This window comes from Thamnophis sirtalis, unplaced genomic scaffold (assembly GCF_051295495.1).
Source record: "Thamnophis sirtalis isolate CommonGarterSnake01/CBP01778 unplaced genomic scaffold, rThaSir2_p1.2 scaffold_10, whole genome shotgun sequence".
Lineage (NCBI taxonomy): Eukaryota > Metazoa > Chordata > Lepidosauria > Squamata > Natricidae > Thamnophis > Thamnophis sirtalis.
In genome coordinates this window covers 30,592,937-30,737,115 of record NW_028261390.1, presented here as the reverse complement: position 1 = coordinate 30,737,115, position 144,179 = coordinate 30,592,937, and the positions used below count along the sequence as shown (strand labels likewise).

The 144,179-nt window shown below is 38.2% G+C and overlaps 5 protein-coding genes and 1 long non-coding RNA gene across 16 annotated transcripts in view; 2 read left to right on the top strand and 4 right to left on the bottom strand.

Moving 5' to 3' along the window:
- Nucleotides 1-43,624, bottom strand: part of ELF2 (E74 like ETS transcription factor 2) — a 50,316-nt gene extending 6,692 nt beyond the window's left edge. The window contains exons 1-6 of one of the 6 annotated variants that reach the window (XM_014061765.2): nucleotides 43,469-43,624; nucleotides 31,292-31,509; nucleotides 30,372-30,537; nucleotides 7,683-7,796; nucleotides 2,008-2,181; nucleotides 1,472-1,561 (exon numbers count right to left, since the gene is read on the bottom strand). In XM_014061765.2, coding sequence (XP_013917240.2) covers nucleotides 1,472-1,561; nucleotides 2,008-2,181; nucleotides 7,683-7,796; nucleotides 30,372-30,537; nucleotides 31,292-31,366 — 619 coding nt within the window. In that variant the 5' untranslated portion in view covers nucleotides 31,367-31,509; nucleotides 43,469-43,624. Of the gene's footprint in view, nucleotides 1-1,471; nucleotides 1,562-2,007; nucleotides 2,182-7,682; nucleotides 7,797-19,960; nucleotides 20,114-30,371; nucleotides 30,538-31,043; nucleotides 31,264-31,291; nucleotides 31,510-43,314; nucleotides 43,424-43,468 lie in introns of those variants that run through there. The other 5 variants (XM_014061767.2, XM_087724374.1, XM_087724376.1 and 2 more) reach the window with 5 other exon arrangements.
- Nucleotides 20,900-25,286, bottom strand: LOC148043830 (uncharacterized). Its single transcript, XR_015697884.1, has 2 exons — nucleotides 23,145-25,286; nucleotides 20,900-21,170 (listed from the first exon to the last, which is right to left on the bottom strand). It is a non-coding gene; the product is annotated as an uncharacterized LOC148043830 (long non-coding RNA).
- A 25,246-nt stretch (nucleotides 43,625-68,870) lies between the features above and the next one.
- Nucleotides 68,871-73,366, bottom strand: NDUFC1 (NADH:ubiquinone oxidoreductase subunit C1). The gene is made up of 5 exons (XM_014070649.2): nucleotides 73,236-73,366; nucleotides 71,885-72,151; nucleotides 71,064-71,202; nucleotides 69,811-69,914; nucleotides 68,871-68,954 (listed from the first exon to the last, which is right to left on the bottom strand). Exons 2-5 carry the CDS (start codon nucleotides 71,984-71,986, stop codon nucleotides 68,889-68,891), a joined length of 411 nt encoding a protein of 136 aa, XP_013926124.2. The 5' UTR covers nucleotides 71,987-72,151; nucleotides 73,236-73,366; the 3' UTR covers nucleotides 68,871-68,888.
- On the top strand, nucleotides 72,853-112,242 carry NAA15 (N-alpha-acetyltransferase 15, NatA auxiliary subunit). The gene is made up of 20 exons (XM_014070645.2): nucleotides 72,853-73,196; nucleotides 83,139-83,223; nucleotides 83,985-84,089; nucleotides 86,302-86,459; nucleotides 90,349-90,483; nucleotides 90,992-91,145; nucleotides 93,062-93,181; nucleotides 96,551-96,646; nucleotides 96,928-97,034; nucleotides 97,690-97,762; nucleotides 98,313-98,482; nucleotides 98,861-99,013; nucleotides 99,711-99,839; nucleotides 100,373-100,586; nucleotides 102,669-102,862; nucleotides 105,644-105,752; nucleotides 106,625-106,723; nucleotides 107,621-107,764; nucleotides 110,507-110,604; nucleotides 110,817-112,242. Exons 1-20 carry the CDS (start codon nucleotides 73,143-73,145, stop codon nucleotides 111,015-111,017), a joined length of 2,598 nt encoding a protein of 865 aa, XP_013926120.1. The 5' UTR covers nucleotides 72,853-73,142; the 3' UTR covers nucleotides 111,018-112,242.
- A 5,995-nt stretch (nucleotides 112,243-118,237) lies between these two features.
- On the top strand, nucleotides 118,238-123,561 carry RAB33B (RAB33B, member RAS oncogene family). The gene is made up of 2 exons (XM_014075460.2): nucleotides 118,238-118,657; nucleotides 120,024-123,561. The coding sequence occupies exons 1-2, from the start codon at nucleotides 118,418-118,420 to the stop codon at nucleotides 120,462-120,464; spliced, it is 681 nt and encodes a 226-aa protein (XP_013930935.2). The 5' UTR covers nucleotides 118,238-118,417; the 3' UTR covers nucleotides 120,465-123,561.
- Nucleotides 123,562-127,484: 3,923 nt separating this feature from the next.
- On the bottom strand, nucleotides 127,485-143,330 carry LOC106552388 (uncharacterized). 6 transcript variants are annotated; one of them, XM_087724368.1, is made up of 9 exons: nucleotides 143,199-143,330; nucleotides 143,032-143,122; nucleotides 139,966-140,058; nucleotides 137,660-137,828; nucleotides 135,864-135,923; nucleotides 131,288-131,416; nucleotides 129,743-129,889; nucleotides 127,934-127,994; nucleotides 127,485-127,825 (listed from the first exon to the last, which is right to left on the bottom strand). In XM_087724368.1, the coding sequence occupies exons 3-9, from the start codon at nucleotides 140,028-140,030 to the stop codon at nucleotides 127,722-127,724; spliced, it is 735 nt and encodes a 244-aa protein (XP_087580494.1). In that variant the 5' UTR covers nucleotides 140,031-140,058; nucleotides 143,032-143,122; nucleotides 143,199-143,330; the 3' UTR covers nucleotides 127,485-127,721. The 6 variants fall into 6 exon arrangements, with proteins under 6 accessions (XP_087580494.1, XP_087580495.1, XP_087580499.1 ...); XM_087724369.1 differs by having other exon boundaries at nucleotides 139,966-140,055; XM_087724373.1 differs by lacking the exon at nucleotides 139,966-140,058.
- Between the last annotated feature and the right edge of the window lie 849 nt (nucleotides 143,331-144,179).

Below are 144,179 nucleotides of genomic sequence, written 5' to 3'. Positions count from 1 at the left end.
AAGGCCAATACAGGAACATTCCCTACCTGGAGAGATAATGCCCTTGGGACTCTGGAAACACAGAAACAACAAAGCATGTGTTTCTCTGTATTACAGTGCCTGTATTACAGAGACATTCATACTAGCTTTGTCTCACCATTATTACATACATACATACCCAAGGTGCACATGACAATTTGAAACCTCCCTGCTGCTTTCAGATACTAATCCTACAGCATACAATGCTGTCAGGTACTGTGCAGCAACACTGAAAATCTATCAGACCTGTGTCATAAAACAATCTTAATGAATACCTAGTTCATCATATCAGAGCGCTTTATACTCTACTAATATGCTCTGCCACATATTAACCCTACACCCATCTAATGCTCCTACCTCTCCATTTAGATTTCTTTCAGAGTTTAATTTTTAAATATACAATTTTATATTTTTTAGCTTTTTTATAATAATAATAATGTAGACCAATATATTTTCTATGCTTTTTAGCTGATTATACCCCACCCTTCATAGGTTGGTCTTTCACTGTAACCAAGATGTGACAGAACTAATAGCAACAAGGAAATGATTTTATCAACTATATGAAAATCAGGAAACAAGGGGGAAAGAGCTTTAACACCCTTAATATGCAATATGAAATGGAAAGTCTAAGTTTAGAATCATATTGTATATTAAGGGTGTTAAAGCTCTTTCCCCCTTGTTTCCCGATTTTCATACAATACAATAGCAGAGTTGGAAGGGACCTTGGAGGTCTTCTAGTCCAACTCCCTGCCTAGGCAGGAAACCCTATACCGTTTCAGACAAATGGCTATCCACCATCTTCTTTAAGACTTCCAGTGTTGGGGTATTCACAACTTCTGGAGGCAAGCTGTGATTAATTGTTGGAACAGCTTGCCTCCAGAAGTTGTGAATGCCCCAACACTGGAAGTCTTTAAGAAGATGTTGGATAGCCATTTGTCTGGAACGGTATAGGATTCCTGCCTAGGCAGGGGGTTGGACTAGAAGACCTCCAAGGTCCCTTCCAACTCTGCTATTGTATTGTATGAAAATCAGGAAACAAGGGGCAAAGAGCTGTAACACCCTTAATATGCAATATCATTCTAAACTTAGCCTTTCCATTTCAGAGATGAAACAACCTAATTCTGCTGGAATGAAAAGGGATCTATAGGAAACTGTGGAGAACTAGTGGGATGTGGTGGTTAAAATTTTGGACTCTGGTTCAAATCCACCCTCAACCATCGAGGATCCCTAGGTGACTTCGAGCAAGTCATTTTCTCTCAGCATAACCTAAAAGTCAGACATTAATGAACAGTAATAAATGTTCTGCTAATATGCTAAATGCTACTGTAAATCTTCAGCAGAAGTATCACATTTTAGCTCCAATTGACCTTTATTGTTTAGCAGTAGTGCTATGGAGAATATGTTTTGCTAAATATTTCACAATATTTAAAATAAAATGTAATTAGCATATTACCTTTGCCCTCTCTTGGCTTCTTTTTTATACCCAAGTCTGGAGATGTACTGGAAATGGTTGATGGCACTTGAGATTTTGGTTTACGGCCAGCTGCAGTGAAACAATCATAAAAAATAGTATTTCTCACCTTCAGTTCTCTCAGAGTTGTTTAACAAACCTAAATCATTAAGGCTTATCTTATGCAGCTTTAGAAATACTGATGCAGAAGGTTAATATTTACTACTTGCAATTTAGAACACTACTGTGAAAACAATACAGTGCAAGTGCAACCATAATTATAATCACATCTGGTGCATTCAATCAAGGATCATTAAGCCTCACCTTGAAAGTATTTATTTTAAGTAAGTGTTTACAATTGTTTACTGACAACTCAATCTTTAACCTGTTCCAACCAAATACTAACCAGTGGAACAACTACTAATGTAAAAATATCAATCTGAATAGCCTATATAGGCAAATGATCATATAGAAATTTGCCATGGCTCACTAAATTGTTCTGCTACTTCTAGTTATCATACAAACGTTACACGAAGTACCTTTCTTTTTTTTCATGGGCTCATGGATTTCAGGAGAAGTTCGTGAAGGAGATGCATCCATTGGTTCAGATTCTTCAGTGGATACTTCCACAACAGTTTCTGTAATTACGTCTGGTCTCATTGCAGCATGGATGAACTCTGGTGTTGACACACAAGGCGGAACAAAAACTTCCACTACAGAAAGCAAATAAATAAATAAATAAATAATGTAAATGCTTTTTTTAAAAAAAATCCAGATTTTTCAAGTTACAAATAGACTAAATATTTTCCAAATTTTGGAAGCATTCCCCAAAAGTGCCAAATAAAAAAATAAAGTTTTCTCATCATTCATTTGCATTCAGTTGCTAGAATACCCACGAATAATGTGGTGCGCTGCCTTTATTATGACACAACAAGAGCCGAGGTGGCGCAGTGGTTAAATGCAGCACTGCAGGCTACTGCTAGATCAGCAGTTCAGCGGTTCAAATCTCACCGGCTCAGGGTTGACTCAGCCTTCCATCCTTCCGAGGTGGGTAAAATGAGGACCCGGATTGTTGGGGGCAATATGCTGACTCTCTGTAAACCGCTTAGAGAGGGCTGAAAGCCCTATGAAGCGGTATATACCGTATTTATCGGCGTATAACACGCACCGGCGTATAACACGCATCCCCCATTTTAACACAAAAATTTGAGTAAAAATTTTTTTCATTAAAAATAAATGACTTGGAAGCTCGGAACTTAATGTTGGATTAAAATTTATAACATTAGAACATGAATTATAACATTAACTCCTCTTAAAAGGCAAATATGAAATGAAAAAACACCTCTTTGAGCAAAAAGTTATTTCCATTTTCTTCCTTATATAATATTTTCTGTTTCAACATAAAGTGCCTTCCTTCCTTCCCTCCCTCCCATCCCTTTCTTTATGTTTTCTTCATGCTTTCTTTTCTTTTTCCTCTGCTCTTTTTAAATCCCCCCCCTTCTTCTCCTCCTCTACATTTAGGTTGGATTAGTTTGTACAACGGTCATCAAACTTCTGAAGTAAAAATAAATAAATAAATCATATTTAAGAAGAAGAAGAAAAAGGAAGACGTTTTTAGTTAAGTCAAACGTTTTAATAAAAGTTTCATCTTTTAAGATTTGTCCAACACATCCAATTGTAACCTTAACAGTAAAGAATATCACCCCAGCTGCTAAAGGTTCAACCAGTCTGAGAACCATTGAAAAGACAACAGTGCAAAATCCAAAAGACACAACTTCCTCACCGCCATTGCTTTGGTACCAAATCTTTGAGGAAGGGGCTCCAGAAAGAAGGAGGAGGAGGAGGAGGAGGAGGAGGGAACCAAAGAGAGGCTTTTACCGAGTCTGCGCCCCACAGCCAGGACCGTCCTTGCGCCTCCAGCCGCGTTTCTTCCCCGCAAAGCCCTTCGGGCAACCCGAGAGTTCCGCTTGACGCCAGAAGGGCTTTGCAGGAAGAAACGCGGCGTTTCTTGTGTGTGTGTGTGTGTGTCTGTCTGTCTGTCTGTCTGTCTCCGCCATCCCCAACCTCTACACCTTGCAGGACTGCTGCGCCTTTGAGAAGCCGGGGAGAGGGGGACGGGAACGACGCCTAACCCCCACCCACACAACCCGGTCCCCGGGAATGCCGCTCCCGCCGTTCAGAAACCGAGGGGGAGAAAAGTTCAAAAGCCGCCGGAGCCAGCTGGAAAAGGAGCGACTTTCCCCATTAGCCGGCGCCCTCCGCCAATCCGCAACGGCCTCGCAAATTAAAAACCGAAGGAAGGCGGCGAGCTCAGCCAAGCGCGGCCAGGCAGCCAGCGGCGCGCACCGGCTTCCCCGCGCAGGGAACTTCTCCGGCGGCTGGGGGGAGGCCGTCAAGCGGAACTCTCGGGTTGCCCGAAGGGCTTTGCAGGAAGAAACGCGGCGTTTCTTCCTGCAAAGCCCTTCTGGCGTCAAGCGGAACTCTCGGCAACCCGAGAGTTCCGCTTGACGGCCTCCCCCCAGCCGCCGGAGAAGTTCCCTGCGCGGGGAAGCCGGTGCGCGCCGCTGGCTGCCTGGCCGCGCTTGGCTGAGCTCGCCGCCTTCCTTCGGTTTTTAATTTGCGAGGCCGTTGCGGATTGGCGGAGGGCGCCGGCTAATGGGGAAAGTCGCTCCTTTTCCAGCTGGCTCCGGCGGCTTTTGAACTTTTCTCCCCCTCGGTTTCTGAACGGCGGGAGCGGCATTCCCGGGGACCGGGTTGTGTGGGTGGGGGTTAGGCGTCGTTCCCGTCCCCCTCTCCCCCCCACCCCGGCTTCTCAAAGGCGCAGCAGTCCTGCAAGGTGTAGAGGTTGGGGATGGCGGAGACAGACAGACAGACAGACACACACACACACACACACACAAGAAACGCCGCGTTTCTTCCTGCAAAGCCCTTCTGGCGTCAAGCGGAACTCTCGGGTTGCCCGAATGGCTTTGCAGGAAGAAACGCGGCTGGAGGCGCCAGGACGGTCCTGGCTGTGGGGCGCAGACTCGGTAAAAGCTCTCTTTGGTTCCCTCCTCCTCCCCCTCCTTCCACAGTCTGTGTGACGCTGCCGCCAGGCTGAGATCGGCGTATAACACGCAGGCAGGGTTTAAGCTTCCAATTTTAGTTTTAAAACTGCGTGTTATACGCTGATAAATACGGTAAGTCTACTGCTATTGCTATTGCCTGATCTGCATTTTTTTAAAATTGAAGAGTGGCTGTTTTCAGTATGGAAAGTTTGTACACTACAGGTGAAACTCGAAAAATTACAATATCGTGCAAAAGTTCATTTATTTCAGTAATGCAACTTAAAAGGTGACATTAATATATGAGATAAGACTCATTACATGCAAAGCAAGATAGTTCAAGCTGTGATTTGTCATAATTGTGATGATTATGGCGTACAGCTCATGAAAACCCCAAATCCACCATCACAGAAAATTATAATATTACATGCAATCAATAAAACAAGGATTGTACATAGAACAATATCGGACCTCTGAAAAGTATAAGCAGGCATATGTACTCAGGACTTGGTTTGGGCCCCTTTTGCAGCAATTATTGCCTCAATGTGGCGTAGCATGGAAGCTATCAGCCTGTGGCACTGCTGAGGTGTTATGAAGACCAGGATGCTTCAATAGCGGCCTTCAGCTCTTCTACATTATTCAGTCTCATGTCTCTCATCTTTCTCTTGGCAATGCCCCATAGATTCTCTATGGGGTTCAGGTCAAGCGAGTTTGCTTGCCAATCAAGCACAGTAATCCCATGGTCATTGAACCAGATTTTGGTGCTTTTGGCAGTGTGAGCAGCTGGAAAATGAAGTCAGAATCCCCATAAAGATCGTCCGCAGAAGGAAGCATGAAGTGCTCCAAAATCTCCTGGTAGACAGCTGTGTTGATCCTGGTCTTAATGAAACACAGTGGTCCAAAGTCCCTGTTGCTCAGTGGTCCAAAGTCCTCTTTTCTGATGAGAGCAACTTTTGCATCTCATTTGGAAACCAAGGACCCAGAGTATGGAGGAAGAATGGAGAGGCCAATCAAACACAGTAATCCCACTGTCATTGAACCAGGTTTTAGTGCTTTTGACAAAAGTTGCTCTCATCAAAGCCATTTGTTTTTCGGGATGAGCCTCATAATATTCCAAAGTATTCAAAATCATTCTCATATTGTCTTTAATTTGTCTCTTTGGTAAAAAAAAAAAAAAAAAAAAAAACATTTTGGTCTGAGTGGATAAAGCTATTTAAATATTTTTTTAGTCTCTCTGCTAGTATGGATGCAAAAAGCTTATAATCTGAGTTTAATAAAGAAATTGGTATATGATTCTTAGTTTGTGTTAAATCAGTTTCCTCCTTGGGTAGCAATGCAATGTATGCTTCTGACCATGATTTCGGTATTCTACTCTCAGATATCAATTCATTCATGACTTCTAAGAGTGGGAGAGTCAAGGTTTCTTCAAATATTTTGTAGAATTCCACAGGTAGTCCATCCAGACTACTCATGTAATGAGTCTTATCTCATATATTAGTTTCACCTTTTAAGTTGCATTACCGTGTTTCCCCGAAAATACGACATGTCCTCATAATATAGCCATGCCACATTTTTCTGGTGGGCAAAAATATAAGCCCCCTCCCCCCGCATATAAGCCCCCTGGACAACCCCCCACCTCTGGCCAGGTACAGCGCCGCTCACCAACCTAGCAGTATCCTGAAGGTGCCAAGCTGTGTGAGCCCCTGTTCGCTGCCGCCCGGCTCCCACGGCTTGGCGCCTTCCAAATGACAGTGAATGGCGCTCTGCACAGCTGGAGGGGGGGGTTGCACGAGCGGCTGTTTTGCTGTCACTCACCCGCCTCCCAGCTCACGATGCATGGACCAGTTCTCATTACGGAGCCAGGGCACCTCCGTTGCCGCCGCCGCCATCCCAGCCTGGCTTTTTCCACGCCTTCCAAACTGAGTCTTTCGGCAGTGGCCGCTCTGGGTGCACGCTCTATGGTTGCGCCCAGAACAGCCACTGCCAAAAGACTCGGTTTGGAAGGCGGGGAAAAAGCCAGGCTGGGATGGTGGCGGCAGTGGAGGTGCCCTGGCTCCATAATGAGAGCTGGGCCATGCATCGTGAGCTGGGAGGCGGGTGAGCAACAGCAAAACAGTCTCTCGCGCAACCCCGCTCTCCAGCCGTGCAGAGCGCCATTCACTGTCATTTGGAAGGTGCCAAGCCGCGGGAGGCGCTCCCATGGCTTGGCGATATCTCTAGGTCAGTGAATGGCGCTTTGCCCAGCTGCAAAAGGGGTTTGCAGGGTGGCTGCTCATGAGCGTGGTGCTTCATGGCTGTTGTGTTGCGCTGCTGCCCAACACTGCTCCTCCCCCATAATAAAGCCCAAGCCATATTTTGTAGGTTAAAAAGAAAATAAGACCCTGTCATATTTTCGGGAAAACATGGTACTGAAATAAATGAACTTTTGCACGATATTCTAATTTTTTGAGTTTCACCTGTAAATTACAGTCTGGAAATAATTGTTCTGTGTGACATTCATTCATTCATTCATAAATTTAGAAAACTAAGATTTTCTACTGAAATGAACCACAATTGTTAGCTAAATATTCATTTCAGCTAATCCCTGGATGTTATAGTCTCGTTTATTCCTCATTTGCATATCACTTCCATTTTATAAACTGTGTCACTATCACTAGATACAAACCACAAATTGCACATAAAGGTAATAATTAAATCTGCAATGAATACATTTAACCTGATGATACAAACCAAAAGAAAATTGTAGCCAAGTACATTGTTTTCTGCTGGCTTCAGTTAAGAAAACCTGAGATAGGTTTATTAATTGATGTACAGATCAATCTAAAATGATACCTATTAGATGGAACTTTCTGGAAACAGAAAGTGTGCTGTATATGTTCCAAATAACTGTAATTTATACAGTAATTATGAATTACACTAACATTCTTTTCATACAGTAATGCAATATTGCACCGGGTAACATTACATACCTCATGTAGTATATAATTTGTAGACCAGGAACAAATTTCAGGAACAAAATTACTCATGTCCTTCGAGCAGAAAAGTATAATTTAATACTGATTAATATTCTTCCCCTCTCATCCGAATTAAGATAGCTTGAAGGTCTGAAAATGTTTATACTGAATATTACCCAGGGTTAAGACATTTAATTGGGTGATTGATTCACATACCTGGACTTCTAGCATCTCTTAAGCAGGTTGGAGATTCCATATGAAGTAAGGCTTCTGCTGCTTCAATTGTCTTATCTGAACAGTGCACATTGCTGCCATGAACAGATGCTTCCACTGTAAAAAATAAACATTTGTTTGACAAATATTGTGAGCCAGAAGTTTCATATGCCATATCATTTTATTTATACACATTGTTTTTGACAAAAATTAGATATATATTCTCATTTTTTGATGTGAGAATGTACTACTTTCTTTTACAAACCTCAAAATCTAAAATCCAGTGCTTAAGCTATCATACCAAACCAAGCACATGATAGCTTAGGGAAGCAGAAACCTAGTTTACATAGTTCTAGAAAATTAAGGCAAAAATATACATTCTGCATAAAGTTCATCATTCAAGAACAGCCTACTTTATTCAGTCTCTTCCAGAATAAACAAACAAGCAAAAAAATTAGTTAGCATACTGTACAACTGTATAAAAAGGATGAACCATTCCTGGTCAAATTGTACGCTTTGAAGAATCCCTAAAAAGCAGAAGCTGACATAATGTATGCACGTTACAAACATATACCTTTACTGGAGTGTCTAGATTTTTGCAGTCAACTCTTATATCCAACATTCAATCCACAAGAATATATATTTATAGAAATCCACAAAGATGTGCCAGTAGTCTAACATACGTTCTGAAGTACTAAATCATAAGATTAGTGATGTCAAATTTTAAAAAAATAAGATGGTTCAATTAATCCCCTAAAAGACATGCATATTTGCATTTAAAAGGTAATCTATAAGTAATTTTAGAATTCTAATTGTCTATTTACATCATTATGTTTAATCATTATTTCAAAAGAACCAACTTAAGAACATCCATGATCCTTACCTTCTTTACTGTTCACACTCCTAAACAAATGAATCAGATAAAGATTAAGCTCTTACAAGCCTAATACCAAGTACATCAATTTAATAATCTGATTAAAATTTAGATTATGACAAGTAACCCATTCCATATTAAAAGTTTTTCTATATTAATTTACTAGCCAGTTTAATTTCTGTTTATAAAATGTGAGGACTAATCTAATTTCAAGGGCATAAAAAACAAAGATGTTAGTTTAAATTATCTGCACAAATGTAGAGACCAGCATAATCAATGCAGCATTTTTTTCTTTTATTGGGGGAGGAGTCTCCTTTCATCTTTTATTTTCCTCACAGACACACTAGATTTATTCAACTCACACCATTCCTTAAAATACAAATCCAAACTGGAATTTTGTTCATTTAAATGTAAAATTGTACCCTGACTTTCATTCAGAAACTTGTAACATGGCAACTTCTGGGGAAATCAATGCAGAGCCAACAACTGAAGTGAAAAGAGGAATCTGTGAATGGATTGGAACTCCTCTCCAGATGGAGAAAACGGGGATCAGCCACCAGTTTGCTCCACACAAAATCTCCTTGCAAAGAGAACATAAAATAAATATTTCCAGCAGGTTTGAGATTTCTGGGAGTTGGCCATTTTGCCTAAGGCAGGATTCAGCGCCTTCGAAGGGGCACAGGATGTTCTCTCTTAACTACTTTAAGAAGCTGCTTATTATTTCCTTGTGAAGAACCTTCTGAAGGGCAAGTGAAAGGCACATTTCATTAGAAAAGGAGATTCTCCTACCTTGGAAGAAAGAAGTTCTATGTAAATTTAGGGATTAAAAAAAAATAACGTTAACTTTTGGAAAACAGCAAAAGGGAGACCAGAATGTTGATTTTGAAAAGTTAAAGAGATAGACTGATTTGAAAGTATATGAGGTGTTCAAAATTTTATAAATATATGAAGATTTTGAAATTAATTGACAGAAATTTAAGGAAAAGTTTTGTTGACTGGAAAATGAACAATTGTTAAGATGACTTGAAAGTTGAGTTTCAGGGAACCAGAAAGGACTAACCATTACAATTAAAGAAGCAGCAGACCAGTAATACAATAGATCAATACTGTTTGACTAGAAGAATTCAAGGTTGTTTGCCAACAATGAACTCAGAAATTACTTACAAGATTGTATGGTATTATAACCATACAATGTATATAGAATAGGATATTGAAGAACAACGCATCTTACTGGATAAAACAGAAACTGATGCCGATTTGAATGTGGATTTTTTTTAATGCCAGATTACAAAGGGCTTAAATATTTTAAAAAATTAAACAAAAGGAATTTAAAATGAACTTATTTGATCAGGGCTAATATATTGTGATTTCTGATAGATATTAATAAGCACTGAATGACAAGATTTTAAAAATCTGTTTACAAAAAGGGAGATTATTATTTTTTGTTTCTTAGAGAAAAATGATAAATTGGAATACAAAATGGACTTTACTAGATTAAGGTTAAAATGTAGTATGTTTCAATTTCTGGTAGATCTTAGTAGATTTTTGCAATTTATAACTGAATGATCAGTTTTTATTACAGGTAATTCTCAACTTAATGACAATTGAGCCCAAAATTTATGTTGCTAAGTGAAACATTTGTTAAGTTAATTTTGTCCCATTTTATGACTTTTCTTCCTACAGTTGTTAAATGAATCATTGCAGATGTAGTACCATGGTCGTTAAATGAATCTAGCTTCTCTGTGGACTTTGCTTGTCAAACATTTGCAAAAGCTGATCACACGATCCCAGGACACGGAACTGTCATAAATATGAACCAGTTTCCAAGCATCTGAATTTTGATCATGTGACCATGGGGATGCTACAATCGTGAAAAACGGTCGTGTCACTTTTTTCAGTGCTGGTGTAACTTTGAACAGTCACTAAATGCACTGTTGCAAGGCAAGAACTACCTGTATATTATTAATAAGGGATAAGATAGGGTAAGATAGCTATTGAAATATTAGAGAAGGTGTTAAGTTATTGAAATTGTATATTCTAATCTGGAGAGAAGAGAACGTTATCTTTTAAAAAATCTTTGTTTCTTACATTTTCTTTTCTTTTTCATTTTGTATTTCTTTTTCTTTACTTTATATATTCACAGTTTGTATTTGTCTTATATCTTTAAATCCTTAAAATCATCTCAAGAAAAATTTGTAACATATACCTTCAATCATTATTTTAAAACTGATTTTTCACTAAACTTTTTTCCACTTAATTAACATTTGCCTCGTATATTGTTTATACTATAATATTTGCTTACTTAAAAGGGGGAGATAGTTAATGGCTAATGTTTAAGGTCCAGTAACACTAAAAACACCTTATTTTATAAAATATTTGATATTTAACAACCAATACAGAAAAAACATATATAGCAAATTTTGGTCTTATATCAGTGGAAACTGTTAAAATCAGCAGCAAATAGTACCACCTGCTGCATATTATCTATACAGGAAGGTGAACACAAACACATTCACATTCTCTTTCTCTCTCCACTTGCTCTTTCCATTTATGGAAATCTATTCAAAGCTAAATCCTTCCAGCTGAGCTGTCAGCATCTAAAGATATCTTTAGAATAAGCTGGATCACTTATCAACAGTGCTGGGGAAACTAATGAGGATTCAACTGGTGCTTCGTTGTTAGAACTGTTAACTATTCTGTTAACTTCAAAATTCCAAATGGAATATTAGACAAGAAAAAACATGTTACTCATTGCCTTTTCAGATCCAAATCATGTAAGAAAATTGCCTCCAAAAAAATCGTGGAAGAATATTTCAATAAACAACTCCATTTTTCTAAAACAGCTTATGTGGTATCAGTCAATATCATTACCAAAGAGCAAGGTTTCAAAACCAACTCCCCAACTATAACAGTGGAGACGAAGGCAAATAACTTTTATGAAAAAGGACAGGCCTATATGCACACAAAATTGCCATTCTTTTCAAATATTTATAATAAGATGGCTTTCAGCATGCACTTTGATTATTACCTCAGATACAGTTTCAAGGTTTATCTCTATGTAGTAGCTAGAAATAATTCAATAATCATACAAACCACATGCATCTGTTAAAATTAAGCTTTATAATTTTCAGTAGAACTTTCTGCTGGCTAACTATAAATAATATTACTCATCAAATATAAAAGAGCCTATAGGGAAATGAACAGTCATCATCCTTATCCAAAAGGAGACTCAATCAATTCTAGAATTAGTTACTAGGAAAAAAGTATAATATTTTCAAAGAAAAAGTTCTCAATATACTCTTCCAATGCCTACCACTCTGCATTTGGGAAGGTCTTTATTATTCTAGACTAGGGGTGTCAAACCCAAGACCTGTGGACCGGATCCGGCCTGCGGGATGCTTAGATCTGGCCCATGGGCCCACCCTGGAAACAGCGAAGCACCGGTCTGCGGTGCCGCAGCCAGTGAAAAGGGAGTTAAAGGAGGCCGCAGGCAGCCTCCCTGAGTTGTTTTCGCTGGCAGAGGGCTGCAGGGGGCCTAACAAGCAGAAAAATGTAGAATTTTTTATTCCTCAAAATGAGAGCTAAATGACTGCCATGAATTAATTACACATCTTCAAATCTTCCTTGTTCACTCACCACAGAGAACCAGAATTAGGAAAGACGGAAAATGGTTTGAATCATTGATCTGTCAGATTCATTTTAACCATGTTTATTAAATACAACCAGTGATTGTATTTACAATGCATTCTAAGCCACAATAAAATAAACTGATTAGCATTTAGCACAATCCTTATTTATTTGGAAGCTTTTGATTTGGATGTAACGAGAAACTATAATTAACTAAATCATCCCACTTTTACAGTCCTGAACTTACAATGGTAACTAACAGAGACCACTCAAATTTATGAGGGACCATCTTAGAGGTACTTACAACCCAGTTCTGAAATTCCAAAAGTCATGATCCCTTATGATTACATGTCAGGCTTTCGGCAACTGGCCCACATTTATACCTGTTGGCAGCATCCCAGAATCACATGATTCCATTTTATAACATGTCTGCTGAAAACTTATATTTACTCAAGAAGAGACTCTCTACTGTCAGGATGCCCACCCTCTGGAACTGATTAATCCATATTAAATTGTGTCCCCTGCCTCCAGTCTTACAAGGCAGATAAGCAGTTTCTAAATAAGATATATAATTTAATTAACCATTCTATGATCCCACAAAAAATTAAGGTGAATACTTAGACTTATGGAAGACTCACTACTTTCAATTTTAAGTAAATTATTATTTTTTATTTGGAACCAGTGTGTGGGTGCGTTCTCTTCTAATGTACTCTTGAACAAAATAAGCAGACTAATTGTCTCTAAACAACAGGTATTTTCAACGTTCCTGTCAATTGATACTGTATTCTCACCAATAACAAGGGTATACTAATAATATTAAATGAAATATCAAATAACTGTAATGATATATATTAAATATGCAATAATACAGCTTAGCATTATATATAATTTTTAATTATTTAATCAAGACTTGTAAAGTCTTATTATCCCACTGTTATCCCTCAATTTACCACAAGGGACCAAAGCTGAAAGATAGCCTGCTTTAGGCTACAAATTTAAGACAGATGGTATTTGAAAAATAAACTACTAAAGTGTAGACCAGCTTTTAGCTACTACTTTAGATTTTAATCTTAATATTGCTACTTCACCAGCAATATGTTAATTATAATAGCCTATTAATTGCAGTATAATTAGTAATAAGAGTATTGTAGCTGCAGTTTACAAACAAGAAAAAGTTCAAAGAATGCATTTTCCAAAATAACTAATTAAATATCGTTATCAATATAATTGTATAATGTATGAATTTTTCAGGTGATATTATTCTAGTTCCACAATAATTAAATTCAAAGATACAGGACATTTTAAAAAAAAAACTTAAAATCATATATTTAAATTGGTGTCTATATGCATCCTATGAATTATACCATATTGTATGTTTTAATCACTGCATACTACCATGAGGTCTCCTTGTATATATGAATAAGGGGAACAAGAAAGCACAAATATAATGTGTTTGATTAATTACAGGCAAACCACTAAAAGATGTTTTTAAAACTTTGATACTGTTATCTCCATTGCTATTGCTGATACAATTCAACACTCACACAACTACACATGAATCCAGAAATAACCAATTTATCCCTCCCCCTCCCCCCCCGGCAAATATTCCTCTTTTTTTCCATAATTCTTTTGTTTGAAACTAGAGGAACCAATTAAGAGTAAACTAGCATTGTGGATTAAAAGATCTAAATTTTGTCCTATTAACAATAGAATCATGGAATCTAAGCTCTGAGCCTCCTTGAGCAATTTCTTAATGCTATCATTAAGAATGTTTGTTGAAACAAACCCTCAATAACAAAGCAAAAGTTTTGACCAAAATTGAAAATCTTATACAACATAATACTGAACTTTTATTAGCACAACTGAATATTAAATTTACCTTGAGTATTACGTGTATATAGAGGGAACTGGTATGTTTTATCAGTGATATATCACTTGACTCTTGATCACTAAAATGAGTACTTTTTCCAAAAATTGCAGAAATATAGATTTGATCCTTTCTCCATATATGACAGCAATATTATAAAGTTCAACAATATTGTAAATAATACACCACAAAATGGAACAAATTTTGAAAGTTTTAATTCAGAATAATTTATATTAAATTTCATCAATAATACATACATTCAAAATATGTTGAATTGGCATTGGTATACAGATTCAAACATTTATGTGCTAATCAAATTGTAGGAATTTGCTTCAATGTCTAGACTCTAGATAAAGTAAATCTGATGTAGAATTCAAATCTATCTGGACATCCTGTCTAGACTACAATACATGGAATTGTACTACATCCAAAGTTAGGGCTTTAGAGTTTATATTTTGACATATAATCTATGTACAATTCACATTAAACATAGTCCTTGTTTAGTGACCAAATTGTGACTGGTAACTTGGTCATTAAGCAAAGTAGTGAAACATAATTTTAGTTTGATTTTTCTTTGCTTTACAGACCTAGGAAGGTTGTACATGTGAGGACTGATTGTAAAGTTAACGCTGCCATGACTGCAAATAGTTGCTAAATGTGGAAATCACTAAGTGAGGCATACCTGTATTGTCTTAATTGGAATTGGAATTGGAATTGGAATTGATTTTATTTGTAGGCCGCCCTTTTCCCTGAGGGGACTCAGGGCGGCTCACAGAAACCAGGGAGAGGGGAATACAATACAATACAGTACTAAGACGACAACACATAATAAAATAATACGCAACATGCATACAACATTCGGGCGGGGTAATGGTCCTTATCCCCAGGCCTGACGGGCGAGCCAGTTCTTCAAGGCTGTGCGGAAGGCCTGGACGGTGGTGAGGGTACGGATCTCTACGGGGAGTTCGTTCCAAAGGGTCGGGGCCGCTACTGAGAAGGCCCTCCTCCTTGTGGTTGCCAGCCGACATTGGCTGGCCGATGGGATGCGGAGGAGGCCCAACCTATGAGATCTTATAGGCCGTAGGGAGGTAATTGGCAGAAGGCGGTCTCTCAAGTATCCAGATCCACTGCCATGTAGGGCTTTATGGGTGGTCAATAGCACCTTGAAGCGCATCCGGAGATCGACAGGTAGCCAGCGCAGCTCGCGGAGGATAGGTGTAATGCGGGTGAATCGGGGTGCACCCGCGATCACTCGCGCGGCTGCGTTCTGTACTAGCTGAAGTCGCCGGATGTTCCTCAAGGGCAGCCCCATGTAGAGCACATTGCAGTATTCCAGCCTAGAGATCACGAGGGCCCGAGTGACTGTTGTGAGAGCCTCCCGGTTCAGGTAGGGTCGCAACTGGCGCACCAGGCGTACCTGGGCGAATGCCCCCCTGGTCACAGCTGCTATATGATGGTCGAATGACAGCTGTGGATCCAGGAGGACTCCCAAGTTGCGAACCCTCTCTGAGGGGTGTAGAATTTGACCCCCCAGCCTGAGTGTTGGATTAATGGCCGAATTTTTGGGAGGAAAACACAACAGCCACTCGGTCTTTTCTGGGTTGAGCACAAGCTTGTTAATCCTCATCCAGTCCATGACGGCTTCGAGTCCCCGGTCCATTACGTCAACCGCTTCATTGATTTGGCACGGGGCGGACAGATACAATTGAGTATCGTCCGCATATTGATGGTATCTAATCCCGTGCCTACGGATGATCTCTCCCAGCGGTTTCATGTAAATGTTAAATAGTAGGGGGGATAAGACCGAACCCTGCGGCACCCCATATTTTAGGGGCCTTGGGGACGATCTCTGCCCTCCCACTAACACCGACTGCGACCTGTCCGAGAGGTAGGAGGAGAACCACCGTAACACGGTGCCTCCCACTCCCACCTCCCGCAGTCTTCGCAGAAGGATACCATGGTCGATGGTATCGAAAGCCGCTGAGAGGTCAAGGAGGACCAGGATGGAGGGATGTCCTTCATCTCTGGCTCTCCAGAGATCATCCATCAATGCGACCAAGGCGGTTTCAGTGCTGTAACCGGGTCTGAAGCCTGACTGGAAGGGGTCTAGATAGTCTGCTTCCTCCAAGGACCGTTGGAGCTGGAAGGCCACCACCTTCTCAACAACCTTCCCCAGAAAGGGGAGGTTGGAGACCGGGCGGTAGTTATTAAGGACAGCTGGATCAAGGGATGACTTCTTCAGGAGGGGTCTCACCACCGCCGCCTTCAGTGCGGCGGGGAAGTTCCCCTCCCGAAGGGAGGCGGTTACTACCGCCTGGATCCAGCCTCGTGTCACCTCACTGCAGTTAGAAACCAGCCATGAGGGACACGGATCCAAAGCACAGGTGGAGGAACTCACAGCTCTCATGGCCTTGTCCACATCCCGCTGTATTTTTTCACTCACAGCCTCTCACTTTTTCCTTCTTTTAATGACTTGATTATGTTATCCAGCTATCTTTAAAGTTTAATAGACATATTTTGCTAGAAAATGGATATGAAATACATTGCAGCAGTGGTCCCCAACCTTTTTTGCTCCATGGACAGCAGTGGTGGTGGCAGGGACAGGCTTCTGCATGTGCAAACTACCGTAATCCCGTGCATGCACAAATAAAGCTTTGGGTGCTTGCCTACCACTTGAACAGATCAGGGGGCCATGGACCAGTACCAGGGGTTTATAATACAGTAACCCTACCTTATTGTATTATATACTTTTAATTAAGGCAAAATTTGTAACTTATGTGTGCCCTAAGTGTTTTTTTCACAAGGCTCAGAAAAGAGGGATTTTACAGGGGAAAGAATACAAAAGGAACTATAGTCCCTGAAAACACAAACAGGAAAAAACATATAGAAATCCATACTTATGGTGAGGGAAACATAGACTGGGGGGGGGGGGGCACGCTCTCTGACACAAACACCTGCATTTCTTTCCTCCGGAGGTTTAATCATTCCCTTATTTCATGAATTCTATAAAACTGTTAAAATAACACAATTCTACTGTGTTTTAAGGATTTCAAGGGTTTCTATTAATTATATTGTCTTTCTGTTTTTATTCTTTATTTTTACTATTTTGGACATGACTCCAGGTCTGTGAATTGTGTAGATTAAAAATGTAAAATAAACGAATCATTGCTGAAGTACTAGGATCAGGAGTAGGTACTAGGATTAGTAGCTACAAATCGTACTAAGTACTAGGATTTGTACCGAAAAAGATAATAGAAGTTCAAACTCCAGGCCTAAAATATATTAAATGTCAGAGTAGTACAAGACCCTCTTCCAAGGATCTTGACTGTATCTTCCCCACCATGAGTTTTCTAAAGACTAGTGGCATGCAGTTATATCTAATTCACTAGCTGCTTTGTTGGAACTGGATGTTTGCATTCACTGCTCCATTTGTAACATATAGGAAAAACAATTATGAAAATTAGACAAAAATAAAAACATTAATATAACATTACTTGTTTGTCATGGAAACTTAGAAATTCATGTCAGTGTACATATCCATTTGAAATGGGAAATAACTCTTCTAAAATAATTATAACCACAGCTTTAAAATCCTAAGAATAATGAGCAAGAAAATATGAATTCAATTAAATTCATATTTTAATCTGTTTTCTTGTTCATGATTAATAAATTAAAGACGTTAAAAGTGGAGCATTATATACACTGAAATAATTATAAGCATTCAAATGAATAGCCTTTGAAATCAGTATTAAAATTCAGTTTTACAAAACAATTTTACCTGTTTCTGACATCATTATTTTGTAGCCAGTCTATGCCTCTCCCAAACTATTAGTTTTCTTGTTTTTTTAATGTTTTATTTCAACCAGGCTCTCTTCCTCCTCCTTTTGTTATTACTCTTATTTTTTATTCCTTTTTCCACCTACTTCTTATATCTATTCAATGAAAAACCAGTCTTTTTACTACCACCTTGATTTCTGATACATTTCTATCATTTTCTCTTTAATTGCACATGGAAAACATTTATATTATGGGCAACCACTTCTGCAAAGCTTCTCTTATAAGATTTATATGCTGCGTTTTATCCAGAACTTGAGATAGGCAAGGCTGGAATCTCTCTTCACTTATCCACTCAAAATAATTCTTAACTGAGAGAGAATGAGTAGGCCAAAGTCAACCAATTAATTTCCATGGCTTAGGAGGGACTTCAGCTTAGTTTCATAGCTTAACTACTGTAGTATACTGGCTCTCCTTGCCCTCTAGCTCTGAACTGTATGTTTCAATATATACTTTCTCTCTAGTGTTTCGAGTATTAATAAATTTTTAATAATATTGCAATAAATTAGCCAATGAATTAAGTCATTCTTAGCAACTCAATCGAAGTAAAATAACAGGTATTTAATACCAATCTCTATTGCAGTAGGTGGTTTTGCTGTGCAGATTTTTTTTTTATGAGGAGGGGATTGGCATTATACATCATTCCTAAAAGCCATGCACTCTTATTTTGTTCTTGGCATCAGGCAGGAGGCAGTCATGTATAAGCCCTAGACAAAAAAAATACCTAATTACAATATTCCGTTTGCACTGGTCTTTTAAAAGCAGTACAAACATTTTGGAGCTGGATTCACCAGAAATATTTTGGCCTATAGAAGCTCACAAACAACTCACCAAAAAAAAAACAGGCAAGAAAAGAATGCCTAATATCAACTCATTCATTCATATGCATGGGGATACAATTCAAAAGCCGAATTTCAAAAATTTAAAAGGAGTCAGAAAGGAATGGAATAACAACCATTAAAGTTTATTCTCTATTGAACGAAACCAAAATATTTTTTTAAAACTGTTCAAGGATGGATCAACACAGGCTGCCGAGCTACATCGTTTTAATCTGCACACAGAATAATTACGATGGCTAGAAAGACACTTCAATTCTCCGCCTCTATCCCGCTTCACTCACACCAGCCCCGCCCTCACTTCCGTATTTACAATCCTTCCTCTTCCCTCCAATTCCGTGCTTGCATTGTCAGCGCACAGAGAACCGCCACTCAATTCTTCCTCCTTGCCTATTGGCCTAAAGGAGAACAGCCCCGCCCAACTAAGACTTCAGCGTTCAGATTTCGAACATCCTTGACAGACGATTGGCCGACGAGCCCGTCTCTCCCTCCCCTCACCCAGCGTACACTGACTCCTGAGGGAGCTCCGCGCTTCCGCTATTTTTTTTTGGGGGGGGGGAGAGAAGGGGGGGAATGGATTCGGTCTCCTCAATAAAAGATAATCGCACCCCTCCCTCAGAGAGCCGGACTCCCGGGACCGCCACTTGTTGCCCCCGACACCCCGTGGCCTCAGGCGGTTCCCACATCCTCCCTGTGAGAAACAAAAGTTTAGCAAGCGGGCAGGACCAGGGCGAGGAAAACTTCGAAGTCACCGAAGCCCGCTGCCAGCGCCTCTTAATCATACATGGGAGGAGGTGGAGAGGAGGCTTCCGCCCAGAAGATGCTGCAAGGAAGGCGCCTTCCCATTCCTGAGCAGCCTGGCGCGGATGGCGGGCGCGGAATTGCAAGCGCTGCTCTTCCTGGTTCAGGCTCGAAAGCCAACAGCAGAAGCAGCGGCAACCCATACGCGCTCCCTTGCTTTGCCCCGACAGCAGCGGCGGCGCTCGCCCGCCCCAAACGCGCACGAACGCAAAGCCCCACATTGCGGGCGCAGCGCGGTCAGGTTGCTAACGCGGACAGCACGCCAAGGTGATCACTTCCTGGATTCGTCCTCCCTCCATTACTCCGGCGCTAGTGCCGCCCCCGAGAAGAGCCCGCGAGCAGCGTGCGCAACTTCCCTCTCGCCTGGCCCACCCTTCGCCGCTTCTTTCTTTTAGGCCGCCCTCCCCGCCGGAGAGCCCCACCGGATCACGTCGCCGCTTACCGGCGCGGATGAGCAGATCGAGCTGATTCGTGGGCCCCTCATGCAGGGAAGTCGCCATGTTTATGCCGCTGGAGCAAGCGGCGGCGGCGGCTTCGCATTGACCCGCAGGGGCTTCCTCCCTCTCCGGCGCACGCGCTCCGGCGCGCAGCCCCGCTTAAACGACGGGCGCGCGCTTCCGCCGCCACACCAGTCGCCGGGGACCTCGCTCGGCCGGAGCCTGCTCTGCACGCTCGCTCCCGGCCAGCCACGCCGAAGCCACCGCTCGGCTCGCTTCTCACCCTCCCGCGTGGATCGGCAAGCAAAGGCCCGCGGAAAAGCGCTTCCTCTCAGGCAGGGCGCACGCGATCCTTCCGCCGCCAGCCTCGCAGACAGGAAGTGTCGGGCGGGCGCTCAGCTCGCGCCCTCCCCTCAGGAGCCAGAAGCGGGGAACGAGCGCGGCGGATCAGGCAGGCGAAAGAGGAGAGAAAATGGCCCGCCAGCCTTTCGGCCTTTTCCGCTCACCGTCGCGGGAAGGGATCCACCTGCTCCCAAGGCTGCCCGGCTGAGCTTCCCATTTCAGGAGGTCTGGCGGAGCGCAACTCTTGGAGCGGCTCGCTTCTCCTTTACTTTTCGCATCTTCATGGTTGGAGAAAGGAGGAGGACGTGGCCATAGACGAAGAGCCAACTTTTCATTCTTTCTTCGGCGTGGACGCAGCTTCTTTGGCACGGTTGCCTCCTGCTCCTTCCAGTCTCTTTGCAAGGCGGCACCTGGCTCGCATCGTCGGCAGTTGTTCAAGCTTGCACCCCACATTGTCCGGAGTTCTGGAATCCTGAAACAGTCCGAATTCTGCAGGCTGTGAATTCAGAGTTACATTACCATGAAAGTGCCGTGCACTATTTTGTCTTACTTAGAGTCCCACGGTTCTGCAACCTTACCACGAGGCAGATTTTTTTCCCCCCAAGAACTGATGTTTCTTAAATGTGAGCAATGGTAGTGTACCCGTGAGAAGGAGGAAGAGAGTTACAATACAGTATTACAAACTGTCAAGTACAAGGAGCAATTTTCAAGGTGGTTGTGTTATTCCACTTATTTTTAAGCATCACACTTCATTCACTTCGTGTTTAATCTCTCCATTGTTGACAACAGTTGCTGCCAAGCTTTTGTCCACATCAGTAGACAATCTGCATGTCATGCAAATCATTTGCATATTTTCTTACATGTAGCTTTTACCTATGACATAAAATTGATAAGATGAAGTGAAATATTATGGAATTGCATTCAAGAATTACTGTGGAACCGTTTCTCAAATTCAGCCACTAGTACAGTACAGCCCATAACATGATATTGTAAACAGTATAGTATATACAGGTTGTAAACATATCAGTCACATGTTTTCCTACTGCTGACTCTTCCAATTTATGGTTTAACATGAATCCTCCCCCCAAGTTATATTTGCATTTTTTCCTTAATATTACTGCCAGAAGCCTCACATCAAATATTTTCCTTTATAGAATTTTACTATTCAGTTATGTACATTAAAAGGCTACTGTCTGAAAAAGAAGACAGCTGCTTCTACTCAGTTTGAATCCTTTGAAGCCAGTGAGTCACCAAAAGGTGTCCACATGTGTATTTTTGCAGGTATCCCACTGATTACACTTAAAGTCACTTGTGAACATGCATGATATTCCACACAACTGACTTAGAAAAAAAATTAGATGTTTAGAATAAGAATGCTTTTGAATTCCATGCAAATCTACTCCAATGGGACTTATACTCTCAATTACACAAGTACTCAATTGCAGCTTTAGTTTATAGAGATAATTTGGCTGTTTTTCAAAGCAATTTTATTTCAACAATTTCACTTTTGGACAAAGTACAAATACCTACTAAATGCTTACATCAAAAGATTTATTTCCTGGAGTTGCCTTACCTACTCCATAACTTTGCATGTAACTTAAAACGCAATACTTAGGCCCATGAAAAGCAATGAACTTGAGAATTTTCTCCATTGCACCCTCTTTTGTGCAAAAGGAAGGATAGGTATCTGCAAAGAGGCAAAAGTAGCAAAAGACATCACATTTGTGTGATGCCACAATTTGCCTACTTTGTTAGATGTTTGACACAAATCTTAATTGTAGCATTGGTGTGATGGCCTCATTTGTTGCTGATACTGCTGAAAGGGCTAAACTAGGATTTGGGGAAGAGAGTTGGCCATTTCTTTTTCAGTAATATAAAACACTAGGCATGGTTTAACATTCTCATATGTTAAATTAACCAACCAAACAATTCCAGAATTCACGTTGACTCATTTTACTGGCTAGTTTTATTTTAAACAAGCTTCCTATTAAGTCATAACAACAAAGCAAGAACCAGCAAGTTCAACTCAGCCTTGACTTTTTTCTTTCTCTTACTGAAATGCATAGGAAAAAAGAGAGGCATACTCAAGCTCAATGCTTTACAGAACCTTTTGTATGGGGTCTCTTTCAAATCAAGCATAGTGACTACATGGGCATACCCACATGAGTTTTTGTGGCAAAAATACAGAAGTGGTTTTTCACTGGTTTCTAATAAAATTGTTTTTTCACTTCCCAGTCAGTTACAGCCCTAATGTTCACCAAAGGTTCTCCATCCCAGCCGAATCAGACAAGAACTTGCTTGGCTTCTGAACTCAAGAAAAGGAAAGCAGCATTGCTAAAAACACTCAATTTTCCATTGCCACCAAATAAGAATTCCTTATTAAAGCTACCTGTCAGATCTAACTGAAAAATTAAAACTCAGATTAAATCATACTTTTAGATAGATTCATCATCTAAATGAATCTGTATTAACAAATTTTAAAGCATAGTCAGTTTTATATATAGTAGGGAAACATTTTGAATATTGGCATTAAACATCAATGATAAAACATTATAGTATTACAATATTGCTATTTTAGAATAATAATTTACATAAAGTACAAATATAATTAATTCTAAGAAGTTGAAAAATCCAGAGAAAGAATGCTAAATTTATGTTTAGGTCATTCATAATAAGAAAATGCAAGTGTGGAATAGTTACAGGATTTCTTTCCGTAATATTTTTAAATAGTAAGCAGCCTGGGGGCAAAAGAAACTTGTTTTAGAATATACCTGAGAATTTCTTATTAATGGGGAGTGTTTTTATAAATATATATGGTTATAGACAACTAGGAAAAAACATACATACCAACACTGTTCCAGAGCAGTTTTTCCCCTCCCATAATGTAAACTAAGGAGAATTTTTTTAATTATCCATGTTTTCATCAAGGTCTTCTACCTCCCTGTGGCAACAATATCTTAAAGTTAAAAGAAAACTTTATTTGTGCCACAGGGAGGATTTCTGATGCAATATAAAGAACATAGAAAAGGAGACAAATGTTTAATACTATCATCAGATTAAAAACACCTGTCTCTGGTGTCCTGAAAATAGCAAATTCTAAAAGAATTAGTGGAAACTTTAACAATTCCATTTTATATGAAGTTCTTCAAACATCAAACCAATTTTTTCTTATTAAACTGTGCTTAAAAATAACACATGTCAGTATCAGTCCTGAATAAATTGTTTACATAGAAATTAATATTTCAAATGTATATTTCTTAGAACACACTGTTCATAGTGCAGTAAAGTAGGTTGCATCCATTTTGTCCCTATTTTGAAGAGATGGCATCTTGCGTTGTTGAAGGAACAATGAAAATAGCTCATTAGAGCAAAGTAGGAGACAATTTTTGGTCATTCATTTTTATCCAGGGGCCTGTACCACCTTCCCTGTACTATTGCCTCTATAGTTTTAGGAAATCTCTCTTCTACAGAATAAGAGGAAGGAGAAATCAATAAAAATAATTATCTTATTAAGGAATTCTGGATCCAATTCATTAAAAAACACCTCTATAAATGCTATTTTCACAGAGTAAAATAAAGTACTAAAACAGGAAGTACTGTCTAATTACAGAACTTTTTAGTTTTATTCATGATGGGATTATATCAAATCTAAGGGATCATGCAAAATAAATGTTGACAATTTCTATACGTAAGAAGACAAGAATATTGATAAAGCTTTATAAGTCAATAGCATTAATCCCTATACTTATATATTTACAAGAATTTTCTTCAAAGAATCATGATTCTATCTAATTTTTAGCTAACTAAAAGATTCTGTAATTAATATAAACTGTTGCTTCTATCTAAAACCTAAACTTAATCTTAAAAGTCAACATTATTTATTCTTACTAACAGCAACAAATCTTTGGTGATGTGCTGCTAAATAAACATTGCTTACTGATTGCTTCAGGCAATGACTGTTTGAAGGTACAAAGGTGCTGAAAAAGTAATTTTGCAACCAAGAAGTGTGTTCACAACCTTTGCAGCATCTCTGTCACAGTCACATGTTCACTATTACAGTCAGTTAGTATGTGTTGTCCTGTGTCTGATGCATTTTTTTCTTGTTTTATTCACACACATAATGCCAAGATTGCTTAAACAATCACTTACTGAGCTACCTTTTGGGGGAGCAAAGATCTTCCCCTACAAATGCTAACACCAAGTTAATGAGCTCAGATACATGCCTTTAATTAGCTGGCTGGTAACTGCTTCCTATTACTGACAAGACTTTAATCACTTTCACACTTTCTGCTTTTGTTTGCCTCCTAAATAGCTTGTGCCTGGGATCTGGGAACATTCCCTCTGATGTATATCTGCTTTGTATGCCTGTTTATTCATGTAATCCCTTCCTTTACAGTGAATGTAAATACAAACATTAATTCCCTTCTTGTTAATTATCCCAATGCTCAGTTGAATATTCAAAGGCCAGAGGAGTGAGAGAAAAGGAAAGCTGAAGTAAAATCATCTAGAAACGAAGTTGCCCGTCTCAAATATGAATATCACCCATAACACTAAACTATAGTTACTAAACTTCAGTTTCATACTAAAGTATTTTTTTAAAAAAATCCTAATTTAGAAAAAAAAACTTCCATACTTACCCCAACACTAAATTTACATGGATGTAAATCAGAGATTTAGTGATAGTTTTTTAAATTTATTAATATATAGGTCAACTGCCCAGCATCACTACCCCCATCTGTTCATGTCCCAAAGGATTGTTGTTCTTCAAGTAATTTTTGTATATAAATACTGATTACTGTATTTCCTAAGAATTTTTCACTGTGACACAAAACAGTGATATTTGAGAAGCCCCCAAAGTATCTTGAATATATAATTTCTACAATTACTCATACAAAATCTTACACTAAGGGATTTTTTTACAAAGTTAAAAGTTTCCTCTGTCCAGTCATGATCAACTCTAGGGGCAGTGTTCAGCTCCATTTCTTAACCATTATCTGAAGATGCTTCTATAGTCATGTGGCTAGCCTGACTATACAACAAGGCGCACGGAATGTTGTTACCTACACACCAAACTGGTACCTATTTATCTACTTGCATTTGCATGCTTTTGAACTGCTAGATGGGCAGGAGCTGGGACAAGTAACAGAAGTTCATCCCATCAAGCAGTGCTTGGGTTTCAAACTTGGGCTCTCAGCTTTCCAGTTGATAAAGTCAGTGTCTTCAATTGCTTTAATTATTGAGCCATCACTTATTTTATCTCAGTATCTGAAAATCCAAGGCTTTTTGTGAACTTTAAGATCTAATTACATAATTACTGGTCTCCGTAAATAGCAGAAGTACACTTTTAGGGCTTTGGAATATAAATATACTATACCTATAAAAAGCAATATTGAACTTGTTTGATCTTTCATGAAGATTTTTTTATATTACCCCCTGAATTGCTAGCCCTTAAAGGAAACTTTTTAAAAATATATATTACATTAGCACAGATTCCATTAATGTCCATATAGATAATACCATATTAAATCACAATATTTGCTTTACAAGCCAGACAAACTTCTTATAAATCTCTTCATATATCTTAACTAAAATCACAAAAAATAAATTTCCATAAATTGCATTATAGCTTTCTTCTGCATAAAATTCAGTACAGCCTCAATTTAACATGCCATGGGGTGGAGGGCGGGGGTAGTTACAGATAATCCTTGACTTACAACCATTTGCTTAGTGACTGCTCAAAGTTACAATTACACTAAAAAAAGTGACTTATGACAGTTTTTCATACTTAACAACCATTGCAGCATCCCCATGATCATGTGATCAAAATTCGGATGCTTGGCAACTGGCATGTATTTATGATACGATTGCAGTGACTCGGAATCATGTGATCACCTTTTGCGATCTTCGATAAGCAAAGTCAATGGGGAAGCCAGATTCACTTAACAATCATGTTAGCAACTTAACAACTGCAGTGATTCACTTAATAACTCTAACAATATACCTCTAGCAATAAGGGCATAAAATGGGGGCAAAAATCACTTAACAAATGTTTTGCTTAGCAATGGAAATTTGGGGCTCAATTGTGGTCACAAGTCAAAGTTGCAGCCATACTGTAAACATCTGTTAAATCTGAATTTTTTATATCAGCTTAGCATTTGCATAGCTACCAAATTGATCTAACTAATGTAAAATAATTGCAATATTTGCAACAAAACCTGACATTATTCTGTTAAATTATACAGTAATCCTTGACTCACAACAGTTTGTTTAGTGATCATCCAAAGTTACAATGGCACTGAAAAAAATGTGACTTATGACTGTTTTTCAAAGTTACAACCTTTGCAATATCCCTAGGATCATGTGATCAAAATTCGGACACTTGGCAACTGGTTTGTATTTTTTACCATTGCTATGTCCCAAAGTCATGTGATCATCTTTTGTGACCTTCTGACAAGCAAAGTCAATGAGAAAGCCAGATTCACTTAACAACCAGATTACTAAATTAACAACTGCCGTGATTCACTTAACAACTGTGGCAAGTAAGGTCATAAAGTGGGCAAAACTCATTTAATAAATGTTTCACTGAATAACATAATTTTTTCGCTCAATTGTGGTTGTAAGTCAAGGACTACCTGTACAGTATATTTAATGTTTATTTAACTGTTTACAGTTCATTTAATGGTTTGTTGTGCTTTCACCAGCTATTCATGCTAAAGTTAACAAATTCACAGATGCATGTACACATCTCAGTGATGTACCGTAAAGCCTTAATTTATTAGACCTCAGTTTAATGGACCTCAGCAAAGGAAAACTTTTTTTGTTCAGACTTCTCCATTAATAAGACTATTATCCATTAAACTGGGGGTTTGTCCATTATATCAGGATTATAAATGGATATGCCAGTGATACAATTGTGTAAATGATGTAATTTGACATCTTTTCAGATATAAAGGATACCTTCAGCCATATTAAATTGGTTTTGTTGTCATATGATATGATTGTTTTGAGTACTGTAGTGTGTCGTACAATTCAGTATGCGATGTGAACCTAGTTACTATTCATCTATAAACTATAATATATTACTTCCTGCAAGATCTACCCTCAGTTAATCATAATTCATAAGAAGTAATGATATTTTTAAAGCAATACATTAATTGACTAATACCTTCCTTTAAGGTTTGCTTACACAGAGCAAAAACTAAATAAAGGGGTATAACAAATCTTGAAATTACAGCTTTTCTTTATGAAAATGCAGACTACGACTCACACGTAGTCTTGAACTATTCGTTAAGTAATGTTAAGTTACAATAACACTGAAATAGTGATTTATGACTGGTGCTGTCACAGCATCCCCAGTCTTATGACAAAATCCCTAGCCCTAACACAGTCAAAATTTCAGCAGCCGGCATACATTTATGACAGTGGTGGGTTCCGGATCCTTTTCAAACCAGTATGGTAGGAATGGGCCTGGCAGTGTCCACATGGACGCACATGCATCTTAGCGCCTTCGCGATGCTCCAGCTGCTCAGCCGAGCGTTGTGCAAGCGCTGTATGCACCCTGCGCAGAAGTGCTGAAGACTTAAAAGACCAGTAAGGAGCTCAGGGAGACAGGTGGACCCTCCGGAGCACTGCACCAGAACGGTATCCGGTGCTCCAGGCAGGCTCCGGTACACCCATACCGGGACATACCGCCTGCAACCCACCACTGATTTATGATGGCTGCAGCATCCTGAGGTCACATGATCACTATCTGCAACCTTCTCAGCTGGTTTCTGACAAGCAAAGTCAATGGGGAATCTGGATTTGCTTAACAACCACTTAATTCACTTAACAACTACAGTGGCAAAAAAGTTCGCAAAACTGGGTGTGACTCACTTTACAGTCGCCTTGCTAAACAATAGAAATTCTGGTCCCAAATGTGGTCAACTTAGAATCACAATTGAGCCCAAAATTTATGTTGTTAAGTGGAAAATTTGTTAAGTGAATTTGTCCCATTTTACGACTTTTCTTGCCACATTTGTTAAACGAATCTCTGCAGTTGTTAAATTAGTAAAATGTTAAATTAATTTGGCTTCTCCATTGACTTTGCTTGTGAGAAGGTCGCAAAATGACTCCTGAACACTGCAACCATCATAAATAAGAGTCAGTTGCCAAGCATCTGAATGTAAATCACATGACCACTGGAATGCTGCAATGGTCATAAGTGCAAAAAATGGTCATAAGTCACTATCTTGACCCCTTCCAGTCCGGCTTCAGGCCCGGTTACAGCACAGAAACCGCTTTGGTCGCATTGACCAATGATCTCTGGAGAGCCAGAGATGGAGGCCATGCGTCCATCCTGGTTCTCCTTGACCTCTCAGCGGCTTTTGATACCATCGACCATGGTATCCTTCTGCGACGACTGCGGGAGGTGGGGGTGGGCGGCACTGTTCTGCAGTGGTTCTCCTCCTACCTCTCGGACAGGTCGCAGTCGGTGTTGGTGGGGGGGCAGAGATCGTCCCCGAGGCCCCTAACTTATGGGGTGCCGCAGGGTTCGGTCTTATCCCCCCTACTATTTAACATATACATGAAACCGCTGGGCGAGATCATTCGGAGGCACGGGATAAAATACCACCAATACGCGGACGATACACAGTTGTATCTGTCCGCCCCGTGCCAACTCAATGAAGCGGTGGATGTGATGAACCGGGGTCTTGAGGCTGTTAAAGACTGGATGAGAGCTAACAAACTGGTACTCAACCCGGACAAGACCGAGTGGCTGTTGTGTTTTCCTCCCAACAATTTGGCCGACGTTCCATCACTCAGGCTGGGGGGTCAAAATTTATACCCCTCAGACAGGGTCCGCAACTTGGGAGTCCTCCTGGACCCACAGCTGAGTTTCGACCATCACTTGTCAGCTGTGACCAGGGGGGCATTTGCCCAGGTTCGCCTGGTGCGCCAGTTGAACCGGGAGGCCCTCACAACAGTCACTCGAGCCCTTGTGATCTCTAGGCTGGAATACTGCAATGTGCGCTACATGGGGCTGCCCTTGAAGAGCATCTGGCGACTACAGCTAGTCCAGAACGCAGCCGCGCGAGTGATTGTGGGCGCACCACGGTTCGCCCACATAACACCGATCCTCCGTGGGCTGCGCTGGCTACCTGTTGGTCTCCGGGTGCACTTCAAGGTCCTACTTACCATTCACAAAGCGCTCCATGGTAGTGGATCTGGCTATTTGAGAGACCGCCTTCTGCCAATTACCTCCCTCCGTCCCATCAGATCGCATAGAGTAGGCCTCCTCCGAATTCCATCCGCCAGTCAGTGCCGACTGGCGACTACGCGGAGGAGAGCCTTCTCAGTTGCAGCTCCGACGCTATGGAACAATCTCCCCGTGGAGATTCGCACCCTCACCACCGTCCAGGCCTTCCGCACAGCCCTCAAGATCTGGCTATCCCGTCAGGCCTGGGGATAAGACTTTACTCTCGCCCCTCCCGAATGTTGAATGAATGTTGTGTTTTTACCGTTAATTATTTTTACTCACATTTTCTTTTTGTGTTTTGTTCTGCACTCCCTTCCCCTATTATTGTAAGCCGCCCTGAGTCCCCTCAGGGAAAAGGGCGGCCTATAAATGTTTAATAAAACCTAAACCTAAACCTATTTTCAGTGCCACTGTAACTTTGGACATTCACTAAATGAACTGCTGTAAGCAAGGACTATGTGTATTGCTTTAAAAAGGTAATATTTCATATTACCTATCATACTACCTAAGAATACAAAGTAACTGCATGTTAAAGCACCAACATAATTTTACATCCAAATAAATTAGGATAGACTATATATTTAGTTTTTGCAAAATGCTATTACTAAAACAAAAACAGCAAGTATCTCAGCAGAAGCTATCTATATTTTGGAATACAAACTGAAAAATCACACAGGAAATAATTAAGCTGATATGTGGTGCATCATATATAACAGTGAACTTTGTTTTTACTTATTGCTCCTATTAAATGGAACAGGGCAGATTTTAATCTGTAATTAAAATGTTAAACAGACCAAATAAGTCTTTCATTTGTGGCAAAGTATTTAAAGGTCTACCTGTTTTCACTGTTTCAGTCTCGATTTCTTGTTCTTCTGCAACATCTTGTAGCAGGTAAGTTTCATCATCATACACAAAAATTTGTGCAGCATATCCTTGTTCTACTCTGGCGCATGGTACTGGCTCTACAATCACTGCTGGATATTCAGAAACTGGTTCATTCTCCTATAGAACCCAGTGAGAAAGATGTGTATAATATCAACATCTTAATCCAAGCAGTATTTTCTGTTTGTAAAGCTAGTCTTTAATATAGTTTTACAAATCTGTCTAGATATAAGATATGAATTTGAGAAAATACATCAGTGTAAAAAAACATGCAAGCATTATTAATTTCTCACCAGATGTGTACCAAGTCTTGGAAAAACATATAATTTTAAATGTACTAGCATTTTATTTTCATAACTTGGAAGTGACTTGGTACATTAGTAAAAGTATAATCAGAATAGAAAAAATAGCATGGTTCAAATTTATACTATTAATATTTTTATATTAATATTTAAAAATACATTTTGGTCAACTCCTGTTGGTGAACATATTCCTGTCTTCTTTTCCCCACAACAACCCTGTAAGGTGGGTTGGGCCAAGAGAGAATTCTTTAATTTCAGTGAAATAATTAAATTTATTCGAGATTTTTGGTTTTTCATTGAATTATTTTTAGATTTATATCCTACCTCTCCCCGGAAAATTCAAGGCAACATACTCTGGCTCTGTCTTCTATTTTTTTCTCTGCAGAAGGAAGCTTGTGAGATTAGCTGGACTAAGTGGTACAGTAGTAATTGTCCCGTGACTGAGGGTAGACTGCCCCACAGTTCTAGCACAATATCTTAACTACTACTATCCATACATTTGATTTTTTTAATCTTCTTTCCAAAATACATTTTGAATTTACATGAAGAACATACGGCTTCTATTTTCTGACCTTGCCTTGAATCTGCACTCCATTGCTGTCAAATTCCAGGCTTGGGCTTCCATTGTGAACTATTGCTGATGTCATTGTACATTCCTTGGATGTATTGCAAGGCTAACAGCAAAATAAGTCAATGTTTTCAAGAACCGCAATGTTGACAGTATGAAGAGGTCCACAAGCCAGGGGGAATATTTCCAAAATTCAACTTCTCACTACTGGAATAAGAGATCCTGAGAGAAAACATAAGCATTAGTTATTCAGTATTTTATATGCTAATGTTTCTAAAAGGTATACAAGGTTACGTTAAAATTGAGTAATACCAAATGGTGTAATTTGCATTGCAAGTAGTCCTTGTTAACTGGCCACAACTGAAAATGGAACTTGATTAAGAAAAGTGATCACTAAGTGAAGCCACAACTGTCCTTATAATCTTACTTCAACTTTCCTTCACTTTACACATCTGTGAAAGTTACAGTGAGGATGGTCGTAAAGTTACATTTTCATCACCATTCTCTGAAAGGTCACTAAACAAGGCAATAGCACTTATACTTATATATCGCTTCATAGTGCTTTACAGTCCTAAGTGGTTTACAGAGTTAGTATATTGCCCCTAACAATAATTTTGCCAAGCTTGGAAGGGTGGAAAGCTAGAGTCATCCTTGTGCCAAAGAGGATGAAACTGCTGGCAGTCAGCAGAATGAACATGCAATACTGCATTCTAGCCACTGAGTCACTGAGGCAATAGCTACATAAGGACTATCCGTATTTGAAAAATTATTGATTTGCCATCTCATCTGTTTGTTAAAGTTTACACATCATCCCCAAAGTATGTACCTTATTTAAAGTTTCAGCTACTTTAAAATCTTTTTAATATTACTTTCAGAAATTATATTACTATTCAAAAGTAATTAACTATATAAACTAAGATGAATTCAAAAAATAACCTAGATATTTAAATAAATTTAAAAATATTACTATTCATTGGTTATGAACTCAAGCATTTTCTGTAGCTATATATTTATATACAATGCTAAAGTTGCTCAATTCATAGTTTCTGTCACAATAATTCTCTACTCGCAACTGTAATATTAAATAATTAATTGTATTAATGAAATACAAGAAATAAAGGAAATAATAAAGCATTCAATCATTAACCCCATCATATTCTGAGCACATCAGTAGAAACTATAACTTTGGGGTGCCGAACATAACAATTCACACATATATGCATATAACGAAAAAGTTTTAAATCTGTCCTGGGAAACTGAGTAGCAACAAAGGATTGGTGAATTCTCGTTCAACCCATTACAAGGCCAGTGGCCAATTACACTCTTTCTCTTTCAGAAAATATTTATGAAAATATTGCCAAGAAAATAAATGGACATGCCCAAGCAGTTGCGACGAGTCAAGACTTCAATGCACACACAGCGAAACACAGATACAGACAACATATACATGCACATGAATAGTAATATTAAAAATATGTACTCTTCAAACACTTATGGTTGCTTCTTGTTGTTAACGCCAGTAAAAACACAAATTTCCTGCCTTCCTTTTGCCATGTCTGTGACTGGTAAAATGCTATTGGTCAACGGGATCCTGAGGATGTTAGCAGCCATTCTCACAGAATGCTACAACCATTCACAATAATTCCTATAGTGTGTGAAAACACTATTGGTCTTTGCACGTGCATGTGCACCAGAAACTGGAAAACCAGGTGGCTGGTGTGCATGCAAGCGCTGGAAACCAGAAGATCATCTTCCCGGTGTGCCGGGTGGCTGCTCTTCTGGTTTCTGGCACACATGCACACGTGAAGACCAGCTGGCCGGCGCGCTGGAACCCAGAAGAGCAACGGCCGATGGCTCATGTTCCAGGAGAGATGGCTCTGTGTGCCACTTCCAGCACACGTGCCATAGGTTTGCCATCACAGTCCTAGACCATTACAGGCAATTTATGACCTGGACAAAGTGAAACTGGATCCCTTTGGTATTTCTGGTTGTCCTCTCTGACAAACAGGACAAGCCTGTATAACAGCCTGTATGCCAACTTATCTATCTTCCACTCTCTATTTCCCTTACCTCCCTGTGCTTGAATTCAAGTGTGGCATTCCCACTAAGTTCCACTGATCCTCTCCCCATCTTCTTTCCTGTTAGCTGCTTGCATTTCCTCATTGCTCCTACCCTATCTTTTTTCCTCCCACTCAGCTATGCCCAATGGTCTTGCCTTGTTTCTCATTGTCTTCTACTCAGAATGGACCAAACACATACTTTGATCTGAATGTGCACTTGAAACAGTGTTCCGTTCATGGAATAATCTGTGCACATAATATTTACACCTCTTTAGTGGCTAGCAGCTATACTGTATATAAATTTATCTAAAAGCTAAGGGAGAGATAATAAGCTTTAAATATGTTATATATACTCAAAAAATTAGTCTTGCAATCATCACTGTACCTTTCTACCAGGGATCAACAGAAAACAAACAATAGGTTTTCAGATACTTTCTCTGTACAAGAGGGAATCTGAATGAACAGTTGCCATAGATGTAGCTAAGTAGCTGTCATCAGAAGACACCTGATGGCTTACCTCTGTTTCCTCAGAAAGCCTCTGGAAATGTCACATAGTCAAAACAGAGATGGCGAAAAAAATAAATTTCTATTTTGTTGTTACTCATCAACAACTAAAATATGAATAGATTATTTAAACTGACTAACTGGAAGAACTCAAAATATTACCTATTAAAATGAGTCTAACAGTATCTGACACAGTTCCTAATTTTAATTATTTAAACATGCATCATTTAGCTTCTTAAATACTACAAACATGGAAAAGAAATGTCACTATATAACTAGTAAAATAAAGAATATTCAGAAAACTTTAACTCATATAATGATAGCATATAAACTGCTTGTAATTAATAGGTCAAGATTTCAGATGTTTAACCCTAACCCTAACACTGGATACAGGAAAACTGGCTACCAGACAAGTCAACCAATTTCACTATGAATTAATATTTAATATTTACACTTAATAATATTTAATATTTAAAAATATTGTCTCCTTCAACTTCAATCCATTTCAATTTCTTCTCTCTGGAACAACAGAAAACATATTGTAACTTATTTGTCTATGATATTAATTCAGGTATTTTAGAGTACTCTCATATCTCTCCACAACATTCCCCAATTTATTCAGTTGCTTCTTGTAGAACAAAGGTGCTAATTCCCCTAATTATTCTCACCCTACCTATATAAAATACTTTTTAGTGCCCAGAAGTAAATATATTTGAAGTAGGGTATAACTGACACATAATAAAGAAAAGCTATCATTTCTTCTGATTTGGGAAATGTATTTTCTCTTCATAAAAAGGGAAAACTGGATGGTTAACAGTTGTCCATAATGACTGGCCATGGTGGCATTTTCAAGAGGTAGCATGCCATCTCCTCTTTCAAAACCATCAACTCTTCTTTCCAAGTACCCTAATGTAATTTGTCAAACTAGCTCAATCTAGTCTGACAGACAAGAACAAGACAGAAGTCCATCTATAAACTCAGAGTTTAAATGTTCAGCCCCTAGCAGCTTATTGAAATTCTGCACAACCAGCATCTAATTCCAAGCATATAAGATTTTGTCTGCAAAATTCCTAGCAAAAAAGTTATAGAAGCCAGTGGGAAGAAACAATGGGGACAGATGTCAGTCCATAAACATGATGTAGAGCTGAATTTGCGTTCAATCATATTCACTTTTTATCTTACACCAGTGTCACTCTGGGCATCTTGATGTCATTTCTCAGAACTCCTCAATGATCCAAGGAGCACTCCAGAACGGTTCCACCACAAAACCGCGGTAGACAAAAGCGCGCTCGATGAAAGCACGTACGTGATGTCATCAAGCGCAACGAAAACATCGCGCTGTGAGCGGTAAATTTAAAATTAAAGCGAAAACCTTACCCTAACCCCCCCAAACCTAACCCTAAACCTAACCCTAAACCTAACCCTTAACCTAACCCTAAACCTAACCCTAAACCTAACCCTTAACCTAACGCTAACCCTTAACCTAACACTAAACCTAACCCTAATGCTTAACGTAACCCTAAACCTAACCCTAACCCTTAACCTAACCCTAACCCTAAACCTAACCCTTACCTTTATGTGAATCGGCTTGCTTTAATTTTATTTTAATTTCAATTTAATTTATTTTTAATTTTTTTCATCGCGCTGCTGATGACGTCAGGTACGCGCTTTCGTCAAGCGCGCTTTCGTCTACTGCGGTTTTGACGGGTCACGCTCCAGAACTACTTACAGAGAGAAAGCAACAGCACAAGATAACCTGGAAATGATATGACAATAATAAAGGACTAAAGAACTTACCACCACCTATAAAAACAAGATCCACACCATGCAGAATTAAAGATGGCCCATCACTTGATCCTAGGAGACCAAAAACCTAAAGCCAATCTATCTCGCTAGGGTTGAATCAAAGTTGGTTCCTCTCTATCCAGACCTTCACAACCTCTTAGCACTCAGTCAGCACTGTGACACATCCCATACACCAAAGATGAAGATGTATAACAGTAGCATCAGAATACTAGCAAATGATCTTGCCCAGCATTCTTATGTAACACTTAAAAGGGGTTTTTAACTGCTAACCTACTGGTAGCATTTCAAAAGCATGCAGATATGAGTAGATAAATAGATACCACTTTGGTGGGAAGGTAACAGTACTCTATTTGCCCCATGCTCTCTCTGCGGCATGTTGTCATGCTGGCCACTTGAGTCTGGAGATATGCTGGCTCAACAGCCTAGAAATGGAGATGAGTATTATCCCCTAAAGTTGGCTTATGACTAACAGAGTAAAGCCCACAGGGACTCCTTTATCTTTACCTTAGAAAGGAAAGAGACCCAAACCCTGAGGGGGACCTAGGCCCAACCTCTTCCTCTCCCCCAGCTCTGACTGAAACCAGCAAGAGAAAGGAGAACACCACAAAACATGTTCAACCCCAAAGCCATCTCAAAAGGATGCCATAGCAAATGTATCAAAAGCCACTGAGAGATCTCAGAAGGCCAGGATTGCTGCAGCACCCCCATCCCAAGCCCTCCAGAAGTCATCTATAAGCACAACCAATGTTGTGCTACTATATCCCAGTCTGAACTCAGACTGCAAAGAGAAAGACTGGAGTTTGAGGGAAAATGTCTAAAATTGTGGGGTCAAAGGATGGCCTCTATAAAAGGGGGCTTAACATTACCTCCTTCAAGACAGGCAGTGCCACCCTCTCCCTCAAAAAAGGCATCTGGACGTTACCAGATGGATAATTTCAGAATAAAACTGAAAACACCAATCAAAAACAAAATGACAGACTTTTCAAATATAGTCAACGAAGACTCATTCTAGTAGAGATGTGAAATCCCTAATTTTCACAGAAAGTCGAAGGAGGAAACCCCCTAGGAACAAAGAGGGTGTACAGTACATTGAATGAATAAAAATTTCCAAGGTCAAGCAAGAAAGAATAAATTGGAGAAAAAGGAAACCTCAGTAAGAAATGAAATAGTATTCTGCATAATTACAGAAACTTTAATAAAGAGAATATACTCAGCAATCAATCACAGAGATGTGACAAACAAAGATCAGCTTTCATTTAAGAAAGCATCTAGAACAAATGAAATGCCAGCTATTGAATTGTTACAAGCCTGCAGGAGAGGTGACTGCTGTATATTAGCTAATATGAATCTAGAAATAAGATCAGTGAATATACCTAAACTGAAGAAAAGAGATAAAGACAATGTAGAACTAATTGAACCATTGTACTAATTTTCACACAAGCGAGGGTTTGCTCAAGCTTTTGCAAATATTAACACAATCATATATGAAAAAATACCAACTAAAGAGATAGGTTTTATAAAATGACAGAGGGACATAAGACCAGATGGCTATCATAAGATAGATAATAAAAAGCAAGAAAATAGAAGAAGCAGCTTCACCTTTGCTTCATTGATTACAAGAAAGTGTTTGTGTAGATTACACCAGAATGTAGAACATACGTTAATAGTAATGATTATGCCATAAATCCTGATTATTCTTGAGGAAACTATATTATAAATAAATTACAGAAAAAATGAGTTTAGAGAAATAGAATGTTTCAGAATAGTGAAGCAAGTAAAACAAATATATATAACTTCCCATATATATTTAACTTCTGCTATAAATGCATTATAAGAACAGCCACACAGGAAAAGATATGACAGCTGAAATCAAAATAAGAAATAGAAATAGTAACAATTAAGATAGACAGACAAGCACTATTTGGTTAGTTGCAAGTAAAGATTTATAAAAACGCATTACACAAGTAAAATTAGATGTGAAAAATCTGAATTAATGTTAAAAAGAAAAAGATAATGAATTATCAACAGACCTGCACACACTCAATGAACTTAAAAGTCAACAGCCAAAAAGTGAAGATGATAGACACTCTACAGAAGAAAGCAATATAAGTTATACAAAATCATAGAGAGTTGAAGGACAATGAAAATCAGAATGGTAAAAGTAATACCGCTCCCATTAATAATATATGCCTATGAAAACTAAACCTTAAAAAAGGTACATGCCTTCAAATTATGGGTATTTGCAGTTTGATTGCTATGAGTGCTACAGACTACAAAAAGAACCATTTAATCCCAGACCAAATAAAGAGTACGGTAATTGCTTTCTTAAGGCAGTGAACAATAAGCAGAAAGTCACATACTTTAAACAGATGATAGAACAGAAAAATATATACTTGAAGGTTGAGAAAAGTAGAAAGAGGGAAAGACTTCTAGAAAGTACTATTTTCAAATCTGTCTTTACACATATTGAAAGCCATCTCAATCACCTACCATCCAATACTTAAAATCTGGACGCTGTTCTAAATCAACCACAGAAATGCAGAACTATCAGCATCTGTAGTGATCCATCAGAAAAAAATACAAATTATCAGAATTAAAATTCATTCCTCCATTAGGAACTGAAAAAAATGTTGCACCCAATCTGTATGTTACTTTCAATTCTTTGATCATGTCTAGGTCAAGCACAGTAGATGTATTATGTCAATATAGAGATAAAGAGCATCCATAACTGCCTTCAAATCAGATTAATATTATCACTCCATGGAAAAATGAGGAAGTCCATCTTGCACCATTGACAGACTCAAGGGGTTTTTGAGTATTTTTGAGGATGATCTGAGTTAAGCAATTACTAGTGGCCAGCACGGAGATAGTTGTGAAAATGAATGCAGGCAAACAGAGGAATGTTCCCATTGGTACCCAATTACTAGCTACCCCAAAGCAGCCCAAACAACAATCACAATACCCTGGTAAGAAGATAGCCAGCAAAAGGAAACACTCAGTAATCACTTTTTCTATGTCAGGACTTCTATGTCTTTAAAACAAAAAATGCATTCAACAGATGAAGCTTTCTTCCATACAGAATTACAATGACATTAAATATTTATTCTATTTTATCTTTGCTTAAAATCCCCCCCCCCCTCCAAAACAGGACATATGATGAACTTAGTTAAAACTGTTGGTAATGTGGATAGGAAGAACAGAACAGCAGGGATAACTCATGGATCATCCTCCAACAGAGATTATTAACCAATTTCGTTGTATTTAAGTACAATGACAATAAAGATTATACTTATACTTATTTAACTGCTGAAACACCCTTTACCATCCAGAACAGCAAAATTGGATGTGATTCAATTAATTCAGTCAAGGTTTAAAAAAAGAGGATTTGATTTCTACCATTATGGTTATCTCATAGGTCTGCAAATTGACTCTGTGATAAGTTCACTCAGATTCAGCCGGAGTTGCTGGAGATCAATGCTCCAATTATTTCTCAACCGTTTTTACCAAATTAAAAGTGAATTAATTTATCTCTAATTGGACCATCCTAGTGGATCACTGTGACAATCCCAGATGGAGACTGATCAAATAATGATCCAACCACAACATGATACTTAAATAGATGCATAGGGTTTTCAAAGTTAATTTCTGTTCATCAAGTGAAAGTCATGGTTAGACATCTATATAAAAGCAACTCTCTTCTGCGTCTAATAACAAGTATTATAGGTAGTTCTCAACTTATGACCTAAATTGAGCTCAAAATTTATGCTGTTAAGTGAGAAATTAGTTAAGTGAGTCTTGCCCCATTTTACAATTTTTCTTGTCACATTTGTTAATTGAATCACTGCAGTTGTTAAATTAGTAACACAGATGTTAAGTGAATCTTGTTTCCACACTGACTTTGCTTGTCAGAAGGTTGCAAAGGTAATCACATGACTCCAGGATACTGCAACAGTGATAAATGTGAATCAGTTGTCAAGCATCCAAATGTAAATCATGTGACCATGGGGCTGTTGCAACAGTCATAAGTGTGAAAAATGGTCATACTTTTTTCAGTGTTGTAACTTCAAAAGATCACTAAGTGAACTGTTGTAAGTCGAGGACTACCTGTACTACCCTGTTTCCCTGAAAATAAGACCTCCCTGGATAATAAGCCCAATCAGGCTTTTGAGCGCATGTGCTAAATAAAATAAGCCCTCTCCCGAAAATAAGCTATCCCCAAAAATATTGCAACACAGCAGTAGCCATGAGGTGACTACACATGCCGCCTCTTGCACCTCAAAAATAATAAAACCTCCCCGAAAACAAGGTCAAGCGCTTATTTCGGGCGTCAAAAGAAAATAAGACCCGTCTTATTTTCGGGGGGAAACGTATTAAAATGATACATAGACTGCATTTCACTAAATGTGTGGTTTGAAATAATGAGAACTAAATAAAAGCTAAAGTACAATCCATTCAAAGTTAAAGAACATTCAGAATCCACTTATTAAACCAAAAAGATTAAACCTTTGCCCCTTTCAGATTTATGCTTTGCTTAATATCAAGCAAGACATATTACAGTATTTTTAATGTGAAAACTATTAAACTACGTTGAATGTCATGTCCTTAAGACTGTGACTGAATTTAGTGTTACTTATAACTCTCATAAGAATCAGGTTTTTCCCTGATTCAAAATTTCCAAAAAGTCATCGCCAATAAATCAGATGCTTTATGCTACATTGCTAACAAAACAAAATAAAGCTATTCTCATGAGCTAGATTAAGAAGAAATGCTTCCCTAAAAATAACTATCCTAAACATACAGGAAAAAGTTACAGGATGTGAGATAAGCAAGAGATGTGACAGGATGGTTCAATATGAAATTATACTGACTTTTCTTACTTTATACTCAAATTAATGAAGCAATGTTAAAAAAAATGAGACAGTGACACTAAAAATGAGAAGGAAAATTTGACCTGCATATGGAGAACTGAAAAACATGGTAGAACCTGGAGACAGTAGAAGAGAAAGAACCAGAGATATTACAAAATACAGATGTGCAAATAGAAGTGGAAGTACTTTGGCAAAAGAAAGGTAAGGTAACGCTAATAATAGGCACCTTGGTTGTAATCCCCAAACGTAGATAGAGTGATGTGGAGCATCACTCAAATGCATTTTATCTTGTGATGATAACTTTTATACCATCAAACAACATCTGCCTATTCCAAGTCTTTGGGAAAGATTTGATAGGTGGATAAAAAGCCCAAATCCAGTTTAAAAACTGCTGATTATTGGGCAAAGCATAATAATAATAATAGACAATGAAGAAGCTAAAGTACTCTGGAACTTTATAATTCAAACAGACAAGCACCTGCTGCATAACACCCCAGATTTAACAACTGTCAATATTCTGAAAGAGAAAAGTCTGGAAAATGGTAGTACCCAGAGACAGCAAAATAGAAAAGAAAAAGCTGGAGAAGATAACAAAATACAAAGACCTGCAAAAAGAAATAGAATGACTGTGGTAAAATAAACAAAAATAGTACCAAATACTAATAGGTGCCTTAGATACAATCCCAAAATATGTGGAGCTCCACTTGAACACCATCAGCATTGACAAAATCACCATCAGCCAACTGCAGATGCAGTTTTACTTGGAATATAACACTCACTTTTCAAATGTTTTCCTAATAATAACTGTATCAAATAGGTTGAGTAGAGAGAGAAAAATTGACCTTAAAACCCCAGAACGCTTCTATACTTCTTGAGTTTTCCTCATCATAGTCATAGTTATAGTCCATTATCTTAATCTTTATAACATACTGATTTTGTAGCTATCTTAAAATTCATATATATATATAGATAGATAGATAGATAGATAGATAGATAGATAGATAGATAGATAGATAGATAGATAGATATATAGATATATATATAGATATATATATAGATATGTATGATGTATGTATGTATGTATGTATGTATATGTGTATGTATGTGTGTGTGTATGTATATGTACATGTACATGTATGTGTGTGTATATAATATTCAAATATAAATACTTTATATTATACTTCATAGCTAATATTTTGAGAACAAAGAATATATGGCTTTTTTATGTATCTGTTCAGTCACAATTGGCTTCACTGATGCAATATATTTCAAATGCACAGATTATGCAAACAAAAGAATGGCCAGTATAGTCAAATGTTTTAAATTTTCAACTAGAACTGGAGAGGCCCTGGCTCAAATCTAGCTCAGCCTAAGATATACAAGCTAACTTCCTCCTCTCTGGGCCCAAACCACCTCACAAGGTTGTTGTTGAGATAAGATGAAGGAAGATCTTCATGCAAGTGCCTTGAGCTTCTATAAAGAAGGTAGGCTATCTAATTAACAATGCAAAAATAAACGTAAAAGGGAAACTCCCTCAGCCGCTGGTTCATTTTTTTTCCATTATTATTTTTTTACCAGTGCTGTTAGAAGGGTCATCATCCCATTCTGTTTTCTCATATTCCAAACAATCAGGACTAAAAACAACAGTCATATGGAGCCAGCCAGCAGTAAAGAGAAAATTGGTCGGGATGCAGTTACAACTTTCTTGTGTAACCTGACTTGTAAAACGTCGCAAATATTACTAGGCCAGGCATATTCAATGGTTCCGTTGTTGTTGTTTTGCAATCTAACGGGGAGGGGAGGGGGAGCCCTGTCACAACCACCAAGACGGTCTAAGCAAGGCTTTCCCCAAATACGTGCGTATGCAATGCTCATCCGGGAAATAATACGAGAAATCGAAAGTAAAGGTTTGGAGGAGGAGGGGGTGGAGGGAGAGCTAGGAGGCAAGTAATGTCATCCCAATTGACAGGGAGACCGGCCGAAGCGGCTTCATTTCCCGGCGACGAGGGCCTCGCTTATCCACTTGCACTTCTTCCCCTTCCAAGACGATCAACAAAGCCAAGCCTACTCCGGGGTGGGGTGCAGGGGGGGAGGGGAAGCGAAGATATTTTAAAAGATTCCCCTTTTGCGGCTGGAGGACGATTCCTTCAAGCTCTTCTTTTCCTCCTTCATTCTTTGCAAATTTGGTATAATACTCCGATTAAGCGGGGAGCGCAGAGACTCCAAAACCCCAAACAAAAAAAACCTGACAGGCAAAAGCTTCGCTGGGTGAAGCCAGCTCAATCAGATTTTCCTGCCCGTCCCCGTCCTTCCTTCACTACACACATACCACATTCTTGTGTACAAGTTGCACAATCGTTTAACTGAGAAGGAAAATTACAGTTCGGCGGAACGGGGGGGGGGCACTTTTTCCAGAGGCAATTGATGTCACTCTCCCTTAATCGCTCCCTTAACGAACATACACACACCAGCACTCGTGTAAACCGATTAATAAAAGGAAAGCTAGATCCCCCCCGCCCCAACCTCCCTGTCTGAGATTTAACACCCCTCCCCCCACACAGATATACAAGCCCCGTGGGACCGCCTAGCTGAGACCAACCTCGCCCGGCCGCTCCGGTCGCCCGGATCACACGCTCGCCAACGGACGGAGAGGGAAGCGGGGCGGGGGTTCAGACAGAGATCGGCTCTTCTTCCCCGCGGCGATTCCTGTTAACGGAATCTCCCCCCCCCCATTCACGGGTCGGGCGGAAAGGGGGACCAAACTAAGCGGGGAGGAGGGGGGGACTCGCCTTTCTCTGCCGTCGCTGCCAAGGCCGGCTTCAGTCCCCGAGAGCCGCTGCCATTTCTCTCTGGGCCCGAAAGGCTCGGTATCGCCTCCGACAGCGCGGACCGGGGCGCCGCCGCGAGGGAGCCCCTCCCCTGCTCCGCCTGCCCTCTCCTTACCTTGTTTATGTGTCAAAGGGAAGCGTCGCCTTCTCGCAGCAGGCCGAGCGGCGGCGGGAGGCAAACAGCCGGTAGCAACCGCCGGGAGAGAAGCAGCTCCGGGCGGGGATGGAAAAGACGAGGGAGGGTTCCTGGCGAACAGCAGTGGCGAAGAGTAGCAGCCGCCCAACGCGGGGGAGGAGACACTGGGGAGGGAGCTGGGCCCGTGCGACACAGCGGGCGGGCCGGCTGGCCTTTTTGCTTGCCTCATTCACCCGCCGCGCTGCCGAGAGAATTACGCGACTCCGGGCCTCCGTCCCCGTTTCTGCACATGCTCACGCACCTGAAGCGCTTTCTCTGAGCGGGCACGGGCGTTCTCGGTTGCATAAAGAAGTGCCGCCGCTGCCGGCCTAGGGCAGCTAATATTAATAATAATATTGTGCTACGGGTTGAGGAATTGAATGTGAAAAGACCGTCAGTTTCTCTTCCCCGGTTACTATAGTATAGAGGAAGGGCAGGAGGTCGGTTCAGTTTAGTAATGGTAGAGAATCGATACTTTTCTTCTTCGGCTCTTTTGGCAAGGATTTTCTTATATTTCTATACTCTCTTTCTCTAAGGTTGTGCAAAAATTTGGGCGGCCACTGGAAGATTTTTTCCCCCTTGCATCTTAGCTGCATTTAGTGATCATCGGGATTTTAGCAGCCTAGAGATGTGCCTAAATTCATCTTTCATGTACTGTATTCTCACATTTCAGTGAGGTGTATCGATAATCCTTGGTTTACGACCACAGTTCAGCCCAATGTTGTTGAGTTTTGCCCCATTTTACGACCTTTCTAGCCACTGTTGTTAAGTGAATCCCTGGCAGTTATTAAGTTACTAACTCAGTTGTTAAGTGAATCTGGCTTCCCCATTGACTTTGCTTGTCAAAAGGTTGCAAAAGGTGATCACATGGATAATGGGGATGCCACAAAGATTATAACTGAAAAATGGTAGTCACTTTTTTCAGTTCCATTGTAACTTTAAACAGTCTCTAAATGAACTGTTATAAGTCAAGGACTACCTGTATTGGGTTAACTGGCTGTGTACATATTATGCACTCACTCACTGTGGGCTGCTTCCCACAGAGCCTTCCTCAACATTTTCAGTTGTCAAATAATGTAATGACATAATTTACACCACCTTGACACACCTGTTTAATCTAATTGCAGGGACTAACAAAAAGCATGTTGGTAAAATTGGCTAGCAGATTTTATACAGCAAAACACATATCTTAAGAGTTTTTGTCACCCCTGGATTTTGCATCTTGGATTCTCAATTCTGCTAATCAATGCTGGCTTGTTTTTCTGATGACGTGTGATTTAGAATTGATCTCAGCTTGCTATTTTAGAAGTATGAGATTGCCTTGCACCTTTGTCTCTGGCTTTCAGACTGGAAAAGCTCAATTCTTCAAAAGATACTATCAGCCTCTGCTTTGCTATTTGCTTTCGGCTGCCATTGAAACGGAGAGGGAGGGCCCTGGTATTTGGGAGGGGAAGATTTGGTACAGGAGAGATTGTTAAAAAGGAGTTTTGTTCTCACCATCTACTGTGCATGCTGAAGACTGGTGTTTAGAGTTGGTCAAGGCCAACCGTCCTGCATACCAACCTGATGATGCTCCTTGCAGATGAAACCCACATGACACATAAGGGATTTGCAGATTGGACAATGGGATGGGGGTTACCGGGGGAGGGGGTTGGACAAATATTTATATCAGGCCTTGCTTTGCTTAGCTGCTATCTTTTCATAACCAGTAAAAGTACTCTTAATTCTGCAAAATGGAGTTAAGAGATTTCTTTCTTGGTTGCTGAGGGAGGCCGGCTTGATGATACATTCTCTTCATTCTGGGAAGGACTTATTGGGATGACCTTCAAGGAGCTGACTCCATCATGGGCAGCACAAGGCAGTAACTTCAAGCAACAGTATTTAGGTCTCATTGAAAGGTTAAAAAAAATCATGTCAGAACTTTTGAGTAATAAAACTTAGAGAAAGTTTCATTTCTCTACAAAGGCTTTTGTATACTTTTGTATAAAACGGCCTTTTTCAACTTGGTGCCCTCTAGTGTTTTGGAATGCATTTTCTCCCTCTGATCACTGTTAATGCTGTCTGAGGTCGCAGATAAGCTAGAGAGAACTAATCTATAACAGCAGCATTGTGAATATTTCATAGCAAAGGAGAAGAGAATGAGAAAAATACAACCAATCTCTCATAAATTTCAAAGACACTTTTCATCTATTTTTCTCTCTCTCTTTTTCTTCGGAATCTGATGTGAACATCTGATATGCTATTTAGTCAGGATGAATACTCTTAATAAAGGTTTGGGAATGCTGTAGCAAAATCACAAACAATAATTACTAAAAATATAGCAACATCAGATCTCCCACATTTTATGCACCGTATCAAATGAAAGTGCAGTTTGCTTGATGTGCTTTAGCATGTTCTGTAAATATATAGCAACTCAATCCTGGATTAACCAGTAGCAAAATAAGGGAAGAGATTTTTCCCTCTGACTATCATGCCCTTAATTCTTTCACTGCCATACTTAACTTTAATCTTTTCTTTTTGTAATTGTCTTTATTTTCCATGTTAAACAATCTGCATTGTTTTAAAAAAATGTTTTCTTTGGCATGGTGAATGATTAACTATTAAGTTCGGTTTGGAAATGTTGTTAAGGTATCAAAGATGGGTTGCTGCTGGTTCGGCCCAGATCAGCTGAACTGGTAGTAGCGGTGAAGGGAGGCTCCACCCATGAGCCCAGACACTTTTGCACATGCGCAGAAGTGTCACACACACGCCCAAACCGGTAGTAAAAAAATTGACAACCCACTACTGCAAGGTATCATATTTGTTTGCATCTCATGGTGTGAGAGTTTTCCTTCCATCACAAAGCACCGTAGTTGGGCTCTGATTAGAGCATTAGTTGGCCTTAATCCAACCCTGGACTGACTTGTTTAACAACAAAATTTAAAGAAGTTTAATTTCTGATGACTACATGCAAACAACAACACAGTTTTCCTAGCTATGTTATAAATATACTGTAGCTTTGAGGCTATTATTGGATTTTCATCCTGCCTTTAATATACAGCTAGTCTTCGACTTACCACAGTTCATTTAGTGACTGTTCAAAGTTACAATGGCACTAAAAAAAGTGACTGATTTGTAACATAAGCTTTGCAGCATCCTCATGTCATTTGATAAAAATTTGAATGCCTGGCAAAAGATTCATATTTATGATAGTTGCAGTGTCCCATAGTCATTGCTACCTTCCGACAAACTAAGTCAATGAGGAAGCCATTCACTTAACAACCGTGTTACTAACTTAACAATTGCAGTGATTCACTTAACTCTGACAAAAAAGATCATAAAATGGGGCAAAATTCACTTAACAAATGTCTTCCTTAGTGACAAATATGGAGCTTAATTGTGTTTGTAAATCAAAGACTACCTTTATAACTCAAGGCAGTAAGCATACTAATACTCAACTGCCTCCTATTTTCTCCACAACTATCTTGGGCTGCACTAAAAGAATGAATGGCCCAAAGTTACCCCAGGTTTTTATGCCTGGGGCACATCTAGAATTCAAAATCTTTTCATTTCTAGGACATCATCACTACTACACCATACTAACTTTCTATATTTGTACACATTAACATCCCAATCTTGTTTATAACCCTAGAATTGGCTGGTAATTTATTCAAGAACCAATCAATCCAATACAACTTAGCTACTACGCCCAGAGTTAGCCAGATGCTGCCATCTGGTGAGATATTAACAGGGATTGATCAACATATCTTTAACAGAGGCAGCAATAGTCATCCTATGCCTTATTACTGCCTGATTTGTCCTAACTATATTCTGACTCATTTATAAAATATCCAATTGTTTAAAAAAGCCCATAGCAATAGATAGAAATGAAACTTTAAATGCACTGTATTTATTGCAATATATATGTTTTGTACTTCCAATTAAAATAAAGTCATTTTCATTCTATCTCCCAAAAAATAAACTTTTGGGAGTATTGGGATCTCGGGGGGGGGGGGGGTAGTGAAAAATCTTCTGATAAATTACCCCCCACAGGACCACTGATTGTACCATTGATATTTTACCTGGGGTGAAGCTTCCAAAGCCCCAAATATATTCAATGTCCCCTAGGGAAATGGACAAAATGAGAAAGTTCATCGATAAGATTTTGGAGAGGGGGTTCATTGAACCGGCGAGACCCAAGGTAGTGGCTCCTGTACTATTCAGAGAGAAGAAAGATGGCTCCCTGAGATTATGTGTTAATTTTAAAAACCTGAACCCGATATCATCTCAGAACCTCTACCCGTTGCCGTTGATGAGGACATGCTGGCCCAATTGGGGAACGGCCGCATCTTCACTAAGTTGGACTTAAGGGAGACATATTATAGGGTCCGAATTTAAGAGGGGGACGAATGGAAAACTGCTTTCAACTGTCCCCTTGGCTGCTTCCAGTTTCGTGTGATGCCGTTTGGCCTACAGGGGGCGCCAGCAGTCTTCATGCAGCTAATTAATGAGGTTTTACATGACCATCTTTACAAGGGCGTTATCGTATATTTAGATGATATCCTTATTTACACGGAAACACATGAAGAGCATGTGAAGCTGGTTCGGACTGTGTTGAAGAAACTTCGGGCAGCTGAACTTTACGCCAAATTGTCCAAATGTGAATTCCATCAGGAGAAGGTTGACTACCTGGACTATCACATCTCCCACGAGGGTGTTGAAATGGACCCCGCTAAGGTAAAAGCGGTCACCGAGTAGGAAGCCCCTCGTACACGCAGGCAATTGCAAAAATTTTTGGGTTTTGCTAATTTCTATCGCCAGTTCATCCCCTCTTTTGCTAAGATAGCTGTTCCCATAACTAACCTTCTGAAGTCCAAAGGTGGGGCCAAACCCAAGCCTAGCAAGCCGCTGGATTGGACCATGGAATGTCAAGCTGCCTTCGAGAAGTTAAAACGGCTTTTTGCGGAGGAGCCAGTCCTCAAGCACCCGGACATGGACACGCCTTTTGTGGTTCAAACTGACGCCAGTGACGTGGCTGTGGGGGCTGTGTTGCTTCAGGCCAATAGTCAAGGTAATTTACAACCCTGCGCATACACCTCGCAAACTAACTGACATGGAGAGACGTTGGGCCATTTGGGAGAAAGAGCCGTTTGCTGATCGCTGGGCTTTGGCCACATGGCGCCATTTTCTAGAATGCGCCAAACACCCTTTCGAGGTGTGGACTGACCATAAGAATTTGGAAGCTTTGAGAATGCCCAGAAAACTTTCTCCTCAACAGATGCGCTGGGCTCAGCATTTCAATCGATTTAATTTCACCCTGAAATACATTCCAGGGGAAATTTTTTTTATGGCTGATGCTTTATACAGACTTCCTCAATACAACTGCTCTAAGCTCAGTGTGGTCCAGCCTGTCATTCCCGCGACGAGTCTCGCTGCTCCTGTTGTTACTAGGAGTCAAGCGCGTTCTAAAGTTGAGATGTCTCAGGACTTTCTTTCCGACCTGAAAAAAGCCCTCCCTGATGATGATTGGTTCCGGCAGCACGTGAATGAATGCACTATGAGGGATGAATTGCCTTGGATTGGGACGAAACTATACGTTCCTGCGTCTCTTAGACTCATTGTTCTTCAACGGGCTCATGATTCCCGAATGGCGGGGCACTTTGGTTTCGTCAAAATGCTCCACCTCGTCAAGCAACAGTTTTGGTGGCCTTCTTTGAAAAAGGACATTGAGAAATATGTTGCCAGTTGTCCCATTTGTGCTGCTGCTAAACACCCGCCAGGGAAACCACAGGGATTGCTCCAGGCAGTAGCTCGCCCGGTCGCCCCTTGGAAGGAGATCTCTATGGATTTCATCATCGAACTTCCTGAGAGTCAGGGACACACTGTTATCTGGGTTGTTACCGACTTGTTCTCCAAACAGGTCCATTTCATTCCTTGCTCCAAGATTCCTTCTGCTAAGACTCTTGCTAAGATGTTCTTCTCCCATGTTTACGGCTTACATGGGGTGCCCGACCGCATCATATCCGACAGAGGTGTGCAATTCACCTCTGTTTTTTGGAAGGAGTTCCTGCAGCGCATTGGCTCCGCCCAGGGATTAAGCTCCGCCCACCACCCTCAGACTAATGGGGCTTGTGAGAGGACTAATTCTGTACTAGAACAATATTTACGTTGTTTCATCAACTACCAGCAAGATGATTGGGTGGATTTGTTGCCGCATGCGGAGGTGGCTTACAATAATTCTGTGCATAGCAGCACTGGATTCACCCCATTCCGTATAGTGTTTGGCCAAGATTTTGTACCCATTCCTGAAGTTCCTCGTGAGCAACCCCAAGTGTCATCACTGTCCAAGTGGAGTGACCGCCTTCGGCGCTTTTGGCCTTTGGCTCTCCAAACTCTGGATGCTGCACACCGCGCATAAGAAACAGGCTGATAAGAAATGGACTAAGCCATATGACTACAAAGTTGGTGATCAGGTTTATTTGTCCACTAGATTTCTTCAAACTCCCCAGAAATCGAAGAAATTGGGGCCCAAGTATGTTGGCCCGTTTCCCATTGTCAAGGTCATCCACCCTGTTTCTGTCCGGCTTCAGCTGCCCAAACACCTCAACCGGGTTTACCCTGTTTTTCATGTTAACCTCCTGAAGCCTGTCTGCACTTCGTCGTTGCGTCCACCTCTCCGTCCTCCACCCGCTCCGCTTTTGATGAGGGTGAGCAACACTTCGAAGTTCGCAAGATTTTGGACTCTCGTAAACACCGGAACCGTGTCCAGTACCTGGTCGCTTGGAAGCATTTTCCCCCTTCTCACACTGAATGGGTTGACGGGTCCAATGTTCGGGCACCTCGCCTGCTCCGCAAGTTCTACTCTACTTATCCTGACAAGCCCTGATTTGGCCATTCTCCTAATTTTTTTTTTCTTCTCTCTTCTCTTTCTCTTCCTCTCCCCTTTCCCTCTTTCATGTCTTGTTGTTTGTCTGTTTGTTTGTGTTTTTTCATTTCTGCAGGTCTGACCGCCCTTTTCCGGAGGAGGGCCGGATGTCAGCCTCTGCTTTGCTGCTGCTTCGGCTGCCATTGAAACGGGGAGGGGGGACATGGTATTTGGGAGGGGAATCATTGCTGTGCTGGAGGAAGTTTCTAGACGCTGAACTGACCACCTTACTGCGCATGTGGAGGAAGGGAGTTTCCCGCTAAGGCCAACGATCCAGCAACGGTCCAGCATTCCATCCTGGTGATGCCTTTTGAAGTTATCTCACACCTGACATTTGGGGGGCAATATGATTGGACTGTGCTCAGGGATGCCAAGGGGAGGGGAATGAATTATGCATTATATTATTAGCTTTCGCGCCTAATTAACCAGACTCAGCTTAGCTTTGCAACTGTTCATTTATAATTAGTAAAAGTACACTTGATTTCAATTCAAATGGAGTCCAGTGGTTTTCTTTCCTGATTACTGAATGAAGTAATGCTGACAAGAACATGTTTATGAATTTTATGTTTCACTAATTATTTTATAAGCAACACCAACCATCAAGACATTCTTTCTAATACAGAATGTTATATTTAATTATTACTGAAAGTACTACTTCATAAAACAGTAAAGCTAAAATAATAGCATATAGCCAGCATAACAAAGCTGGAATTTGCCTGGAGGTCTTCAACCAGGATAAACAAGTGCATTTTATTTCATAACTTTGTGTGTTGACTGACAGTCCAATTTGATACTGTAATTGAAATAGTTTTCAACTATTTTCTGGTCATTATAAGGCTTCTGAATATGTATGTGTTTTACTAAAACATAATAAAACATTTATCTCTAGATATGACTGTTAAATTGTTTCCATTTTTAAGGGAACTGAATTAAGTAAAATTGAAAGTGACTTAACTTGGGTTGTTCAAGGCTGAAAAGTGGTTGATGTACAGGCAATATGCAAATTTTCAGATTCATAAACATTTATAAACTAGTTAAGATTCTTAAGCCACTGATGAGAAAACTGGTTCTCCAAATATTCCTGGACAATAAATCTCATCATCCCTGACCACCAGCCCATTCTTGTTTATGCTGATTGATTAGAGATTTCCCATATTGGTTTACAAAAGCAAAGGGATCAATCCGGAAATAAAAATAGGAAAAACACTGTTTAATTTGCAAACAAATAAAATGCAAAATTTAGGCACTTCAACCATTTGGATCAGCAGAAACCAAAAATAGGAAGAGATGAGAAAGAATATCAGTGATTAGCTATCAATAAATTGGTAGTCCAGGTAACCCCCAAACCATGTAGGTTCTCTCTTTTCCTGTCCCAGATTAAGAGGGACTAAAGTACTTTAGCAGTACTAGAAACATGGATCTAAGGACCTTTAGTAAATCTTGAAATAGCTTTAATCCTCCCACAAATGATTAATGTAATATAATGTATAATGTAATTAATATAATCCTATTTAAAATTTATTAATTCTAAAGAAATATCAAATCTGTATATCAGTATAATATTACTGCACTCACCTACTTTTAAGATGCTTTGAATTCCCTATCAGGTTATAGACACGGACTTGAAGAAAAGTTAGAAGATCTTAGCGACTCTAATATGAACTTGGTAATGAAGATGGATGTGGTCCAGCAAAAGGTCAGCGATGCAGAAAATGAAATCATAATGTTACAGTATAGACAAATGGAATTTGCCTTAAGGATAAGGGGCCTCCCGGAAAAAACACAAGAGAACCTGAACCTGAAACAGATTCTCTCTGAAGCCTTTGACCTGATGGTGGGAAGATCAGGAGGGAACTTTGACTGGCAAATCGAAAAGGTTTATCACGTTAACTCCTGGCTGGCAAGACAAAAGCAATTACCAAGAGATATAGTGGTGTATTTTGCCACTAGAGATATGAGGAACACGATATTACAGGAGTCCTACAAAACTAAGTTTCAAATCGGGGGTCAGGAGGTGACTGTCTTGAAGGAGATACCACCTAAAATGTTGAGATCTAGGAAAGACTATGCCTTTTTAGTCAAAGATCTTAAAAATCACCAGATACAGTTTAGATGGGACGCGCCAGCCGGCATTGCATTTAGCTACCTTGGAAAAAGATATCGCCTCAATTCAGTATGGAAGGCCCAAGATTTCTACAGCAACATATTGAAGGCTGGACACCCCCCTCCCTCTAGATCCAGAGAAAGAGAACAAGAAGGACAGGATGGACAGCAAACCACTCAAGCATTAACAAGGGGGAACCAGCTTGTTCTCTCAGAGGTACAAGAAGCTAAGGAACAAAGACAAGCCCGCATGGTTACTAGACGAATGGAACAGGAATTAAAGAAGCAACAAGCACAAGCCACCGTTCAGGAGCCTACAGATGTTACTTCAGAAGCAGTGGGAGGAGCCAGGCCAAAGATTAAATTCCAAGCTGTTCAGATGGCTCTTAAAAAGCTTCAAGGGGCTAAAGATGGCAACTAAGTTTCTAACTTGGAACGTCAATGGTTTACACTCCCCACAGAAAAGGAAGAAAATAAACCACTATCTTAAACAATTTAAGAATGATATAATTTGTCTGCAAGAAACTCATATTAGATCAACTGATCAAAAATACCTGATTAATACAAGACTTGGACAACACTGTATAGCCTCTGCTACTGAGAAGAAAAATGGTATAGTTATATACTTAAGGAAGGATTTGAAAGCTGAATTAATTGAAGCAGACCCCCATGGAAGATATATTGCAATAGATTTGGTTTTAGAAGGGAAAAAGACACTACTATTGGGAATATATGCCCCCAATCAACAAGACGACAAATTTTACAAAATGCTTCACGCTAAGTTAGTACATTGGGACTATAGATCCTGTATATTACTGGGTGACTGGAATGGTGTTATGGATACCAAGAAAGATAAGAAGGCTCTCCGCCAAAATACCCAAACACGAGCAAAATTACCTAAGTCCTTTTTTGATATGATAGAGGATTTTGAACTGAGAGATATCTGATGAGAAAGGAATGCAGAAGAATATGACTTTACCTTTTTTTCTGACAGACATCAATCCTTTTCTAGGATTGACTTCATATTAACAACCAATGATTTGTTTTCTAGGGTAAAGAAGACGAAGATTTTCTCTAGAGCCTTATCAGATCATAATCCAGTCTGGATGGAGTTGGGGGTGGGGATTCGAGCAAGAAGGTCTTGGAGACTGAATGAAAACTTATTTAGATATGAGAAAAACATTAATGAATGTAAAAAGTTGTTAAAAGAATATTTTGTTTTTAATATGAATAAGGGTACATCTATGGAAATGGTATGGGATGCAAGTAAAGCGTATATGAGAGGAGTTCTGATAAATATGAATAGATTACATAGATGCAAACGGGGAAAAGAGAATTGAATTTGAGAATGAAATTAGGAAGAGAGAACAGGAGCTAATCTTAAACCCAGGAGATAAAAAGATTAAAGAGACAATCACATTATTAAAAGAGCAATTTAACATGCTGATGTCAGATCAGGTGGCTACCAATTTCCTGTAATGCTAACAAATCTGGTAGATGGTTAGCATATTTGATTAGGAAAAAACAGAAGTCTTGTAACATATTGAAATTACATTTTAAAGGAAAGGAAGTGTATCAAAAGGACGAGATTCAAAAGGTTTTTCGTGAATTTTTTACAGGATTGTATAAGAATGATAAAATTCAAAACTTAGATATAGACAGATATTTGGATAAAGAAAAAATACTCAAAGTTAAAGAAGAGCAGAGGGAAAGACTGAATCAACCAATAACCTCGGGGGAAATCCTCCAGGCAATTAAACAGCTAAAAGCAGGGAAAGCACCGGGTACAGATGGCTTGACAGTGGCTTACTACCAAAATTTGCAGTTAGAAATGGTAGAACCGCTTAAGGAATTATTTAATAAGATCCAAGTGGAAGGGAAGGTACCCCCATCTTGGAAGACAGCCTTTATATCTTTGATACCCAAAGAAGATCAAGATCCTACTCAACCAAAAAATTATAGACCCATATCATTACTTAATATAGACTATAAAATCTTCACTAAAATACTAGCGAACAGGTTAATGTTGGTTAATCCAGTAATTGATTCATAATGATCAAACAGGTTTTATTCAAGGGAGACAAATGAGAACTAATGTAAGATTAATCCTCAATACATTAGAATACCTGGGAAAGAACAATCAAGTCCCTGCTGCGCTTATATTTTTAGATGCTGAAAAAGCCTTTGATCAAGTGAATTGGCAATTCCTGCTGAAAATATTGCAAAAAATGCAAATAGGGGAGCACTTTTTACAATTAATTAAAGCAATATATCAGGAACAAACAGCCCAAATTATAGTTAACGGAAGCTTAACAGATTCATTTAAAGTCAAGAGAGGTACAAGGCAGGGTTGTCCCTTATCCCCACTATTGTTTATTATAACTTTGGAACTATTGTTGAATAAAATACGGGTTTCAGGGGACCTACAGGGAATCAGGATTAGGCAGCAAGAATATAGAGTATGGGCCTTTGCGGACGACTTGTTTGTAACATTAACCCAACCACAGGAATCTAGTAAGGTCTTAATGAATATGATTAATCAATATGATCAAGTGTCAGGATTCAAAATAAACTTAGGGAAAACAAAGATATTAGCTATAAATATGAATACTAAACAAAGGGAAGAATTAGAAGGAATGACAGGATGTGAAACAGTTAAAAAGGTCAAATATTTAGGAGTTTATATTTCAACTTCAAACGGGAAGTTATATAAGCACAATTATGAACCACTATGGCATAGTATGCAGACAGAGATGAAAAAATGGGAGAAATTACAGTTATCTCTGCTGGGAAGAATAGCAGCAGTGAAAATGAATATTTTACCTAAATTTTTATTTCTCTTTCAAATATTACCAATACTTAAAAATGATGCAAACCTGTTAGAATGGCAGAAGGGTATTAATAAATTTGTATGGGTAGTAAGAAGCCGAGAGTAAAACTAAAAATAATGCAAGATGTGCGTGAAAGAGGAGGCTTGAAATTACCCAATTTAAAACTATATTATGATGCAGTAGTTCTATCTATAATTAGTGATTGGATCAACTTAACAGATGATAGAATACTTAATATTGAAGGGTATGATTTGGTATATGGTTGGCATGCTTATTTGCTATATAACAAAAAGGTGGATAAGAATTTTAAAAGTCATATTTTAAGGAATGCTCCACTGTGGGTTTGGAAAAAATATCAATATAAACTAAATGATAAGATACCTATGTGTGCTATCCCCAGACATGCAATAGAAAATATGAACATAGTACAGAAACAGGATATAATTACTTACAGACAGCTTTTTACTGCAGAAAGAGGTGTACTACAACTGAAATCTTTGGATGTATTAAAAAAGGAAAAGGTAGGCTTCCGGGTGGTGACATCACTGTGCCTAGAGCAGGGTAAGGGAGCTCCTCTAACCCCTAACTCTAATTTCTTTGTGTGGGCTCACTTTTGGAGCACTGCTGATCCCGAAGAGACCAACAGATCAAAGGGGATATTCTGCAGATGCCAGGGTGGTAAGGCAAATCCCCCGGCAGATAGGAGAAACCCCCCTAAACGGACAAAGAAATATCCTACCATCTGGTTAGGACTGAGCAATGGCGGCCGCATAGAAGGAAGAAACAGAATAGAAGCAGACGAATTCGGGTGCTTGTTATTATTGCCGACAATCCAGAGAGGAAAGCAACGCGAAACTGGCAAAATGGGTGAGCTGAGAGAAGAAGGAGCCAGGAGAGAGGCTGTTTTTTACAGTTTAATTTTGCCGAAAAGAAGCAGTGCAAAGAGGCTGAGTTAGAATGGACAGGAAGGGACAGCTGCAGGAACCTTAAGATCAGCCACAGTAAGAACAAAATCCTGACATGGACCTCAGGGGATAAAATCTGCCGGAAGGATTTGGAAGGTTTAAAGAAGTGAGTGCATAATAGTTGGGTTGGCAAACGGAGTTCCCTTTTTTTCTGCTTACCAGTTCTTCTGCCGCTGGGTTGAATTTTTTAAGTATTTGATATTGAGCTGACTAGCAGCTTGGAGCAGTGCCAGAGACAAGAAATAGAGGTCTGTCTTTTGCTTCGTGAACATTAACACTGACACCAAGGAGAGAGTGACTTAGAGAGACTAATTATTAGAACTGAATATTGAACAACCGACAAAACTGAGAGACATTTATTGATATAAGAATAGGGTGTGATATATAAATTTATGATATTGACTAATCAAATTAATCAAATAGAATATTACTAGTATTATTACATAGGACTGTTTAAGTATTGAAAGGTGATACCAAGGAAGGATAATTGTGGAATTGTTGTTGAATATTGGTTTATACAATTATAATAATTATAATATATTATTGATATTACTGACAAGGTATAAATAAGGTAAAAGTTATAACCAATCGTGGGCAAGGTCAAAAAAGGGGGGTTAAAAATGGCAACCTCATCAAAATTAGGGGAAAAGACCATACCCATTGTGAGTTCAGCAACGACCTCCTCCTCAAATCAAAAAACAATGGAGAGTGCGTGGGGGGTTTAAGAAAGGGGAAAAGATGGCAGAATCAGCGGGACCAGCATCTACGATGCAAAACATGCAATCGATGCTCCAGATGATACAGGAGACCTTGGCTATAAGCCAAGTAGAGACAAGGAAAAATCATGAAGAATTAAAAAATGAAATGGGAGAATTGAAAGGAACAATCAAAAATGTAGACGATAAAGTTGAAAAGATACAGAATGCCTTAACAATCAACGAACAGAAAATCCAATGTACGGAAGAAAAAATACAACACTCAGATCAGAAGATGGGGAAAATGGAAATAGAATATAGGCAACTTAATAAAGAATTGGAATTGTCAATAATCCGACTCGAAAACGAAAAAGCGGCATTTTACCTAAGATTTCAAAACTTACCGGAAGAGAAGGAGGAAGATCTGAAAGGAAAAATGATTAATATCCTTACTGAATTTCTGCAAAAAACAGAACAGGAACTGAGAGAAATTATTGATGAGGCTTACAGGGTGAATACTAATTATGCAAGGAGACATAGGCTCCCGGGAGAAGTACATGTAAGATTCACTAAGAAAACTGCCAGAGATGAAGTGTATAAAAAAACCAGAGAAGAGACGATTATACTACAGGGAAAAGAGCTGACCACGCTTAAACAGATCCCACGGAGAATCCGGAAACAACGCAGGCAATACCAATTTTTAACAAACAAGTTGAATAAAAACAGAATAATGTACAGATGGCTGGTACCAGAAGGGGTTCTGGTATCTTGGCAAGGAAAAAGATATAAGATAGAGAATTTAGAAGAAGCACACAAATTCTATGAAGAACACTGTAATAGGGAAGGAAAACAAGGAAGCAAAGAGGAACTAGAATACAGAGGTCAAGTGGAAGAAACATCAGAAGACAGCGAAAGAAGCAGGAGAGAAGAACAGAGGCAAGAAAGAGCAGAAAAGGAAGGCGCAAGAGGGAAAAGTCAGATATAAACTAGAAGTAAAAGAAACAATCTCAACTAAAGATGGATCAAGAAATAACAATTTTGTAGATAAACTTGAATGGACTGAACACACTAAAAAAAAAGAGCCCAGATGTTTAATGTTCCTAAGAAATTGAAAGTAGACCAGATATGGGTTAATTGGTATAGATGGATGGAGCAAAGAAATAAAAAGCAATGAAAGAATAGAACAACTCTCAAAAATAATAATTATGAGTAAAACAAGGGGGTCATGATTGGTGAAATCAAATCAGGATGATAGCTGGCGTATAGACTGTAGAATGATAGAGAAAAAAGGAAATGATATGAAAAAAAATGGACTTGTGGAAATAACACCCTCAAGAAAACATAAACTAGATTTGAAAGAGACACCTATAACAATAGAAAAAGAAAGGAAGGGAAGAAGGAAGGAAAGGAGGGGAGGAAGGAAGTAGAGAATGGAGGGACGAATGAAAGGAAAAAAGTGGAGGGTGGGAGAGAGAGAGAGAGAGAAGGAGAGATAGTGGGAGAGGAAGAAGAAATGTGGAGGAGAGGTAGGGGAAGAAGAAAGAAGTAAGGAGAGGTGGGTGGAAGGGAGAGAAAGAGAAGGAGAGGAGGAAGAGAGAAAAAGAGAAGGAGGGAGGGTAGGAAGGAGAAGAAAGGGTAGAAGTAGGGGAGAAGTAAGGGAAGGAAGAAGGGGAAGGAAGGAAGTAGAGAAGGGAGGGAGAAAAGAAAAGAAAGAGAAAATAAGGTGAGATGTGGAGGAGAGGTAGGGGAAGAAGAAAGAGGTAAGGAGAGGTGGGTGGGAGGGAGAGAAAGAGAAGGAGAGGAGGGAGGAAGAGAAAAAGAAGGAGAGGGTAGGAAGGAGAAGACAGGGTAGGAGTAGGGGAGAAGTAAGGGAAGGAAGAAGGGGAAGGAGAGGAGGAAGGAAGGAAGTAGAGAAGGGAGGGAGAAAAGAAAAGAAAGAAAATAAGGTGGTGTCATAGCAGGTGTGAAGGATGGTAAATAATACATTCCAAATTATACCTTATACCCTTTTAAATGGAATAATAATAATATAAGAATGGCAAAGAAAAAGAATAACTATGTGAATGTATACCTATAACTGCATGTAAGAGAATAGATGACAGTAAAAATATAAAACACAATATAGGTAAATAATATTTGATCATAAGTAGCTAAGTATAAATAAATAAAGAAATGTATATAAAAATGGATAATGAGTAACAAGATTATGAACACAAGATAGAAATGTATAGAAAGGAAAAAACTAACTGCAAAGAAACCGATTCGGAACTGCTGTATGATGTACGATGGAACTTATTGTTCCTATGTTGTTTTTAAGTTATGTGGTTATTTTTGTTAATGTGTTTATGTGTTCTGTTGATGTGCTTATGTGTATAAAATTTAAAAAAGGAAATAAAAAAGGAAAAGGTAATTCAAATATGGTTTCAGTACGGGCAGTTACAGGCTAGATGGAAAATAGACCAAAAAATTGGCTTTATGCAAGTCGAGGATAATTTACTTAAAACAAATTAGAGATCAAAGTCCAATGCATATAAAAAGATTATATAATGTATTAATAGAAATTGATTCGGAAACAGAGCTAGTTAAAAACTGTATGATTAAATGGGCTCAAAATGTTGAAGAACCAATAAAGTTGGATACATGGGAAAAGTTATGGGTGAGAAATGTAAAATTTACACAGGCCCAAAAGTTGAGAGAAAATTTTTATAAGATGCTTTACAGATGGCATCTAGATCCTAAAAAAATGGCTTCTATGTATTTGAACTTACAACCTAAATGCTAGAGATGTGATTGTATGGACGCTACATATTTTCACATATGGTGGACCTGCAAAAAGGTTAAGGCATTCTGGATAAAAATATGGTGGATTATGCAAAATGTTCTTTAAAAAAGGATAAAGTTTACCTCTCAGCTATTTTTGTTAGGTATAATTACTGACTGTACAGCTGTAGAGATTAATTTGATTTTGCACTTAATAACTGCAGCTAGATTGTTGGTGGCGCAGTACTGGAAGAAGGAAGATTTGCCTACTATCCAAGAATGGACATTGAAAGTCACAAACTTAGCAGAGATGGCTAAAATATCTGCATATCTTAAGGACTATTCAAACGAGAGATATAAATGAGACTGGAAAAAATGGATTGACTATATTCAAAATAAATATGGGTCTAGGAAATTTCAGATAGCTTATGATTAAGATCAGGAATGATACAAATTGTTTATAGTTAGCCTAGCAATGAGGAGCTAAGCTCAATTTAAAAACATTATTAATTTTCTACTTTCTCGTTAAGAATATTTTAAACTGTTTTTGTTAAAGATTTATATCTTGTATTGGTTCTGGGAAGTCAGGGGGGGAAGGTTGGGGGGGAGGGGGGGAGGGAGGGAAGTATACTAGTTGGAGGGGTGTTGGATTTTAAGGTAATATGATTGTACATGTATACTATGCCTTATTTTTTCTTTCTTATTTTAAAACAAAGATATGTTATGTACATTGAAATGGAATTATAAATACCATCAACACACAAAAAAAGATTTGCCCATTTTCAGTAACCAGCTGTTTTGCCATACACTATAAACTTGAAGAAAGCAAAAGTGTAATTATCTAAAACAGGCATTTAAAAACCTTTTCATGTTAATTTTAAAAAAATCCTGAAGCCAGTTTCAAAAAAGCCTGCTCTAAAATTTATAGTCACTCACTAACAATGCCAAGAGGCCTCAGCAAATGGCAAGATGACCCTGACTGGATTTAAAAGCTTGGTGAAGAGCCCACCTTGATTAATACTTGAAAGGAGATTCACCTGAGAATTCTAGAGCTGTTCATTAGAATTATATTCTAGTATAAAATGCTTTATAGAAGACAGCTACAATCATTTCATGAAACACCTCTGCTTCGCAAGGTACATTGGTTAACAGTTTGCTTCCAGGGTTAATTATTCAAGGTTCTGGTTGCTACTTATACATCGCTACAGTAAATGAACAAGACCACTGGGCTCTTCTAGTCCTGCTTCTCTGCCTCCAGCCTATCTCCCCCCAACCTTTTTTTTGGTCAAGCTAAGTGTTTTCCAACTGCAGCTGCTACATACGCTTTATTTTGTTGTAGCTAAATGTCTCCATTCCAGCTGACTACTGTGCACTGTGGCAAGAAATCCCCTATCTTCCAGCCACAATTGCTGCCTTCTGTCAACTTTCTGGCCACCTGCAGAAAAGAACCCCCTCCCCCATCCATTGTGGCTGGTGTAACAATGGATGCTTTTAAACAAGCCCATCTATGGATTCTGATGATGGGTCCTTAGAAGGGAAAGGTGAAACTGATAGGAATTCTTCAGTTTTCTCTTCTAACCCAAATGATGCAAAGAATGATAAAATAGTTTTTTTTTCTTTTGTGAAGGCATGTAATCTCAAAGCAGGGTAATAATCCACCAGTGAGGGTCTGTGATAACCAGTATGCACACAACACCTGGCTAGCAACATTACCAGACTGGAAGAATAGATTGAAATTTGAACAGGAACTTTATAAGCAAGTTTCCTTTCCAACCAGTTTCAGATGGTTTCAGACAAGAAACTTAAAGCTTCTTAAGGAAACAAGTATCAGGATAAAGTATGACTCCATTCTTAATCTTTAATATTTATTCCATATAGCAATACAGACAAATGAGGTTTCCAGCAGATACGGCTGCATTGAGAAATAGGTATTTTACTGTGGTTTTAAATCCCTCCCCAATATACAAGCAAAAGTAAACAAACAACTTCAGTGTTTATTGTATATTACCATATTTATAATCGCATCCCATTGAGCATTGTATCTCTCAAAACAATAAATGTTCAGCAGAATAATTTTGTTCAGATAAATTAATGTTTAGTACTATTAATAATGTGTGATTACAAAGTGCAATAACAAACAGAAATGCTTTTAAGATGTTAATTTTGTCTTTTATATGATGCATTCAAAAGGAGTTACTTCTTAGCATTGGAATAGTCTGATTGAAGAAATCTCACTATTGGATTGATCTTGGAAGGACATTTCTTTTTTTAGTTCTGAAAATGCAAAAGTAAAGAGAAAAATTTCAAACCAATTTTCTAGTATAGAAATAAAGAAGATAACATGACAAACCATTAAGTTGAATGGATGCTACACTGCTATATTCAGCTATATACTGAAAAACCTCACTGAACTCATCAGGCATTGTTTCAATTCCAAAACTGCAGTTTCAAGCCCTGAATTATATAGTGGGTTTTCATAAGCAACAACAAAAATTCTACCAAATTTCTGGAATGTCTCTGAATGTGATCAGAAGGAAATTATATGCTGGTCTGATAATGCATTCATTTGTGTTCCATTCTTTTATAACCCTGTTTTGGTGCTAAAAATACTTCTCCATACATCTCTACACCTTTAGATCTCACACAACAGCAACACTTCTGAAGCACAGAGCCTTGGAATAAGGCCTTCAGCACACTAATTAGAGGTAGTCATGGGTTGTTTTTTAAATTATGCCTAGTTAGATTGAGTCAGACTCAAGAGAGTGACAAAAGCACTGAACTCTGGACAGATGGTTTCTTTACATCTCCCTCTAATGATTGATGATATGTTTGATCTTGTAAAAAACTCATATATAAGTGATATGTGAATGCTTCCTATATTGTGTTCTATTGCTAGCTCTATGCTATTACTAAGACAATTATGACATTACTAAAACTACTATGTCTTACACTATTACTATTCACTCTGAACTTCAAGTGAGGGCATTCTATGCTCAGAGAGCATTAGTATTACTATTCAATCAATCAAATTGATTTCAGTCTTATACTAGCATGTCACTAATAACATAATTGTGCTAAAATAGAAATAAAAATAGATTCATAATGATAAAATAAAAAGTGAAGGTAAAATTAATGTAAAATTATAAAGTATAGGTATTAAAACACAAATGAATTCCATAAAATTACAATTAATTGTTGAAGAATAATCTAGCTCAAGATTAGAAAGTGGAAGAACATGAGTTCTAGTCCTGCTTTAGCCATGAAAGCCAGCTGAGTAACCTCAAACACTCTTTCTCAGCCCAATTCATGTTACAGGGTTATTGTGGGTAAAATAAGAGACAGGTATGTTAGATATATTTGCCACCTTGAATTATTTGTAAGAACAAAGGTGGGATACAAATAAATAATGCTATAAAGTAAGGCAACTATAAAAGGTCATGAATACTAGAATTTATAAAACACTATGAGAAAGTAAGGCAATGCTAACATAACAAGTCTAATACTTGCTAAAGACTTGGAATTAAAACCATAACAATTTTATATAATTATAACAAAAAATAAAACAGTGTCGATGTTTAAAAGGAAAAAGAGGGGAAGGGGAGGGGAAGAAAATATATATTATGCAGAATAATTGAGAGTTGGAAGGGATCTTGGAGGTCTTCTAATCGAACTCCTTACCCAAGCAGGAGACCCTATACATTCCAAGCAAGTTCCAAGCATGTCTTAAAAACCTCCAGTGATAAGCACCCACAACTTCTGAGGACAAGTCATTTCACTGATTGTTTTCACTGTCAGGAAATTTCTCCTCAGTTCTAGGTTGGATGTCTCTTTGATAAGTTCCCATCCATTACTTCTTGCCTTGCTCTAGAATAGAATAGGTTATCTCTTCCTTCTTTGTGACAGCCTCTCAAATGTAACTCAAATATTGAGTTATTAAAGGCTAGTTAAGGCTCGGTATAATATCATTGGACAAGTTATTTACTTTATCAAAGCTCTGACACAACACCAGGCTATATATTGGAAATTCCTTTCACCTAGTCAGCTAGCAAGAGATTAAGATAATTAGATTCCAGTCTGCCTGGACAATGTGTTATGTGTGGGGAAATATACATTTCTCTTGATTTCTTTAAAATGGCAACACAGTAACAGATAATTCAATCATCCCTTCATCACAAGGAGAAAGCCACAGCTTTTTGGCATGTTATAGAACCTCTACAAGACAGAAGGTAGGGCATTATAGCAATCAAGAATAAAATATCTTCTGGTGTTTTGGAGACTATAGTGTAATGCAATGACCCCCATTTTTTGGGTGCCAGGGACTAGTTCTGTGGAGGGTGGTTTTACTGCAGACCGGGGGAGGGGGGTGATTTTGTTATGGCTTAGGTAAGCCAGGATGGCTAGTGAACTGCTAAATCAGAGTTCTCAACCTTTTTGGCTTTGTGGACAGGTGGGGGGAGGATAGTTCTGCACAAGTGGCAGACAGCTCCATTTGCGCAAGCAGTGAGCATGTGTGCCCATTGCTCACATGAACAGAGTTGTGCGCGCACTTGCCACTTCCATGACCCAGTTCCAAATGGGCTGCATCCCAGTACTGGATCACAGCCCAGGGGTTGGGGACCGTTGTGTTGAACTGTGTAATCTCTTCCTCCAATTTGTTTTTCCTCAACATTGAGAAAGCAACTTGTACATAAACAGAAACCAAATCCTTAAGCACTGATGATGTTACCTAGATTAGTAATAAAACATCTGCAAGAAAACAACAAAACTCAGGGAGCACCAAGGACCCCACAGTTCAACTCTGAACTACAAATATTCTTTTGGAATCACTATGTATTTTAGAGCAGGGTTTTTCAAATAGATTTCCTAGGATTACACAACAAGCCCAATTTGAATGGATTCTGTGCCTCCTTCATTCTAGTGCAGTGGCTTTCAACCTTCCTAATGCCACGACCCTTTAATACAGTTCCTCATGTTGTGGTGACCCCCAACCATAAAATTGTTTTATGTTTTCCGTATTTTTTCAAAAATATGTTTTCTGATGGTCTTAGGCAACCCCTGTGAAAGGGTCATTCGACCCCCAAAGGGGTCCCGACCCACAGGTTGAGAACCACTGTTCTAGTGACTAATTTTCTATCACCAAACCCTTACCTTTTGATCAGGGTTTCCAGAATGTTTTTAGCTGAAGTGGAAGTGAACAATAAAACCTGGTAATAGCTTACAATGCAAGATTTTTTAAAAGTAACTGAAGATTTCTTTGTGTAAAGGAGAAACATCTATGGTTTCTTCTGCCTCTTTGCACAATCTGTGTTTGAATCAGTTGATTTTTTTCCATTGTGACCTTCATTGCATTAGTTCAAATAGCAGCCAAAATTCAACAGCCAAAATTAAGCCTTTTTTAATGTTTCAGTTGTAAGCCATTGCTAGGTTTATCTTTATCAACTTTTCTCTTGATCATTTGTAGAAATTGACTGTGTAATGCTTTCTCCTGGTGGCATTTTGTTCTTGTTTTTATTACACTCTTTTGATATTCATGTTTTCTTTAGTATTTAGTATTTATTAATGCTTATAGGCCGCCCTTTTCCCTGAGGGGACTCAGGGCGGCTTACATAAAATAAGGGGGGGGGGGGTATACAGACAATAGACACAACAATACAAAGAAGTAAAATAGTAAGCAACATTCATTCATCATTCGGGTGGGGACAGTTATCTTTGTCCCCAGGCCTGACGGGCTAGCCAGGTCTTAAGGGCTGTGCGGAAGGTCTGGACGGTGGTGAGGGTACGAATCTCCACGGGGAGATCGTTCCAAAGGGTCGGAGCTACTACTGAAAAGGCTCTCCTCCGTTTGGTTGCCAGTCGGCACTGACTGGCAGATGGAACTCGGAGGAGGCCTAATCTATGTGATCTAATTGGTCGCAGGGAGGTAATTGGCAGGAGGCGGTCTCTCAAGTACGCAGACCCACTACCATGAAGGGCTTTATGAGTGATAAGTAGCACCTTGAAGCGCACTCGGAGATCGACAGGTAACCAGCGCAGCTCGCGGAGGATAGGTGTTAGGTCTTTCCACCCATTCAGTAAGTTCCGATTTTTAACTTGCATTAATGCTTGTTCTTGGCTGTCTTTTATGTAATCAGCCAGTGCATGCTTTTCTTTGACAGTTTGTTTGAAGTAAATGTCTACTTCTATTTCTCCAGGGCAGGTATAATATATCATTATGGGAATGACTATTCATTAGCTTTCTGGGTTTCAGCTTATGTTCAATTAATCATTCCAGCAGGATATCGTATCACAGGTATGCCACAAATATTGATGGATTTCACCGTTGTTTCCACCATTTTTGCCTTTAGCACTTTTCTGAATTTTTGGATATGATTTACCAATCACATTTTTAATTTGCCATACTTTGTTATCCGATGATTCTTATAGGCTTCATTGTAATAGCTTCTGATGACTTATACATTTAAAATTTCAATCCCATTATACCAATTTTATTCAAATTTATTTTTATGTAGCATATTACTCTAGCTCAAATTTCATTGCCATATCTGTTAGAAATTCTTACCATATTTGTCAATTGTTGTATTTCAATTTCTAATTTTCTGTAAAGCATCAGATCACTCATATAAAGCAAATGTGACATTTTATTTACATTTTTGCTGTTTGATAGCCAAGATTTGGTTTCTTCAAAGTCATTGGAACTATAATCATAGCAATGACAATAAGAGTGATGTCACTTAGAAGATGCCTCTCCTAATGTTGACGTCATATGTTTATTTCCAACAGCCATTCGTCTTCCACTGCTTATTTTTTCTATAAACATTCCAATATATATTTTTGACACATTATTGTTATAGTTCATCACAGTCAGCGCATGTTCAGATTGGATTGGCATTTTTATTCACCTATAGAGTCCTTCCCAAGGACCTGGGATAGGCAGATGTTATTATGGTGAGTTACAGTCAGCCAGATGGTTAGACTAGATTTCACATTTATTCATGTATCAAGTCCCAAGGATCTGAGATAGATAGATGTTGTTTATGGTGTTAACAGTATCATCTCAGGAGGTAAGTTATTCCAAGTAAAGCTGCCTTTTGCAATTAACTGGTGGTGATTTTGTCAATAATTTTGTAATGATAATATATCTTATCCTGCCCTTTTATACATAACTCATAGCTTATTTTCCCAATTACAGCAACCCAGTGAAGTGGGTTAAGGGGTGGAACAAGCGACTGGCCAAAGACACCCAGCTGACGTACAGCAATTTTCTATGATAAAGCTTTTGCATAATCAGAATGTTTTATAAGTCTTGCAAGAGGTCAAATGGAAAAAAATATTTGTTACTTTCCATATTAGTCAGTGTTTTATTTCAGGAAGCTTAATATTAATTAGGAATAAATCCAGCTTTGACAATTTCACTGCAGACTATATCTCAGCTATGTTATCTTCAATCTAGAAAAAAGATTTTTAAAAATATAAATAATGGTATATCCCACATTACATTAAGCTCAGTCATATTCATCTATACAGTCTATTTATAAAGAAATGATAGTCTCAAAGATTTTGAATTAAATTATTGAATGATTACCTAGCTCTTGAAAAATCTTTGTAAATTTTCTATGCTGTTATGGTGACAAACAGTATATATATTGAAATTACAATTGCTACTGTTAATCTGATAAACCATAATGTTAACTTAGTAATGTGGAATTAGAAATTAGTGTATTATATGTGTGTGTCTATGTGCACATATGCAATCTCAGTTTTTTTATTCCTTGCAATTGTCTGCATTAACCCCTGCAGTTTTCTTGTCAAGATTTCAGTTGTTTACTGAAATTGCCTACTTCCAGGGCTGAGAGAGATATTAACTGTCCAAAGTCAGCCAGCTGGCTTTGTACCCAATGCAGGACTATAGAACCAATATTTTCCTGGTTTCAAACCTGGTGTCTTAACCACCAAACCAAAGTGGTTATAGTGTAGGCTGAAATTACTCCAATCTAAAATCAGGAAGTTAATAGGAAAATAATGGGCCAATTATTCCTAGAATTGGTACATTGGTTATAGCAACAAGGTTTAATAGTAAATGGGGCAGTGCTTTCAAAGTCTGCTACTATTTATAATGTTGGGTATCAGCATTCTTTAGAGAAACTATGCTAAATTAACGTGAAGCAATTTTTAGTACAAATAACTATGTGTACAAAAACTTGTGAAAACACTGTTATGAAAGTTGGCATTTGTAAGATCCTACATTTAAGTCTAGTTGCTGTTATGGCTGTTCTCTCTTATGATATTAGAAAATGTTACTCAAGTAAATCAGTAGGTGATGATCTAAACCAAAGCCAAGAATACTTAACAATTACTAATATTGAGAAATCTACTTTCCCTTCTCCCCTTTCTCTTCTGCCATTTATAATGGGAAATGGGAATTTTGAATACTAACCAAAAATATACCTAAAGACTGAGTTCAGATATAATGGTGCTTTCTCCTTATGAATGAGACAGCTTCTCTTCACTATAGATTTTGGAGTTTTTCAAAAACATCTGCCACACGCTTTAGTTAATCAAAATTTTATCATATCAAATCTAAAATTATGCCGAGACTCAATTACTGTTGGTTGCAACAAGCCAATTTCATGATTTGAAGTTGTAGTTTTTCAATTATTAGTATTTAGAATTAACCATTGTTTAAATTTGAACAGAGTGCAAATTGTGGTAATGCAAAAGCGGAAGTGAAAACACCATGGCTATATTTCAATAATATACTAAGCTTCCATAGCAGTTTAATAAACATGCATGCATTGCCATTTTCACCCACTTATGTTTCTCCTTGAGTAGTGACAGAATGAAGCAATTGCATTTTCAGTTTGCAAGACTCAGAATTTGAAAACCAAGTGGACTAAAGAAGAATGGAATGACGTCTATCACTACAATATGGGGTATAGATACTGAATTTCTTAGGGACCTATATTATGGCAATGGAAAAAGCTACATAAAGCAACACAAGAGTTCAGAAGTATTTTTAAAATTTACAAGATGGAAAAAAAAAACCATAAAGAGAGTAAGGATATAGAGGTTTAATTACTTACTTACCATAACAATCAGATTGCATTAAGAATCGTGTTCTTTTTTTCTCCTTTCATATTCTGCCATTTCATAATCATGGTGCTTGATAAGCTATAAGATAATCATAGATAAATACATGGAACATACAATGTTAGCATGTTCTTATGAACTTCTATTATTTCATTATAGTGGCATAACTACAACTTATACATTTAAAATACATTTATTTTACTTAGAATATTAGAGTTTCTATATGTACTATTGTGAAAATGATAGAATTCAAATGATAATTTCAATATCCTTTAAAAGTCTACGTTCGTTGCAAATTAATCTTGCCAATTTCCAGTCTTTGGCTACATTTATTCACCATAACAAGTTTGGACTAAACCAGAACAAAAAATATTATGCATAAACCAATAGTGTCCCTAGCTAATTCACCAAAATTGTGACCAAAATAATCTTTGGAAACAATTCTAACAATAGCTTCCTGTTTGGAAAGCTGCAGCAAGACAACTCATTCATTTCTCTATTTTAAAAGAGAACTAGATAACATGTTTCCAACCTGTATGCATAATGTTTTTAAGAGAGAGAAAGCTTAGGAAGGTTATTAGCTTCAGTCTTATTCAAGATATATGCAATATTCCGACATCACAGACAGTTTGGTACATAACGGCTAGTATGCCACAAGCACAACTAAAGTCCAGTTTTAAGTAAGTTTCTTCCACAATTCTATGTAAACTAGGATGTCTAATCTAGAGCCGATATACTGTTTCCTGTTGGTGACATTCCACCAATTAGGAAATACATGTCATATAGCTTTTTGAGGTATATTCATGTTCATATATAAGGGCAACTATGGAAAATGATCCATATAAGTTATCAATTGATTAAAACTCAGGAAAAGATGTAAAAAATAACTAATTAAACATTACTTTACAAATATTAATTTCACACATATTATTCTTACCATAACCCATAATAGAACAGTTGAAGAAAGAGTCAGGCCAACTTTTATCCAGTTAGGATTTTTTGTATCTTCCTTTCCTACTTGGAATACTGAACGAGACAATGCTAAAATAAAAAAGTTTCAAAATACATTAGTTCTGAAATGAATGTAAAATACTTTTGGAGAATAATTCTTCAGTTATGGATTAGGCACACGTTCCCCAATGAAACCAAAAATAATTAAGTCACATTATGACGATTTATTATTTGAGCCACAAATTACATTATTTGTGTCCAGGTTATATTTTCATAAGACAGACAAGATAGAAATAGGGAACAATTTTAGCTGAAGTGTCCTAGTTGTGAATAAGTATGAAGTTATTAGATGAAATTAGAATTTTTTAAAGATTCTTTTCATATACTGTACATCAGAAGAAAAGTATAATACAGTTTATTGTAAAAACACAACATTTAAACAGAATATAACAATTAGGAAGAAGTAATGGTGTTTTACATTTAAAATAATTTGTTTTTAAACAAATCTATACCCTATCTTTTTACTCCTTTAAAGAAAATGTTTTTTTTCCTACGCTCATGTATTATCACAGGGAGAAAAATGTTTAAGGAGGTTCCAATGATAAGACCTTTTTCCCTTCCAAACCAATCACTGCAGAGCACTAAAACCAGGTATCTTACACAAAGTAACCCATCAAGCTTTCGATGGAAGAAAAAAAAGAATGTAACGACCGTGCAGTAAAGGGATATGCTCATATGTTCATCACTCTGATAGCAGTAATAGCAATAGCAGTAGACTTATATACCGCTTCATAGGCCTTTCAGGCCTCTCTAAGCGGTTTACAGAGAGTCAGCATATTGCCCCCAACAATCTGGGTCCTCATTTTACCCACCTCGGAAGGATGGAAGGCTGAGTCAACCCTGAGCCGGTGAGATTTGAACCGCTGACCTGCTGATCTAGCAGTAGCCTGCAGTGCTGCATTTAACCACTGCGCCACGCATATAGAGATGCCACTGATGCACAAACACACCCAACTCACTGCCCTAATTTTACCACACGGGCAAGGCAAATCGTTGTATGTACAGAGGGCTCAGCAAAAATGTTCAAATAAGAAAGGCACCTGCAGCTGAAGATTATACGTTCAATCTAGGGCGCAACACTCACACATTCACTCAACCTGGGTAGGGCAATAGAACACTCATGCAAATTGAATGCTTTCCTCTGAATAGCCAAGTCCCACCCGAGACCATGCAACTCACGTGGAGTCACCTTGCTTGGGACCTGCAAAAACCACTTCGCAGCCCGCAAGGTCGCCGCCATGTTACTTTTCCTCTCTCGTGAGAAGCAGTGAGACAAACGCACCAATCCAAGAGTAGGAGGGGCGGGTGCTAAAACGATCTAAGGAAAGGATTTGGGGCGTCATCTATCGGCAACTCGGCAAACAACTCAGCCGTAATAGAAGCTCATCCCCACCTTGACATCCGTTTTTAATTAGGGTTTGGATGTTTTGTTTGTTTGATGCTATGTTATATTGTGTTTTTTATTTCGGAGACTAAAATATGCACAATTTGCTTTTCTTGAAATCACTGCTGTGATAGCACTCTCCTAAATTCACCTGTTAAAGTGGATTGTTGTAATCGGAAAATAATATCATAATAAATGTTATTCTAATCTAATATCATTGTTTCCATAATTGAAAGGTTGCACTACATTTTTTTAAAAAAATTAAAAGCATGAAAATTGAGATAGCTGAAAATTAAATTTTGATAGCAAATACTAATCTATTCAGAGTACTATAACACTTAAAGGGTTGTGTTGTTCAGTCACTAAGTCGTGACCCCATGGACCACAGCATAAAGGACTAGTCAATCAGTGTTACCTGTCCTGTGTGTGTGTGTGTGTGTGTGTGTGTGTGTGTGTGTGTGTGTGTGTGTGGTGGGTAGGTATGTACGCGCACGCACAGGCATTTACCTGCAGGTAATCTTTTTAAAAAGTTGACTTCTGAATAAATATGAAGTTTTCAAATCATAAATTTCTGAAATTATTACTGAGTACAGAATAGATATAAAATTGGGCTTACATGCTTTCTAATGAAATAGAAATGGTCAGTTACAAGATTACAATCCTTGTCAGCATCAAGTGGTTCCTCAGTTTGAAAAGTGCTGATCATTTTGGAACTCATATACTATTTCATAACTATAGTAATGCTGGACTCCAATTTCAAACCTGAGGTTTCAGGAATGCTGCATTATAGCTGGTTTTTCCAGTTTTTTGAGATTAATACAAGACTGTTGTAAGAAGTGGTAAAAAGACTCTGTCGGTATGAAGTTGATTGTATGCCTTTATACTGGAGATGAAAAGAAACAAAATATTAGAACGTCAAACTTGTTTTCCTACCCAATTTTAAAATGGAACTTTTTGCTACTGGTTCCAAAGTGATGACTACTGTCTTTTTAAACAACTAACATCTAGTTTCATAGTTACTGTGATAGTGGAGATCTGTAGATTTAAGTGTAGAACGACATTAAATGCCAGATATTAAAGTCATGACAGACTATTTTCTTTATGCTTGGGGGAGGGGGCTTCATACAGGCGATTGCGACGAATGGCTGTTGGCTCTGATCATGCACTTATTTATAAGACGGTTTGAATATTACAGTTTTAAGCTGTAATACTCTTTCTCCAGAACAATTCCAGCAATCTCCATAGCTCCTATGATTTTAGTCCTTCGATTCAGTTTCCTTTTGTAAGAATGAGTCAAGCCTCATAGTTCTGAAATCTTGAGGGAATTCAATAGCTTTACTCGCGCACCCAGACGTTTTCGCAGTTTCGGAGCCTCAGAAAACGCGCAGGCGCAACACTTCCCCAAGACGCTGCGAGAGATTAAGATTGGTCCCATTTCCCGACTTCCCCTATTGCTGCTATTTAAGTCTATGGAGAAGACAGGAAGAAGCGAGGAAGGGAGGGGGGGGAGGGAAAGAGGGTCATGACGCATGCGCGCAAGTCCTCATGACCCGGCTGGGGAAGCCCACACTGGCGGCCATTTTGGCGGCGCCTCCTCTCTGTGGCCTGCTCAGTTACCACGTGAACCGGCCTCCGCCTGAGGCTTGCTGCGGAGCAGGGGTAACCGGGCACAGGCATCCCGGCTACAAGGGTAGCCGCACAGAGTTAGAAGGGGGAGTTGCCGTAGCAAACGACGGCAGTGCTGGTGGTAGCGACGCCCTGGCGTGGAGTCCCTTCTGAGAGGCGGCGATAGGGGTGGTGATCAAGGGAGCGGGTTCACCGGCTCGGTCGTAGCAAGAAGGGCGGAGGTGGCGGCGACAGCAATAGCAGAGACAATGCCGTCAGTGAGCCTCCCGCCGAAGGAAAACGCGCTCTTCAAGCGCATCCTGGTGAGTGAAAGAAGCCCTCGGTTAAGCCTACCTACTTACCCGCCAGACGGAGTTTCCCCATGAAACTGGGGCCCCAGGAGATGCTAATCAGCAACTCCCGGGTTAGAAACAATATCTCCCGCTTTCGTTCGGTTTCAGCTCTGCTGACAAATGCAACTTGGACTTTTAAAGGATTTCTCGGCCATGTCAGCGTTTCTTGTTCCAGAACTGCCCGTAGAATGTGTTGGCCATGCTTTACTTCACGCCCCGGGGCCAGCTTAGAAGGGATTTGGTTGCTGAGAATGGCTATTCTCTGGTTTTAGAAGCCAGTAATAGACAAGCCTTTGGTGGACGAAACAATAGGGAGGACAGAGCAAAAAAACAAGCAAAAACCGTTTGTTCAATGAAAAGCAGATTGCAAAAAAAAAAAAAAAGAACCCTGGGTTTTGTAGTTTTTTCATTTAAAAGAGAGAATTAAAAGTCAGACCACTGTTATCTTGTTGTTTCTTTGGCCTGAGCCTGGTTGCTTTGAAAACATCTTTTCAGTTATCAAAGATTATTTCAAACATAAATCAACTGGTTTGTATGTGTTATCTTGTAGTATTGTTACATTGTGCTGATCTAAAATAAGTTTGCCTAATGTAATATTAGTAAATTAAAATGATCTATAAAATTCATCAGTCCAGGTTTTTTTTTAAAAAAAATAGATGGTTAAATTATTTGAAACAAACACTTTGAAATAAGCAATTGGTGAAATGGATAAATTGTTAATGTTTGCTATTTTATCTACTTAAACTTAGATAGATTTTTGTTTTGAACATTTGTATAATGTTTGCGATATTTTTCTAGAATTTTCAAGTTATGGCTTAGTGGACAGTGATAGTTTGTATAAGGTTAAACCAAAACAAAGATATCACATTACACCATGTAACTCAAGCCAGTGTTAGACTGATAGTCAACTATTTTTAAGAACATAAATTTGTTATTAAAATGATAGTATACCCAAAATATTACAATCATTTAGAATATGACAACTACAATTACAGAATGAGTAATTGGGATTGCACAGAAATGATGAGGTAGTTAATGTCCTCTTACATCTTGTAATACTCATCTGGAACAATCTGTATAAAGGAATATTCAGTAAGAGAAGCTGTAGCTTTCTCAAATTGGTTAAACGTATGTACAATTGTATCCATATATAAAGTGGATATAATTACCAAGCAAATAATTCAGCTATGGAGCAAATATTTAAGTCCAGTTGTCCACTGGAAGAGACCTAAATATTCACAGTGCCTATATTTCCTTAATGTTTAGGTTTTATATTTGTGGGATCAACAGTTTATTTGCATGAATGCCACATAAGTAGTCTCCGAGAAGATTTTTATATGATACATTATGGCTAAAATATTTTAGCTTCATCCTCACATCTTACAAAAGTGGAATATTATAATATAGAATATACACGCACGCGCACACACACACACACACACACACGAAGTAATGTCGGATTTTTATGTATCCTTGTATTCTGTTTTGCCAAGTTTGTTTAGAATAGGTTACTTTGGAATGTTCGTAGTGCCATTCAGGCTTTTGTATTGGGCCTTATTTACTTAGTTTTGGTAAACATAGAATTCTGTCATAGGTGCTGTATGATCTGTATGCATAAATGAATAGACAGAATAGCAATAGCACATAGACTTACGTACCGTTCCATAGTGCTTTACAGCCCTCTCTAAACAGTTTACAGCATCACCATATTGCCTCCAATAGTCTGAATCCTCATTTTACCAACCTCGGAAGGATGGAAGGCTGAGGCAACCTTGAGCCACTGAGAATCGAATTGCTAGCAGCCAGCAGTCAATAGAAATAGCCTGCAGTATTGCATTCTAACCACTGCGCCACCACTCAAAAAGTCAGTGATTGCTTAGTATATCCCAATAGAGATATTTGCCCAAATAAGACAGGATCACCAGCTTTAGATCATGAGTCATTGTTTATTATGAATGATAGTTTGTTTGAATATAACACTAAAATATCCTTGTCTTTTTGTTGACCAGTGAATAGAGACATTAAGTGGAGCCAAATCAATTATATTCACATTGGAATAAAATTTTTATATTCTGAGAAATCAGTATTCCTGACATATTTGAATGTAGCAATTTGTTTAGGTGGCACCTATTTCAAGCTGAATTGGCTTTATCCTAAGCCTAAGGAATACATGGATTCATAGTAAAAGTACTGTACAGAGTAATTATTATAATATAGAAGTTGAGAAAATGGTTTTGCACCAGGCAGTTAGACTTAAGATAAGAAACTTGTTTTAATGTTCCTTACTTGTCCCAACTTGATTTTCTATATTTTAATGCTGTTATGCAAATAAACAGGTATTTAAACTGTGTTTATTAAGCACAAGTAATAGATTCTTATTTTCCTGTGGAAAATGCTAAACGTGTCTAATGACTTATCTGAACTTTGTAGAACTTTTAAAACTACTTTTTAAAATACAGAACTAAGATAGTTTTGCTCGTCTTGACAACTAAAGATAGTGCTTTCAATGAAACCTGTATCAGCACAAAATGTATAAAGAATGAAAGGCATGTATCTTTACAATTCTGTGAAGTACAAAATGATTTAAGTGTTAGACATGGAAAATAGCATATTTTAGATAAGTAGGAATAAGATTCGTATTTTTTTCTCCAACTATTTGCATGTGTACAGGTAGTACTTGACTTACAGCCATTCATTCAGTGACTCTTCAAAGTTACAATAATGCTGGACTAAGGAACTTATGAACCTTCCTTGAAGTTACAACCATTGCAGTACACAGACAGTCATATGATTATGATCTGGGACCTTGGCAACTTTCTGGGTGCTTGAAAACTGGTTGCCAAGCACCCATGAACATGTAAGCAACATTTGCACAGCTTCCCTGCCTGCTTCCCCAGAAGGTCAGTGGGGAAGCCGACAGGGAAGGTCGCAAGCGATTGCTGCCTGCTTAGAAGACTCCCCTGGGAGTTGGCTGGAAATGCTCCTTATTGAAATTCAATTCAAAGTCGAGAAGAATTTCCTTTGGCACTGAACTTTTTCAGTCATCCTCAAAGATGAGAGGAAGGAGTGGCAGCTTAGATTCCTTCATGGCTTTCTGCTTAGATGTCAGTGTGGAGCTTTTTTAGCTGAGCCCCAGAGAGAAGAGTGAGTCTTTCCACTAAGAGGGGGCTGGCTGAAAACACTGGTGAAATCCAGGCAAAATTTTCAGTCACAGAGGATTTTCAAGCACAGAGTGGAGAGGCTTCAGAAATCTCTTGGCTGAAAACCCAAGCAGGTATGAGGCCCTTACCTACCCTCTCTGATGCGTTTCCTTGCTTCCTTCCCCGCTTGGTATGCCCTGGGGCTTGAACTGCAGCTTCCCCACTGACTTGATTGTGGAAAATTTGCAGGAAGTTACTTTGGCTAACAACCAGGGCATTCACTCAACATTGGCAACTGGAGTTAATCTGGATTGCTGTCACTAACTAAAGCAGTTTCACTTTATGACTGCATCTCATAATAACTGAAATTCTGGTTCCAATTGTGGTCATAAACTGAGAACTACCTATTATGTTTAGTCACTTTCAGATATTTGAAAGGCTATTTGTGTACGTGTGCATATTAACACATGCTTATATATTCTTCAGTATGCATCATAATTCAGTCTTCAACTCATTTTCATTATAGATATTGTGTACAATAATTCATTTAGTGACCATTAAAAGTTACAACAGCACTGAAAAAAGTGACTCATGACCATTTTTCACACTTATGACCATTGTAGCATCCGTATCATCACATGATTTACATTGGGGTGCTTGACAACTTACATTTATGATGGTTACAGTATCCTGGAGTCATGTGATTCCCTTTTGTGATCATCTGACAAGCAAAGTCAATGGGGAAACCAGAGTCACTTAATAACCATGTTAACTAATTTAACAGCTGCAGTGATTCACTTAACAAATGTGGCAAAAAAAGTTGTAAAATAGGGCAAAATTCACTTAACAAATTTCTCATTTAACAACATAAATTTTGGGTTCAGTTGTGGTCATAAGTTGAGGACTACGGTAACTGTATATATCTTTGTAGAACAGATAATAAATGTTATATAACATAGAATGGAATTTCTGATGCAGGATTTTCTCCAACTAGGATAAAAACAAAAGTTTTGTAAACAGTAGAAACTCTACCATTAAGTAAAATTCATCAGTAGGAGAGCCTATATTCCTATGTTTATTCATTTTACTTTTAATACATCTTTCAGTTTTCAAATATGAGTAACCCTTGTTTAAGGATTACAGTTGGAACTGGCTATTCAGACATTAAACAAAGCGGTCACTAAGTGAAACCACAAAAGTGCTTATGATCTTACTTCAGCTTTCTTTTCCTGTACAGACCTGCAGAGGTTATGTTTGGTCATAAGTTTATTTTTTCATCTGTATTATAACAATTATTCACCCTTTCTTCTTTTCAACCACAGTTATATCCGGTTTGTTTTGAGACAAGACTTTATCTGTGTGTATTCAGATGTCCCACAATACTTTAACCTGCTCATTTTCTATTATTTTTCAACTCTATATTCCCACCAATATTTCATTACTGACACAGATGTGAATCATTTTGGCAACAGTTTTATTATGTCACTTATTGTAAGTTTATGCAATTTTCATATACAAGTTAGTGTATGAGCTACAATTTCTTCTGTCTCTTTGCACCGCATTTTTAATTTATTTGATGATTACTTTCAACACTGTCCTTTATTGCATTAGTTTAAACGGTTTGCTCTTGAGCTGCCCAAATCAGGTATCCAGTTTCTTTTTTTAATGTTTTAGTTGTTAGCCTTTGCCATGTTTTATCTTTTTGGGACACGGTGGCTCAGTGGCTAAGTCGTTGAGCTTGTTAATCAGAAAGGTTGGCAGTTCGAATCCCTAGCACCACGTAATGGAATGAGCTCTCATTACTTGTCCCAGCTTCTGCCAACTTAGCAGTTCGAAAACATGTAAAAAATGCAAGTAGAAAAATGGGAATCACCTTTGGTGGGAAGGTAACTGTTCTTTGCGCCTTCGGCGTTTAGTCATGCCGGCCATGTGGCCAGAGACATCTTCGGAGAGTACTGGCTCTTCGTTTTTGAAATGGAGATGAGCAACACCCCCTAGAGTCGGAAACGACTAGCACTTATGTGCGAGGGAAACCGTCACTTTTACCTTTAATGCATAGTAAATAGTGCAGTCCTTCCCAAGGACCTGAAATAGGTGACAAATGGTGTTCAAGAAGTGCTCCAGATGTTTTGGGTTTGTACTCCAAGTGCCCATCATTGGTGCTATCTTGGTTTTCTTTTGCCATACTCATTCCTTTTGCTGTTTTCAGGTCTTTGTATCTTGTGATTTTCTCCACTGTCTTCTATTCTGCTATCTCCAGATACTGCCATATCCACTATCCAGACATTTGTCTTCCTTATCAACCACTATTAAACTTGGGGAAGGTAGCAGGTGCTCATTATTTTGAGTTCTAAAGTTCCAGAATACTTTAACTTCTTCATTTTCTATTATTTTGTGGTCCCACCAGTTGTTGCTTGCAGGCAAATGGTATTTCTTGAAGATATTCCAATGCACCATGTTTCTACTTTGTCATGCTATTGTTTGTAGTTAGCCTGCGCAATCTTGCAGCAGCTAACTAGGTAGTCCACTGTTTCTTCAGCTTCTTTTCTGTCATTGCATTTGCTGTTTGTTTCTGTCTTCTTAATACTGATTTTGTACACATTTGTTCTTAAAGCTTGGTCTTGGGCAGACAAAATTCACCCCATTTATATATTATATTTTGGTCACCTGGTATGCTTCAGTAAATACTACCAATTATTTTACTACCTCCTATATCAAAAAAATAACTGCCAATGCCATTGACCTGTAATTTGGACTGGACTGAAAAACCTTGAATAAACATAAGCTTAGTTGCTACATCATACCATACAAATGGCTGTCTTTAATATTTCTTAGGAAATATTATCATAGGAAATATAAGTGGAAATGATATGGCACTGATTTGCATGTATTTAACTTTTAAATAATTAAATTTTGTAAAATAACTACAAAGTTAATGTTCAGCTGAGAGGTATTAAATATTACTATATAGTGAAACCATGACTATTTGCAATTACAAATTTGGAACTTAATAGATTTTATAATATCTAGATCAGAGGTCAAACTCAAGGCCCACAGGGTACATAGATCTGGCCTGCAGGACCTCCCTGGAAAGAGCAAAGGACTGGCCTGCGGTGCCTCTGCCAGTGAAAACAGAGCTCACGAGGGCCACGGACAGCCCTCACGAGCTCCGTTTTCATTGGCAGAGGGTTGTAGGAGGCCATTGCAGGGGAAAACTGAGCTTCGGAGGCCGTTTTCACTGGCAGAGCACTCGGGTCACTGACATGAATGACGTTGCGTTGGCCATGTCCACCCCAGCCCCTGAGGTCAAACACAACCCTGATGCGGCCCTCAATGAAATTGAGTTTGACACCCCTGATCTAGATTACTGTCAGACCTGAAAGCCATCTTTTCCTTTTTGGATTTCATTTATTTTCCATAAATTCAAAAAATTAATATGTAAATTAATATTCTATATTTAAATAAGTATTCTTATTTTATCAGAATTGTTGCAATGAATGTTGGGATTTTTTTCTTGTTTTGAACATAACTTGCATTTGATACAAAGAAATGTGTGATGCTGCAGTTTGTATGAAGAGTTCAATTTCCTCCTCTTTCAGGGTGAAACTATGATTTTTATTTGTTTGGGTCTTAATATTGGGAATTAAAAAATAAAGGCAAACAGTGAAATGTTCAACATGTAAGTGCTCTAGAGCAATGGTCTCCAAAGTGAGATGTATACATGACAGAACTATGCAACATAATTGATTGGGGTGTGAGAGACAATATTGGAATGTATGTTTATATTTTTATCTTTAAAAATATATACAAAAGTATTTTGGTGATATGTTTTATAATGTACATATTGGCACCATGGTGCATGATATAATTTATAAAATAAATTATACATATACATTGTGTGTATTGTATATTGGGTTGAATGCCATTTTACAACCTCATTGTTTAGTGATGGAAATTCTAATCCCAGTTGCCACTGTAACCCAAGAACCACTATATCTTTACTTTAGTGTAATAGCAGAGGATCATTAAAAAAGGTTGTGTAAGCTTGACATTTGGAAAATTCAGAAGGTGCTGCTGGAAGATACACAAGAGTGCTCAAGAAACTAAGCCTCTTAAGTGGTCTAAATTGGGCTGTACGACATATTCAAATTATGGTCTTCAGACTATGTTATCAATTATTGCCTATTAGGAATACTTATAGAAATAGTGTTATTGTCTTATAATGCACAAATCAATGTGAACTTTAATATTTAAATATTACATAGTGTCTTACAGTGAAAATGTCTGTAGAATAGATACAACTCATCAAAACCCAGTAGTTTGGCTTTAGATCCCCATTAAATCTATAGGGATATTATTGTCATACATTTAAAAACATAAAATTGATGGTATTTTGCTAACTCAGAGAAGAGTTAGTTGATAAGAACTTAGAGCATACACTTATTCCCTCCCCAAATGCTTAGCAAATATTTTATAAACAGCCACTTGATTTGTACCATATTGGTCTGGATTTACTTCTAAATACAGTTTTTAGTTTATATGCCACTTTTTAAAGTTAGCCCTTAAATGACTTTGAAAATTAAGAGGACCTACTATTAGAATAAAATTTGATACATGAATAAAATGAAAATTGAAATTATATTTGATATTTGGGGCAAATTTATCTCTGTTCTTTTACCTTTTTATTACCTATATTGTAAGGCAAGTTTATAAACTTCATAAAGATAATCCCTTTGTGATAGTTTACTTTTTATAAGGCTTGTCAGTTGTTTACTTCTGTGTTTTATTTTTTTCCATATTGAGTGTACTATACATTTGAAAACATGCTATTGTTATTCCAGCTTAGCAGGATACTTTAGGGCACACCCTTCAAGAGTCATTGATAGAATCATGGCATAGTGTTAGAGTCAAAAGAATTTCGAAATCTCTTAACCTCCTTCAGGTTATTGCTGTTCTGGCATTTCAGTCATAGGCTGTATGCAATAATGGATATAAACATGGAAAAAGATAAGGAAAAATCAGAATACATTATTTTCCCCTCATTGGGCATACTTGATATTAACCAATTGATTTAAATTGTGAATCTGATTATTTCCCAGAAGACTTTCTCAAAAGGTTAAATCATGGCAACTGGAATAAAGTTTATTAATAAACATTGGTCCAGTTGCCATGATTTAACCTTTTGAGATACTTTTGGCCCGGATGATTGAGTCTTCATTTACATGTCTGCAGAAGATTACCGTATTTTCACGACCATAAGCCGCACTAAAAATCCTAAATTTTGATCCAAAATCGGCAGTGCGGCTTATAACCCGGTGCGCTTTATATGTGGAAAAAGATCTCCCAGCTACTTTGCTCCTCGCGACTGCAATAGATGTCCAGAGGCGGCTTTTGGGGCTGGTGGGGATTGGATTTCCGGCTCGGTGGCCCCTGTCGCTTCTGGACGTCTGTTACGGTTGTGGGGAGCCGAGGAGAGTGTGGGGGGGAGCGCGCGGCGGTTCTTGGCGCTCCGGAAGGCGGGAGAGGCGCGCGGTTTGATTTCTCCTCCCTGGACGTCGCGCCGATCCCCGTGTTTTTCGCATCGGGGCATGCTCTTGCAGCACGCCCCGATGCGAAAAACACAGAGATCGGGCGACGTCCAGGGAGGAGAAATCAAACCGCGCGCCTCTCCCGCCTTCCGGAGCGCCAAGAACCGTCGCGCGCTCCCCTCCACACTCTCCTCGGCTCCCCACAACGTCCAGAAGCGACAGGGGCCACCGAGCCGGAAATCCAATCCCCACCAGCCCCAAAAGCCGCTTCTGGACATCTGTGGCTCCCGGCGCTCCAGGAAGCACCGAAAGCAGCTGGGAGAGGCGCGCGGCTTGGTTTCTCCTCCCTGAACGCCGCAGCAGCAGCCCCAAACTCACCGATCCCAGTGCCTTTCGCATCGGGGCGCGCTGCAAGAGCATGCCCCGATGCGAAAAACACAGAGATCGGTGAGCCCGGGGCCGCCGCTGCGACGTCCAGGGAGGAGAAACCAAGCCGCGCGCCCCTCCCAGCCGCCCTCGGCGCCCCCCGGAGCGCCAAGAACCCTCGTGCCGCTCCTCGCGATGTCCAGAAGCGTCGGGAAATGTGCGGCTTATAACCCGGTGCGCTTTATATGTGGAAAAAGTTAAAAAAATTAACGTTAATTGATACTGCGGCTTTTAATCCGGTGCGGCTTTTGGTCGTGAAAATACGGTATTAATTATTTAATTACTAGGAAGATCTCATTTAATTTTAATAAAAGTGCATTCTCGTCAATATTTTCACTAAGTTCTACCTTTTTCATATAAAGTAAAGAGTTGCAAAAATCTCACAGGGTAGAAAAAATTGATCTTGGCAATCTCTTCTTCCTATCTCATTCCAAAATTGTAAACTAAAATGTATACAGGCAACTGTATACATTTAATTCAGCAAATAGGTTATTCTAGATTTTCAAGAAAATTAAAGGTGGATTTTTTAAAAAGAAACTAACATTCTGATTAATTTTGTTAACCTAAATAATTGCACTCAAAGAATTTTTATGATTTCTGGAAATGACACTTTTGCTTTTATCTTCACTGAGTTCTTGATCATTGGTTTACTGAAATTACATTGCATATTTTCTGACATTTCTTATATTTCTGCACATCAGGAAATTTGTATTAAAATAATAGCTAGATATGATTAAGTAAGTTCATTAATGACTTTGCATGTTTTTATGTTTGTTCTATGATAAATTTATAGTGTTTGGTTTTCTGTCTCCTTACAGAGGTGCTATGAACACAAACAGTACAGGAATGGTCTGAAATTTTGCAAACAAATACTTTCTAACCCAAAGTTTGCAGAACATGGGGGTAAGTCTAGATTTCTGCATAATGTTTAGAACTGTTGCTAAATTAGATTCTGAAGCTGATACTGCTATTATATTTTATCCTGAAAGTTCATCAATCATAAACAATATTTTAATATATCTATACTGTCACTGAATTTAAATAGTTAATAAAAAGAGTTTAAATGATTTTGTAGGGCCAGTGGAGAATCGAATCACTTGGTCATGCCTTGATGTCCTAAAGCCAATTGAGTTCAACATTTCATTATTTACAGATGATAAGTCATTCAATAATAATGTCTTATTTCCCTAATTCAACTTTCTTTTCAGAAAAAATAACTTGAAGAACAAATTACAAATAGTTTCTATAATAAGAGATTTGATTTGCAGGTCCTGCATATATAAATATTATTAAGTTCATTCATAATTGCAGGTCAGGTGTAAAAGAAGAAATATAATTTAGATTTGTGGTATACTTTTATAAAATAAGGTATTTATGTTTAGAGATTTGATATGTATTCTTACTGTGATATCAATAAATTGGTGCATCATTTAAGTTAGGTGCCCTTTTTGGAATCTAATTAGCTCCGTTTAAAAATAATTTATTCAAACAAGTTGAAAACATTTTCTAAAGAACAAGATTTTGTTTTGAGCTAAGGAAACAAAGTATTTTATTTCCTACTTACATGTCAAATAGATATTTAACAGCTTAAAATTTAGAATCTGCTGGTAGTGATTTCTAAATAGAAAATGTATTTATCATTTATTGTTATGTGTTTGTTTTAGAAACCTTGGCTATGAAAGGACTGACATTAAACTGCTTAGGTAAAAAAGAGGAGGCATATGAACTGGTTCGAAGGGGGCTAAGAAATGATTTGAAGAGTCATGTCTGTATCCTTTTCAAATTATAGATTAAATTTTTCAAAGAAATTATGCAAATATGACTAGTGCTTACATTGAAGAATTAAAATACTTATATTCTTCCAGAAAAGCAAAAGTGATTGTTGGGTGGAGGAGTGCTGCTAGATCACGCTATAACAACATTGTAAATGGGAAAGCAAGCAAATGGAGAGATCATAATCCTAGTGCTATCTTGTTCCGGACAATTGCTTCCTTTTAATTTGTTTTGCCACTATAGGTAGTTCTCAATTTTCAACCATATTGGGACCAGAACTACCATTGCTAAGCAACACTGTTATTAAGTGAGTTACACCCCATTTTACAACCTTTTGGCTGCACTTATTAAGTGAATCTGGCTTCCCTCGTTGGCTTTGCTTATTAGATGGATGGACGGACGGACGGTCAGACACCCCGGAATGTTGTAAATGGCGATTGTGTGACCCTTGAAACCCTGCTACATTGTAAATACATGCCAGTTGCCAAGCTCCCAAATTCTGATCACAGGACTACTGGCATACTGCAACTGTTATATGTGCAAGTTCCAATTGTAAATCACTTTTTTCAGCAGTGTCATAATTTTGAACAGTCATTAAGTGGTCGCAATTTGAGGACTGCCTGTACTTTTTCCTTCAAAGGGAAAAAAACTCTCAATCTTTCTATTCTCAATTGTATGTTATGGGTATAGAGTTAGTACGCACAGACAGAGTTTAAAAGATACATAAAAGATTTGTTCATATGCTGGTAAATTTGATTATCAGACATGATTCTGGGTCTGTTCTAAAGATTCTGATTCTGCAATAAATGTTCTACAAATAGATATATTCTAAATGGTTTTGAAGAAGTAGCTGGTAGCAATCTGTTTAAAATATAAGGCATCTTCCTTGAATTTTCCACAGAATGTTTATCCTTCATTTTGATCTTTTCTATGTACCCTCTTTCACTCGCACACAAAATCTTGATTCATGTAGGAATCATTTTGAATAATATTATTTACGTCACAAAATATTGTTATTGATTATAGACATTTCCTTCTTGTTTTACAATTCCTCTGTTTTCAGGGTCTTGACCCAATTCCATGGAGTAGGATTTGACCTATTCCTAATCATGCTATTTCCCTTTTGCATCTGATAATCTAGACTGCCTAGACTCAAGACAAACACAAAAGTACTAGGACTTGAATATATGGTTTTTTATATATCTATTTCTTTATATCTCTCTATAAAGATTGGGAGAGGTTTTATTTTGTAAAAAGAAATATATAAAAACAATGTCAGTGTTTCCTATGTTCTATTGCTATCTCTAAAATACTATGAGAATTACTATTACAATACACTACTACTTTTTAATTGCTATTACTATCAAAATGTATATACTATATAGTATTGCTATTCCATTATTATTGCTATAACCTATTACTCTATTACAATTACAATTACCCTATATGTTGTGCTCTATACTGCATCAACATCTGCTATATTTTGCTTTGGAAAAAGTTCAGAGAAGAACAACTAAAATGATCAAAGGCCTGGAGACTAAAAGATAATGAAGAATGGTTGCAGAATTTAGGTTTGGCTAGTTTAGAGAAAAGAAGAACTAGGGATGACATGATAGCAGTATTCCAATATTTGAGGGGCTGCCACAAAGAAGAATGGCTCAAATTATTTTCCAAAGCCCTAGAGGGTAGGACAAGAAACTATGGTTGGAAATAATCAAGGAGAGAAGCAACCTGGAATTAAGAAGAAACGTCCTAACAATGAGAACAATTAACCAGTGGAATAGCTTGCATTCAGAAATTGTGGGCACTTCATCACTGGAGGTTTTTAAGATGAGATTGGACAACCATCTGAACTGGTATAGGGTCTGTTGCTTGAGCAGGGGGCTGGACTAAAAGACCTCCAAGGCCCCTTCCAGATTGTTCTGTTCTATTCTTAGTTTGCTGGTAGCTGCAGAGCTCCAAAATACACATCTCCATTGTCTTCTTATTCTCCCTCCTTCCCATACCTTTATCAAATTTGCTGTATTGATGCTGGGGTGGATATCAAATGGGAGATGAAGAAGGTAGCACAAGTGTCTGCTATTTTGCTAAGCAAATGGCTTTTCCATAGATATATGTTTTGTTATATTGTGTTTTGTTTTTGCTGAAAATGAGTTCAGTCACTTCTTGTAATTTCTTCAAAATGTAAGTCCTTAACTAAGTATCCAGGCTGGCATGTCTATGGTCTTCTTCAGAGATCAGACAAGAAATATGATGAAGCCATCAAATGTTACAGAAATGCACTGAAATGGGATAAGGACAATCTCCAAATCTTGAGGGACCTTTCACTGCTACAAATTCAAATGAGGGATCTAGAAGGTTACAGGGTGAGTGAAGAGTAAGCTTCAATAATATTTTATAGGTTTCATAACAAATGGCTTTTCTTATTTATTTACTTACTCATCCAGCAATCATATTTACATAGTCAAGCATCTCACAGGATTGTGACTTTATTATTTAAATAAAGTGCAAGGAAATTTTTGATAGAATTCTTGATTCAGTGGGACAGGAGGACCCTGTTACAGTATCCAGAATGAGATTTGATTATATAAATGTATGTATAATTTAGCATCTGCAAAAATAATAATAATAGAACTTTGACACAAAAATGCCTCTTTATTTTCTACTTCTCCATCTAAGGAGCTTATGTTCCAATTCCAGATAATAATTTGTCAAGGACTCTGATTGTTATACACGTAACATAACTGGTTGCTTAATGACCTTCAAAATTACAATGGACTTCAAAAAAGCTATTTACAGCCCATGCTCAAAGTTACAGTTGCTGCGCATAGACACACGTAGTCATGATTGAATTTTGTGTGCTTGGCAACTTGCTCACATTCATGAGTAGTTGCAGCATCCTGTAATTTGAGACATTTTTTGACATTTTCCAGCAGAAAAGAGTTAAAAGAGGTTTTTTTTTGTTTGTTTTTTTAAACACCCATTATTTTTCATTCAGTTTGCATAACAGTTAACAATTTCAATGACTTAAGACCAAAATTCTGGGCTTAATTATGATATCAAGCAATCCTTGGACAAGTAGTCCTCAGCCTATACTAGTGATGGTGAACCTTTTTGGCTCGTGTGCCATAAGTGGGGGGAGCGCAGGGGGATCCTGCATGGGCATGCCGCATCCATAATGCAGTGCACGACCACCCGAGCGTGCATGCGTGCATGACAGGTGCAACCCCCATTTTTGCATGCTTTTTTTTGCCCTCCCCAAGTTCCAGAGGCTTTATAGGAGCCTGGGGAGAGCAAAAACAGCCTCCCCCGGAGCTTCCCTGAAGCCTCCGGAGCACAAAAAATTAGCCCTACAGGCAAACTGTAAGTTCAGGAATGGACTTCCGGTTTGCTTGTAGGGTCGTTTTTAGTCCTCTGGAGCCTTCAGGGACCTTGACGAGGCTTCCCTGAAGGCTCCGGAGGACTAAAAACAGCCCTACGAGCAAATCGGAAGTTTGTTCCCGAATTTCTGGTTTGCCCGTACGGGCGGTTTTTTGCACTCCTGAGGCTTCAGGGAAGCTCCTGAAGCCTCCGGGAGGGCATGGGGTGGGGGGCTGTTTTCGCCCTCCCCAGGCTCCTATAAAGTCTCTGAAGCCTGGGGACGGTGAAAAATGGCTTTAAAAAGGCTGAACTCAGCTGGCCAGTGCACGCTGGCCAGCTGGCAGGGCCAATGCCTCGCGTGCCTTGACAAATGGCTCCGTGTGCCACCTGTGGCATGCGTGCCATAGGTTCACCATCCCAGGCCTATACCATTATTTCAGCAGTTGTTCAAAATTACGGTGGTGTTGAAAGAATTGTGGCTATTATTGATTTTTGGAGTTTTGGCTATCCTAATACCCAGCAGTCACATGATTGTGATCAAGAGATTTGATAACTGGTTTACACTAATAACAGTTGCAGAACCCTGTAATCACTTAATTGGCATTTGCAACCTTCCCTGCTAGCTTCTCCCAAAAATCAGTGGGAGGCCGGCAGGAAAAGTTGCAACTCATTGGAGTAAATATCCTGCACAATGCAGCCTGCCCAAGCTCCCCTCAGGCCAGCTGGTCATGAACCCTATCTCTCTCACATCCCTTCCTGATCCATGCCTCTTGCAAAGTTAAAACTCTTTTGTCATTGTACATATATACACAGTATATATGATACAGTGAAATTCACATAACACCCAGAGACCAGGCTCAACATACATGACAATCCCTAAACACATTCCCACCCACCCCTTAAACCACTCAAGCATCCACACAACAGACCAAGTAATGCTGTCCAATAGCTCACTGATGGTGGCCCTTTAGTTCATTGTTGAGTGCAATTATAGTTCTGGGAGAAAAACTATTCAAAAGAAGTGTGGTCTGAGTTTTAATTATTCTGTATCTTCTGCCAGAAGGCAACAGTCCAAAAAGATTAAGCAGGATGGGAAGAGAATGTTGTGCAACTTCTCAAACAGCGGGATGCGAAGATGTCATCCATGGCTGGTAGCTGGACCCGATGATATTCTGGGCAGTTTTAATGATTCTCTGTAGAGCTTTTTTGTCCGCTGCAGAGCTGCTACCATACCGTGCAAGAATATCATATGTCAGGACACTCTCAATGGTGGTGCGATAGTAAGACAGAAGTAGATGCTGAGATGGATTTATCTTCCTGAGCATTCTCAGGAAGTATAGCCTCTTCTGTGCCTTCTTCACAAGCATGTTAGCATTCATAGTCCATGAGAGGTCCTATAAATATCCCCTTGCACTCCCTTCCCAACTCTCCCTTGCACTTTCACACACTATCCTTGACTCTCCCTTGCACAACCTGTCTTCAACCTGTCTTTGCACCTACACTCCCCTCCCCAGCAGCAGCCACGTACCTGCCTTCATTCCTGCTTGTTACCCATCTGGGAATTGCATTGCCATCACTAAGTGATACAGTCACTCTTCATGGTCCCATAGAGAATAGGGAATTCCAGTCCCAATTGCTGTTGTAAGTCAAAGACCACCTTTAATCATTTTAGAGACACTGCATGCATTAATTATCTTTCACATGCAAATGGGGATCTTATTTTATCACCAACTCAGAAAATAAGTATCTAGCTCTAAAGTGATCCTCTTCACAAATCTACAAAGATGTCCATAATCAAAATCATAAATATATATTCAGGATAAGCCTATCCTATTACAGCAACATAACTTTGCTTTCAAATATCTAGTACTTCTGCACAAAAGTAAACATACAAAATGTACCATTTTTAAAGAAAGCTTAATTCCCTTATTCTCTTGTCTGTTTGTAATTCCAAACTTTTGAATGCTGATTCTTGTTTTTGACTCCGGTCCTGAATTCAGTTGACTAACTTGATTTTATCTCAGTCATAATCCATTGTTTTCCACATCACAAAACCTGAATGCAAAATGGCGCTCTGCCTTGTCAAAAAGTAAATCAAAACATTTTATCCATTTTCTGACATAATCATATTGAAATATAATTACAGGTAGTCCTCGACTTATAACACAATTGAGCCCAAGATTTCTGTTGTTAAGTGATACATTTGTTAAATGAGTTTTGCTCCATTTTACAATCTTTCTTGCCATAGTGAATCATTGCCGTTATTAAGTTAGTAACCCAATTGTTAAATGAAAGTGGCTTCCCCATTGACTTTGCTTGTCAGGTGGTCACAAAAGGGGATCACGGAACCTTGGGACACTGTAACCATCATAAATACGAACCAGTTGCTGAGCATCTGAAACATGATCACATGATCATGGGGATGCTGCAAAGGCTGTAACTGAAAAAAGGCCATAAGTCACATATTTTAGGGCCATTATAATTTTGGTCACTAAACAAACTTGTAAGTTGAGGACTATCTGTAGTGAAATTAGAAGTTTTTTTTTAACTGATAGAACTCGTAAAACAGCAGCAATATGGATTTCTGCTAGATATTGTGGAATCCAGTACAGAAGGCTAGAATATAGCAATAGCAATAGCAGTTAGACATATATACCGCTTCATAGGGCTTTCAGCCCTCTCTAAGCGGTTTACAGAGTCAGCATATTGCCCCCAACAACAATCCGGATCCTCATTTTACCCACCTCGGAAGGATGGAAGGCTAAGTCAACCCTGAGCCGGTGAGATTTGAACAGCCGAACTGTAGAACTGCAGTTATCTGAAGTAGCCTGCAGTGCTGCATTTAACTACTGCGCCACCTAGAATATGAATTTTATATTTATTATTGTTATACAGGAAACTAGGTATCAGCTACTTCAGCTTAGACCTGCACAGAGAGCATCATGGATTGGCTATGCTATAGCTTATCATCTGCTGGAAGACTATGAAATGGCAGCAAAGATTTTGGAGGAATTTAGGAAGACCCAGCAGGTATTACATAGATTTATATGTAAGTCAATGAGTGTTGATCAAAACTGTAAATTTGTTGTTTTACTTTGACAGAAATTTGTATATTTCCAAGTATTGTAGGCAACTGAAAATCAAATGAAAAGTTCTTATTTAGGAATGTTGGACATAACTTTAGGCTGTATTAACACATCTGCATATCTGCAGAAAGTGAAGGATGGTGTCAGATGCTTTTACTTTACCAGTTCCCATTCAGAAAGAAGCAGGATTATTGTGTGGATGGGGGATCAGATCTGGCACAACTCACATATATGTTCAACATAATATAGATATCCCCTGTTGGATTAAAGTTAATTTGTGAGTTAATTTCTTATTTGTGTTACTGAAATAAAAAAATACGAGCAGTACTGAAGAACTGAAGAAGCTTTTTGGATGAGAAGCGAGATGTGTTCAAGGAAAAACAAAGTCCAGTTGCCTTTTGAAAAAAACACCTTTGGAATATGAGTAGTACGATTTTTTCTTGCCTTTGTAGACTTCTCCTGATAAAGTAGACTATGAGTATAGTGAGTTGCTATTGTATCAAAATCAAGTTCTCCGAGAAGCAGGACTTTATAAAGAAGCTTTGGATCATCTTGGAACCTATGAAAAGCAAATCTGTGACAAGTTAGCCGTTGAGGAAACTAAAGGTAACTGGGCTATTCAAATTCTCTTGCATCTAAATCTCTTTACAAATAAAAATGCTTTTGTGGTATGATTTATTTAAATATCTGAGGAATAAAATCACTGCCAAATTCTCCATATAATCAGTGCTACTGATAAGATTATATGTTGTTCCATGAGTAATAGAAATAATAGTTCTGACAAATTATTAGTAGTTTGATAACTAGAAAGAATGAGGCTGGCAAGCACCTTTCTCAGATTTAAATATTATAAAGTAGTTCAAATCTTAGTAATGTTTTCCTAAGTAATATTTCATCAGTATGTATTCTGAAAATTGAACAAGTCCTGATCCTTCAATTTGACTTACCAATCAATCAGTTTTCTTAGTTTCCTAATCTCCATACTGCCTGTATTTGTTTTCCTTGTATTCTTGGTACATATTAACAGAAACAGGCATGTCTGGTTAATGCTTTTAAAATGGCTTTCACTATCTTTACCCAAAGTTGTTTTTTTTCCTTAATAATTGCTATAGCTGTGGAAGAGTTGAATAAAACTCATTTATTTAATATAAATTTCTGTGGATCTAATATTCTTCAAAATAAATGGTGTTTCCTTTTTATCTGGGGGTGCACTCAAAGTTCCTCAAAAGTTGCTACCAAATTGCAATTTGAAAAGTAATAGAAATGGGAAATTACTATAATCAATAAATAAATTCACTTTTGTCTTAGCTCTGCTCACACCCCAGCAGGTTATTTAATTTGGATGACAAACTAAACAAGTATGGTTCTCTGACCAATAAATTGTGCTTTTTAAAAATTTGTTGACTAGATCAAGGTTTAGTAGATTATTGAAGTTTTTGCCCTTCTGATAGTTTTTCATGAAGCTACCAGGTAGAAGTGCCAAACTTTCCATGAATGAAATGTTCTAGAGAATTTCAGAACATTCTGTTTTGTCTCTGGACCACACATTTCTGGCTGTTTTGATTTAAGAAGGGTTGTCCAGGTTTTTGGCAGCAAAGGATTAATATTGAACCTTCAGAACAGTTCAGAATGGCCTGTAGGAAAAATGAAACGTTCTGGAATTTTTTAGCACATTTTTTTACCAAAACAGTTAAAATTTGGGGCACATTTTGTCTATGGTATGCAGTTTCATAAGAACAAGAAATTGGTGAAAATTGTCTTGTACCTATTTTATATGGTGAACAGCCCCTGAGCAGAGGTCTGATCGCTGTTGATTAATTAAACTTAACTTTACTAAACCAGATACCAATTAAACTTAACTTTACTAAACTAGATACCATAGTGAATGTAAAACTAGAAAGCATCCCAGCTACTATGTGATACCAGGTAGTTTTTGGAAAGTTTAGTGAAATGTTAACCATTAAACCGGTTTTGAATTTTTAAAAAGAAAAACACTGATGCTTATTTGTTAGATTTTTTTTCCATTCAAGAGCTCAAGGTAGCATACATAATGTTTCCTTTTCCTATTTTATCATACAACAATAACCCTGTGATATGGGTTATATGGAAAGAGAATGACCAACCCAGTGACAGAATAAGATTCATGGCTGAGGGTAGACTTGATCTTGGCTCATTTTAATCATTAGACTGCACTGGCTTTCATACTGGCTTAAATGCTGTGAATTGTAAGAATTATAAGAAAGAATATTATTTTCATTAATGTATCTTACATATTAATTTTATTAATATATAAAAGATAGAATTTCAGCAAGTGCGTCAACCTATTTTTACTGTTTTGTCTACATTTTTTCTTGGATTCTTACTAGAGTTTAAAGCAAGTAAGTTATATATGTAAACTTAGTATTTTTCTTTCATAAGGAGTTACTTGGCAGAAATAGAAATAGAAATTAGAACATTGTTTTCATTGATAAATATAAACAATACGCTATCATGGTTGATTGATAACTCTGCATTTTTAACAGGAGAACTTCTGTTACAACTCTGCAGGCTGGAAGAGGCAGCTGAGATTTATAGAGGATTGCAAGAAAGAAATCCTGAAAATTGGGCTTATTATAAAGGTTTAGAAAAAGCACTTAAACCAGGTAATGATAAGCTTTAGTTTATATAGGTATGAATAGCTCCACATTTTTATATCTAAAAAATTTTAAAATTGAAAAATAAGGAAAATGTGCATATTTTCACAATTTGAAAAATTATATAGTTTGAAAAAAATATTGACTATAATGGATGAGGTTCATATGAATTGGAATATGTATTTACCTGTCTCCTCAGAGCGTGGTAGTGCAGATTCTTATAGAGTATTGTGATCTGGAAAAGGATATGGCTACTTTTATGATGAAAAGTTTATTATCATATTGATGTATTCTTTTTATTGTTTATTTTATACTTATGTTTTTTTTTCACATTGCTTTTCATTTCTTCCTTTTTATTGTTGTAAGCCAGGGGTATCAAACTCGATTTCATTGAGGACCACATTAAGGTTCTGTTTGACCTCGGGGGGGGGGGGGTAGCCAGGGTGATCATGGCCAGCTCAATATCACTCGTGTCAGGGACACCTGTGGTGACCCAAGCGCTCCACCAGAGAAAATTGGCTCCCAAACTCTATTTTCAGCTGCGACAGCATCCTGCAACCCTCTGCCAGTGAAAATGGAGCTGGGGAGGGCTGCCTGGGTCCATCACAAGCTCCATTTTAGCTGGCCGAGGCTCCGCAGACCAGTGCTTTGCTATTTCCAGGGCAGCCCCATGGGCCAGATCTAAGAACCTGGGCCTTGAGTTTAGCACTACTGTTGTAAGCAGTCAAGTAGTTCCATAGCAAGCTATATGAAAAATAAATTCAACAAATAAATTTTAAAAAGAGGTGCAGTTGTATGTGCTCTTCTGCATTCCAAAATGCAAAGTTTAACATAAAATTAATGTCAGCTATTTATTTCAAGGATGGATGGGCTAGTTCTAATAAACAGCAATGAAAACAAGCCTCAAACTTACATGTGTTACTTTTTTACTTGTCAAGGGTTGAGTGAATCAAAGGTTATTCTAATTGGAAAATACTTCAGTAAAAATATCACTATTATGCATATGGCAGAAAATCTGAGTTAACCCTGCTATAGGTTGCATCTTAGAGTCACTTCATTGTGACATGAGAACAAGGCCATATCCTCTAGTAATATTGTATATGGAGGTTGTCAGAGTTTTGGCAGCGTGACTATTAGTATGAGATAAACCCAGGAGCAAAACAGAGCACACAGCACACAGACTCTTTATACAATTAATAGTGGTTTATATACAAATATATACAGACAAACATATGGTAGATAAAATCTTTTACTACTCAGCTGTGTACACAAGGAGAGAAAATGAGATACGCAACAAGAGAGAGAAATGCCCTCTAATGGCTACCTATATATATATATATACTCCTCCACCTCACCAGAGTCTTAAAGTGGCAGTGCCAGTATTGCTGAATCATCCTCATTGCATCAGCTTACAACCTTACATCAGCTGGCAGCTATTAAATCCTCAGTACCTGACAGAGGCGTTTCTATAATGTAGTTTATAGTTATTCATGGGTAAGAGTCAGGATAAGATGTGGAAGAGGCAGAAATGTTTAAGCCTCATGTTACCTCATCTGCTAATTAAAAGTGCAGCAATGGGAAATCATAGCCAAAGTTGATTGCTATTCTGTGGATATACCCAGAATGATTGGAGGATGGTATTAAGTTTCATACTGGTCTCAGCTGAGTATGTTAGTTCTACAGATGTTTAACTTATTCAGGATTTATAGTTTACTAACAAAAAGTAAGCCATATCTCAGGGATAATGCTGATAGATTGGCGTTTATTTAGACAAAGATGAAAATATATACCTATAAAAGGTTTGCCCCCATTTGTTTTCTATCCTCAAAATTAAATTAGAGGGATTTTCTGTGCCTTTCCAAAGCAAAATTCCTTGGGATACAGATGATCTATGTTTTCAGAACAGTTCTCTCTAGTCCAGAAACTCTGGGTTCTTACCTCACCCAGCTTCATTCCTTTCAAGCAGTAATATACAAGAATTCCTAACAATTTTCTCTGCTTTGATGCTGGACTGAAATGTTCTATGTAAATATATTCTTTTGAAAGTTTTAAAGTAACACATTACATCGTTCATTTATAGAAACAATTAGCTGTCACAGTGATACTGGGAAATAGATTTGGCTTTGCCAGACAGCTGGTCAAAACAAATGAGATTAAAATATTTTGAAATATGTCTCCTTCGAGCATCTCTCAGGCCCTGGGCAATGATTAGCTCCCTGAATGAAACTGTTCTTACTCTGCTGTAATGCCAGCAGAGTCCAAAATGAAACAGACCAATCATGACTTGTTTTGATCGTGGATGAAAAAACTAATAAGAAATTTACCTTTAGACCAAATCTATTGATGTATGCTCTTCCTTCATTTTACACATTTTACTATATACTCATTGCATTTAATTTTGAAGAAAAGGCAAGTAATTACAATGCTTATAACCGTGAAACTTGAAACTGTAATTAATACTAATAGAATATCCACTTTTTTCATTTCTTTTATCTACATTTATTTCTCCAACGTACCTAATAGAATATTAAGAACCTAAGCATATTGTAAAAATATTGTATCAAAATATTGTACTAAAAGTGAGAACATGGAATAATATATAGTTTATATGGCTATATTTAATATCTGTCTGTATGCATGTCAGATATACCTACAAAGCTATCCAAAGGGTGCTTCTGGATTGAAAAGATTTGCCAGTGACAACCCTTGCCAGGGATGCCAGTTTGCCAAAAGTACAGGTGTCAAACCTGATTGCTTCATGTAATGTACAGCAACTTTTTTTGCCTTTGCAGAGCCAGGGTGGGTGTAGCCTGTGCGTGATACATCCAACCCATGGGCCACCAGTTTAACAGGCCTTAATACAATCTTCAGGGAGGATTTTTTCATGTCTCTCAGATTTAATAAAAGATCGAGGTAGTTCTATATTAACATTTTACAGAGATACTTTTAGTTTCTACAAATATCATTCACCTCTGCAAATGTCAATATACTTTTGGTTGAACTTCTTTTGGTTGTTAGGTATACATCTCTGTGCGTGATTTTTGAAAACTAGCTTGACTTGTGTAACAAAGTAGGGGATATAGGAAAACTACGGTGACAAGCCAATGAAAGGTAGGCAGGTGGCATGTCTGATCAATAACAACGTTTTTTTTAATATGATATTGATGAGATAATTGATTCATAGGATCTAGCTTTTAAAATTTTGCTTATAATTTGGCCCGAGGGAACTCTGGAATTGTCACTTTGATATTTAGCCAAATTAATTCTGTTTTGATTCTATAGCTTCTATTATATTTTAAAATCTGTGGCAGTTAATGTAAGATTTGATTGGCAGCTTAGATTGGATGTGAATATAACAACATGATTTTGTTATCCTAGCTAATATGTTAGAGAGGTTCAAAATCTATGAGGAAGCCTGGACTAAATACCCAAGGGGACTGGTTCCAAGACGACTGCCATTAAACTTTTTATCAGGTAAGTTTTGTTTTGATACTTTACCAAAAAAGAGACAGAGAGGATTATTTTGGTATGATATCTTTTATCATTATCTTCATTTCAGAAATGTCAGAAGAGTTCTATTTAGCCTTGTATAGACATTATAAAGTATTGAGCCAACAGTGCTAACCAGGTATAGAACGGTATAGAATTCTAATTCGATACATCTAATTCTTAGTGTTTATCATTGGAGAGGAGTTAGCATTTATTTGGTTTGAAACAACATGCTTGCAGCAAAATTCATACATATTTTTCTTTAGGTGACAAGTTCAAGGAGTGTTTGGACAAATTTCTGAGGATGAATTTCAGCAAAGGCTGCCCGCCAGTTTTCAATACATTACGGTCACTATATAAGGATAAAGAAAAGGTTTGTGCATATATTTTAATGATTTGGACTATTTTCTAATATAATTTTCAACCCAACTGTTATGTCCACTGTATAAGTAGTCCTCGAGTTATGAATGGAATGGAGCATACCTATTCCATTTGTAACCCGAGGATTCATGGGAATGAATCTCATACCTTGAACGTAATTACTCCCTTCTTTCACCCACGCATTGCTAATTGAAAGACCGTTGGCTTACCTGAATGGTCGTTCTCTAGGCGCTGCGGAGTGTCCAAGCTCAGGTTAACTTCAGCTTGCTACCCAAGGAACTGAGTTTTAAAATTGATTGTAGCTCCGCCTCTTGGCTGCCTCAGAGGCTCAGTTTCGAAAAACGAAGAAGATCAAATAGTCCACAACTCGAACCAGTCTAAGTCCAAGTCCAAGACATAAGGTGACAAAAGACACACCTCGCAGCCCCACCTCAAAGGTGGGTTTGGATACTCCGCAGCGCCTAGAGAACGACCATTCAGGTAAGCCACTTTACTTAATACACTTCTGGTGCAAAAACGAACCCCATCACATTGTAACACAGATACATTAAGAATCATAATTGTTTTTAGATTTCTAATGAATAAAGAATGCATTTGTTCTACAATCCATTGAACCAAAATGTATATATATATATTTTTACACATAGGTGGCAATCATAGAGGAACTGGTGGTGGGTTATGAAACTTCTCTGAAAGGTTTCAGGCTGTTTAACCCAAATGGTAAGTACTTTGGCATTTGGTATTCTTATTGACAGTCATCGCTATTTCATGAAGAAAATACTCATGCTGATTTGGATCATCAAGCAGTTTTTGCAGTTATAATGTGTAATTTTGATCTCCCCATTTCCATTGCTTATTCCCATAAGCTGCAGATATATTCAGGGCCAGGAGTAACTTGAATGTAGGATATGTTCTATCTGGTATCTGTATAAGATAGTTAGGGCAAGTTTAGATTATCAATATTATTTTAGCAGTAGATGAACTAATCATTCAGATGGTCAGATCTGGTCTCCATTTTCATTTTAGTAAAATAGCTGCGGCCTTGAAGTGTTTTCCAAAATTATATTAAAATAAGTTTTGATACATGCTTTTCATGAAATATAAAATCAACAGAAATATGCAGCATCTTTTCCATGAAATATTCTTATAAGAGAAAATGGAATATGTCTTTAGTTAACTTTTGTAATCATCTCATACTTTTATTAGTGATCACAAGCAATATTAGTTATACAGCTAAGTTAAAAAAAAGTATAATATTTTGTCCAAATAGATGATGGTAAAGAAGAACCTCCAACTACTTTACTCTGGGTCCAGTACTACTTGGCACAGCATTATGACAAAATTGGGCAGCCATCCATAGCTCTAGACTATATAAATGCTGCAATAGAAAGCACACCTACCTTGATAGAACTGTTCCTTGTGAAAGCTAAAATCTATAAGGTAAATGTTTGTTGTTATACCATTTTGTTGGAAATCAGCTATCTTTGTGGAACTATTGATCATATATATACTATATTTTTACATTTTAGAGAACTTATATTTGTAAAGAATTACAAAATTATAAAGAAAATGTTTCTAAAATTATTCAGGTTACAAATTATGTACATTTGCTAGAGAGTAAATCATGTTGATAGGACTTGTTTCTGAGTAAATACATTCTATGCTTCCACGGTTAATTTTCGAAAGAATAATTTATGTGGTGACATAATATTGTCACTATCTTTTTTATCCTGACATTTTTATAGCATATCAAAAAAATGATGTGCCAAACTGCAGTTAATATCATATAGCTAACTTGTTTCTCTCCTGTCATTTAAGCATGCTGGAAACATAAAAGAAGCTGCAAGGTGGATGGATGAGGCTCAGGCCCTGGACACAGCAGATAGATTTATCAACTCCAAATGTGCAAAGTACATGTTGAAAGCCAGCTTGATAAAAGAAGCTGAAGAAATGTGTTCTAAATTTACAAGGGTTTGTTCAGCTCATATTTTTTTACTTTAATGCATGGCAATTAGAGTGTCAACCATTACATTGGGGAGTACTGTGCATTATTGCCTTTTAAAGTGTTTTTTGGATGCTAAAACCTGATATAAACATGAAAAGGATTGTTATAGTCTGTCTATTATTTTATTTTTATATTAGAGCTATTTCGTTTCAATTTATATTTCTATAGCAGTGGAAGTACCCAGGAAAAATATGAATCCATTAAACCTTTCTGCTCTTATTGCCCAGTGATAAGTTTTTTCTCTGTTCACTTAAGAGGTTGCTGCTGTCATTTCCATGTTTTGGCTGCTCATGACATTATTTGGCTTTCTATTTTCTATTCCAGTATGGAATTATTTTTTTAAGAGTTGTTAACATTGCATTTTCACAAAGTAACATTCTTGGTTAGTTGCAGCCTGATCAATGTATGTCTGATGTTTTTATGAGGAAGTACCTCAGCTCCCAGCTGCTAATGGGAATGGAACATATAGAATTCTGAATCTTTTGCATTTGGTTCTTTGGGTGTATATGGCTCCATTTCATAGCAGCATATTTTTCTTTTGCTAAGAGCTGCTCATTATAAAACGTAAAATAAACTTCATAATAAAAAATAATGATCTACAGTTTCCTTTTTTAATATAGTAGCAAACGGTCATGCCTGACATTTCTATCTTTTTCTTTCTAGGAAGGAACATCAGCTGTGGAAAACCTGAATGAAATGCAGTGTATGTGGTTCCAAACAGAATATGCCCAAGCTTATAAAACAATGAATAAATTTGGAGAAGCACTTAAAAAATGTCATGAAATTGAGAGAGTATGTATTTAATGACCTCAGTATTAATACTTCTTGTCTTATTTTTCAGGGATAAACTTTGAAACAGTTTTTTTTTGTTACAAGGGCTTATTTGTGTTGCATGGTATATTTTTGTTTTCATTCATATTATTTAATAATGGGAAGTACTTTTTATTTCTTTGTAAGAGCACATATTTTTGTGTTTTTCTACCTAAATTATATCAACCCCTTTAGGGGTGTGGAGGGAAAAATTCTGTAGGCAATCTCTCTTTTGTGTCATCCTTTCCTCCTTCTCTGCCTGAAGAGTAGAGATTGGAGAGAAAGAGATTTCAAGTGATTACTGTGACTCGTTTGACAGCATGCTGGGCCTTCCAACCCTAGACTGCTAACACAAATCACAGGGATTTTGGATACTACTGCTTATGTGTGCTTGTATTAGCAGTATCCATCTTTATGGTGCTAAATTCAAATTTAAAACCTCAGTAGTCATTTATAAGTTAAGTGTGTACTATTGTAATATTGGATGCTTGCTAGATAATTACATATTATGTTAGCATTTTGTAGAAATCACAGATGACCAGTTTGACTTCCACACATACTGTATGAGGAAAATTACACTTCGGTCATATGTAGACTTGTTAAAACTAGAAGATGTACTTCGACAGCACCCATTTTATTTTAAAGCTGCAAGAATTGCCATAGAAATATACTTGAAGCTCCATGATAACCCTCTGACGGATGAAAATAAAGAACATGAAACTGATACAGGTATAAATATACAGCCTCTTCTGCATTTATGCTGTATAACATTTTCAGATTGCTATTGCTGGTGTTTTAAGAGGTGAAATTGTTGAATACAATGCAGATAGTCCCCGACTTACAACCACAATTGAGCTCAAAATTTATGTTGTTAAATGAGACATTTGTTAAGTGAGTTTTGCCCCATTTTATGACCTTTCTTGCCACAGTTGTAAAGTGAATCACTGCACATTGTTACGTTAGTGACACAGTTGTAAAATGAATCTGGTTTCCCAATTGACTTTGCTTGGGGCAAAGGCCGCAAAAAGTTATCATGTGACCCCAGGATACTACAATCGTCATAAATATGAGTCAGTTGCCAAGCATTTTAATTTTGATCATTTGACCATGGCGATGCTTCAATGTTCGTAAGTGTGAAAAATGTTCATGTCACTTTATTTTAGTGCGGTTGTAATTTTGATCGGTCATTAAATGAACTGTTGCAAGTCAAGGACAACCTGTATTCTTAATAACGGCATACTTCATTGTTTTTCAAATCAGCTATAAACTGTCAAAAACTATACATATAACATTTTCAGGAATTACAGTACTATACTGAACAGCTCAGAGCAAACATTAAAAAAATAGCACTTTAGTTGATGTGACAGCACAAAGCTTAAAAATGGGGAGTAAATTTATCACATTTCTAAAGTCTAACATTTCTAACTTCATAGTGACCCTAGGTGTGATATACAGTAATAAAACAGATTCAGAACAATATAAGAAAATGTTTTAAGATGTCAAAAAAAGCATTAAAACAAACTGGACATAAAACATTCCTATAAGAAGCATGCTACTGTCCTACCTCAAATCCTGGAGCAAGAGACAAATTTTTAGGGGCCTTTTAAAGGATAGGCAGCTATAGAAATCTTTTTGGGAGGGAGAGAGCACTGTTCATTTTCTGCAACAAAGAAGAGTTTGTTCCTATTTCCCATCAGATTACTCTAATATTGATTAAGTAGAACAAAGCATTAAATAGAACCAAAGCATGGCAAGTTCATCCAGTTGTACAGAATGGGCAGGGCCTATGCAACAAAAGGCTTTATTGGTAATAACTACACTTTGAATTACACCTGGAAGCCAACTGATAATCAGTACAGCTTATTTAATAGATGTGTTATGTAAGCATGTTATAGCATCCCCTCAACTGCTTATGCTTTTGCATAACTGCTGTTGAAGACCAGTTGCTGCTTCCTATGGTCTTCAAGACCAGCCCCATGTAGAATATATTGCAGGAGTTCACCTGTGAAGTGATCAAGGGATGACTGTCTAAAAGGTCTCGTAGGCTAGGAACAGCCCCAGATGGTGCACAAGATGAATCTCTGGAAGTGCTATCCCAGCTACAGCTGCCACTTGCTCCTTGAGTAGGAATTGGAAGCCCAAAAGAAAGCACAAATTGTACAGAGGTCTCTAATAAGGAAATAAGTCCCATTCAGGACTAAAGATGGAAAATCTCTGGACTTGTTACAAATATTCACAATCACTTTATTTTAAGAATAATTAAGCCAAGTCTTCCCTCTTATTCCACAACTTCTACACACTGGGACAAGAAGTTGACATCAATTGGATGGCATTAGGTCATCATCAGCCTATTCATGATACCTGACTTGACGGATAACCTTGCCCACAGGTGTCATGTAAATATTAAACAGAAGGTCAAGAGTTCCATGGAATTACATACAGCAGATGCCCTGGGCTCAATCTGCCTACCCTCCTTCCTCAGTAAATATTGACTGAAATTAATTAAGAGATAGGAGGGGAACCACTATAATACAATGCTGAATTCTATAATGACTTCTAGAAAAAGAGGTGTATGTTTACTTCCTTCATCATAGGCAGAACCATTCTTCTCTTAAAGAGGCCGACACTAGAGGGCAACAATATAAGTGCTTTTGGAGAAGTCAAATTACGGAGTTTGTTATATGTACTTAGAAGTCACTTATTTTTGAGCTTGAAAATTTTGAACTAGAAAACTTTAATAGATGCTTAATTTGAAAATGAAATAAAAAGTGGATTTTCTCGATATACAACAAAATGTGTTTTTCTATAAAGCAAATATGTCTGATAAAGAGTTAAAGAAGCTACGCAATAAACAGAGGAGAGCTCAGAAAAAAGCTCAACTGGAAGAAGAAAAAAAGAATGCTGAAAAAGAGAAGCAGCAACGAAATCAGAAAAAGAAAAAAGATGATGATGATGAAGAAATTGGAGGGCCAAAGGAAGAGCTTATTCCTGAGAAATTGGCAAAGGTACCAAATTATAGTATATTAAATGGCTACAAGTGTTTGTATACTTGTCTATTTAAATCTCATGTTAAAAACGAATTACTGTATTTTTCGGAGTATAATACACACCTTTCCCCCCCAAAAAAGAGGGTGAAAATCTGGGTGTGTCTTATACTCTGAATGTAGCTCCACCACCCGCTCTGCGCATCGCATTTTCGGGTGGTTCCATGCGGTGGAGATCCTCACTTTCAAATGGAGCCTGATTCCCGAAGCAGCCCAGGGAATTGCGTTCAAAGCCTTTTCAATGAAAGCGTTTTTGGGCTGTAGTGCCACAATCCCCTCCCCGATTCCAAAAAGGGCGTGCAGAGGCCAAAAAAGTATATCGTGTTTCAGGTGGCAGGCGGTTCTAGCACGCGCCACCTGAAAATCCTTTCCTTCCCAGTACCCCAGTGCACAATGCAGAACCACGCGCCCTCCTCCTCCTCTACAGACTCTCCTTCTGTTTTCTCGTGGCCAGCATTGTCGCCCAGGGGTGGCAGGGAGAAAAGTGAGAGGACAGCGCGGTCGGGTGAGGGTGCAGGAACTGGGTGCAGACACAGGGCCGACAGATCAGAGGCAGCCAGCCAATTGCTAGCTTGCCGGCCTGGCTGCTGGCAACCCAAAATGCGCAGGCATCAACGGAAACCCGTGTGTGGCCTCTGCTGCCTCCTGCCTACGTACCTTGAGGAGGCTGAGCAGCAACAGCAACGAGGAGGGCACAGACCTCCTGAGCTGTGGGAAGCAGCTGCCAGCGATGCCCTCAGAGCAAAGACATTGTGAGCGGGGAGGGCTCACCCCCCTCAGGAGCCGCCAAGCGCTCGCTGCCTCTCTGATACCTGTCAAGTCTCTTCCCATCGTGGACTTGCATTCTCTGGCTAGATTGCTACCTGAAACAGATCTGGCTAACTGAAAAGAGAATGTGAATCTGCGGAGAACGAAAGAGCCACATACCCTTCTCCTTACTACTGCTTTAAGAGAGTCTGTGGGCAGAGATCAAGCGGGGGCAGCCAAAGTATCCCAGCTTGGTTTTCCAGGATTACCCAAGGTGCAGAGAGATGGCTTGGAGATCAGGGACTTCTCTCAAAAACCTTGCTGCACGCATCTTTCAGGTCCTTCCTCCGCTCTGGTCCCCGGAGAAAGCGATACCAGTGTGGGTGCCACTCTAGCTAGCAAGCCCCAAGCCTGACTCTCCTCCCTGAAAGGCCACAGTCACCTGGGAGGACTCACTAACTTGGCGCGCCCATTCAGGCGCTGGAGGCCCGAAGTGAGCTCAGCAGCGCACGGCCTAGACGCTGGTCCTGCCTGCTGGGGAGGAAGTGGAATTCGGCGTCAATATGGGGCTGGGACAGTCCCATGCCACTTCTTGGAGCCCACTGCCCACGCCCTTAAGTATCGTTGCCCCCTCTCCTAGATAACAGCCGACAGAGCAGAGGTAGCTCACCAGGCGAAGTTTCTCCTGCCCGGTCCCAGGTTTGGAAGGTGCCTTCACCACCCCCGTCCCAACAAGCGAGGGGAGGGGAGAGTCCAGCAGCACCCGGGGCACTTCTTCGCCGCTGGCAGGGATGCTGGCCACCCCATCCCCTGCCCCACCTGCTACCCCCAAATTGTGCCTCACCACGAAATGTGCATCTTAATAGAGTCTGGCACTCTGTTGCATCACTCGGCCAGTCTTTGCAGGGAAAACCTTGCACAGTAAAGAAAAACTTCATGAGAAGTTTTTCTTTACTGTGCAAGATGTTTCCCTGCACAGAGCAGCCGAGAGAGAGGTGGTGGAGCTGCCAGACTCAAGATGTGCACCCCACCCCATCCCCTGCCCCACCTGCCACTCCCATGGCAGTTCCCTGGGCCGCTTCGGGACCGAGGCTGCAAAGACCTTAGCCAGATAAATACTGATGGATGCTGCTGGGAAAGAGGCAGAAAGGTTTTTTTCATGATTTCCTCCCCCCAAATTAAGGTGTGTCTTATACTCTGAAAAATACAGTGTGTGCGTGTATTTTGGAGTATAGAACACACTTTCCCCCACCCCTCCTAAAAGAGGGTGAAAATTTGGGTGCATCTAATACACCGAATGTAGTCCCATCCACTCAGCAGCCCCCACCCTTTGGCGTCTTTACTTCCTTGTAGCAAATGGAAAATGGGGCTTGCGGAGGTGGCAATAGGCTATGGCAATCCCTACAGCCTGAAACAGCTAATTATCGGGAGGCCATGCTGAAATTGAAAGTGAAATAGGCTGTTTGCTGCAAGGAGGCAAATTGCTGGGAGGCAGTGGCAGATTTTTTTCTTTTCTTGTGCTGATCAAGCTAACTTGAAACAGGCTGTTGTTTCCTGCAAGGAGGTAAGTCAATAACTATAAATGCCTATAGAATGTTCAAATTATTAGACTTATTTTTTAAAGAGTGCTTTATTATTCTTCTAGACAACTTAACAAAGTGAAGAAGCTTTTTAAAATAAAAGCTTGATTTGAAGAGGCCCAATGCTATTGTATCTTCTTTTAAATAGCAGAGAATATTATCAATATTATCAATCTTCTCATCATACTTCTTATTCCCAATAGTAATGAAAGACAGTTATCATTTAAAAGGAAGAAGGGGTAGATTTGAGCTGTGACTAAGTCTATTTCTTCAGCTTGGTGACATTAGATATTAAGGCTCTAGGCTTTTTCCCCCCTTTGGCATATATTTAATAGAACAATCGTTCATCTCCAGTAAGTATTTTGATCTCCTTGAATTTTTTTTAACTTTGCAAGATTTCCCTCCCAAATTTTAGGTTGAAGCACCTTTGGAAGAAGCTATTAAGTTTTTAACTCCATTGAAGAATTTGGTGAAGAACAAAATAGAAACCCATCTTTTTGCCTTTGAAATTTACTTCAGGAAAGGTAAACAAAAAATACTGTAGCATGAGCAGTGGTATATTTTCAGGTGTAAGGTCATCTTTCTAAAGAGATATATGCAGAATCTGGAAAGAACATGAATCTATCCATTTTCTTTGCCCTGTACTTTTTTGTTTGCCTTGAGTGAGTGGTATACAATGTACACCTGTACAGGAGTCAAACCTTTCTGAAATATTTAAAAATTAAATTCAATTTGAAAATACCATAATTAAATAAAATCTGAATTTTATTATATTATTATTTAAGCATTATTTTATGTCCATTAGTCAGCACAGCTTAAGCAGGAGTCAGCAATTTTCACAAGTTAAAAAAAAAATCAAATAGGAAAATTAGTCAAAGTCTGACTAGCCAAATGAAAACACCTAAAATCTTATAACATTTGATGGACTCTTTAAGATTTTGATAACATTAAAAACATTCAATGTTAATGTTTTAATTTAAAGATAAGTTTTATTGATTCAATCTGAGATATCAATGCCTGCTGAGCTGTTTGAATAAAGATTCCCTTAATTTTGCCTCGGTTAAAGCTATGCCACATGCACTTCAGTGCTAATAGTAAGAATGTACCTGTCAGTTAAGTACATTTTGGGCAATTTGCCATAATTGTAGTCCAGTTTTACCATGTGCATGTTCGCCTTGTTCTGTGCAAGCCAAGAGCTCTGCAGAGACAACCTTGTAAGTTGTCCACATCTCACCAGCTAAGAGATGTATGATCTATACTGTACTGCAACATAGTCGGGCTGTATATGTTTTTTATAATTATAATTTCAAATTGTATTTATACTTGTAAAGCATAATAGGATGTTCTGTTTGCATTCCTGATTATGGAAATTATTTTGCAATTTTGTCTCATACAGAAAAATTTCTTCTTATGCTACAATCTGTGAAGAGAGCATTTGCTATTGATCCTAATCATCCATGGCTTCATGAGTGTATGATACATCTCTTCAGCAGTGGTAGGTAGCTATCTTATATGATCTAGTAGTCAAACTTCCAGAAGAGACATAGTTAGCTCTTGCTAATAAAGGAAATGAATGATTTATTCAGATACATAAGATTTCTTTTTACTAATTATTGAGTTATTTAAAATGATAGGATTTGCACAGTATGATAAAATATACTTTAGGCTGTTAAAATGTATGTATAACTTAATGTAACAAGCAAATTTTAAAAACTATTTTTATATCTGCAAATTCATTGGTTTATAAATTCAGGTAAGCAGTACTTAACAGTTTACTAAACTAAAATATTTGATGAAATACAGAAATATTAAGGGAAAGAACAATTGGACTGAGCTTAGGTAGTTGCAAAGGTAGATTGCTGGGAAGCACTTTTTAGTATGCCTTTTGAGTTCTCAATTTAAAAGATTCTAATTACTCCCAAATGTCAAAGTTCATTCTTATGCATTATATTTCCTTGTTCAATTATGTATCAATATTTTTATCCTCACTAAATACACAGTTCTTCCCAGCACTCTCCATGTTTGAAAATCTATCACAATCACTTTGAAATTTATATTCAGTAACAAATGTCTCCTGTTTAAGATACTATATTCTGAGTTGCAAGCAAACATAACATTCAGGCGATCTAATTCTTTTCAGAGTAAACAATATTGGGCTACCTAATGAATGACATGCCTCATTGAAGTCTAGTTTTAGGCTAATATCATTATAATTATCAACATAAAGCCAGCCTACTTAATGCAGTCTTGTATTCCATTACAAATGTATAGAATTAATTTGGCACAACAGAACAATCAGGATTACAGGAGAACTAGCATAACATAATAAATTGTAAGCTATTAAAGCCTAATAGACTCTTCTGAAATTAATTCTATGTTCTTAATATTATAGTTTCTGAAAGTAAAGATCTACAAGAAACGGTCAGGACAGTGTTGAATCAAGAAATGAATCGACTTTTTGGGGCAACTAATCCAAAGAACTTCAATGAAACTTTCCTTAAACAGCACTATAATTCTTTACCACATAGATTGTCTGGTATGTAGTTTACTCTATCTAAATTGGCTTTAGGATTTTTAGAATGATTTGCTCTCATCTTGCACACCTGTTGGGTTGGTACCTTTAATCATTGTTCTTCCTAGTATTTCTCCAGTGTCATGGCAGGATCTGCTTATTTTTGTACTGTGCTCATCTAGTTCTGATAGCAATGCTGTCATTGCATGACTTGATGAGGGATTTTGCTTATCAGAAGGTTTGCTGCAGAGCATGACACTAATTTGGTTCAGAAAAGGAGTGACTGGCCCAGGGTCAGCTGGCTTCCATGTCTGAGGGACAGCTAAAAGGAGTGGATCCAGCAGCTTTGGGTGCTTTAAACAGTATAATAATATTCTTATAATAATAATATTATGACAAAACATACCAGATGATTATCAATTTTGCATACTTTGGTAAGTATTCTTTTGAGTGCAAATGAAGAATCAAGTGTTTGAATGCTGTCTCAAATTTAACATATTTGTCTGCAAAGAAGTCACCCAGTGTTTAGGTCACATATCTATTCTTGATATTAGAATTGAAATGTATTGATTCTTTGAAATCCTAAAAGACATATAGCCTCATAACTTGATTCAAAAACAGCAAAATTAAAGAACTGTTTTTAGAAATAGACTGTCAAATGCTACAGCATTGTAGTTTTAGCAGAGAGTATTCTGAAGTCAGAAATGTGAAACTTCAGTTGAAATATTAAAACAATATTTCTGTTAAATCATTTGTAATCAACATTCCTCATAGCTAACTTTCCAAAGAGACTGTAAGAGAAAGTATAACTTTCCAAAGAGGCTGGAATAAACTTCAAAATGTACACTTGTACATAAGTTCAGTGTAGCTAATTTTGTGGAGTTTATAACTAGATAGTGCTCAGTGTTCAGGTCTGTCAAGATCCTTCTGTATCTTAAGCCTATCTTCTGGAGTGTTGGGTGTTCCTGCCAGCTTGGTGTCATCTGCAAATTAGATAGGTTCCCCATCTGTCCCTTCGTCCAACTAATTTATGAAGATGTTGAAGAGTACTGGGCCTAAAACAGAGCTTGGGGTACTCCATTGCATACTTCCCTCCATGTAGATGCAATGTGTAGATGCATATGTCTGGATCTTTGCCACCAAAATTCAAGCTCTAAATCTTTAATCTTCTAATCTCTGATAAAAAAAGGATTCTGTGTATATCTGGATCCTGGCTGCTCAAATCCAAATGTAGGTAGTCCTCGACTTACAACCACAATTGAGCCCAAAATTTCTGTTGTCAAAATTTCTGATAAGTGAGATGTTTGTTAAGTAAGTTTTGCCCACTTTAGGACCTTTCTTGCCATAGTTACCGTAAGTGAATCACTGCATTTGTTAAATTAGCCAAACAGGTCTTAAGTTTCCCCATTGGCTTTGCTTGTCAGAAGGTTACAAAAGGCGATCACATGACGCCCAAGACACTGCACCCATCATAAATGTCAAGCATTTGAATTTTGATCATATGACCATGAGGGATGCTATAATGGTTATAAGTGTGAAAAATAGTCATAAGTACCTTTTTTCAGTGATGATGTAACTTTGAAAGGTCATTAAAAATTGTTGTAAGTCGAGGACTGCCTGCAGCATAGAGCTTTAAAAATTCTTCTTTCCCTGTCTGTGCGAAGTTCTCCACAGAGGCGGGGAAAGGAGGATTTGAGACTATGTATATCCTGGCCCTCAGTAACTGAAATCCAAACATGCACAGATCCAGAGAGCCTCACAGAAGCAGGGAAATAAGGACTTCAAACTTTGTGTCCACTTGGATTTCAGCAGCAACAACAGGGAGTGCTGGGATTGCAGTTGTTGAATGAAGTGGTCAGCTAGGTGTCTAGTATTATGACCACTTTGCTGAACGACCAAGACTCTGATCACTATTGTCATTAAAGAAAGACTACCTGCCTTGTCCTCTTTGGCTATAAGAGGCCATAAAATGCATTTTTGATTAGGCATTTAATTAAATATTATAAATTTATTTTATTTTTTATTGATTTATTTGATTTCTAAAGACACTCAACTCAAACAAGCAAATCTGGGCAGCAAACAATCATAAAACAATTAAAAATAGTACAGTACAAAATATATATGACAGCCAAGAAAAAATACCGTACTCTTTTATGTATTTTCAAACTCTTGACAGAATTTGGGTACTCAAGAATATAATAGGTATATTCTGATTTGTAATCTATCACAATTATGTATGCATTATATGAAAAGGTAAATATTGGGTTTTTACCCCTAAGTACTTTCACTGTGTCCAATAAGTTCATGAACTGAGCTCATTGGATATTTCTGCTGGCAAAAGCGAGTGTCATTCCTCATCCATTTTTCCTTAATGCTGCAGAACCTGCATTCCAAATCTGCTCTGTAAGGTTGCAGAATCTCCTGGAAAAACATGGAGGTGATAATTGAACAAACACTATCTGCCTCAGCTGCAATGGGAGCTGCAATGAATTAAAGCTCTTCTATTCCCAGAAAATGACATTATTATCTACATCTAGGTCTTTATAAATAAAGGTGAAGGGAAAAATTAGTCAGCACTTCTTTTGTTGCATATTATCAAGTTTTGTAATTCCTCTGTTGATCTTAAACAGATTGGCTTTGTGGACTGATCTATGCTTAGAGTCCACAGTTTGTGAAAACATAGACAGAGGAGGCCCAAATATAAAAGTAAATGTTTAATATTATCTAAATGTGTCTGTGGACGAGTATTTTTGTTTCTGTTTTTAGCTGCCAAAATGGTATACTATTTGGATTCTACAAGCCAGAAAAGATCTGTGGAACTGGCAACTTCACTTGATGAATCTCTAGCAAACAGAAATCTTCAGGTAAATATGATACAAAGATTTATATATTGTCTTCCTATCAGGCAGCCTTTTCAAATTTCAAACAAAATAGCCCAGCAAACCATACTACTAACATTTAGTAATTTTCTAAGGAGAAGAATGTTTAAGCCTTACATATATATACAAACATCTTAACAGAATTGTATCAATTGTTGAAATACAGGATCTTTTAAAAGACTTTTTTTTTCTTTTAGACATGCATGGAGGTATTGGAAGCATTGAATGATGGTAGCCTTGGAGACTGTAAAGAGGCAGCTGAAATGTACAGAGCAAATTGTCATAAGCTTTTCCCATATGCTTTGGCTTTTATGCCCCCTGGATATGAAGAAGATATGAAGATCACAGTTAATGGAGACATATCTGCAGAAACTGAAGAATTGGCCAATGAAATATGAACTTTAAAAGGAGTGAAATGATTTTGGACTGTATCTGGTGTATAATATTTTTGTCACGCACCTGCTGAATTGTTCTAACTTACAGAGAATGGAAGGAGAAAAAAAGTTGCCTTCAAAGTTTTACTTTTTTTTATCCTGCTGACGAAGTATATAATATAAAGTAACGTATCGCTGGAAATAGATGGCTCAATTAAAGAAAATTAAAGAAAAGCTAAGCACTGCTAAAATTGAAAAGTATCCCTTATCTACATACCCGTTTTTTTAAACTAATTTATATGGAATCTGAAGGCTTACCACCCCATTGGAGCAGGTGTGTGGCAGAAATATTACTTTAAATTTGTCTTGTTGAGAGAAGTATCTCAGACAGCAAAAAAATGCTGTTTTAGCACTGGATCCTTTTCACTGAGCACAAAAAGTTGTTGGGGCTTTAGCATCTGACTAATTTTGATACAGAGATGATTCTACCCTTTGGAAGTATGCAATGTGAATCACTATTTGCAAACAAACCTGCAACACATATTTAATGTTGTTGTAGAGACTGGGACTTAAAATATGAAGCAAAATAACGAAACAAAAGGTGTTCAGTAAGCTGCTTGTGTCTCCGAAATTCACTGCACGTGATCAGTTTGGTGTTCTTGCACCACAGTTTTTAAATGAAGGAACTGGTTAGAATATATTTTTTTTAATTCAGTTTTGAAAAAAAAAATTGATGTTTAGGAGATGAGAATGACAACATTGTTGGCTAATTTTTTTTAAAAAACTGTAATGCAAGAACAAATGAATTATGCACTGTGATGTGGCACCAACTCATTAGAAAGACAGCATGTAGTTTTCACGTACAGTGAAAATATAAATGATATTCATTCAACTATGGATTGAAATTTTTAAGAGGCGAACTCCTGACTGAATTTGACTGATTGAGAGACTAATTGTTTAAAACCTCAGCAGGCCTTGTTCATGTTATGCAGGAAAAAAGTGCTGCAGTTTAGATACCTCTGAAACTTTTCCACAGTGTCACAGGTTTGTAATACTTGAAGCCCTACATTTCTAAGAATATATTTCTTGCTCAGTTATTTCAGACAAGCCCATGACTTTGTAACTTTTAAGGGGCCCAAGATTTTTTTTTCAATAACAAACCAGCTTCTTATCCCTGCAGTTACAGGTGTAATTTCCTTTGTCAAACATAAGGTACCAAATATAATGCAATAAAATGTTTTGAAAAAGAGTTGTGTGACTACAGAATTTGAAAACTGCTGTCAGGAGATGTAGTGCAAGTTCAGTGTAACATCATAAAAGATTTATATTACTGTTGGTGAAATCCCACAATGCATAATGCGACAGTGTTTGGAGACACTACTCCTTCACCCTCACCCCACCCCTCTCCTTTAATAAAGCTAACCATAATGACTGCCATTGTGAACAATGATTTGCAACTTGGCAATCATGGGTGCTCAAATTAGTAGTAAATACCTCTCTGAAATATATCCCCACAAAGATAATGCAAATTTATATGAATTAGAAAATTTGCAATCAGAAATCTAAAGTACAGTGTAGAAAATACTAAAAACAAATGCCAATATGAAAAAAATCAAACAGCTAACACTTTGTGATTTTCATTGTTGTACATCTCTTTAGAGATATCATTACTCTTTCTGTGATAAGAACAATTTAAAAGTATTGACTGATCATTCGTCTAGAACCTTCATCTTTTGATATATGTGCATCTAACAAAATCGTGTGGACCCTGTGGTTAATCTTTCCCTCATTTCTTGGGCCCAATATATCTGAGAAAATATTTTCTGTGATTAACCCACAGATATCGTATTAATTATATTAATACAAAATTACAATCAAAGGGTAAAGCCTCTCAGTTCAAAAATCTTGGTAACTTATGATTGGTTGGTGATATAAATTTGTTTCTTATTGTTAATGCACAGTAACAAATACTGCCAGTAGCCATGAAACTACACTGCAATCATTCTGCATTTTTAGCTAAAAACCATACTGACAAAGGATAAGGTTTTATGTGAGGATTAATTTGAATCCTTTTTCTTCATCCAATGATGATAATTGATAATTTAAAATGATCAGATATCAGAAATTCTGTAGCAAGTCTTTCCAAGCTGTCATTTTCTTTATACTTACAATAAATGATATATTATAGCCCAGGCTTTTCAAGACAGACAAATTTGCCAGTAATGTCTTAAATTTGTAAAAAGAAAAAAGGGTCCTTAAAGCTTCAGAACATTTTTATAAAACTACAGAAAGAGACACAACAAATATTATGCTGTGTTTCCTCCCATTTTGCAGAAACAAATACTGAATATTTGTAATACAGTTTTTTGAAATGAATATTAAATTTCCCAAGTAATTTAAAATGAGATGTTTATCTCATATAACTACGGTATTTAATATTCCTAGGAAGCAGGGATAGAATAAAATTCAAGGTTATCAGATAAATAAGAAAATCTCATCAGATAAATAAGGTATTTATAGGGAAAATTCCATTCTTGAGAATGCTTGCGTATTTAGTCACCTTCATAGGGAAAATAAACCCTAGTTTAAAGTTAATTTTTTTTCACAGGCAACTGGTAAGAATGGATGTATATAAAGGGTAGTGGAAAGCTCTGGTGCTCAAATTTAAAATCTTTTTCTACATTTGAAATCCTTGCACTACAGCTCTGATAAATACAAATATTGTCATTATAGCTGTGCAAATCATAATGAAAAGATAAAGACTTGGATTGTTACACTTTAAAGATTTGAATAATGAAAACACTTCCTGTCCATCCAGATGGTAGTAGCTATCCAATCTTGGCAGATCTCAGTTAAGCTGGGTTAGTTGGTCACTACACCAATAAAGCCTATCAGGAAATCCCTCTAAAGTATGGTAAATTTGATATTCAGAGGAGTATCCCAGAAGGACTTATGTTGTTGCCAAGAAACATTTAAGTCACCAGTATTTAAGTTTAATCCATTTTTACTTAAAGATTTACTATTTTATGTTAAAGTTACATATTATAATTGGAAGGAGGCATCTTGTTTTTGCTCTTTCTGTAATGAAATAAATGGGATTAGGGGAAAAAATGCAAGGATTAATTTATCATTATAGGGGTCGATTGCGGTCCTTGGTGACCAATTGCCAGAACTGCTCTCTATGCTCCATCATGGTTCTAGTATTGGTGTACAATAGGCTTTATATCACGTTAAATCTATATAATACTTTTTGAAGTTACAAGTTTATGGATTAATACTGTGATTATATTTCTCAAATATACACACACATACACACACGCACCCAAAGGCATTACAAGCTGCTGCTGCCCGACAACTGATGTTCGAGGCTAGAAGTAAGCACTATGAAGCACTCACTACTAAAGAGTCACCTAAACCTCAGCTCCCAAATACTACTAAAGTCTCCCAGCAGATTTCTTTGCACCCGTTTACTGCTTCCCCAAATTTAGGCAGTGGTTGGATATTTTTTTTAATTTCGTCAAGCATGTATTAGACAACATATATACAGTACTGTGCAAAAGTTTTAGGCACGTGTGAAAAATGCTGTAAAGAAAGAATGCTTTTAGAAATATAAATGATTGTTTATTTCTGTCAATTTTCAAAATGCAAAGTGAGCGAACAAAAGAAAAATCAAATCAATATTTGGTGTGGCCACCCTTTGCCTTCAAAACAGAAGCAATTCTCATAGGTACACTTGCACAAAGTCGGGTTTTGTAGGATTATAGTTGGGTGTATGATCAACCAATTATACCAAACAGGTGCTATTGATCATCAATGTCACACGTAGGTTGACACCCAGTCATGAACTGAAACAGAAACAACTGTGTTTGGATGTTTGGCTTAAAACTGGGTGAGGAACAGCCAAACTCTGCTACCAAGGTGAGATTGTGAAAGACAGTTTCGTGTCATGGCAAGATTGAGCACAGCAACAAGACACAAGGTAGTTACACTGCACCAACAAGGTCTCTCCTAGACAAAGATTTCAAAGCAGACTGGGGTTTCAAGATGTGCTGTTCAAGCTCTTGAAGAAGCACAAAGAAACGGGCAACGTTGAGGATCGTAGATGCAGTGGTCGGCCAAGGAAACTTAGTGCAGCAGATGAAAGACACATCAAACTTTTGAAGATGTCCAGCAGTGCCATCAGCTCCGAACTAGAAGAAACCAGTGGGACCTAGGTACACCCATCTACTGTCCGGAGAAGTCTGGCCAGAAGTGATCTTTATTGAAGAGTTTCAGCCAAGAAGCCATACCTCTGATGTGGGAACAAGCCCAAGCAACTAAAATATGCACGAAAACATAGGAACTGGGATGCAGAAAAATGGCAGCAGGTGCTCTGGACTGATGAGTCAAAATTTGAAATATTTGGCTGTAGCAGAAGGCAGTTTGTCGAAGGGCTGGAGAGTGCTACAATAATGAGCGTCTGCAGGCAACAGTGAAGCATGATGAAGATTCCTTGAATGTTTGGGGCTGCATTTCTGCAAATGGAGTTGGAGATTTGGTCAGGATTAATGGTGTTCTCAAGGCTGAGAAGTACAGGTAGGTACTTATCCATCATGCAATACCATCAGGGAGGTTTATGATTGGCCCCAAATTAATTCTGCAGCAAGACGACCCCCAAACATACAGCCAAAGTCATTAAGAACTATCTTCAGTGTAAAGAACAAAAAGAAATACTGGAAGTGATGGCATGGCCCCCACAGAGCCCTGATCTCAACATCATCGAGTGTGACTGGGATTACATGAAGAGACAGAAGGATGTGAGAAAGCCTACATCCATAGAAGATCTGTGGTTAGTTCTCAAAGATGTTTGGAACAACCTACCGGCCGAGTTGTGTGCAAGTGTACCTAGAATTGCTGCTGTTTTGAAGGCAAAGGGTGGTCACACCAAGTATTGATTTGATTTAGATTTCTGTTCGCTCATTTGCATTTTGAAAATTGACAGAAATAAACAATCATTATTTATATTTCTGAAAGCATTCTTTGTTTACAGCATTTTTTTCACACCTGCCTAAATTTTTTGCACATTACTGTATGTATGTATGTATGTATGTATGTATGTATTTGTGTTGCATTTGTGCTGATAAACACAAATGTAACAAGGCAACATAAAAAATGGCTTTCTGCCTGGATGGCTCCTAGGGTGAGCCGATAGACAGAAAAGGGAACCAGTATGCTCCCTCCCATATTTGGGCATACCAGGGGTTGTGATACAATACATATGTTTGTGTGTGTATATATAAATATGATTTTGGGTACATGAAATTGATACAAATAAAAAGGAACGTTAGGACAGGGACGGTAGGCACGCTGGTGTGCTTATGCATGCCCCTTACAGACCTATTAAGAATGGGGTGAGGTTGACAGTAGACAGTCTTAAGATCTATTATTCTATTAAGGCAAGCGCTTACTTATTAAAAAGTTAAAGCAAGAAAACGGAACAACCCCCGCCCCTTTTACTTACTTTTATAAGAAAAGATGACCCAGTACCATAGAGCTTCAAGAAATACTTTGGCTAGAGAAGTAGCGAGTGTTCATTCCTGGATTTCCCAGAGGGGAGGGGCGCGGAGGTTGGAGGTCGGCTCGTGTGGGAAAAATGGTGGCAAGGTTTCTTTGAAAAATATTTCCTTGGGACTAATTTCACCATTTGAATTTGCTCAGTTCTTTGTATTGACATCTACATAATTCTGGATTGACTTGGAGTGCCTGCCTGCTGGTAAGTGAGCCGAGTTTTTTCTTTTATTTTTTTAATGTATTTTAAAATAATATTTTATTTATTGTGCATAGAATTTTTAAAAATAATTTTACTTCAATTTATTCTGTGTGGAATAGTTTGAAATGTTTTACTTCAATTTATTCTGTGTGGATTCTTTTTTTAAATTGTCTTAGACTATTTAAAAAAAAAGATTCTATCCAAAATACAAAATACCAGCTACAGTTATTCACTAAGAACTGTGGCAAGAAAGGTGGTATAATTTTAGTGACCAAAGTTGCAATGGCATTGGAAAAAGTGACTGATGACCATTTTTCACACTTAGCGACCATTTTTCACACTTAGCAACCATTGCAGCATCCTCATAGTCACGTGATCAAAATTTTGATGTTTAGCAACAAATTTGTATTTATGATGGTTTCAGTGTCCTGGGGTCATGTAATCGCCTTTTGTGACCTTTTGACAAAGTCCAATGGGGAAACCAGATTCACTTATGTTACTAACTTATCAGCTGCAGTTATTCACTTAAGAACTGTGGCAAGAAAGGTGGTATAATGGGCTTAGTGACCAAGTTACAATGGCATTGAAAAAAGTGAGTGATGACCATTTTTCACACTTAGTGACCGTTGCAGCATCCTCATGGTCACGCAATCAAAATTTTGATGTTTGGCAACAGATTTGTATTTATGATGGTTTCAGTGTCCTGGGGTCATGTAATCGCCTTTTGTGACCTTTTGACAAAGTCCAATGGGGAAACCAGGTTCACTTATGTTACTAATTTATCATCTGCAGTTATTCACTTAAGTACTGTGGCAAGAAACGTGGTATAATGGGCTTAGTGACCAAAGTTACAATGGCATTGAAAAAAAGTGACTGATTACCATTTTCACACTTAGCGCCATTTTCACACTTAGCGACAGTTGCCGCATACTCATGGTTACGTGATCAAAATTTTGATGTTTGGCAACAGATTCGTATTTATGATGGTTTCAGTGTCCTGGGGTCATGTAATTTTTGTGCTCCATATAAAATTTTTATTCAAACACCCCCCCCCCCCCGGTCAATGGTCTCCCTCTACCAATCCGAAAATCTGGTCACCTTACCCAACACCCCAGCCCCATCCTGGGTCATGGCCCACTTCAAACTGGTCTGCGAAAACAGCAGCTCCATTTGCGCGGACTGCAGCTTGCCTGGAGTTCACAGAACTATTTCTTCACCCCCACCCCCAAAGACCGGAGAAGTGGGGGACCCCCTGCTCTCCAGCATTAGATGGGGAAGGAGCCAAATCTCTCTACAACCCGCGTTTAACCGCCAGGGATTTGCCCCGAACTGCCCCCACCTTCCGGACGAATGACTCCCCCCCCACACACACTTCGCCCCGTCCTTCCCCTCTCGCGATATCTTAAGCCAAGTTGCGGCCGCTTTTCCTGTCAGGAGGAGGGAAGGGGCGACTCTCGTGCCTGGAGCGTCGCGGCCCCGCCCCGCCCGGCCCTTGTCGCCCCGCCCCTGAATGGCTCTGTGGATGCCGGTGGCGGCAATCGTGTAAGGCGGGTTCGCGCTGAGGAAAGCTTTGCGCCACGGGCCGAGTTTCTTTCGCCGCCCGCTTTCCTCTCCGCCCCCCCGCACCTCTGCTGGGCCTGAGGGCCTCGCAGAGGGAGGAGGAGGGCAGGGCCTGATGGCGGCCGACGTGGATTCGTCTCTGGAGCTGAGCCTATCCAACAGCTACGCGGGGCCCGGGTCTTTGCGGTCCGCGCGCTCCCGCATTTTCAAGATTATCGTAATCGGGGACTCCAACGTAGGGAAGACATGCCTCACCTACCGCTTCTGCGCGGGGCGCTTCCCCGAGCGCACCGAAGCGACTATCGGGGTGGACTTCCGCGAGCGAGCCGTCGATATCGGCGACGAGAGAATCAAGGTGAGCAAAAGCTGCGGCCGCTTCTCGCTTTCTCCACGTCAGGGGTCTCCAACCTTGTGCACTTAAAGACTTGTGGACTTCAACTCCCAGAATTCCTCAGACAGCTTGAGGAATTCTGGGAGTTGAAGTCCACAAGTATTAAAGTTGCCAAGGTTGGAGACCCCTGTTCCATATGGACTCCGGTCCCTTTGCCTCGCCGTCAAGGCGGATGAAACTCGGGGCGGAAAAAGTCATGACGGGCCAGGAGACCCTCTCCCCCACCCCTCACCCCAGTTTGACGAAAACACTGAAGCTTGAAATGGGAGGCAGCAATTCCCTTCTGATCACCCTTGTTCTGCTGCTGCGTGAAGATGACACAAGTTTATGTCACTTGACAGAAGAGGAAACGCAATTGTGTCTCACCTTTTTCCTTGACGTACTTTGTGCTTTTGTTTTTCCAACTGAGACAAAAGGAGAAGTACTGTATGACTTGGGCAATGAAGACCCACATGATGACATAAGGAAAAATACCTAAATGCAGTGGCTTTCTCGGCCTTTTTTCACTGACAGTGCCTTAAATGTGGGAGCCCTGTTACAATTGCCTGCCAATGTATTTTCCCCAAGAATTCTCAGCAGCAGTGGGTTGAATTACTGGATAAAAGAAGGGGATTTATAAGGACTGATAACCTAAGAAAATTGTTTCTTGACAAAAGGCGACTTTTTGCAATTATAAATTCAGTCAAAGGTATTAATAGATCAGCAATTTCCAATTTTTAAAATTTACTATGTATTATTTGTTTTTATTTAATTCATATAGTTGCCCATCTCACATACATGATCCTGGCTCATAAAATTTATGTATTTTAACAACAGTGGCCTTGTCAATTCCTGGTAAGATCACTGCAGTGTGCTCTAATGGAGTTTCCTTGAAACATATTCAAAACTCCAGCTGGTCCAAAATACAGCAGGTTATTTGTTGCAGGAAGAACTTGAAATTCTAATGTAAATCCAGCACTGGAGGCTCGGCATTCCTACAGTTAGACTTCTGGGTACAATTCAGAATGCTAATTTAACCTGGTTTTGTATCCTGGTAGTTTCAGGAACACCTACTTTAATTAGATCCTACCCATTAAGTTGGGATACTGAGGTTTCTTCTGCCAGAGATGCTCTGGACAGCCCCTTACCAGAATTCCAGACAATTCCATCATTCGAGATCTTTAGAGAAATATTAAAAACATAAAGCATTAATAGAAATTATATTGAAAATATGTTTTAATTTAGGCAGGTACTATAAATATGCTATTATCACTTGTCCATTTGAAGTTTATATGTATGTATATATGTATGGCCTTACTCTTATTCAAGTTTCTTCATTTCCCACCTCTAGATCCAGCTCTGGGATACTGCAGGACAGGAACGTTTTAGGAAGAGCATGGTGCAGCATTATTACAGGAACGTACATGCAGTTGTGTTTGTATATGATATGACAAATATTGCTAGCTTTCACAGTATGCCACTGTGGATTGAAGAGTGCAAGCAACACTTGCTCACCAGTGAAATACCCCGGATTTTGGTTGGAAACAAATGCGATCTAAGGAATGTGATTCAGGTGCCTACAGATGTGGCTCAGAAATTTGCTGACACTCATGGTATGCCACTGTTTGAAACTTCTGCTAAAAACCCAAATGACAATGATCATGTGGAAGCCATATTTATGACATTGGCTCATAAGCTAAAGAGCCACAAACCACTCATGCTTAGTCAGTTACCAGATAATACAATTCACTTGAAACCAGCATCAAAACCTACTATGACATGTTGGTGTTAACTTACAGTATATTTGCATTCAACATTGTATTATTCTCTTTGCCAGTGCTTTAAGAATCTGCAATGTTTTGATTTAATAAGAATTATCTTCTGTGCATTTTATTCAGTCGTTTTATATGTAGACATTTAGTATGTGCACTTGGTAAGCTGTAGCATCTAAGTAATGATAATATTTAGGGAATTATTTTTGTTTTTAGGGAATTTTTTAATTTGTACAAATAGATTGTTTTACAGAAAAACTGGTCTCTTAATTTTGAAAGCTTTTCTCCAGTAAATGTGGATATTTTAAATGTATTAAGTCAGATCTCTGCCTTTATTGCTCAGTGTAAGAATACTATTTTTCTATGGAGGCCCAAAAATCATTTTAAAATTATAATCCTAGTTATTTGGTATACGGTTTTATGAAAATGAAATGGAAGAAAGGCTCGATTTGAATAAAGTATTAGAAATTTTTACCCTTAATTTATTTCCATTTCAATTTTATGTTCATTAATTTTAGAAATAAATTATGTACGCAGTGACTTTTTTCTATTTTAATTTCTGATTGTATTGCTTTTGTTGAATATTCTGAAAGCTCTATGTGTGTGTGTGTGTTTGTGTGTGTGTGTGTGTGTGTTCAAATGATGTTTATTCCCATAGTGTTCCATATAATTGTTACATTTTTCAAGGTAAGAGGAAAATAATGTGACTCTCCTGCATATTATTGGAAATAATACGGAAAAAAAATTGTAAAATGGTTACATTGCTCTCGACTAGAGGCACAGCTAGTAGTAGGGATTCCATTAGGTGCAACAAAGGTTTTGATTATATCATTCAACTTTACTTCACTGGCCTTTTGCCTTTTCTTTTTCCATACCTTCTGTGGAACAAAACTGAAAGCTAGAAGAATGGCGTAAAAAGTAAGCAATCCACACAACCCATTCTTTGAAAAAGCCTTAAATCACTATCTTTTCTCTGTTTAATAGACTGTGTATTACAAGCTGTTTGCAGTATTACTAGTGGTAGATATATTATGTGCATCCTCCTTAACAAGCCAAAACATGAACCTTGATTTGAAGATAAAAAACTAGACTTCAAAAGTAAAGGACTGCAGAATCCATAGCACATTTAATGAATCATAAACAAGTGCTTGCCAATATTGTCTTGTTTCCTTCCATTTATTTTAAAATAGTTGAAATATCAACATCGTACAAAGATACCTCTGCTTATATCATTTAACAATTCAAATATGGAAGGGACAGCATAAATTGGGGGAAACAAGAAAGTTATTTATGTAAAATTGGTGTTCAGAAATTGCTGAAAAGTCTCTTTAAAACTTATGTTATTGTTTTGAGGGGTTTCATTGATTTTGCACATAAACACTCCTAGCAAATATTGAAGACATGAGCAGGCCATCTGATGGCCATCTGATGGCCATCTGATCATTGCATAAGTTGCACAACTTTAAAGTCTTTCCTTTGGCAGGCAGAATCATGGTGCATACTTTCAACTCATTGCTTAAGCAGAGCTTTAGATTTTTAAATGGGTCATAATTAGATATCGACAACTTTCTGTTAAAGTAGTCATTTTTATAAGTTTTTATTGGTTAGCTAGATTTATTTATGTATATTTTTGTACAGTCATAAAATGGTTCTAGGAAAAAAGACATTCTCTTGGATGAAATCCAACAATTCCCAGTTTCTTGCTGTTCCTAGACATTCAGTAGATTTGTGCAGGACACGTTGCGCAAATGAAAGGTCCAACTCATCTCAACGACTATACTAGACACTGCTGCTCTTTGTAGGAATATATGATTGGATTTCATTGTTGTTTATGATATCTCACTAACACACTGTGCTTGACTCTTAGGAAAACAAAAAACCATCTATATATTATTTTGCATTTGTACTTTTCTTCAATTCAAAAGGAAAATCAAAGCAGTTAATTGGAGTAGTGCTAATTATCTGAACTGTTAGCATGTATAGCATTAGAAATTTGGCCCAAGTAGAAGAACTATTCTTTTAAACAAAATGTTGATTAATTAGTTATGATTATAATGTTTAAATTAATTGGTCTACCTGTAAGTGAATTGTGTAGGGATTTATTCCTATCCATTCAATATGTTTAATGGATATTATATTTAAACTTAATAGAACTGATGTTCCGTTTGTCCAATTTTGGGTTAGATTAATGTTTTGGGAGCATAAGCCATGAGACTAAGGGATTTTATACAAGAAAATGGTATTGATGTAACTTATTAATGCTTAAAAGAACAATGGCCTAATTATTACTAACTTGTAATGTGTGTTCCTCAAAAATGAAAATTCTTAAGTGTTTTATCTTTTGTATTCATTACGGAAACTGCAAAAGTTAAATATAGTTATACTATTAAGTAAATGTAAAATTATATGTATTTTATTGTAAGTTAATATACTCTTGTATATGATTGTAACATTTTAGATTAAAAGTATGTTGATTGCACCTTAAAACAGAAAAAAATACAGAGAATGCAGTACATTTGCATGGTTGGCCAAATATGTAAATGGTTGTGCTCAGAATTTTTAGATTTCCCCCCCAGTCTTTTGTGTATTGTTTATTTGCATAGCTGTTTATGCTTGAAATAAGGGATTTTTGTAATAATCACTTTAAGCCTTAATTATAATTTTGATTTACATACTGTCCATGAATAATCTTTTTAAGAGCTTTATTTAATGAAATGTTCTTAAAATATTTTTCAAATGAGATTACACTTTCAAGAATTTACCTGCTTTCTTCATATGCATAATCCATGTTTTAAAAAAGTGTAGAGGATTTACTAATGATGTAAGAGCTTCATTACATCTTATTAGTAAAAACATTTGAAATTGTAAAAACCTTTGAATTAATATAAAAAGCAGTATTATAATATTGATACAGTTCAGCTTTATAACATTGTTTCAGCACAATTTATTTTTATAGGATTACCATACAGATAACTATTTTTAATGCAAAGTGCTTTTTAGTTTATTTTTCTCTAATATAATTTGTTTTACCTATCCCTTCAAATGAAGGATCGTCATCTGTCAAACTTGTACAACATTTTAAATGAATAAATGCTATCAAATAAAATTCCTTTTCTGTAGTCTGTTTTCACAATGTTTGATTGCAAATAAGCTGCGTTTGTTACATTACTAGTGAATACAAATAGTTCTCATTTTACGACCACAATTAAGCCCAGAAGTTATGTTGCTAAGTGAGAAATTTGTCAAGTGAGTTTTGTTCCATTTTACAACTCTTCTTGCCACATTTGTTAAGTGAATCATTGCAGTTGTTAAATTAGTAACATGGTTGTTAAGTGAATCTGGCTTCCCCATTGACTTTGCTTCTCAGAAGGTCGCAAAAGATTATCACATGACCCTGGGACACTGTAACCTTCATAAATATGAACTTCTTGTTCTTGCTCTGATTGTAAATCTCATGACCATCCGGATGCTGTAGTGGTGGGTTCCAGATCCCAGTGCAACCGGTATGGTGCAACGGGGCTGGGCACACGCACATGCATACTTACTGCCTGCAATGCTCCGTGACGCCTCCGCGACGCTCCAACTGCTCGGCGGAGCATTGCGCAGGCGCCATATGCTCTGTGCCGGTAAGGAGTGTCAGCAGGCAGGTAGGCCTTCCGGAGCACCATACCAGAATGGTACCCAGTGCTCCAGGTAGGCAGCAGTATACCAGTACCAGGGCATACCAGTCGTAACCCACCACTGGTCTTAAGTGAAAAATGGTCATAAGTTACTTTTCTCAGTGATGTCACTTCAAACGATCATTAAATGAACTGTTGTAAATCAAGGACTACCTGCATTAGAGATTATCTTGAACCTTCCATTCTTGAAGTGTCTTAGATCTTTCTATGAATGATATTTTTTTCGGACTTTGTTTTGAGCGTAGAACAAAATTTAGTGGTTTCAAAAAGCTTGCAACTGGGTTGCTTTTTTTTTTTTTAATCAGAGTTTCCAGTGTAATTGGTATAAAGCAGAAGCCATCAATTACATCTCTGTGCAACCTGTAGGTGGGGAATGGCTACATGATAAATTGCAAAAACCCCACAGGCTACAAAGAAATACCTGGCACACCAAATAACTATCCAATCAACTATGTGTTGTCTCGCACAACACATGCTGTGGAGTGGCAGCACTAAAGTTGGTGGCATGGTTAAGGCTTGGAGGCACTCTGCAGCCCCTCATTTGATTTTGGTTCAATTTTCAGCATACAGGTTAAAATAACAATTGAGGACTTAAGTTGCTTCGTATGTTAGTGAGTTGCCCAACCTCTTATGCAGCTGAACATGTATGCTTCGCTGTTTCAAGCTATGTGTATGTGCACATGCGGGCATATATATGTATACTATGTAACGTTTCTCTGCCTTCTATAAGCTTTTCAGAATACATTTGCTATGCTGATTGTCAAGCAAGGGATTTTGTTTATTTTTTCCCCAATTTTGTACTCTGTGCAGTAATGTTAACAATGCTTCATAAACTATAACCATGATGGTGAAACTATGGCACGCGTGTCAGAGGTGGCATGCAGAGCCCTCTCAGTGGGCACGTGTGCCGTTGCCCCAGCTCAGCCAGCTGGTTGTCAGTTTTTTGGTGCTTTGGCGCACGCATGCACATGCCTTCTGGTTTGGGCACTCTATGCCTAAAAAGTTTGCCATCACTGAACTATAACAACAGAAAAAGTCTTCATAGTGAAGAGCCTAATTTGTATTGGCTGAAGTAGTTTTATTCTTGTTCTTTCTGAGGACTTGGTTTGCTGCTTCTGGAAAAAGGTCAGTGCCTGTTGAACTTCTAAGGAGGCACTAATGAGAAGAATTGGAGAGTAGTCACTTTGATTTCTGTGTCTTAGCTAAGTGCCTCAATAGCAATAGCAATAGCAGTTAGACTTATATACCGCTTCATAGGGCTTTCAGCCCTCTCTAAGCGGTTTACAGAGTCAGCCCCCAACAACAATCCAGGTCCTCATTTTACCCACCTCGGAAGGATGGAAGGCTGAGTCAACCCTGAGCCGGTGAGATTTGAACAGCCGAACTTCAGAACTGCAGTCAGCTGAAGTAGCCTGCAGTGCTGCATTTAACCACTGCGCCACCTCGGCTCTTTTAAGAAGCAATTAAAAACATATCACTGCTGCGAACCATGGAAAGAAAGTTCTATCCCATGAGGATTTAAAAAAAATAATACTCCAAAATGTTTTTAAAATATTTGGATGGCTTGTTTTTATACACATTAGCTGGCTGGTCAGCATGGATTTCACCTGCTCCATCTGCTCTTGTGCTGTCAGAGTGACAAGCAAAAGTCTAATATCCAGTTCCTCTGTCAGATACAGCGTTATGAGAACCTGGCCCTCTTCCCCTACTATGATCTTAAAACATAAAAATCTTAACCCCACCCTCTCTCCTGAGAAGGGATATTCCAGAAAAGCTAGGACATAAGATTGGCTTACCATATGTCAGGTCTTGGATGGAGTACCTCCAAGGAGACCCATAGACTGAGTCTTATACTTTCTCTCAACTCAATGACACTTGTTTCACAACAGTTGTTTACATGTTTTTCTCAGAGAAGAAACGCTATTACTTTGCTCTGGAAAAAAAACTGCTGGGCATGTTGTGCTCAAAGAGTTTTGGCGGCCAAGAGCAAATGTCAAGTACTTTTCATCTGGCAGGTCTGTTGAGAGGCTAGGACAATTTCTCTGGATTTTATGTCACCATATTATATTCCAAGGATATTCAATCATTTGGGTATCATGGATCTATTTACCAATAAGATTCATTTGTTTCTTGCAAGAGACTGCGACGCTCAGGAGATTGTACAACTTGTTCTAGCCCCCTCTCCCTATTTTTATGCAAACTAGTCAGAAAATCTCTGAATTTACATCCAAGTTTTGGAAGCACTGTTTCTACTGAGAATTTATGTTAATTTTTCTTCATATGGAATGTAATGGGCAATTGGAGAAGATGTATTATTTGAACATTATTTTGTTATGGTTTTATTTTCAGGACAAGCATAAGTTACAAAGTTATGGAGGTACTTACACCTGGTCCCTTATGTCACAGCCATTATGGTAACCCTTTGGTCAAATGATCAAAATTCGGTCACTTGGTAGCCCACAAGCACTTACACCAGCAGGGGTGCTTCAATTTTCCCCATCCTCTTAAACTCCTCTCACTCGTCTTATCTCCCACTCCCCAATCTCTTTTTGGTCAACCTGTACAGAAGCCGTCCTCAGCAGTGGTGGCAGCACTGAGGCTGAAGAAGACTTCTGAGGACAGCAGCAGGCAACTGAGACTGAAGACCCCAGGCCTCTGCTCCATCTCCATGCCATCACTGCTGCCACTGCCACCAAAAAGTGCAAAATTGCTTAGGGTAGCCAGAAGGGCACAAATGGAGGGGCAGGGGAGATAGGTGCATGGTAGTGGTGGTCCCTTATCAAGACTCGGGACTGGAAACAATGAAACCAGGGTTGGTCCTTGCCTGAAATTGGATTAACAATGACAATGGGGACTGTATTGCTATCGCTAAGCAATGCAGTTATGTAATGTTTCACTTCACATAATTTAGTCCCAATTATTATCGTAGCCCAAGGATCAATTATTAACCAAATGGCTGCCTCTTGCAGAATTCACCTCTAACAAGCCCTCTTCCATCTGAAATTCCCACAAAAGCCCCATTCCCAGGAACAGCCTCCAGCATTGCCAGACAATGATTTCCAGAACGATTCTTTGCTTTCTGACACTGGGGAGCCTCCAATGGGGAGGGGACACTTTTCTGCCCCACAGCTCAAATGTTTTCCAACCAAGGCATCTGAGCTTTGCAGATTTTAGCACACAAAATCTTAGCAATGATAAAATTGGGAAACATCAGCCTTGGCTTTCTGTACCAGAGGTGTTAAATGCAGAGTTGTTTGTAAACTCTCTGCTAAAAAAGAAATGAAGCTTGCCATAGAATCTGCTTTCTTATTATGCAGCCAATTTTCACTACAGAAAAGAAATCTTTCTGGGAAGGCATCCTCAGAGTATCAGTGTTTTTATTCACTTTTATAATAAAACATTTTTGTACATAAGTAAATTCATATATTTGAAGGTGTACATGTAGACAAATAGATGGATAGATAGACAATAATGTTAACACCTCTATTTTCAGGATCTGTTGAGAGTATTTTTCAATTTCTTTAATAATTGCACACATTTAATACTTTTTTAAAAATTATAAAAGGTCTGTTCATAAAATCCTTATATAATTTGTTTCTAAGTCAGCCTGATGTAAGGAGGAGGGTCACTTATTTTATAATCTGTTTCTGCATTTGGTTGAAGAAATTTTACTGGACAATTAAAAATTCTGTCCTCTTGATCTATAATAGAAGAATATAATAAATCTGTCATATATGGCAAAGTCAAACATTTTTTGCATTTTTAATATAATTTAACACTGAAGTTCTAAAAAAGAAGACCCTACATACCATGTGAAAGGCAGACTAATTCTGTAGTTTGTAACTGGTCGTCATTATTTTTTAGATGCTCCTAAGAATGAGAATGTGAAAATATTAAAACAGGCTTGCATACGGATCAAACTGATATCAGAATTTAGCCATAAATTATTATATTCCACACTTCACTTAATTAAAAAGTGGTTGCACAATATGCTATAATAAAACTGAGATTCAAAATAAAATAGCAAAATAGGAATCATATACAAGCTCTTGCTAATCTTTAAAGATCTTAAACATGAGGCCTAATAAAATTATACAAAGAGAAGAAATGTTCAGGGCCAGCCTGTCAGTTTTGGAATGTAAGATAGAAGTTTTGAAGGTTTTCGGGGCAAAATGTTATTTGCTCAGGTATTTTAAATGTATATAGTTGGTTATGCCATCCTAAAATTAGACAATGATATTGCACTTATTTAAAAAAACAGACACCAATTTTATCCATTGGATTAGCCCTAGCTATGCCAACTCACTTGGGGATTGGAGAAAAATATGCAACCTTGAGGTTGGTTAGCATCTTGAAGGATCTCCCCCACCTTTTGAACTTATTTATTCCTATTTTTGGGAAGAAATGGAGGTAGTAAGAGTTTTTATTTTCCTGGGCTCCAAGATCATCGCAGATGGGGACTGCAACCAAGACATTAAAAGACACTTGTTCCTGGGGAGGAAAGCTACGGCAAATCTAGACAACATACTAAAAAGCAGAGGTATCACCCTGGTAACAAAAGTGTGTATAGTCAAGCCTATTGTGTTCCCATTTGCAATATATAGCTGTGAAAGTGGGACCATAAGGAAGGCTGAGCGTCAAAGAATTGAGGCCTTTGAACTATGGCACTGGAGAAGACTCCTGCAAGTCCCTTGGACTGCAAGGTGATCAAACCGGTCAGTCCTATAGGAGATCAATCCTGACTGCTCTTTAGAAGGCCAAATCCTGAAGATGAAACTCAAATACTTTGGCCACCAAATGAGAAGGAAGGACTCACTGGAGAAGAGCTGGGAAAGATTGAGGACAAGAGAAGAAGGGGACGACAGAGAATAAGGTGGCTGGAAGGAGTCACTGAAACAGTAGGTGTGAGCTTAAATGGACTCCAGGGGATGGTAGAGGATAGGAAGGCCTGGAGGAACATTGTTCATGGGGTCGTGATGGGTCGGACACGACTTCACAACTAACAACAACAATTCCTGTTTTAACTGTCTCTTATTGGAATACAATATTTATATGGGTTTTATGTTTAATTGGACACCACACAGAGTTGCTGTGTGATATCTGAGCAAATAAATATCATATTTTGCATCATATTTAATTACAGATAGCATACTGACACAATTAATCAAAAGCGTATTTTTGTAAACATTCTCGTGAAAAACCTGATAACAAGCTGTGCAAAAGAATTCCCAGAAAAGGAATGCACAATGAAACAATAAGGAATATTGTTTGAATCATGTACACAAGCGTCTATTTACAGGAAACTGCAATATATCCCATAAAAGGGCATCCTTGGAATTGAATTAGGCCTTTTACATGAACAAACCTTAAAATCAGAATTGTACTTATTTTTTCTAAGCATAAGTAGCCCATGAAAAATGTATCTTGTATACACAGAGGAAAAATAAACCTCTTTTTATATATGTATTATCTGTTGGAAAGATCACAATAATTTATAGGGGATACAAGCTTTCTTCATTTAGTGACTGATTGAAATCTATGGTTGTTTAATTTGAATAGTGTTACAATGGGATGCATCTGTGACCGAACACACCCTCCTTAATGATGATGCTACTTACAAGTCCAGTGATACTGTCATAGCATGAACAACATGGAAGACTTCGGCAGCTGACATACACAATCACCAGCACAATACATATACTAAAAATTGATGAAATAATCATTGTGATGTTAGCTCCTTGAACCAGTTTACCCAGCACAAATACCTGCAGTTCAAAATACAGAAAATTCACATGCATGTTTTATCAAAATAAAAGGAAACAATACAACTACTCTAGATATTGAGTTATGCTCTGGGACACCTTCCTCACGTTCCTTCCTCAGACTTTTGGAGGTTTCTTGCCACTCTCAAAAAGATTTGGGAAATCTTTTCTACTAATGCTACAGAATGAGTGAAATGGATATATCTGAAATTCTTAGATGCTTTTTTAAAATGTAGTAAAAGTTTTCAAGCAGATTGAATCCCCATCTATTGGAGATAGAATATTTGAATTGGATTCTGGTCAAATGACCAAGCCCAATATTGTAATCTGTTTTGCAGTGGTTAAGTGAACACTGCAATCATTAAGTAAACCTATTGTTGACAATGGGCATTTTTTTGCTGGGTACTGGAACCAAAATATACATTGTGTCATGTAACCTCAGGGTGCTTCCAACTGTTCTGACTGGCTATCAGAACTTCAAATTTGAGTCATAAGTAGCTCAGAGAAAGTCCATCATAACTTTGAATTGTTGCTAAGTGACTGGAGAAGGACATTATGGGATTTTAGCATTGTTTTCAGTTGTGCTCTATATGCCTGAATGCTCAGAATTTACATCTATCCTACATGCTTTACATTAACTTCTGTCTAGATCACTTGTGATGAATAGAGACAATTAGGTACAACTTATTTATTATGCAATTAATAGTGGAGAGTGGAGAAAATCACATTATAACTACAAGTAGTCCTCAATCTATGACTTTAATTAATCCCTGAATTACAGTCATAAGTCATGCTGGTAGTTAAATAGATCATCATGTGACTGCACCTTATTTTATGACCTTTTTGTGGTGATCATTTAACAAATCCATTGTTTGTAATGGGTGTTTTTTAACTAGAAACCAGAAATATACATCATTTTCCAGCAAAAAAATGTTATAAAACCTAGTTCATTGGACCACAAGCTGCTGCAAACAACCATAAATGCAATCGCATGACTGGGGCAGCATCAGTCAGAACTTAAAATCTGGGTCATAAGTAACCCTGGGGAAGTCCTCTGTAAGTTTGAACAGTCGCTAAGTCATCAGTCATAAATTAAAGAGTACCTGTACTCTGTACCATTTGGTAGCATAACATAATCCTAATATTTGGATTTGCATTATAAACCACAAAGTTTAAACCAAACCTTCCAAACCAATGCCTTCCAAATAGATTTCATTGTTTATCATGCACTAGCTGTACATTATAGGATCTGTGGTTCAGATAATCTAAAGGAACCAGCATAAACTCAATATTAATCTTTGCATTCAGATTTGCACTAGGAGCATGAACTGGAATAGTGTACAAGGTTTATGAAAGAACAGGAATTTAATGGAGAATAACTGACACAAATATGCTACTTACGATATCTGGGTGGTTATAGGACACATTATTAGACTCCTCCTCACCATACTCTAATGTCATAGAGGCATAAATTATGACAGTTAAAGTGGTGAAACAGGAAAATACTGAAGCAATTATAGTGGCATTCACCTATAGAAGGAATACAGAAAACGTAAGATTTGATTTGATTGATTGATTGATTTTCCTCAAGGAAAACAAACTGTTTCTTCACACCATAACTGAATATCTCAATACGAATGTGAAAATACACAAAGGAATCAAATCTAAAGTTCTTTAGGGAAACCCACATACTAAAAATACATGCTAAATGGCTTTTCACCCAGTCCTAGGAGGACTGAGAGTGAGACCCTTTGCTTCATTGTATGTGCCATTTTTTAATCTTTGTCTCTTACTTTTTAGTGATTTGATTGTAATTTCTTTGAGTCACCCAGAATCACTAAGAATTGACTGGCATACAAGTTTAATTTTATTATTATACAATTGTATCACAGCGGCCAGTTGTTTCACCGGATTTGGCATTGGTTACTAGTCAGGCCCCACCCAGGGGCCTAGGACGGCGTAACGTATTTTTGTAATATGCGTGCAGATCCAAGCAGTGCGGCTTTTTGCATTTGACTGATGGTGATTTTGTCAATTTTTAACTGTTTTAAATGTAATTCCAGTGCTTTTGGAATAGCACCCAGTGTGCCAATTACCACTGAAATTACCACTGCTGGTTTGTGCCATAGTTGTTGAATTTCGATTTTTAAGTCCTGGTATTTTGCTATTTTTTCATGTTCCTTCTCGGCGACCCTGCTATCACCTGGTATTGTGATGTCTATGATTGTGACCTTATTTTTCTCAACCAGTGTGATGTCTGGTGTATTATGTGCCAGTATTTTGTCCGTTTGTATACGGAAATCCCATAAGAACGTGACCATCTGATTTTCGGTGACTTTTTCAGGCTGATGTTCCCACCAGTTTGTTGCTGTTTTAATATTATAATTTTTGCACAAATTCCAATGGATCATTTGTGCTATTGAATTGTGCCGCAATTTATAATCAGTCTGCGCGATTTTTTTACAGCAGCTGAGTATGTGATCAACAGTTTCATCAACTTCTTTGCAAAGTCTGCATTTGGCATCATCAGAGGATTTTTCGATTTTGGCCTTAATGGCATTTGTGCGGATAGCTTGTTCTTGCGCAGCCAGGATTAGTGACTCTGTTTCTTTCTTTAATGTACCTGTTGTTAACCATAACCAAGTTTGTTCACTGTCCACTTTATCTTTTATTTTTCCCAGAAATTGGCCACACAATGCTTTGTTCTGCCAACTCTCCATTCTTGATTTTATCACCTCTTTTTTGTATTCTTGTTTCGTCTGTTGGACCTTCAGTAGATTTTTATTCTTGACTTCGATTAATAGATGTTCTTGACTTTCTCTTAAATAATCCAGCCAGTGCATGTTTTTCTTCTTCAACTATTTGCTTCACTTGCAGTAATCGTCTGCCACCTGATTTTCAGGGCAGGTACAGTCTATAAGTATCACCACGTGGATGTAAACTGTAGTGCATTGTCATTAGTTTCCTGGTTTTTCGGTCCAAAATGTCCAAATCAGCTTATGTCCAGTTAACTATACCAGCTGTGTGTCTTACAACTGGTATTGCCCAGGTATTCATGGCCTTGATTGTATTTCCACCATTCAATGTAGATTTCAAAATTTTCCTAACTCTGTTGGTGTACTCTCCCCTGACAATAGTTTTTACTTCTTCATGCTTGATGTTATCCAACTGCATAATCCCTAAGTATTTGTAGGCTTCATTTTCGTTGCATTTAATTAGTTGGCCATTATTATACAATTGTATCACAGCGGCCAGTTGTTTCGCCGGATTTGGCATTGGTTACTAGTCGGGCTCCACCCAGGGGCCTAGGATGTCGTAACGTATTTTCGTAATATGTGTGCAGATCCAAGCAGTGCGGCTTTTTGCATTTGACTGATGGTGATTTTGTCAATTTTTAACTGTTTTAAATGTAATTCCAGTGCTTTTGGAATAGCACCCAGTGTACCAATTGCCACTGGAATTATCACTGCTGGTTTGTGCCATAGTCGTTGAATTTTGATTTTTAAGTCCTGGTATCTTGTGATTTTTTCATGTTCCTTCTCGGCGACCCTGCTATCACCTGGTATTGCGATGTCTATGATTGTGACCTTATTTTTCTCAACCAATGTGATGTCTGGTGTATTATGCACCAGTATTTTCTCGGTTTGTATACGGGAATCCCACAAGATCTTGACCATCTGATTTTCGGTGACTTTTTCAGGCTGATGTTCCCACCAGTTTGTTGCTGTTTTAATATTATAATTTTTGCACAAATTCCAATGGATCATTTGTGCTATTGAATTGTGCCGCAATTTATAATCAGTCTGCGCGATTTTTTTACAGCAGCTGAGTATGTGATCAACAGTTTCATCAGCTTCTTTGCAAAGTCTGCATTTGGCATCATCAGAGGATTTTTCGATTTTGGCCTTAATGGCATTTGTGCGGATAGCTTGTTCTTGCGCAGCCAGGATTAGTGACTCTGTTTCTTTCTTTAACGTACCTGTTGTTAACCATAACCAAGTTTGTTCACTGTCCACTTTATCTTTTATTTTTTCCAGAAATTGGCCACACAATGCTTTGTTCTGCCAACTCTCCATTCTTGATTTTATCACCTCTTTTTTGTATTCTTGTTTCGTCTGTTGGACCTTCAGTAGATTTTTATTCTTTACTTCGATTAATAGATGTTCTTGACTTTCTTTTAAATAATCAGCCAGTGCATGTTTTTCTTCTTCAACTGTTTGCTTCACTTGTAATAATCCTCTGCCACCTGATTTTCGGGGCAGATATAGTCTATCAGTATCACCACGTGGATGTAAACTGTAGTGCATTGTCATTAGTTTCCTGGTTTTTCGGTCCAAAAGGTCCAAATCAGCTTGTGTCCAGTTAACTATACCAGCTGTGTATCTTATAACTGGTATTGCCCAGGTATTTATGGCCTTGATTGTATTTCCACCATTCAATGTAGATTTCAAAATTTTCCTAACTCTGTTGGTGTACTCTCGCCTGACAATAGTTTTTACTTCTCCATGCTTGATGTTATCCAACTGCAGAATGCCTAAGTATTTGTAGGCTTCATTTTCTTTGCATTTAATTAATTGGCCATTGGGCATTTCAATTCCCTCACATGCAGTGATTTTTCCCCTTTTTATGGATACAGTGGCACATTTTTCCATGCCAAACTGCATTGAAATATCGGTGCTGAATACTCGGACTGTGTTTGTCAATGATTGGATTTCTATTTCTGACTTTCCATAGAGTTTCAAATCATCCATATATAGTAAATGCGAAATTTTTTCAGCTTCTTTGGCTGTTTGGTAGCCTAATTTCATTTTTTTTAAGATTACTGATAGTGGGATCATTGCGATGATGAAGAGAAGAGGTGAAAGTGAATCACCCTGGAAAATTCCTCGCTTGATATTAACCATTCCGTAGATCTCATTCCCTACTGCCAACTCAGTTCTCCATTGTTTCATCGCCTTTTCAGTAAAGGATGTAATATTTTTGCTAATGCCAGTTGTTTCTAAGCATTTTATGATCCAACTATGTGGCAGTGAGTCAAATGCCTTTTTGTAATCAATCCAGACCATATTCAAGTTCGTTTTTCTGTTCTTACAATTTTCTAATATCATTTTATCAATTAGAAGCTGATCTTTTGTGCCCCTGCTCCTTCTTTTGTTGCCTTTTTGCTCTACTGGCAAGATGTTGTTTGTTTCCAAATAATCCATCATGTTATCTGCAATAATGCCTGTGAGTAATTTGAAGGTTGTTGGCAAGCATGTTATTGGTCTGTAGTTTTCAGGTGTTGTTCCTTTAGTTGCATCTGTCTGAATCAAGTATATTTTTCCAGTTGTCAACCATTCATCAATTTGGCCCTTTTGTAAAATTTCATTCAGTTGCCTGGCCAATATTTTATTTATTTATTTATTTATTTATTTATTTATATTTATATTTATATTTATATTTATATTTATATTTATATTTATATTTATATTTATATTTATATTTATATTTATATTTATATTTATATATATTTATATTTATATTTATATTTATATTTATATTTATATATATATATATATATATATATATATATATATATATATATATATATTCATATATATATATATATATATATATATATATATATATATATATATATATATATATATATATATATATATATATATATATATATATATATATATATATATATATATATATATATATATATATAAAATCATTGCATAGTCAGCCAGATGTTCGGTCTGGTTTGGCATTTTTGTCTACCTATCAAGTCCTTACCAAAGACCTGGGATAGGCAAATCTGGATGTTTGATGGTGTTACAGATATTGTTGCAGGTTGTTGTTGTTGTTGTTGTTGTTGTTGTTGTTGTTGTTATTATTATTATTATTATTATTATTATTATTATTATTATTACACATTCATTGTGTTTTGAAATCTGTTCTTAAACACTTAAAAAACTCACTTGGAACTCACCAGAATTGGATTCTTCCTCTGAGATGAATTTAAAGCCATAATTCCAGGAATGCACATAAACTAAAACACAGAAAGCAGAAGGAAAGGGTAAGGAACATAGCAAGAAAACCATAAATGTAAAATTATATTATGGTTACATTTAATATCAAAAAAAGTCAATCATTAGTGCCCCCAAAATATAGTCAGCCAGAAACATTCGTTATGAGCTATTATATATATATATATATATATATATATATATATATATATATATATATATATATATATATATATATATATATATATATATATATATATATATATATATATATATATATATATATATAATAGCTCATATATATATAGTGATGAAAAGTCCTAATTTTTTTTACTTAGCCTTTCAGAGTTCTTTTTCACCCATGGAGCCTCCTTTATCAAGAAAGGCAACTATAGACAATTTCCATGTTTAGAATTATCTATAGCCCTCTTGGGTGGTTGGAATAGGTAATTCCATGGATAGAGGCAGCATCTTGAGGTCCTTCTTTGGGCACAGAAGAGGGGTCATGCCTAGTTACTAATCTGGTTGGATGGACTGCTTCAAGATAGATTGGAATTGAAAAAAAATATGGAAGAAGCTAACAAAAAATTGTTTTCTATATTCTTGCCAAGAAAATTTCATGGCCATGTAAATGAATTCTCTAGGAATCAAAGCTTGATTCATAAGAAACTTTAGCTTTATATATAGAATAATATTGTTTAAAAAATCAGATACTGCAATGAATTGCAGCAAACCTTATTAGTCTCCTGTCCTAATTTTAAGCTCCTCTTTCACATTTAAGGAGCTGGGAAAAACATAGAGTCAGGAAAATACCTTAAGATCATGAACTAGGATAGAGGTAGGCAGTGAACTCAAACACAAATACACACAAATCAATCCTTATTAAAGATAAATGCTATTGAACTGAATTATCTTTGCTGACACAGAGAAATAATACTATTTTCTGATGCCCATTCAAAGCTCACTTTTCATATAGAGCGCAGAAATCAAAACTAAGAAGTCACTTCAATTGGCAATTCCAACAGCTGAAATGTAGCAGACACCACACTCCACATTAGCTGCCAGAGTTTTGCTAATAGGGGGCAATTGGGATAGTTTTAAAAGTACCTTGAATAGGTTCATGGAGTATTAAACTGCCATTTTTTAAAAAAAATTGCTGTTTACTCCATCCTGTATCATAAGCAAAATGGCATAATTGCTGGAATTGAAGGAATCCTTCACAGTCCTGTCCAAATGCCCCAAATGTAATCAAATGTATTCAAAGGGCCATTCTGTGGCACAAAATTCGGGACTAGATGGCCGTAAAACTGGATTCAGTAGAGCTTTTCACACACATTCTTTTTTTAAATCAACTACTGATAAAGGCACATATTAGATGAGTAATTTCAGCAATCTAGGAAGCAAAGTTATTGTGGAGAGATTTGGTATAAGCATCCAGTATTGAGAAACATCAGAAACCCCAGAATCCCACTTGGCAAGATCTGTATTATATTTTTTTAAAAAAATATTCTACAAAACAACAAGCAGATTTTGGACCCCAGAAAGCAACAACCTGCCACTCTAAAGCAAGTGGAAAAATTTTGACTAAATTTTTCGTCTTTTTGGTTGTCATCATGAAATGCTATGTACCTACTTGTACTTGTTACTATGAAATCTAGGTCTTATTTTCCTGAATGCAAAGTAAGAGACGGCAAGTTCCCTAGAACTAACAATACATTTTTAAAACATTATGGAAAGAAGGATAGAAAATGTAGCTTACCACTCCAGCCCAAATGGGTATCCTAGATTTACTCAATTCTGATTCCTTTCTGAAAACACCATCTATTAATCCAGTGATGACACAAACTGTAGCACAAGCTATCTGAAGTAGCGCTAATATCAACATGCTTCTCTGGTTGAAGATGAAATATCTGTAGCGATCCATTCCACTGTATACACATGTATTCAAGTCAGAAAGAAGCACAGAGATTATTAAAAACAAGACAGCCCTATAATGTGTCCTGAACAGAGATGCTCGCAAAATGTCCATTAGCATTTCTATAAACTTTAGGTGACACACTGATATTTCTAAAATAAACAAACTAGATTGCTTCATACCAAAGCAAAAAAAAAAAGATTAAGTAATTTTGTCAGATGTCTTTGAATTTTATTGTGCATGATTCAATTCTTCATATATTTTTATTTTAATGCTTATTTTTGCAATTATCAATTCACATGGTTTGAAATGGGTTGAAATTGTCTTCTCACTTCCTTTTAACAAAGCTAGGCTTCAGATTTCTTTATTACAGGTTGTCCTCACTTAACAAGAATAATTGGGGCCAGAATTTCCATCACTAAACAATGCAGTCACAAAGTGCAATGACATTGCATTGCTTAGTAATAGCAATTCTGGCAATTCCTATTGCCATTGTTACATGAAGATCATGGGCCATTAAACAAGGACCTCCTGTGATCATAATTTGTGACTTTTTTCCAGTTTCTAATGAGCAAAGTCAGTGGGGAAGCCAGCAGGAAGTTGCAAGCTCGGGTTACCACAAACGTTTCCTTAGGCGGCTTTTGCAAGCAGGCCAGCAGTAGACTGGGTGAGACTACAGAATGTAGGCAGACATTCTAGGGCAGATGCTGCAGTGTGGTACAGCTTGAATGCAATTGAGCAATGAAGGAGTACTTCTGTCCAGCACTTTTCCACACTGAGGATCTGGATCTATATTCTCACGGTCCACATCTCATCAGGACTCTGAGAGTCTTGTTCTAGACTCTCCTACTTATGGGAAACCAAGGTTCAATTTCATAAGGCCCAGAGATTCTTTATCAATGAGATTGGCAGTATATACATTTAATTAATTAATTAATTATGTATAGGATTGCACTAAACTATGTTCCATTGGAATATTATCATTATCATAAATTTATACTCACAGAGCATTTAACAATTTCTCATTATTTGGGCAAGTGGTGACCTACAACCATGATCGAAATCAAGTAACCATATAGAGGAAAGAAAAGTGGCTCTGGTCCAAAATATCAGGAACTACAGGTTCTGTAAAAAGCATTAGTAACGGGAGATTATGGATCCAAATACAGTAATGAATAGAGCTTTTCTAGTCTAAGAGTCAAATGTAATTGGAGTTCTTGTTCTTTTATTTGTCATGTTCAGCTTCCTTCCATAACAGAGAACCTCTGTGAAATCCAGCCCTGCTAAAAGAATTGAAAGAGCTGTTGAGGTATTGTCCCAAAAGTGCTTTTTTTCTCAAAAGGCAACAAGACTTTCTTTTTTTTCTTTGAAGATGTTTTTCCAGAGGAAAAAAATAATTGCAGACTACAGGAACCAGAAACACTACTCAGGTGACCTGGAGGCAGGAGTGGGTTTCTACCGGTCAGTCCCGAACCGGTTGGTCGGTGGATCCGGAAGTAAGTAACTTCCAGGAACGCCGGCACCGGCTGTGTCGCTCGATTGCCCTTGCTGTCCAGTTGCAGCTTGCCTGCTCCCCCGCCCGTCCGCACTAAACTAGGTAGCCCAGCCCAGGCAACCTGTTTAAAAGCAAGGCACCAATCGGTCCTCCCTTCACTTTGGCTTCCAGGAGCTTGCTGCTTCCCTCAGGTAAGCAACTAAGTGTGAGGGGGGCAGCGGGACTCGGGAGGGAGGCTAGCTTACAGCAGCTTGCGAAAGCCACGAGCTGGTATATGCCGTGTGGCCAAAAGTGGGTGGGCGGCGGCGGCCTAGCTTTCGCAAGGGAAGGCCTTCAGGCCCTAGGGAAGGCCTTCAGGCCCTAGCGAAAGCCACGCGGTCAAAGGTGGGTGGGTGGCGGCCTAGCTTTTGTGAGGGAAGGCCTTCTCTAGCGAAAGCTGCGGGCTGGCGGTAGTGGCGGTAGCAGCAGTAGTGGCGCCGGCAGCCTAGTTTTCACAAGGGAAGGCCTTCAGGCCTTCCCTAGCGAAAACCACGGGCTGGCGTATGCCACACGGCTGAAAGCCCCCCGCCCCTCCCTCTCCAGCCTCGCCTGGCTGGCTAAGCCTGCCAGGTGACCTGCTTAAGCCTGGCCTTGTCCCGCCAGTCCAGTGTCTTACCTGTTCCTGTTGCCTCTCTGCCTGCCTGCTCCCTGTTGCTTCCATCCGTCGCGACGAGGATCCATCACATCGGAGTGCTGCTGATTCTGCCTGCTGGTAAGTGATCCGGGTTTTTTTCTTTTATTTTTTTAATGTACTTTAAAATAATATTTTATTTATTGTGCATAGAATTTTTTAAAATAGTTTTACTTAAAAGTATTGAGTATAGAATATTTTAAAATGTTTTACTTCAATTTATTGTGTGTGGATTTTTTAAAAAATTGTCTTAGACTATTTAAAAAAAAGATTCTATCCAAAATAACTTAAAATAAACTATTTTTAAAAATTCTATACTCAATACTTTAAAATGTATTGTGCATAGATTTTTTTTTAATTTTTAATTTTGTTGTAATTCATTGTGTATGGAATATTTTTAATGGTTTCATTTTAAATTATTGTGTGTGGAATAGTTTGAAATGGTTACAGTATAAATTATTGCTGGTGGAATGGTTACAGTCAGTGGTGGGTTTCAAAGCCTCTTGTCTGCTTTTGCCATTCCGCGTCCTTCGCAGGAAACTCAGTGTTGGGAAGAACTCCAGCCCTTTTCTCGCGCTCATCTCTTGCACATGCGCAAGCAAAATACCCTCCTGGGCCAGGATCAAGGCGGAGGAGGCAACAACTCTCCTCCTGCTGTTGCCACTGCGCAATGAGAGGAGTAACTGGGGACACAGCGCAGGGGAGCCATGCTCCACAGGAGACTCCTCAGCACCAGATTCAATTCAGCGCGAGCTGCGGTCCCCTTTGGGAAGGAGGGGAATGGGGAGCAGCAGCAGCAGCAGCTGGTTGGGTGCAGGGAGGGAAGATCTCCGGTTCTCCTGAGCTGCACAGGGCTCTCCTTGTGCAGGGCTGTGGAGCTCTTCCCTCTCTGCATCCAGAGACAGCTGCTTTCCTGAGCCAACACGAAGGGGACCGACCGGAGTCTGGCGCTGAGGAGTCTCCTGCGCAGCGCAGCCAGCTACTCACTTCTCAGTGGCGGCAGCGGAAGGAGTCGCTGTCCCCGCCGCCGTGATCCCGGCCCAGGAGGGTATTTTGTTTGCAGGCGCAAGAAAGAGATGAAAGAGAAAAGGGGAGAATGAGGGAGAGATAGAGAGAGAAATGAAAGAGAGCTGGAAGGAGAGAATGGGAGAGATGGAAAAGAGAGGGAAACAAATCAGGGGGAAAGAAAGGAAGAGGAAAGAAAGAAAGAAAGAAAGAAAGAAAGAAAGAAAGAAAGAAAGAAAGAAACTTTCTCAGACCTATGACGAAAGCAATGGCAAGCCAGATCTCTTGCCAAGAAAACTGCAGTTTGAAAATAACAGATGGCCAAAAAATGCATCTGAAAATAAGATTATTTATAATTTTGGATAACATATTATATTGTCAAACTCAAAAGAAATCAAAATATATATCCTATTGCTGTTAGTACAATCTTGCCAGCTTCTATCAACTTAGAATCCACTATGAAAAGATTACAGAGAAGCAATTTCCTACAATTAATAACTTTATTTTGGATTTGCTATCATATTCCATGAGAAAGAAATAAAAAAGAAAAAGGGAAAGGGAAGGAAAGAAAGATAGAAAGGAAGAAGAGAAAGGGAGAGGAAAAATAGAGAAAAACAGAAATGAGCGGGAAGGGGAGAGAGAGACCCTATTCCCACAGAAAACATTGAGCCATGAAATCTCAGTGAACTGAACCAGCAATTCGTAGACAATCAAACCAGGGGGCTTAGCTGTTTCCCAGGTGTGGGGAATGTATCAAAAACATGACTGAGGGGCTTAAAGAAATAACAAAGCCCACAGATTACTATCATCCTTTTTTCCTCTTTCATGCGGGGAGGAAAGAAAAAGACCCTGGAAACTACAGACCAATCTCGCTGTGTTGCCTTACCTCTAAAGTCACGGAATCAATTATAAACCAGCCCTTCACCCTTCACTTAGAAACAAACAACCTGCTTTCTAACAAGCAGTTTGGATTCAGGAAAAAATTGTCCTGTAATCTGCAACTCCTACAATTCCCCCCTCTACAGGAGGACAGAGAGGGACCCCACCCCTTTCCCTGATGGTAGCCGAGGTGGGGAGCCGCAGTCAGACCCTTCTCTCTCTCTCTCTCTCTCTCTCTCTCTCTCTCTCTCTCTCTCTCTCTCTCTCTCTCTCTCTCTCTCTCTCTCTCTCTCCCTCCCTCCCTCCCTCCCTCCCTCCCTCCCTCCCTCCCTCCCTCCCTCCCTCCCCCCCCTTCCCCCAGTGTCTGGGTGGGAGTGGGCTGCCTGGAAAGATGAAGGGAAGGAAAAGCAAAAGCAAAAGAGGGAAAGTGAGGCATTTTCAGCCCTAAATCCCCAGAAGGAAAAAGAGGCATTTGAGCAAAAGGATTTTTGCTTCTTCAGAAACTTCACTTTTTCTTCTGAATCTCAAATTTGAGGCTTTGAAGATCAGGCAAGAGGGGAGCTTCTGTTCCTTCTGGGGGAGTCCCTGAATTTGGGGAGGAGACCCCCCCCCAATCCCCCATTGCTCAATCGGGGCCTGGAGGGGGAGGGGAACTGAGGGAGGATATTGGGGGCTCTGAGTTGCTTCTCTGTAACTGGCTCCCCTTTGTGAAAGGGGCTGGAAACCCTCCCTTTGAAGGGATCCATGGACCATATAGATCAAATTTTTAATCAAGAAACCCCACCTCACCCCGGTCAATGGTGTCCCTCTTTACCAATGTTAAAATCTGGTCACCTTATGTATAAAGCAATGCTTTGGACAAAGCCAATATCATGGAAGCAAGGACTAACATTCAAATATTTAGGTTGTGCTGGTAATGCTGTAAGTCAACAAGAGTAAAATATCTCAAAGTAGCCAGGTAATTCTCCTATCGGCCATGGATCATTTTCTGAAAGAATTTGCGAAGGTTAAAATAACCAGTAATCAGAAGCTCCATATAGAAGACCAAGCAAAAGTACATGAGACAGAAAGGCAAAAGAGCTTAATGCTGGAGAAGCAGAGAAAGATTATTTTCATCTCTCAAGCATATATTTGTTTGTCATAGGCAATATTCAGAGTTGAACTCACCTCTGAATGTTCTCCTTTCTTCCACTCTGCCAACAAAGAAAAGGCAAAAGGAAGTTGGGGAAAAACAGACAACACAAAGCCTTTGCACCTCCTGACAAAGCAAAAGAGAAACTCAGCTAAAGCAATCATGGGAACAAACAAGGTGTATATGCTCAGCATTGCCTTACCTCAGCCAGGTTTAAGATCCTTAATCACAAAAAAAAACAACCTTGAGAAGTTCACCAGCCTGGGCCAACAGCTACAGTCCAATGGGAATGACTTGGTCATCCAGGGACTGACTCTGGCTGCCAAGCCCCACTCTTTTCTTCCTGCAATCAGAATAAAATCTTGCTCCACCCACATAATGCATTTACCTGCCCTTCCCTTTTGCAGGTAGTACTTTTTATTGTTGCCTTTCCTTCTACCTCTGAATTTAACCCATTGCATACAATAAACAAATGCATTTCCTGTAGAAGTTTGGAGTTTAATCTGTTAAGAAGTATTCCTCCCAGCGTACAGCTATTTAACTGGACAAAAACAATTGCTGAGTGAAAAGCTACCTGGGCTTCCCATAAAGAACTAATCTTCACATTTGCATATGGAGAAGAGACATAATCTTCCTGATTCTTGTGCCCTCTGTTTAAGCTGATATACGACTCCTAGTATCCTAGGCAGCTTAACTATTATAGCGATAAAGGTTAATGGAATCTGTGCTCTGAAACTTATTTTATAACCTAAGGCTCCCCAACTCTGATGCAAAGTAGCATGCAGGAAAACTGTGTTCATCACATCTTCATATTTCAGCTTGACATTTTAAATGAAGCAAGAAATGCTTTTTTGATCATTTGTGGCAAATAGCTTGTACTGCAATGTTTCCCCTCAGAGTTCAAATGTAGAATCTTGGCCTGAGGCAACATCTGTGCAGGAGATTGGCCTTTGGAAATGTACTGTTCCATGTAACCATAACAAGCAGGGAGAAAAGGGTGTGGAAATTCAAAGCAGAGGTAATTTGCACCTCATCTTCTATTTTGTAAAGATGAATACATGCATATGTTCTTCCATAATATGGAGGGAAATAATTCTTTATAAAGTTGTTATGTGAGTTCTGAAGCCCTGAGAAGAGTATTCATGAAGGCACATATGTGCTAGCCATTTCCAGCTCTAGGGGC

What these genes read in the sequence shown, in the direction of transcription:
- NDUFC1 (XM_014070649.2), bottom strand. Translation starts at nt 71,986, where the DNA reads ATGAGTTCCAAAATGATCAGCACTTTTCAAACTGAGGAACCACTTGAT. An exon ending in TCTATTTCATTAGAAAGCAT is followed by an intron (nt 71,203 to 71,884) that starts GTAAGCCCAATT and finishes TCCTTTCCTTAG; the next exon opens with ATCGTTTTAGCACCCGCCCC. An exon ending in CTGTTCTATTATGGGTTATG is followed by an intron (nt 68,955 to 69,810) that starts GTAAGAATAATA and finishes ATTATCTTATAG; the next exon opens with CTTATCAAGCACCATGATTA.
- NAA15 (XM_014070645.2), top strand. Translation starts at nt 73,143, where the DNA reads ATGCCGTCAGTGAGCCTCCCGCCGAAGGAAAACGCGCTCTTCAAGCGC. An exon ending in AGAAAAAGCACTTAAACCAG is followed by an intron (nt 93,182 to 96,550) that starts GTAATGATAAGC and finishes TTGTTATCCTAG; the next exon opens with CTAATATGTTAGAGAGGTTC. An exon ending in GATACATCTCTTCAGCAGTG is followed by an intron (nt 106,724 to 107,620) that starts GTAGGTAGCTAT and finishes TTAATATTATAG; the next exon opens with TTTCTGAAAGTAAAGATCTA.
- RAB33B (XM_014075460.2), top strand. Translation starts at nt 118,418, where the DNA reads ATGGCGGCCGACGTGGATTCGTCTCTGGAGCTGAGCCTATCCAACAGC. An exon ending in TCGGCGACGAGAGAATCAAG is followed by an intron (nt 118,658 to 120,023) that starts GTGAGCAAAAGC and finishes TCCCACCTCTAG; the next exon opens with ATCCAGCTCTGGGATACTGC.
- LOC106552388 (XM_087724368.1), bottom strand. Translation starts at nt 140,030, where the DNA reads ATGGATCCTCGTCGCGACGGATGGAAGCAACAGGGAGCAGGCAGGCAG. An exon ending in CCTATAACCACCCAGATATC is followed by an intron (nt 129,890 to 131,287) that starts GTAAGTAGCATA and finishes TTTGAACTGCAG; the next exon opens with GTATTTGTGCTGGGTAAACT. An exon ending in ATTAGTCTGCCTTTCACATG is followed by an intron (nt 127,826 to 127,933) that starts GTATGTAGGGTC and finishes CTTCTATTATAG; the next exon opens with ATCAAGAGGACAGAATTTTT.